At 43.4% G+C, this 107,603-nt stretch overlaps 1 protein-coding gene and 1 long non-coding RNA gene across 5 annotated transcripts; one reads left to right on the top strand and one right to left on the bottom strand.

The window, feature by feature from the left end:
* The first annotated feature begins 22,169 nt into the window (after positions 1-22,169).
* LOC133346452 (RNA-binding protein, mRNA-processing factor 2a-like) lies at positions 22,170-102,828 on the top strand. 4 transcript variants are annotated; one of them, XR_009755561.1, is made up of 10 exons: positions 22,174-22,795; positions 29,568-29,630; positions 54,481-54,558; positions 65,466-65,504; positions 78,880-78,942; positions 85,832-85,982; positions 94,227-94,420; positions 97,440-97,512; positions 100,605-100,732; positions 102,055-102,828. XR_009755561.1 is itself a non-coding variant. In XM_061558025.1 (9 exons), exons 1-8 carry the CDS (start codon positions 22,733-22,735, stop codon positions 97,503-97,505), a joined length of 717 nt encoding a protein of 238 aa, XP_061414009.1. In that variant the 5' UTR covers positions 22,170-22,732; the 3' UTR covers positions 97,506-97,512; positions 102,055-102,828. The 4 variants fall into 4 exon arrangements, 1 of the variants encoding a protein (XP_061414009.1); XR_009755562.1 differs by having other exon boundaries at positions 22,181-22,795; positions 94,269-94,420; XM_061558025.1 differs by lacking the exon at positions 100,605-100,732 and having other exon boundaries at positions 22,170-22,795.
* Positions 38,455-97,012, bottom strand: LOC133346453 (uncharacterized). Its single transcript, XR_009755564.1, has 3 exons — positions 96,916-97,012; positions 89,929-90,014; positions 38,455-39,346 (listed from the first exon to the last, which is right to left on the bottom strand). It is a non-coding gene; the product is annotated as an uncharacterized LOC133346453 (long non-coding RNA).
* Positions 102,829-107,603: the final 4,775 nt, after the last annotated feature.

The following is a 107,603-nucleotide window of genomic DNA, read 5'->3' as shown; positions in this document are numbered from 1 at the left end:
TGTTTTAATCACGCTCTACAACTTTGGAACAATCTTTCCCTAGCTATCTGACCTATAGATTCAAATGACATTTTAAATAAAGTTTAATACGGCAATCATGTCCAACCTTTATTCAGAATGTTTAATTATAAATTTCTCTATTCGTGCATTTTCAACTAAATACTTTTATAGAAATGAAGCTCATTTTATATTAGTCCTAACAGGTTCTAACAATTATCCAGTGAAGCCCTTTGAGGTGGTCCTCAATGAACAGTGTTATTCAATAACATCGTAAATTCAAAATCCTTTCATGCATCTTATTTACAATTCCGTAAATAGGAACACATGGTTCAGAAAATATGTCCAAAGACGTCACATTAACTGTTAAGAAATGTAAGGTTGATTGAACAAGACTCTGTCATCAGTAGCCAAGACTGATGACAGGGTGGCAGCCAAAGCTGAGAACACGCCGAAAGATGCCCAATGTGGAGATAGGGCAATGCGATCAGTTCATGTCCTACATACATTGTTGTATCAGAAGACCGTGAGAGATGACGATGACTTGGGGGAGGCCTTCATCCAGCAGATTACGGCTGATCCTGATGCTGATGATTAACATATACATTTATTTTTAGTGACTTTCTTACCTTTCCTATACTTTGCACTCCTGTCGATTGTCGTATTGTTGTTGTAGCTTTCTGGCCCACCCTTGCCACGGTGGCGAGATGTTAACTACCTTGCCTGGTATACAGGAGGTCATGGGTTCGATCCCGACCCTGACGCCTGCTGTACATACTCTTTGGTTCTTTCGGTAAAGTCACGTAGGTGAAAATAAAATAAAAAATAACAAAATCACGACGTTTCGGAGGCAACACAAGCTTTCGTCATCAGGTGGGAAAACCACAGCATTTTTTTTATTGTAGTGAGTATTCTCATATATATAAAAAATAAAATTGCTGTGATCGTCCCACGTGATGACAGAAGCTTGTGTTGCCTCCGAAACGTCGTGATTTAGTTATTTTTATTGTATTTATCACCTACGTGACTTTACCGAAAGAACCAAAGAGTATGGATCCTTGCAGTCACGAAAACTTCAAATCTAGAATTAGCCTGCTGTACATTTGGAGTTTGTATTTTCTCCCTGTAATCGCGTGGATTTTGCTCTGGGTCCTCCAGTTTGTCCCTCCACATTTAGAAACATGCGTTTAGAATATTTGGTTGGCTGCTATAAATTTCCACACAAGCCACTTTGTTGAGCTATCATTTGTGGCCAGGTCGCTTCTGAAAAAGAGCTACATAGCTCAGTGGGCAATACCTAGTAATATACAAAAAATGTTTATTTTTGTTTAGTGGATGTCTGTGAAAAAGTGCTTCATAGCTCATCGGATTCCTCCAGTCTAAATAAAGATTCTTATTCCGATGTACATGCCCAACACGACATATTCCTTTTCCCTACATTCTCTTGCACATGCGATATAATTTGAATGGCTTTTCACAACTGTGATGCTTAAGTATTTGTGAATAACTAATGATAGCTGTCAGTTGCGATCTAAAAATTGACCTTGACCGAGAGGCGGGCGGAAGCCAAGCGTTTTAGAGAGCAGAGTCGGCGCTTTGAGAGCGATTGGAACCCGAGGCACCCGCAAGAGATGACGCGGCTCCACTGGATGGGGAATACACAAATGCGCCACTCATTCAGTTGAATTAATGTCTCTGATTTTAGGGGGCCGCAGTGTTCAGGCAAAAGAAGAAGAATAGTTGGAGCATTTAACCAGGGTAAATAATAGGCCCGGTCATCTATGAGTATAACTGCATTGGAGAAATTGACCTTCAGTCAGAGGATATCTTCTTTCCCTTACTCGAATATTTGCATTGATCCACTCAGCAAATGTTGATGCGGTATATTTATATTAACTTAAATATAGCTAATAAGTAAATATGTAAAGCCTCGAATAAAATGTAATGCGAGAATAACAACTTTGCCCTCCACCCAACAGTTCAATGACTTGTCACGATGCAGGACGGTGATCCAATTGAAGAGCTAATAAATACAAATCCGTTATAATTGTATTTTTACCCTTTTATCTGGCAACAAAACTGACACTTTTTTTTTTACAAGGAGTCATGTTTGCATAGACCACAATACCTGCAGTCGTAATGCAAACAAAAAACATAACTCTGATAATGTATGCACTGTGCTTGAAGTTGATTGGTCCAGAAGAAAAAATATGATAATTGTTTTTTAACCTTTTTTTTGTCAAATGAGGTTCCAATGGTGTAAATGCTTACCCCGAGCTCTCATACTCTGATGGCGTCATCTGGTACAACACCATGTGAGACTAGGCTCTAAGGAAAGCTGTCTCGGGTGTGGACCAATCAACTTCAAGGACAGTGCATACATTATCAGAGTTATGTTTTTTGTTTGCATTACGACTGCAGGTATTGTGGTCTATGCAAACATGACTCCTTGTAAAAAAAGGTGTCAGTTTTGTTGCCAGATAAAAGGGTAAAACACCAATTATCATATTTTTTCTTCTGGCAAATGAGGTTCCAATGGTACAAATCTATTTTTTCCTCGTTTTTTTCCATCTTGTTGGCAGGATTTGTCATTATTTCCCTGCCTTGTTTACACAATCATGTTCACTCCGCCAGCCTCAATACAACGTTAATATATAATTTTCACACGTAAAAAAACAACGACGCATTGATTTTGACACGTCAGATTCTACGCCGCTATTATGAGCCTTGCGAATCTAAATTCATCAAGTGAATCGAAGCACCTTTAATCCCCAATAACACGCTAACGGCAAATCATAATATTAACATAATAACACATTTAATAATGACGTGACGTCCCACAGCACCAACGTCTCGCAGCATGAGCAGGAGGGACCAGGGAGCGATGTGAAGCAAAGGCGCCACGTAAATCCGACGTGGCGTTAATGGGACTGGCGTAATGCAGGCGTCTCCGCGTGCTGCCCAGCTTGACTCCCCTGACCCCTCTTTCCCGACTTCGCGAAACGAAACGACTGTCTGGTCACAACGGGCATTGGCTTAGAACGTGGCACGCGCGCGGGTGCTTGCATGAATCTTCCATCGTAGTGCTGTTGTTCACATCACTCTGTAATGGGGGGCCCGGGGAGATGGATTCTTGATGTATGGGCCTTGTTTGGTTGTTGTCGTTGTTGTTATAATACAGTATCGTCGTCTGAAAAAAAGTCGTGCTTTCTTTTTATGCCCAGTCATTTTTGTCACGTTGTAAAACGTAGTTTACATATAGATGAAAATTAAGTGATGTATGTACGTAGAGAACGTACATTTTCCGATGTGGTAACGTTTTAAATATTAAAGAAACCATTGGTTGAGTTTACACCCCAAATTGGGCTTTGAATCACAAAATTCTGAGTCAAATGCTCTTCACTTTGGCACCACCCAGCCAATCGACACGGTCATAACAACAACAAAAACTCGTCAATAACATCGCCTTGACAGGAAAGAAATATAGAAAATTCGTGACGTTTCAGGCAATGGACCTTCTTCGTAGCACATCAATTGCATGTGATATGAGCATAACCATTGCCCAAAACGTTGCCTATTTAATATTCCTCCTTTTAAGGCCACAGCGCGATTGATGATTGTATCGAGTTTTTATTTCATTTGTGCTCGCGAAGCCACTGCCAAATCGCCAAAGCCATGTCCCATTATAACAAAGTGGTAACAATTAATATTGTAACCACGCCAATGGAGTGGAGCGATGGCACAAGATAGTGGTTTTGTAATTCCCAGCCACATCGGACGTCAGCGGCGTGTGTGACGTCTGAAACCGGGAGTAGATCTCCCTCCATCTCCCCTTTGCCAATCCGTCCTGTCCCCCCTATTTTGGGGCAATTGTTGACTTCAACGTTATTGTGCCGGTGGCAACCTGATATCATCTCTGTTTTCTTCACCAAGGGGTTAACTGCTTGGTGAAGTGTGGTCAATCAACTGCCTTGGCCGACATGATGTGGGGAGCTCTTCATTCGGCAGTGGATTGACAAGGGCCTGTAAATTCTCATCAGTATTATTATTATTCGTATCAAGAAGTACAGGAGTCATCCTAGCAATCTGGTCTGCGCCCTGGGTGGCCAGCGCAGATGGGTGCTGCACTATCCATATTCTAGACAGATGTTGACTGTAACGTTGTTCTGCTGGTGGCAACCTGGTTTCATGTCCGTTTCCTCCATGAATCGATACTGACATTGTGTAATGGTTAGCAGACCGAACTTGCAATCTAGAGGTCGCCAGGTCAATGTCCTGTCACAGAAATCCTCCGTCCACCCAGCAGTATAAATGAGCTTACCAGAGCTGGTCGATTTGCAGGACGCGTCGGGTTGGGTAAAATGCAAGCTGTAAATGAGGACACAAATTTGCACGGCTGCACTGCTACCGTTGTTTTAGCACGAGAGGTGTTGCATGAGAGAGACACACTGTAATTATTTGTCCAAGGGTGGACAGGTAAATACTGTAACTTCACTCATGTGCGTGTGTAAATCTGCAATAACGTATGGAATTATTCTTATCCAACCTTCTATCACCCACTCATTCTATTATCTGTAACCCATAATTGGAAATCGTATTATCCACGCATCGAGCCTTTATATTATCTGCGCTCATGTGCAGATAAGTGTAACCCAGAAGTTGCAGCTATTATCTCTTATACTCATGGATCAATCACCCAGAAAAAGTGAATTAATTTTCTTATCCGTGGCTTTCTATAGATGACAGTGAAACATAAGTGGTGGAGAACGCATCCTATCATCTACATAATGTCCACAATAACAGCAGTAATCTCTACAGATGAATGTGAATATTAGAAAGATGAATGTGAATATTCACATTCATCTCCATATAGCATTAACAGATTGTTATGGCAAGTGCTGTTAGCGATCACCTGTGAAGGCCGGCACGGCACACGAGGGGTTAGGTGGCCAAACCACGCCTGGCCGTCTTTGTCTCCCAAGTGGCAATGTTTACACATCGCAGCAGGTACTCATTTGAGGCTGAGTCGACTTAGGGGAGGCCCATAACCGGTTCAGATGATCGTTACTGTGTTGGCCGTGAATATGAATCGAACTCAGGTCGAAATTCGCTAAGCGCCATGCCACCGCTCCCCAACTAGTAGCACCAACCACATGAGCACAGGCTACAGAAGTTTCATCCGTAGGTTTATTGCCAGTGTCGGCTTTTCTCCAAAAATTAATAATTGTAGATTTAGCACCGCCCTAAATCCCTAGTTAAATAAAATGAACATTACATTAAACATATCTCAATTGGCTTTCGATCAGGGACATCATGCATGTGTAGATGGGCTGAGGCAGGGCAGCGAACGCCACGAGCAGGGATGATGGTAGACGGTCAAGAAGCGTGATGGGAGTGGCAGCCAAAGAAATTAATCGTGTGCGAGAGAACGTCCAGCAAGGATATGGAATGATGATTTCAGCTCGTGTGCAAGGAGAGATGAGATGGGTAGGACACGGTCGGATCAGAATCAGAATTTTTATATTAGACTGGAGGAATGCGATGAGCTATGAAAATATTTTTCCACAGATGTCCATATAAGGGCCAGTGCAGAAATCCATCATAAGAGATTTTTGGGTTAGATCGCGTAAATATATAAATGTGTCGTTAATACCCGCCACCACCCGACACAGCCAACTAGTAAGGGTTGTGACGTAAACAGAACGTGCCAATTTGTCACTATGTCATACTGTCATCAGTATGACATAAGTATACCAAGTTTGCAGTCGATACTACATTGGGAAGTGGGTTAAAATTGAGTTACAAGATTTAAGGATACGACGACAACAACAACAGACAGAGTGTATTCATAGAAAGCGTGTAAAAAGATAGTTAAAACAAATTTAATGATAGAATATTGTATTGTCATCAGTATGACATAATTACACCAAGTTTGCAGTCGATACCACATTGGGAAGTGGGTTAAAATTGAGTTACAAGATTTGAGGATACGACAACAACAACAACAGACAGAGTGAGTTAAATGAAAGCGTGTAAATAAAAAATACCGGATCATTGAGAGATGGCGGTGGCTTGTGTAGGCCTTCGTCCAGTAGGGGTGATGGCTAATGATTATGAATAACCGTGATATTACTACTGGACTGTGCATTATGCAGTGGGGCACCCGCTAATATATGAGGGACACCCATCCCGACTCCTTCAATGTACAATTCTGTATGTGGAATACTCTTAGATCAGACTTTGGAGGTCAGGTGTCAAATGCAGCTCCCTTGGGATCTGGCAGAAGAAGAGAATGATGACGAGATACGGTGGCATCAACGGCATTGGCCGTGATGACCTCTTCTTTAATTTGACCTTGAGCGCCTCCCCTGTCACCCCAGGAGGCTGTCTCTGAGTGGGGCATCATGTAGAAAGAGGTGAGAGGAAATGCCCTTTGAGTGCCCTTCCATGTATACTCTTAGAGCCCTCCAATGAAAACACCACTGAAGTGAGTTTTTGCGACATTTTTTCAAAAGTCTCGTAACTTATACGACAAAACACAAGTTCAAATGTTAAGTGTTTGCTAACGTAGTGCAAGAACACAACGGACCCGAGTTTGTGTTGTTAGAGAAGATCTTTCGTGAAACGGTTGTAGCACGTTTGACCACGTTCCAGCAAACATTCGTCCATGGAATGCACCTGGGACGAAGACATTAAACCCACCGTCTGTCTAACTTCAGTGTGGGGAGAGGAAATGAATCAGTGTTGCAAGATAGAAGGTGCACAGTGCCAGAGTGCCACAGGAAATCAAGAAAACTTGGGTTTATCCTGACATTGGGGTTTGTTTTTTCGATTGAAAGCTTTCGTGACTGCAGGGATTCATCTTCTTGGTTCTTTCGGTAAAGTCACGTAGAAGGGAAGTAGGGAAGTAATAAAATAATACAAATAAAACACAATAAAATAATTCTCACGACGTTTCGGCCACAACGCAAGCAGCCGTCCTCAGGTGAAAACCAGGTCCGTCGAGGCGACCGAGTCTGAATGACTCTGTCGCCTCGACTTCCCTTCTACGTGACTTTACCGAAAGAACCAAGAAGATGAATTGGGGGTTGTCTCGAATAACAACATCATAAGCACCATCATCATCCTGCTGTGAAGTTGGCTCACTTCGACGCACTGCGAGGCTGCAATGTTGTCAGGCTTGGACCGGGACAGAGTGACCATGGATTGTGTGTGGATTTTTATCTGGGGGGGGAGGGGAGGAAGAAAAAAATATTTTGGGGGGGAGGGGGTAGGAAAATGTGGCCACCCTGCCCGCATGTTTATACCCAAGTGAAAGAAAAAAAGTGACTCGTGTGTATGTAACTAATGGTGGAATTTGTTTATAATAAAGAAGGGAAAATAAGAAGTTATTATAAACTGCACGGATGACGTATTTTCTCAATATTTTTGTTTCATAAATAGGTTAATTATCAACTGTACATCGCATACTCGAAGTGACATTTTTTTCATCTCCATTATTACACTTCAAACAGCCACGGCAAAAAAGGGAACACTATTTCGCATTTTGACAACAACATTCGCAAGACTCAAACTGCATTCTCTGAAACATCGGTAGGCGCACACACTTGCCAAAAGGGGCACGGTTTGTTTTTAAGAGATTGTGATAAAAAAACACTCCGTGACAAATGTGCGGCCAAATAAATTGCGTGCACGTGCCACTTTGGGTGATGGAGGGGGGGGGGTTGGAGCGGTGGGGGACGATGGGGGTGGGATTTAGAATGAGCAGGGAGGGAGGAGTAGAGTTGAGCCAAATAAATATTATACAGTGTCTATATATGGCCGCAACGTCTTTTCAAACAGGCCAACAAAGTGTACGTTACAGATGTTTCCATCCATTCAGAAAACATGGCTATTTTAGGGATTTAAACAAAGCTCTGACAATCGCTGGAAAACAGCCCCATCACGTTGCGAGCACAGCGGTCGTGCCGCTCATTGTCCAATAGAATCGCTCGACTGTGGTTGCTCGTTTCAGCATGTCCTGGGCTGCTGCCGTTGCTGCCATAGGCGACTGTAGCCACCTGCCCTAGAGTGGCCTCCACCTAACGCAGTCACCCTCTGTTTGCGAGATGACCCCCGAAGAGTGTTTTTTTTTTCTTTCAAATCTGCACCGCAATCAGCGTACCCGTTCTCTCTGCTACACACACGCCTATTCATCCACTGTTGGCAAGGCATCCAATTGCACACACGGACAAATATGGCAATACATAAACAACGACACAACCCTGAGAGATTGTTACATTTGTGCAGTATTTTTTCAATGGAATCGTGGCTTATCTTCTTGGTTCTTTCGGTAAAATCACGTAGAAGGGAAATAATAAAATAATAAAATAAAACATAATAAAAATTTAATTCTCACGACGTTTCGGCCACAACGCAAGCAGCCGTCCTCAGGTGAAGAACAGGGCTGTCGGAAAGACAGCGTCCGAATCTCATTCGAATCTCATTGGGACGCTGTCTTTCCGACAGCCCTGTTCTTCACCTGAGGACGGCTGCTTGCGTTGTGGCCGAAACGTCGTGAGAATTTTATTTTATTATGTTTTATTTTTATTATTTTTTTATTTCCCTTCTACGTGACTTACCGAAAGAACCAAGAAGATGAATCCCTGCAGTCACGAAAGCTTTAAATCGAAATTTAATCATGGCTTAAATAATGCCATTTTTTTTTGCTCACACCCATTCCAATGAATGTCTCTATAAAACCGATTTCACGATAATTCTTTAAATACTAGCCTTTGCCTATCCAAGGACGGGTGTATTGCAGTAAATCTGAAACTTGCAAGCGAAAAGCAGACCGCGACAAGATATTCATTGCATCAATGCGTGTGCAGTTTGTAAGGGCGCGGTGACACAGACCTATTTCATTTAAAGGTTATAATCCCTTGTTCATCATGACGTCCTTTTTACTTTGATGTCTCAACAGCGTTACGGAGATCACGTGACGTGAGGGTTCTGCCTTTGTAGTGAGGGTTGTCAGTTGACACCGAGGAGGAGGAGTGACGTCACCCGCTAATTATTATTAATGGAGGGGGGGGGGTGTCCATTTGGAGGAAGTCGCCTGTTCATGATTATTAATGAAGGGGGCTGTTCGATGTGGAGTGACGTCACCTGCTCATGAATATTAATGAGGGGGGCTGATGTGGAGTGACGTCACGAGCGTTAAGGACCTTCCTGGGTGATTATAGTAGGTATGGCATTTATCGTTTAATACAAATTGTGATGATTGGAACTTTTGAAAGTGCCCTTTCTATACTCGGAGGGGTGTTATCAGCTTGAGCGATGCGACAATTTGACCTGTTTAAGGCTGTGATTATATATTCTGAAGTGGCTTATTTTGTGCATGCTTAAAACTACACAAAGGGTGTCTGGGAATGCAAACACTCACAATATTTTTTTGCAGAAAAGCCTTTGAATTACTAAGTGAAGACGTGTCGACTACAGCAAGGAATCTATAGGCCTCATCTGCAGTAATTTACCCAAATTAAAGGCTATTGTGCTGCAATTTCTTATCATAAGTTCTCAAAATTGTAAAACATGTAACTTGTTAATTGTAAAAAAGTAACACAGCTTACCGTATATTGTAATTACCTCTACATCAACACCGTTGGGGAAAACAATAAATCATACGACCATTGATTTATTGAAAGATGTTTGTGTTCCTGCTGTTTGTAACCCAAGGGCCAAAGTGGTAGAAGGGTGAGCAATACACCACAGCCAAAATTTCCTTTTTCAAAACACGTGCTTGTGTGAGAGGACATGACCTGACCTATGGGGAGCGGTTGTGTAGTGGTTAGCGCGCTGCGCTACGAACCCGACGACCCGGGCTCGATTCCCCATCACACCAGTGACGATTATATGAACTGGTCCTGGACCTCCCCGAGGTCGACTCAGCCTCAAATGAGTACCTGGTGTGGTGTGTAAACATTGGCACTAGGGTGTGGTGTTGGTCACTTACCCCCTTGTGTGCCATGCCGGCGTTCATAGGTGCTCGCTAACAGCACTTGCCCCAACAGTCTGTTAAGGCTATACGGGGGATATTTGTCTTTGTTGACCTGACCTAGAGAACGGCCAATACTGTTTAATGGTGAGAACATCTTGGGGATCAGACCACCACCTCACTGCTGCCTGCAAGTGGTGAAGCAATAGTTGCTGAGGGAATTGCAATGATTGTACATCAGTGCAAGTTTAGAGAAGGCAAAGACAGTCGAACATCGTCATTCAGCCATTGCAGACAACAGATGACAACTCTGTGGATATGGCCGTGGTAGTGAGATGGCACCAAAGGCGACACGGCGTTTAGTACGCTATGGCCAGTGGCCAGACTAAGCGGTGGATTTTCATGGCAGCGAGTGTTGAAAGTTTTCTGAGATTTGCTTTTTCAAATCACTCTATATTCAGTTTGAGCAGATATCGATAGAAATGTTTTAACTACTTTGACTCATACCAAGAAAATGTAATGTGACTCTACAAACAGGCCTGGATCTGGTTAAAAAAATGGGGGCATTGTCTCAGGCACAGTACTTGAAGGCCTGGGATATCTCTTATACCACTGGCACATCCAAGCCATGCCAGCATGGAACGCTCATGGTACGGGTGGTTTTCCACTGGCTATTTGTCCAGCTGAGCCAGAACCAACGCGTGGAACTCTGAATATTATTTGGGGCCAAGCAGAGCTAGGGGGTAGAGTTCATTAATTGAATGATACATTGCATCAGTACACTCGAACGTGTGAATTTGACGTCACATGCAATTAATGTGTGATGACAGCATGGCTCGGATTCTTCAGTGGAAAAAAACAACCACGGGGCGCCTTGAGCTCTCCGGGCGAGCTCAGCATGGCTCCGGCATCGCTCGGTTGTGCAGTGGAAATGAGGAATCGGGTTTCTTGGGGTCCATAATAGAGTTTTTTTTTGGGTTAGATCGCATAACTATACATATGTCGTTAAATCCACCACCATCCGACACATCAAATTAGCATGGTTTGTTACGTAAACAAATCATGCCAATATGTTACTAAACAACCTTCATAATGGATAATATTGTTCGGTTTCGCGACCAATATTAATATTAACATCAAACGTTAAAGTCTATCGTCCTCTTTCCAGGCCAATTGATGAGCACAATCATGATGGTTGAAACCGGTTGAGAGTTTGGTTGCTTTAACAATTGTTGCTCTATGATATTGTTCTGAAAAGCCCCATGGGATGATAGGTGAGCACATTCGATTTGTTTATGCCGTGAGATGAATGGAGGGTCTTAAAAGCTGATGTTGATCAGCACAGGTAGCCACACCACAACGTAAAGATTAGTCAGCTCCATTGTGGCTCGCAGAGCATTGCAAATAGTTTCATCCTATGCCACATCCAACTTGTACAGTTCTTGCTTGTTTGTATAACTGTTCATCAGCCTTTGTTTACAATATTATTGTTTAAAAATACAATACCAATGGCAGCGGATCTTCCAAAGTGACATTTTTTACTGTAATATATAGTATTCAGTGAAACTAGTTGTTAATAATAAACTTGTTTCAAGCTTCTAATTTGATGTGAAGAACTTCTCGACCTAAAACTTGGGAGACACATTGCTGATGATTAAAGAGAGAAAAATTATTTCATTTTCAGTACCAGAGAATTGAGTTAATCTGAGTCAGTTGGAGAATACTGTAACAAGATGGAAATTATGATGAATATTGTATCAATATTTATGATTCATGAATTGAATTTTAAATCATTCATTTTTAAAATAATTTTCATTCAAGCAGTGTAATAAATTGATTAAAAAAATGTTTAGTTAACATGGACCAGATATGGCTTATTGCTTTCATTACATGCATTGAGTCATTTTATATAAACAGTAATTTAACATCTGGTTATGAAATAATGTATATCTTCGTAAATAATAAACAGCCTTGAAGTAGTGGCAGAGTGGTTAGTGCACTTTAAAATGAACCAGCCAACCTAGGTATGATTCCTGACGACAGCTAACGTCATTGCGAGTACTCTTTAAAACCCTTCACCAATTCTCACTGAACAGTTTGGCGAAGTATGATCAGAGTACGATAAGACAACCCTCATGACTGGCCCGGCATGGTGAAGCCTTCACTCACCAGCGGCTTGACAAGGCTCTGTAAAACAACATCAATGAACATGTTATATTTTATATAACTGAATTCATTAATATTCTTAGGTTTTTTCGGTAAAGTCACGTAGGTAAAAATTTTAAATTAATAAAAGTAAAATAAAAATAAAATAAAAATCACGACGTTTCGGAGGCAACAGAAGCTTCCGTCACAGCACGATAGCTGTATCAAGTGACTCACTTGATACAGCTATCGTGCTGTGACGGTTCCACCTGAAGACGGAAGCTTGGGTTGCCTCCGAAACGTCGTGATTTTTATTTTATTTTACTTTTATTAATTTTAATTTTTTTACCTACGTGACTTTACCGAAAAAACCTAAGAATATGAATCCTTGCAGTCACGAAAGCTTCAAATCTAAAATGAATTCATTAAGGCTGTCGACACTATATACAATAGCAAGTCTTGACATTAGACTGTGATGGCTGTTAAAGATGATGATTCAAAAGGTTTTGGCTGTTCCACGCAGAAAGTCGAAAGTTAATGTGCCTTGCTGCTCCAACAAGAAATGGGGCAGCAATATTTTTGTGTTGGCAGTCTCAAGCCAGTGGTGGAAATTCCACATTGCTATGGTAGTACCCAGTCTCTCAGTAAGACCACCACTGTAGGCTGAGTTGACCCCGAGTTAAGGACATCACTATAAGCATTTTATTTCTTCGTGGAAAACTTTACTACATATGTTAAACAGTGTTAACTTAATGCATAAACTTTAACATTTAAAGAGGAAACATTTATTTTATACAGTCCTAAGCCAGTCATGGTTAATTCCTCATTCGCGTGGTGGGGGTGAGTCTCCTTTAGGACAATCACAATTGAATTTTGCCACAGCGTGGTAGAGTACTCAACTTGTATTATTGCTGTGTCATCTGGCAATTAAATTGAAAAAGCATGAAAACAAAATTAAAGTGGAAAATTATACTAAATAGTACATGAAAAAATTGAAAAGTGACTCTAAGAGTTGTTTTTACAAGGGATATCTAGTGCAGTTGTTTTCGGGCCTCATAACATCATTACTCGACTGTGCCATGGAGGTTATGTCAACAAAAGAAATTGTATGTGTGACAACTGCCTCACAACTGGTTCAAAAGTGCATCCTGACAAGTCCTTTCAACAACATCAAGAGCATCCGCACACATTCAGTAAGTGGCCCGTCCCTTCATCGGTTTACTCAAAAGTCTTTGAAACCTTTAGTTGCATTCAGTGGGGAAAAAAAGCCCACTGGTTACTTTAATGGCTTTCACTCTTAATGTTTACTGGGTAGCTGTGTGCTCGCACATTTTCTTTAATGTCTCATGATATGTTTATCAATGCTGACAGTTATCTTTAGCTGCTTGCAGTATGCGCACCCCCCCCCCCCCCACACACCCGTCAACTATGTTACGGTAAAATCTTGTGACGGGATATTTTTTTTTTCCCATTATAAAAATTTACTGCGGTTTTCAAAATTTGGCCTTGCAAACACTAATGACAATTCTCTTACTCTATATTATCTATTAATGAATTCAAACGTCTCATTACTGTGTATCACACAACAACGGAATTTTTTATTTTATTTGATCAGGTATATAGCTCGTTTTCAGAAGTGACCTGACCACAAATGATAGCTCAACAAAGTCGCTTTTCATCATCATGTGGAATTTTATAGCAGCAGACGAATAATCTAAACGCATGTTTATACATCTGGAGGGAAAACCCGGAGGACCCAGAGAAAAATCCACGGGACTACGAGGAGAACACGCAAACCCCAAATATACAGCAGCAGGCGTCAGGCTCGGGATCGAACCCACGACCTCCTGTATACCAGGCAAGGTAGTTCACATCTCGCCACAGTGGTGTCTGTAATTATTCCCCACACGTAGCTCTCTGATTCCACTCTGTAGGATTTCATTGCTGCGCTGTATAGCTCTCCGATGTGTTTTAGAGTTGTATCTTTTGCAGTTCGGCGTGATGTCCCATGTTTCGCTCCACATGTTGGGAGCTTCTTCAGGAATGAAAACATCGGACATCACGATAAACAACTCGTGGTAAAAGCCGAAAACACATTGGACTGGTGACCTTGAATATCTTGGCTTTTAAAAATATATATGTATATCTAAAATCGGCTATATTGTTCTTAGCTGTCCTATTATTTCCATAATAATTCATAGCCCTTTGTTAATCTACTGCTGTATTTGAGGTTTCCCCATACAGTGAAGGCCAGACAGGTTATTTGAGCACACGTTACCACACTGGCTTGTGCAAGTGCGTGAGGCTCAGCATAGGTCCAGTTCAGATATCACTCGTCACTGATGTTAGCCACCGGACAGGAATCAAACTTACGCCAGGCCGGTTTTGAAGTGCAGTGCGCTAACAACCACAATAATGTGCCATGCGTTATTGAACATGTCCATTCAGCAAAAGTTACGCAAAACTGCTATGCAGATGACAATACTAAACACCCACATATTGCAATGTACATTCCAGAGTGTCAACCCGAGTTCGAGCAGTTGTTTGATGGTAGATCAAAACTCCTCTTATCTGTGGCTCACTTTTCCATGACTCCTTTTTTTTGGGGGGGGGGGGGGGGGCACTGAGAGATCCAACATTTTTCATGCTACCAGTGGATGGTGCTGTGCAGTCACCGCAGTCTCCTGCTGAATTCGCCATAACGTCAACGATTAATCGGGGGATACTAGATAATGATGAATGACAATGATTACGGTGATGGGTGACGATAACGACGGCTGTTATTTCCGTTTTTCTTCACCATTCGGCCGCCTCTGCTGATGTTGCTGCTGTCATCGGTGATGGATGATAATGACGACGGCGACGGCGATGATGAAGGGGACGATGAGGGTAATGGTCGTCAATTATTGCCGCTGCCATAGCCATTCACTTCCACTGAAATGGCTTTACCTGGAGAGGCGATGGAGTAGCACCCAGGGTTTGGCAGTGATGCAAAACATTCGCAGCGCACCGGTGTCACGGCATGACTGACATACGGGCCCTGGTGCAAGGAATGAAATTGGCACTCCCGTTCCAATTTCCCCCTTCTCCGTGGCCTGGCACCTGGGTACCCCCCCCTCCTCCCTCCATCCCATCCCACGGGTCCTGGGGCAGGCGCCACCTCATCCACACTCAATAGCTACGCCACTCGCAGTATATTGTGCCGACACGGAGCGGTGTAAGGAAAAATAAAAACTACGAGAAACCTCGGGAAATGAATGCGGATAGCGTAACAGCTGTGGGTTACAACAGAGATTACCGGAGGACGATGGAGGGTGATGCGAATGGAGATTGACGGATGAAGATTTCACCGCTAGTCGCCAGCGATCACCAACAACACCGCAAAAAAGTACTGTGTGCTCACCTCATCCTGTTATGAGTAATTGCTGTAAATTGTAGTCATATGTCAACCATGAAACTCCACAATCGTCGCAGATGGGGGTTGCAGATAAGAGGAGACTTGTCTTCTCGGGATATATGTGCATTTGAACAATAACAGCAAATTGTATCTGTATTGTGTCTAAATACAATTGCATATCAAGATGCTGAACAAAAAAACAACTACGTTTATAGTAGCTAAGAGGCACTAAACTATTGTCTCAATCACAGAGATCTGTGAGTGAGATGGGCAAATCAGGCACTACATCCATCCCCTTATCCACGATTTCATTCGTAAATGCCTTTGGCTGGCTGTAAAACATAGTTTAAACCACATGTTTGACAAACTAATCACGGTCAAATAGACGACGACGACGATGAAGATGATGATGGACACAATTTCTTATGACAGTGTATAATATGGTGATGCTAGATTATAGCTTAAGTTTTGTTTATTCTAAGTTTGTTTCGTTCGTTGCCTGGCTATTTGACAAAGGGAGATCCGTGGTGCATGAGCGCAGCAGCAGCAACAATATAGCAGAGAACGAGTACAGGGTGCCGAAGCAATATTGCACAAATAACAAACAAGGCGTTCAATGGTCATAAATGAAAACATCGTGAATCTAAAACTGTGCAAATATAATAAAAGAGCAAGAAGCTCCAGAAAAAGTTAGGCGCAAGTGCAAGTAAGCTGCATCTTGTAGTCTAACAAAGACATGGATCCCCGATATGGCCTAGAACAGACTGATGAGGCAAGTACTCTGAGCGAGCACCTACAAAGGCTGGCATGGCACACAAAGGGGTGGGTGGCCTGCACCACCTCCGGACACCTTTGTCTTCACAGTGGCGGTGTTTACACACCGCGCCAGGTTCAAGTTCAAGTTCATTTATTAGGTATAGCCCTGTGAGCCATTCGGCTCTTGAATCGGGTGCAACCGCAAGAAACAAAAAACAAAAACATGAACAAAAAAACATCTTAAAGTGAATATGTCACTGAGTGCAAACAGAAAATCCAAGAAAAGAGAGCAAAATATTGCAGAAAAAAATATTGCAAAAAAGGTACTCATGTGAGGCTGAGTCAACCTATGGGACGCCCAGGACCGGTTAAGACAGCGGTCGGGAACCTATGGCTCGCGAGCCATATATGGCTCTTTCGGTGACGGCATATGGCTCCCAGACAATTTTGAGTTGAAAAAATAAAAAAAAATCAGTTTGGAACTGATTTTAAAATACTTGTGATATTGCTTAATAAGTCTGTGTCATTTTAAAGTAAACAGAAATTAGTTTTGAAGATAAATTTCACGGGTCACGCCTGCATGAAGCTCAACCTCACCACGTATGAACCAGACTGCAAGGCCATCAGCAAAATCATGCAGCACCAGAAGTCGCATTAAAAGTAAGACATATTTAATTTATTATACGTTAAAATACTATATGGCTCTCAATGAAATATATTTAGAAATATTTGGCTTTTATGGCTCTCCCAGTCAAAAAGGTTCCCGACCCCTGGGTTAAGATAATCGTCACTGGTGTTGGCCGTGAGCGGGAAATCAAACTCGGGTAACTGGGTTTGCAACGCAGCGCAGCGTAGCGCTAACCGCTGCACCACCGCTCCCCACAACAGTCTAACAGTGACATAAACAAGCACCGTGGGAGGAAGCCGATGCTATTAATGGAGTAACATATCTTAGTTATGATGGAAGATGATGATAGACGACGACGAATTATTAAGATGATATATGATGATAGACGATGTACACAAGGAGAATGAAAACATTGCACGAAATCAGTGGCTAGAGAAACCCCAACCAGTTCACGAAAAAAACTCCGCTAGAAGGGTTAGTGACCAATGGTAAAGAAGGTAGCGACTGACGCTTCCCATCCCGAGGCTGTGATGAAATCAGCTCGCCGTGCAGGAGTCGAGACAGGATTCTGAACATCGCAGGATCGTGAAGGATGGCGCCGGCTTGGGGAACCCTTCATCCAGCAGTGGATCAATCATGGATGATGATGATGATACTCTGCACAAAGTTCACAACGCAGGTGCCCCAATGTAGTTTTGGTGTATGTTTGTTGACCTTGTTTTGTTTCGCACACAGCCAACCGTGCTAATTGGAGGTGCGGGGGGAAGCAGAACAAACTAAGCGCAAAAAATAAGTTCTAAAAAAAAACATTTACAATCTATATGTAAAAGTGCATAGCTCCAGTGGCTTCCTAATATTAGAAGATGGTTCCAGACGGCCGCAGAAGCTCAGATTGAAAGCGCGCGATGCGCTGACCGTCTTGGATCGATGATGATGATGAGCCGAAAGTAGCTGCTGTGATGGTTTCTGCTCCTTGCCGAGATCAGCAGGTTAATATCGCGAAGGCGTTTAAACAATTTGTTTGTGCGAAGCGAATGCTATACCAGACGATGTAGTTCTAGTAAAATGCAGACTGGTCCCCCAACATAGCAATTAAGCAACGCGCAGGGTTTAGTCTGGACACCACCAAGCGAGCCGCCACTTCTGGAGCGTGGAGACGTTGTAACCTTTGGTGCAAATTCCTGTAACTCGCGGTTATTTTAAGACTTACAGTAGTATCATCACACTGGCAACGCACGGGGGCAATCGAAGATGCGCGTTTCACTTATTCAGCATCGTCTATTGCGCGATAAGGGACACATGGACCGTCCATAAATGACGTCACGAGATTTTGGACAATTTTTGACCCCCCTCCCTCGTCACACGGCGTCACAAAAAGTCAGACCCCCCCCTCAAATATGACGTCACAAAGCTCTCCCCCCCCCCCTAAAAAATATAAAACACACTTCAAATCGCTTTAAAGTATTGTCATTGTAGTGCGTATTTAATGTGGCGCTGCACTCTGATGTTGTAGGAGAAATCATTTATTAAAAAGTATATTTTATTAAGTAGAACGTGTTGTCTATATTTATTTAAAGTTGCGCATTTTGATGTGACGTCACATTTCTCAACCCCCGCCCCCTCGTCACACATCGTCACAAATGTCTGACCCCCCCCCCCCCCCCAGGTGCGTTACGTCATTTATGGACGGCCCCATATCACGCGCATCCGTTTACCAATCCGCTGCTGTTTGAAGGCCTCCCGATACCATTACGGACATGGGTGAGGGAAGGGGGGTTGGTGGACCATACTTCACCACGCTGGTCAGTGACAACGCTGGTGAAGATGTATGCACAATTAACTTCTTTCGCACCGTACGTAGCCAACCGTGCTCATCGGCGGTGTGGGGGGAGGACAGCAAAACGCAACACAAAACACCGAATTGCCTTATTGTAACAACAGCACCTAACTTTTCCCAAGCAGCCAACATCTCAACATGCAGTGTTAACAATAACGAGCAATGCGTGTGCCCCTATGTGTTTGTACTAGGCTGCCGTAAATAAATTAACGTAATACACGGTCCTTTGTTAGACTGCATCAGTACATACACACACACACAAAGGCCATTAGGCTCGCGAAATTGAGCCGCAGATGGGTTCACTGAACCCATGCGCGGCTGGACGGGGCCACGTGGACTCAGGCGTGGCCCTCCCAGTGGGACACACGGGCGAGTGGCCAGGCGGGTCCACACAAACTCTGCTCCATCAACACAAACGCTTGAAACTCGCCAACTTCGCAATGATTATTATTATTCATACTTGTACGACGCCACACTGTCGTAGAGAAAGAACGACTCAGTGGCACAGGCAGGAATCCGAGACAAGGCGGGAAGGCTGCAGCCAGGCAGTGACCCAATAATTTCCCAAGCTCTGCGGTCCTCTACATAGAGAGGTGTTATCGGCCAATAAATCATTGTTTAGATACTCTTTGTTTCTTTCGGTAAAGTCACGTAGGTATAAAATAAAATAAATGTAATCACGACGTTTTGGGCAGAACACAAGCGTCCGTCATCAGGTGGGACAACCACAGCAAGAAACAATTGCGCCCGAAACGCCGTGATTTAATTTATTTGATTTTATACCTACGCGACTTTACCGAAAGAACCAAAGAGTATGGATCCCTGCAGTCACGAAAACTTCAAATCTACATTGTTTACATGTGGAAGGAAACTGGAGCATCCGGAGAAAACCCAAGCGTGCGAAGGGGAAACACTCTATCCCATACAGAATGAACAGGGAGGGAATCCACATTTTTGCTGTACCGCCTTCTCCTGGCAAGCCATGGTGTAGCATCTCAGATGCCCAAGTGGAGTTTCACAACCATGTGTGTGATCCACCGGGCAGCAGTCCTTCGACTTGCGATGCCAAAGACGCTTTCTTAGCATCCGATGGCTCGACTTCGTCAGAAATGTCACCATTCCATCTGCGACCGGTCTCCTAGCAATTGAGAGTTCAGTTCAAGGGAGACAGCTGCCACTTTTTGGACACGTCGCCCGGTCCTGATGCGCAAACTCCAGCAATTTGCGCACTTTAGTTGGTGATTGACGTTCGAAATGGACTTGCGACCCTAAAAGGAGTGGTGCCTCCCCCGTGGTCGCCCCGCGTGATCTGTGGATCAAACAACTCACTCGAGACGCCAATACGGCAGCAACAGCAGTCTATGCGAATGCTGTCGCAAGGATCACACGTTTGGCGCAACGGTCTTTCGCTGACTATGTGTGACGAATGAATGAATAATCCACCAACCCTCGCTTCCACAGTGCTAGATTACAGGCGTGCGCTACCACGCCTGTGATCTTGCACTGTGTTCACAAAAACGAGTAATGCGTGTGCCCCTACGTGTTTGCACGAGGCTTCCACACCTCCGACTCGCGCGGTTGGCTACGTACGGTGCGAAAGAAGGTCAACATACATACCACAACCAGGCAAAATATGTGCAGTCTAAGCCATCGGTTTGGCTAATAATTCCAAGAAGAATAATAGTCGTAGTAATAATAATGGAATCTGTAAATGACAAGAAAACCCCAATATGAAAAAATACTAGCGCAGGCTGGAAAAATAATACGTTTTAAACAATGCGCAAAAACATGTAGTATGAATCCTTGCAGTCACGAAAGCTTCAAATCTAGATGTAAAAAACACTTTCATGCAAAAAAAACAACAGCAGCAGTTTGCAAAGAATTTCACTGTGGTCCTGTTATCAAAAATAAATGTGAGTAAATGTGACCTACTGAGGCTGGCAGCGGTGATATAGTGATAGACAACTGTGAACCGGTTAGATTTGATTATTGTTGGCATGAGCCAAGCCAATTGGTACAATAGTGTAGACTCCGCATGTATGGCTTCCATAAGCAGTCTTTGCAGCAGCGAGCGTTGGTGACTTTAACTGTGCTGATGGATGTATGTGAATTTCTTTCGCACCGTACGTAGCCAACCGAGCTTGTCGGAGGCGCGGGGGAAGGACAACGAACGCACACGTGTCAACCCCTTATCAGTGCCCTACCTTATTACAGATCAATTCAGACCTTGCTGGTCACCCCGTGCCCTAACAAATCTCAACGTGCATCCCACAAAGTCGCAACACAAAGGAGAAACAAACAAATAAACAACTAATGCTCGCCCGTTTTGAAACGGCTGTACGCCCTATGGACCTGAAAACTCAATTTCCCTGCACAAGAATACAGGTAAACCGCGTGGGTTGACACGGTATGCAAACTAAACACAAAACGCAGTTCTAAAGAAATGCCTTTTCAATCTATATGTTAAAGTGCAATTGGTTGCCTATCGCTGCATCACACTTGCCCTGCCCGTCGATCTTCACATTTTGCTCAAATTAAGTTTAATGTTGACCCACACCTCTCTTTTTGGTGACCTCCACCAAGCAGCTGGGGGCGGTAGGGGGGGTGCATATAGCCCCGCCCCTCCAAACAGCCAAGGGGGTTGGGCTCAGAGCAAAGGGGCGTGGCTTCTCGTGTTAGCCACACCCCTCCAGCACCCGGGGAGAGAGGTGGGGCTGAGTGTGGGTAGGGGGGGGGTGTGGGGGGGTAGGGGAGGTAGAGGGTCTGGGGGGGGGTAGAGGGGGGTAGGGGGTGTAGTGGTGAGCGCGCTGCGCTACGAACCCGCCCCCCCCCCCGAGTTCGATTCCCGCTCACGCCCACCAACGCCAACGACGATTTATATCTGAACCGACCTCCGGGCCTCCCCTAGGTCGACTCAGCCTCAAATGAGTTTCGTGGTGCGAGTGTGTAAACGTCGCCACTGGGGGAGACAAAGGCGGCCGGGCGTGCTTGCTGCCCCCTTCCCCCCCCCCGTGTGCCGGGCCCCTTCAATCGGTTTGCTCCTCGCTAACAGCACTTGCCCCAACAGCCTGCTCAGGCTACACGGGGGATCTTTGTCTTTGGGGTAGTGGTGGGAGGGGCGGAGCGCTAGAGGTGGGAGGGGCGGGGGGGGGTTAGTGGTGGGAGGGGCGGGGGGGGTTAGTGGTGGGAGGGGAGGGGCGGTTGTAGTGGTGGGAAGGGCGGGGGGGTTAGTGGTGGGAGGGGCGGGGGGGTGAGTGGGTTATTGCGGGGCGGGGTGGTGGGGGGAGGGGAGGGGCGGGGGGGTGAGTGGGTTATTGCGGGGCGGGGTAGTGGGGGAAGAGGCGGGGCGAGGGGGGTGGGTTATTGCGGGGGGCGGGGCTGCCCCGCTCAGCTGTGAGAGGCGGCGCGCGCTCTGGATGAGTGCGCACGCGGCGGAGGGGTGCGGGTGCAGCGGGCATCGTCAGCTGCGCGAGCGAGCGAGTGAGCCGCTCGTATAAAACCAGCGTCCTCCCCTCTCTCGTTGTCACACTCGCACGCACGCACGCCACGCGTGTACATCTCCCACGCCGCACGTGTACCATCTCGCACGCCACACGCACGCTACACGTATAGAGAGCTCACAGCGCGTTCGGAAAGGAAACAGGAGCCGATCGTAGCCACTGAACCCGCGTCTTGAAGTGTAAAAATACGAGTGGTTAATTGGTAGACCTAGAAGGTTTTTTGTTAATCTTTTAGTCCTGTTTCCAACTTTGCTAGCCGCAGTCTTGTTTTTTACATTTCTATTTTTTTTTTTGTTACGCGAAGATATTTGTTGGGTCCGTGTATTTTTAAATTACATCAGCGCTGCTTTATTCTTAGCGACATTACTTGTCCTTAGTCGTCAAGCGCAAGCTTTGAGCGGAGTTCGCGGAGTCACTTGCGGTGTTCAGTTAAAGGGCGTCAGTAGCAGCAGCAGCAACAGCAGCAGCAACAGCAGCAGCAACAGCCACCGGTGAAATGAGTAAGAACCACTCCGATCTTGAGACCTGCCTGGTGGTGAGCAGCCACCACGAGGACGAGGTATGTTGTGGACGCGTGGTGCTCACAAAGTGTTCCATTGCTGCTGCTGCTGCTGCTGATGTTGTTTGTGATGATTGTGGGTGGTGGTGGTGACGATTGATGATGGGTGCAAGCGTCGTCGCGAGTGCGTTCACCGGCAACTTGAGACGGACTCAATTGTCATTTGTGCCCTTTTGTAAATTCCGATTGAGATTCATATTCTTAGTTTCTTTCGGTAAACTCACGTAGGTAAAAAAAATACAATTAAAATTAATAAAAGTAAATAAAAAGTAAAATAAAAATCACGACGTTTCGGAGGCAACACAAGCTTCCGTCTTCAGGTGGAACCGTCACAGCACGATTGCTAAGTGACTTTACCGAAAAAAACCTAAGAATATGTATCCTTGCAGTCACGAAAGCTTCAAATCTAGAATCCGATTGAGATATTCACATTCGCATACATTTGCGCGCTTTAATTAAAATACGCAACTTGACCATTCCGAAACCGACCACCCTAATGCCCTTTCAATGAATGTAGCCACATCTGTTTCGCTGTTGTGTTTAAATTGCCGGATCGCTTTAAAAGAGTCGCAAATAGATGAGAATGACTGCCACCAATTTGTTAGACTGCGCGACATTTGTAGGGAGGAAGTGGGTCAGTGTTTGTCTGCGGTCGACACTGGCTCCCCTCCATAGACATGTGGAATTGCGGTCATTGACTCAGTTTCGCTAAAGTTAGAGAAGCTTTGCCCACAGTGGCTTTACTCTGGATATGAGGAAGCAAATGACGGGATGCCTGCCGTTAAACCAGCGGGGATTGGAAACTTACATGACTCTTAATATATTTTCGGTGGCTTTGAAAGTGCATTGGTATGAGAGTGAATATGAGAATAAGTGCAAAAAGATTTCGTTCCCCACTGTGTTTAAAAGACTGTGTTGTTTGTTTCTCTCGTAAAGACTGATTGTGTATCGAGATTCTGCATACATTTTTTTGGGAGAAAGTTATCTGCGCACACCAAAGTTGTTTTAACAAATACATTGTGAAAAGCGAATGATTTATGGTGAGCCGGAGATCATAACGTGTAATGTGCACATGACTTATGTGAAATTTAGTGTTAATGTTTGCCACTTGCAACACTATTTTTTTTATTATCTCATAAAACAGCTGAAGGGAGAAGAGCTATAAAAACTAAACGTGACATCTCATAACCTTCGCGCACAGCGGAGCATTTCGGGCTTGCAACATCAGCAAACAGTAAATAAAAAGTAGTGCCTTAGACGTCCCGTGTAATTTTTTTCTCCCTCCCTTGAATAGAGTTTTTATCGGGCCATTTCAGTCCAGCTTGCGCCAATTTATGCTCATTAGTCAGGCCACAGCTGTTCCACAATGTATGTATGTTGAACTTCTTTCGCACCGTACGTAGCCAACCGTGCTAATCGGAGGTGCGGGGGGAAGGGCAACACGCTTAACACAAAAAAGCAGTTTTAGCGAAATGAGTTCTCAATTCAGATTTAAAAGTGCATAGCTCGATTGGCGTCCTAATATCGGAAGGAAGAGCGTTCCAGACGGCCGAAGAGAAACGCACGTGATCGCGCGCAGTGCAGTTTTTGTGTACGCCAGCCTCTGATGTACATTGTGAAGCATGTGTTGGCAGTTCTAGATAAGGTTTGCGTTTACTATTAACATAGTCCGATGTGCGGTAAGTGAATATTGTATTTTCTTCCAAAGCACTTGGCTCACATTTTAATTGGACAAGTTAAACGTTTTAAATAATTGTCTTTGTATTCCTGCATTTGGGTACATTCGCTTTGTAACCAGGTGCATTTGCACTTTCAAAATGACCAGTGAATATTAAATAATTTAATGCCATAAATTCTCTGATGAGTTTTGGGCTTTTGCACTGCCCCGTTGTCCGGCATGCAACCCGACATTTCACTCCACGTTCCTGAATAATCTTGCAGCCACTCGGAGCGAAACGCCAGACATAATCCCAAACAACCCGAAAACACATCGGAGAGCTCTTCAGTAAAACCACAAAAACCTACGCAGTCAAATGACCTTTCCCACTTGTAGACTATACAATGGGGATCAGCCGTGAGGCATTTCAAACTTTTGACCGTCCCCAACATTGGGAGTTAAGCTTCATACATTAACGTGCACAATCCCTGCAATGGGTCTTTCCCAAGTTAAGACTCGCATACTGTGATTGTAATGCCTGGTTGTATCGTCGGCGTCACGACTACTGGGAAGACACCGCTGGTCGGTGCCGGTTTCCTCTCTTCCTCCTTTATCTTGAGGGGGTCACCATTTGTGTAAATAGCCTGAGACATTCTGTAAGCAATGCCTCCGAGATTAAGTGAAACAAAGGGACACGAGTTTAAAGCCACGAGATCCAAGATGCGCTGAATAGAACGGCATTTAATCTTAATTTTGGAGCTTTCGTGACTGCAGGAATTATTCTTTGGTTCTTTCGGTAAAGTCACGTGTAAAGATAAAATAATAAATTAAATAATAGCATACGACGTTTCGATTGCAACACAAGCAATCATTATACCTGATGATAAAATTTTATCTTTATACGTGACTTTACCGAAAGAACCCAAGAAGAACGGCATTTGTTCCAACAATTTATAGCGTATTCTTAGTTTATTTTAAAATTTCCAGTCAAAAACCGCTTGAGTCATCGTTTCTTCTGAAATGTCAGCTGATAGAATAACAACGGCAAGCGCCTGGTTTTTGTTACTAAGCATGATACCAAATATATTTCATATGTCGGGGTCATTAATATTCCAGCGCAACTGCATAGGGCTTCGCTTCCAAAGTTCTACACATAATGTTCCAAATTAAGCAAATAAGTTCTTGTTACATAAGAATATGGGTTGTTGAGAAAATGTAAAAATAAACGTAGCAAATTGGTCTAGTTTATTTAGGAAATGTTACACTGAATGTTTTACTCCTGTTTTGTAAATGTAAGGTAACATGTAAGAGGGTGAAGTCACTTCTGTAGTGGCAAATCGCGTTATTGGTAGAGCAGTGGTGTTTGTTACTGAAAGTAAGTAATCTTTATCCTTTCACATTTATTTAATTGGTATTTAATCCTCTTAAAATCAAGGCACTACGTCATACGTACACACCCAAGTATATTAAGCATTTATCGTGCATTTAAACTTTTATTTACATTTATGGGCTTGGTATAAATTAATGGGCTCCTATTTTAATATTTATGATGTCACTAATGTGCTATCATAAAATCACTTCCTGGCATGGTACACAAACTGATGCTTGAATGCACCGGTTTCAGAAATGACCATTTTGCAAGAATTTCAGTTATGCATCTAAAACCCTGAACAAGCACACAATGAGCATTACACATATGCATGGTTTACAGTTCAAGTCACAACATTCCATTAAATATACGCACACATAGACCAATTCATGAATCATAGTTTCATAAAGAGTTGGGGGTTTCGGACCAAAGCAAGTAAAGTATATGCATATATCCTGTTAACAATTTTATCGATATGCTATGAACTCTATATGCTATATGTGTGTCAAAGACCTGGCCATGTAGGCGCAGTGGTACAAGGACTTGTCTCAAAATGATAAAAGTTAAATAATAATGTAATACTCTTTTGGTTCTTTCGGTAAAGTCACGTAGGTAGAAAAATAAATAACAAATTACGACGTTTCGATCTGCTGAACTTGTTCAGCAGATCGACGGCTGTATATTTCTACCTGATGACGATTGCTTGTGTTGCGATCGAAACGTCGTGATTTATTATTTATTTTTCTACCTACGTGACTTTACCGAAAGAACCAAAGAGTATGGATTCCTGCAGTCACGAAAACTTCAAATCAATATTTAATAATGTAATAATTTACATTTGTCAGTCCACTGCTGGCTGAGACGTTAACTTCGCCTGGTGTACAAAAGGTCGTGGGTTCAACCCTGACCCTGACTCCTGTATATTTTGAGTTTGCATCTTCTCCCCATGGTCGCATGGATTTGTATACGTATCCGTGTTTTATCTCCACATTTAGAAACATGCGTTTAGAGTATTTGGCTGCTATAGATTTCCACATGATAAGCCACTTCGTTGCGCTATCGTTTGTGGCCAGGTCACTTCTGAAAAAGAGTTATATAGCTCAGGGGGCCTAACCTGGTAAATAAAAATAGTTTAGTTTGTATGTATGTACGTTGAACTTCTTTTGCACCGTACGTAGCCAACCGTCCTAATCGGAGGTGCGAGTTTGAAGGCCTCCCCTATACTGTGCAGCTGATGAAGATTAATGCTGCTGGTTAGTGTGGGCTGCTAAAGGAGTTGCCCAGTACTGGTTCAGGTTTCACTCGCCACTGATATTAATCGTGGTCAGGAATTACTGAGTTCATAGCAGGCTGCGCTCATCACCGCACCACCACTCCACCCCGTAATTAGAGAGTTGCGAATTTGAATATTGCAGTTTGACGCGGCTTATCATCCCTGGAAGGTCAGTAAAATTGCGATCCCACAGAGTACCCCTTCTGTGGGATAGCGGTGGTAGTTCAAGTTCATGTTTATTTTGTCTAACCAGGTGAGAACTCAAGAGACCAGACTAGGATAGGTTTCTCGTTTGCAAAAGTGACCTGAGAAAAACTTAGTTAAAAAGGTAAACGAAGTAACGTCGTCCTCTTAATGGGAATGTCGAGTTTGCACCACTGACTTAGCACCATCAACAAATATGCTGATGCTCGTTTAGGCAGCGAGACGCTTCGACTTTTAACTTTCTGCACGAAAACCTTTTGAGAATGATAAACAGTTACAGCAGTCAAATATCAAGGTGTATACTTTGTTGATGTATGCAGGAGCTCGTGGGCTTCGATCCGGACCCTGACGCCTGTTTATTTAGCGTTTGCATGTTCTTCCCGTGGTCGTGGGGATTTTTCTCCGGGTCCTCTGGTTTTTTCCCTCAACATTTAAAAACATGCTTTTGATTTCCACATGATAAGCCACTTCGTTGAGCCATCGTTTGTGGCCAGGTCGCTTCTGAAAAATAGCTATATAGCTCAGTGAGAGTTACCTGGTAAATATAAATTGTTTTAGTTTAGTTTATAGTTAACATGATTTAGTAATATTAAATGTACCATGTTCATTGATGGTAGGGGCTACTTATTAAGAATGTGTACTCCAAAAAAACACGAGGTTAAACAGAATTGTAAAATAACATTGTCCCACCATATACCACCACTTTTTATGGTTGCATTCTGAATGTGATAACATAGACAGTATAATAATATTACTACGTGCCGATACTTTCTCCCGTAGAGTGTTAATACTATGATTTGGTTTCGTCTTTAAAATATCTTCTAATAATTATAATTACTTACCCAACAAAGCCTCAGTCTCCAGAACTTTTCAGGAGAGGGTTCTGGATATGCATATATTTGGCCGAAGGGGGGTAAACCACTCTTAGGCTCCGTACACAGAGATATTCAAGAATGAATTGCTGTACTTCCATCTGTTGGCCAATGTGCAGCTCAAGCCTAACAACACGTGGTATTCCCAGTCTCCCATCCAAGTACTCGCCTGGCTCAGGCTCAGGCCTGGCGAGTACTTTAGCTTCCGAGAACTGGCAATATTGGGTACATTCAGGGTGATGTGCTCCTAGGCAATGTAATGTTTACGAAGCGAGATTTCACACGCAATTTTTTTTATGTGTCACATCGTTACATATGAATGATGGTCAGAATAGGTTTTTTTTGGTAACAAAATGCCTTTGTGTGTCCCGTTGTAAAACAGGCTGTGTACCGTTCTTTGTATGCACACTGTACAGCATAATCTGCACTTGCATGTAAATATATTCAGGAAAATTCACTCAATAAGGCATACATACATTCATATGTGTTGGATCTCAGGTTCACCTCCTTATCAACAATTAAAGTTTTGAGACCGAGATAATAAAAAGGGTAACTTCAAATGAACGTTAAGCATGAGATACTTCATGTATGTGTTTGTGCCTTAATAGCATGACCTCGGCAAGTGTTAACCACAACTTATGTATATGCGCACTCTCACACACACACACAAAGGTCTCACAGACTGTTGGGAGCAAGCTATGTTAGCGAGCACCTATTTAGGTCAGCACGGCGTTAGTGCTGATGCTTACACAGCTCACCAAATGCTCATTTTAAGGCTAAGTTCACCTTGGGGAAGCCCAGGGATTGGTTCAACCACGAATTGCTCATTCATGCATCTGTGTCTGGAATCGAGCTCAGGTCGCCGAGTTCGTAGTGCAAGTGTCTGAACCACTGCACCACCGCTCCACACTCGCACAAAGATAAAGATCCCCCGTATAGCCTTAACAGACTGTAGGGGCAAGTGCTGTTAGCGAGCACCTATGAAGGCCGGAACGGTACACGAGGGGGTGGGTGGCCAGCACCACGCCCTACCGCCTTTGTCTCCCCAGTGGCGATGTTTACACACCGCACCAGGTACTCATTTAAGGCTGAGTCGACCTAGGGGAGGCGCAGGACCTGTTCAGATAATCGTCACTGGTTTGGCCGTGAGCGGGAATCGAACCCGGGTCGCCAGGTTCATAGCGCAGCGCGCTAACCGCTACACTACCGCTCCCCACACTCACACGCACACACACGCACACGCACATGCTTATGTACTCAAAGTGTGCTCTTTGGGAGTGAACATTACCTACAGATTGTATGAAAACATTCTGGGGCCATGTGTTGGAATGTTACTGAAAACAAACAAAAATGTATGATTTCTTTCCACCAATTTGACCCTTTTCCTGCCAAAATAGACAGAGAGCGCCGTGCCACCGCTGTGCGAGGCGGACCTTCTGTGTGCGCAACCGTTACGTCAGGTGAAACATTATGCTCACTTTTTTTTAGCGATTGTTTTTTTTTGTTACAAAAATGTGCCCGCATTGAATGTAATTTTTTTTTTAAATCGCCTTCAGTTTAATGGAAAAAAACGTAATGAATACTTTTGTGCTTTAAACAATGAAATCGTTTCACGTAGTCTCAGGAATAAATTCAAGTGTGGTTCCGTGTCATACATGCCATCACGTACGACATCATCATCATCGCAACATGTGTGATACCATAATATCACATTGTGCTTCGCATTTTTATAAAGGTACTTGCTCGGTTTTGACTTCATCTTGCCTTCAAGTATAATGGATTGAACCCGAAAAAAAACAGGATACAAAAGCCCTATGGTTGATGCCAGATGCTGAATTCAACTAAGGCAATCGTGTCATGTAAAATCCTCCCACTTGCCCGAAATAAGATTTCCATGAGTGTGCGCCTAATGGCATGTTTTTATAAAAGTTTATGTAAGCACATTCCAGCGAGAGCAAAAAAAACACGTTGAAAAACAATGAGGAAACTCGCTGTCCCATCGTGTGGGGGGGAGTTTTGTTCATTTGACCCCTGCCGTTGTTTGAAAGACCCAGTTCATTTTAAAAGCCAATTTAACACCACCATTCTTCCAAGTGGACAGCATGGCGTTGATAAACATTTTCGTAATGATTTTAGAAATATTGCTGAATTATTATTGTTTTGGCGTCCGTTCACAGATATCCCTTGTGTCATGTTTATATTGCAAAATCCCACTCTAATTAAGTCACTGCCTGGTTTAATCATTAACCGTGGGAGCTTTTAGTCTGCGTGCGGTGTCTCTATGTGTATAACCTCTGCAAACTACACAGTGCAGGGTTTGAGTTGATAGTCACAACCCATGCCTGTATGGTCACAAACTAAGCTTGTTCCTTTTTCATCTTCTCAAACTCAAGTTACCGCTTTATTTTTATGACATTGCTTGTTTACCATGGAAAGCCTCACTGATACCCACGACTCTTTTTTCCGGAGCGTACTGCCAAGTTTCCACAGTAGTGAGCCATGATAGAAATGTATAATCACAATTGTGTTATTTGCAGGTATTTTTTTCTTCTTCAAATTGTAGTGTTTTTTTTTTCAAATTAGAAAAATTTGGACATACAATCTCCTGCTCTTACAAATGCGTCACAGGCTCTTTAACGTCCACTGTACCTTTACGGTGCATACACCCGCAGTAATGTCCAGGGACGGCCACTCATTTCGAACCGTGAACCTCTGCAACAAGCAGTGAATGAATTTCGATTTAAAGCTTTCGTGACTGCAGGGATTAATCTTCTTGGTTTCTTCGGTAAAGTCACAGGTCTGTCGGAAAGACAGCGTCTGAATGACGCTGAATGACGCTGTCTTTCCGACAGACCTGTTCTTCACCTGAGGATGGCTGCTTGCGTTGTGGCCGAAACGTCGTGAGAATTATTTTATTATGTTTTATTTGTATTATTTTATTACTTCCCTTCTACGTGACTTTACCGAAAGAACCAACAAGCAGTGAATGCACTACCGCTGGGCCGTGCCACCGCCTTAAACTTTCATCCAGGCTTTTTTTTAGTACGGGCTAAGCTTAGTTTTAAAAATTATTAATATAGAAAAATGATAACTAATCCCGAAAGGCAGTGTTTTTGTGCACTGTACCTGGCAACCTAAGTTCAATCCCAGCAACGGCTAACGTCAGAGGGGAGACATCTCTGAACCGGTCCTGGGCTGTCACTCCCCCAACCCGCACTGACCAACGTGGAAGGCCTTCCCCCATCGGTGGGTTGACAAAGGACTATAGATGAGATGAGAATCAATATTTTCCACGACCACACTTTTTTGATTTTGTAGGCCTACGCAGTCAAATGCAGCGAAGCATTTTATTTACATTAAAGTGTAACCTACAAAACAACACATGTAATGCATTCATTCAATGAACAGTTAAACTGCGCAGACATGCACTAGATGCCGGTAATTGTTGGAAATAGCATTGGGAGTGCCATTGTGAATACAAACATTGTTATGAAATAATTAGTAACCTAATTTTGTTTGTTTACAAAAATGCAATTATTTTGATTTAAATTAAAATAAATAAATGAACCCAACGACAAACACATCGTGGTGTGCAGAAGCACAGACGCATGGTTGCATAACTGTGCGTAAGGCTACACAAGACTTGGTCACGGTCAGACGTCCACGGCTGTTCGCCACACACGGTGCAGTCTAATGTATTTTTAGGACATTATTTAACAGTATACTTTATGCATACTCTGTATGCGTGCGGATTTAAACAAAGAAAGTACCTCCATTCAATGCATCTACGACTGATTCGGTCATTGGGGTGGAGCAGCGGCCCATTGATCAACGTACTGGGCTAATAACCCAGCAGACCTGAGTTCGATTCATAGCCATGGCTAACGTCAGCGGCGAATGATATCTGAATGGGTCATGGGCCTCCGTTCTTTAGGAGCTTGCACTTGGCGAGCATGGGGAAGTATAGTCAAATGACCCTCCAACACCGGCAGTAGATTGACAAAGGGTTGTGCACAACAGTCTGCATCTATTAATTGATTAATATCGGTCCTTGGGCCCACAATACAGCCACCGATTCGATCTCCCTCCCTGCTCTACCATCACTCCCCCCCTCTGCCCACCCACCCCCCTTTGCCCCCTGACCCTATCCCCCACACACACATTCACTCGTACATCCTGATCTCTGGACTGCACATTGCACTACATCGCACTATCACACTGGTTTAAATATCTTATTTCTTTAAATACTTTTTTTTAATAATATTTGACATTTAAAAAATTCTTGACTTGTTTATTTTAAGTCTATTACATTTTTGATTATTTATCTTGTGTTGATCGCCGATTGTTTATTGTTTATTTATGTCTGTTAATTGTGATTAATTTTTTAATTGCTTGGTTGCACCGTGGGACCAAGAGAGAGGACTGTAATTTCATCTGTGTTGTATGTCATGCATGTAACACACTTGACAATAAAGTGACTTTAAGACTTTTTTTAAGACTTTAAGATCTCGACGTATAGCTTGTGTGCAATGGGTCCCCGTGACTTACGGTGGTATAAGAAGTCGCTAAATTCAACAAAATAGGAAAATAAGAATACATTGTTGAATCAAACTTTGACTCCAAATCACGACAATTCGTCTGATTGTGAAGGCAGCGAAACGTGACAAATGCTTTAAATATGGCGCACATTCACACAGTGGATAATGAGCCTGTTGAGTGGATTAATCAACTGAAAACTGCAATCGACTATTTTGCCGTAATGGATTACTCGGGCCCATTTTTAAATAGCGGCCGGCCCCACACATCTTGCTTCCTGAAGGCAGGAAACCCCCTACTACTACTACAAGCCACACACTCGTTGCGACGCAACTAATGATGCCGGTGTCATCGTTAAGCCCTCACCCATCACCATCTGTCCAGTGGCACACGTGGGAAAAGATGTGATACTTTCCCCCCTCCCCCCAAGTTTTTTGTCGTCCGATTATTCAAATAATCCAACCGATGCAACACGGTAAAGTCATTGATGACATTACTCAAGTAATCAGATAGCCGAGCTCGAACTTTATTCAAATCTATTTCAATCTATTCACTGTGGCAGGTTTAACACACCTACGCGTACACACACCAGAGGTCGCAAACGGGTTTTGATTCCTTACCCGTACCCGGCCGCACCAGGGTCGCAAATGGGTATCCGTACCCGGCCGGGTACGGGTAGCCGTTCCCTACCCGTGCCCGTACCCTACCCGAAATGAGTGATAAACGGCTACTCACCAGTGACTCACGGCCTACCCGTACCCGTACCCGGCCGCACCAGGGTCGCAAATGGGTACCCGTACCCGGCCGGGTACGGTAGCCGGGTATCGGGTAGGGTACGGGTATCGGGTACCCGGTTGCGACCTCTGACACACACCCACGCGTGTGTGTTCGTATTAAAAGTGACGTGACAAATATGCGATGGAGGTTTTGTTCGTTCTTTCAGGTGCTTATGTCTGTTGTCATGAACGTGTGTAAACAAACTAATAAATGGCTCAGTCCTGGCGAAACTTGAAAACCATTTATGGGCATTATGTGTGAAGCTAATGAAAGCCCTTCTATTAAAACCCACACATAAATTACTCTTGCAAGGGCAAAGCGAGAAACACGGTGTTCCGAATGAAGCAAAAAATTGCCCAACATAGGGAATAGTCGAGATTGTGATAAATTGTTGTCGTCATCGGTTTGACAGCCCCGTGCTGAATTATGATGAACAATATGCACCTTCAACTCCGGTAGGACTTAGTTCAACATTTCTGGTGCTATTTTTTGCACAGACCGTTCGTTTCCGTGCTGTTTTAAGGTAACGTTATCTTTCTGGCACTGGCCTGCGTTGGTATTGGCTGCCTCCCTTGGTATTTTGCATTGTTACTACAACAAAGGTACACGTTAAATGACGACAGTTCCTGTTAAATACAGTAGAACACCTCTTGCTCACTGCCTCATAATCCCCAACGCTTTATTATCCCAGCGGCTTGTAATATTCACTCCAATGATCCATGCCACCTATTCTTTCTAATAAATGCGACTATCCATGTCTATCCCAGATTACCGAATGGCTTCCTATTACAATATCTGCGATTTTTGTTGGCAGAGAAGTGGAGGCGGGTGCAAATTCATCATATCTCCCAATAATGATGCGTGAGATGTCTTATTCTTGGATGAGTCGAGTGAACTCGTGAATAACCCCTAACGATAGCAGGATCTGTGATGTTCGCCCCCCACATTTCCTTGGATAAGAGGGCTCTTATTCTTAGGTTTTTTCGGTAAAGTCACCGTGTAGGTAAAAAATGTAAATTAATAAAAGTAAATTTCGATTTAAAGCTTTCGTGACTGCAGGGATTCATCTTCTTGGTTCTTTCGGTAAAGTCACGTAGAAGGGAAGTAATAAAATAATAAAAAATAATAAAAATAAAACATAATAAAACAATTCTCACTATTGTTTTATTATGTTTTATTTTCATTATTTTATTACTTCCCTTCTACGTGACTTTACCGAAAGAACCAAGAAGATAATAAAAGTAAAATAAAACAAAATAAAAAATTCACGACGTTTCGGAAGCAACACAAGCCTCCGACTTCAGGTGGAACCGTCAGAGCACGCTCGCTGTATCAAGTAAATGAGTCGTGAATTTTTTATTTTGGTTTTATTTTACTTTTATTAATTTACATTTTTTACCTACGTGACTTTCCCGAAAAAACCTAAGAATATGAATCATTGCAGTCACGAGAGCTTCAAATCTAGAAATAAGAGGGCTCTGTTGTTCCATTACGATTATTTTTTTTTTTGGGGGGGTAGGAGGTTTTTGGAGGTCATTCCAATATAAATAATGAGTTAATGAGTCCTTGGAGAATAAGCACCTTGGTGCTGAGTACGAGTTGGTGATGTGCTACAATCGGAATGTGAGCCGTGCAGTGTGCACAGCATTGCGTAACCTGAACGCAAAGAGTTCACCAAGAGAATGGAGGAGCACCTGCAACCCGTGGCCTCTTTGATCGTTTTGGAGATGTTAAGTGCTACGCTGCATTGGGGAAATCTGAATTTAAGTCTAAGTTGTGTATCTGAAAACATTTGTTATCAAATGTCACATCCTGTCCGTGACTGTTACACTCTTTTTAAATTCGCAATTGTATGAGCCGCATCTGACCAAATCACACAGAATAGGTCCGATGTCATCATATCTCGGAAGCTAAGCAGGTTTGAGTGTGCCGAGTGCTCGGATAGGTGGCAACAATGCACAACGATAGGTGTCAAGGGCGTTTTACAAGAGAGGGCAGTGCATGAAATGTATTATTGTTCTACCCCCCACCACCACCCCTCTAATGTACTGTCCAGTGTGAAGAAGTATTGTCAAATAATCCCAACGACCAACAACAGCGTAGGGGAGGCCTTCATCTAGCACAGTAAAGTTACAGAAGCGCACAATTGTGCAACCTCAACTGCCTCGCAAGATCTTCTTGGTTCTTTCGGTAAAGTCACGTAGAAGGGAAGTAATAAAATAATAAAAATAAAACATAATAAAATAAAATAATTCTCACGACGTTTCGGCTACAACGCAAGCAGCCGTCTTCAGGTGAAGAATGAGACACTGCCAGGCTAGGAGCTTATATATACGCTGGGTTGGAGGTGCAAGAAGAGCGCCTTAACAAGAGTCTCGTGCTCCTGCCACGCATTAGCAGAGCACAGGTACACAGGTGCACGCCTGGATGTTATAGCCTGTACTGGTAAAAGCCATCATAAACGCGCCGTGACTGGAACAGTGGAAACTAGAAAAAAGGTCGCTGCTTCAATATGCATGCAATTACCATAAATTACATACTCAACACAGGACACATTGAGCATGTAATAATATAACGTATGCATTAGCTTTAACTTCAGAAAAAAAGTTAAATGTACGGGTTTACTAAATGTACTTACTTTAATTTCTATAACGACAATCGTTTTAGGAGTTGAGCTATTGCGAGGGGCGCTTATTGTTTGTAATGCAGGCGTGGGGAATTTTAACTGCTGCACTTGGAATGGCATCACAGGGTCTGTACCATCCAGTTTTCAGCAATAATTAATCACAGGATGTATCAGGTGATCATGGGAATTAAACTAATGTTGACTTCGTGGCCAGTGGACTAACCATTAGATTTTGGTCTGTGTACAATTTAAATTAGCACGAGACAAAACGGCAAGCTAACAGTGATATTGTCCAATTGGGATGGGTTTAGTCAAGTGATGGCAATATTTCCAACGTCAGAGTAAAGTGGTAACCGAATGCTATTCCAATGAGCAACCGGAGAGCATACAGTGTTGCACGGTCTCTTGAGTAGCGTTGACATAAAGGGTTTAATGAGTGTGGTCATGAACTGCGGAAGTAATTCATGATCCACTTTGAAAACTGAGATTTGAAATCTGGTTTGTAGTTTTAGTTTTCACGGTACTGAAATAGGGGTGCAATAATAATTGTTTCAACAATTGTGACCAAATTCATAATCAATGTTTTTGGGTTTAGATCGCGTTATTTATGAATGTGTCGTAACCCTCCGATCTAAACCCAAAAACATTGATTATGAATAATATTGGTCGCGAAAGCCTACGTGTTAAACTGAATTGTGACCAATCCGATGACAATGAAACTAACAGCAGACAACATGCTTTATTCAATGCAACACTGGAAACACTCGCATGATCTGACACTGGTACATCATCCTCAGTTGGTCGATAGTTCGCAACGGCACACGGCGAATGCGCGACTGTTCCCCAAGTTAAAACGGCACCGTGTAATCAAAAGCGCAATCATAAATAAAATACGGCGCTGAAATTTGTTTACGCTGGAACTTTCCTCCTTGCGAGAGATGTTATTTGTTTCCTTACGGGTGGCCCGAGGAATTGCCATAATTATTGAGAAGAAACACAAATATGAACGTTCATTTTTGGGGGCAGTGGTTAGATTAAAAAAAACGAGTCGCTGAATTTTGATTTAAAGCTTTCGTGACTGCAGGGATTCATATTCTTGGTTATTTCGGTAAAGTCACGTAGAAGGGAAGTAATAAAATATTACAAATATATTTCTAATACAAATATATTAATATTTGCATTACTTTGTTATTTCCCTTCTACGTGATTTATAATACAAAAATATTTATATTTTAATTATTGTATTATTTCCCTTCTACGTGACTTTACCGAAAGAACCAAGAATATGAGTCGTTGAATGTTCATCAGCACACTCTGCTCCCTTTTTAGCCCGAGCGCCACTCATTAGTGCACGCGGAGCCGTCCTTGAGTCTCTGAACTCGAGCATCTGATACCTTTCAGCCATTGTTCTTTTCCCGTGGGGATGGAGTGTCATTGCCTTTTATGTTTAATGTATAGCTAATGTATAGCTAATAAAACACGAGGCTATGGTTATTTTTGGAATGAAGCTAAGTATGGCACCAGTGCGCACTACCTAGTTTCGACATGTGGTGCAGAAACACGGTCGTTAATGGGGGAAATATCGAACGAGGACGGAAACGTGCACCAAAAGCGGCGTGGCAAAGACGAATGCTTGGGGAAACAAGAGGCGTTCGTGGATTCGAGAACGCGCACGTGTTCACGACATCTTCCAAACTCTCAAGACGAGTCGGCTTGGGCACGATGTGTTGCTAGAAGGGATGGTGGACGATGGTCAACAATAACAACGGGAAGTGGCCACCAAGGAATGGAATTTGTGTGGGACGATGCATGCCGTGTTAGATGGAATCATGAAATCAGTCTGCGTGTAGGTGTGGTGACAACTTGGGAAGGCTTACCGTCCAGCAGTGGATTTAGGCATGGTCGATTATGGCGATGGCATTTGTATGTGGGTTGTAAGGAAGTTGAATGTCCTTCGTCGTAGTCTACGGTCTTGTAAGTCAACTCGGGCTGCTGCAGCGGTTAGCCAGAGCTGTCTATTGTGTTTTGATGATGTAGTAGCGTGGCCCTCGGTAATTCGCGGTGGTTCCATGTGTTTCACTCCTTTCAACGCGTACTCGAGTGTGACAGCCCACACGTGCCACTTCAAGTGCAGAAACTAAACTCTTCACGGTAACATAATCTCAGTTGCTCATTTCAATTGAATTCAACGTCCTTTATGTGGAGATATGTTTAGAGGCAGTTAACAAAAACATTTTTTACGGGGGAAATATTAATAATGAAGTGTCAAACAAATTGCCTCTATTTCGATAAGTTCGTCATGATTTAAAGTAGCGATTCTATTAATATTGTTTTGCTTTACGGTGATGTTAGTCGTCTCTAGTGGCTGGAGGGGGTCACGTGAACCCATTTTGTACAACATGAATCCAGAAAAGTTGACCCTTACACAATATGATGCATGTATTGTGAGAATAATGAACATTAATGGATGATTGATGAATTCATTACACCCCTATTGAAAAGACAAGATGTATTATTATGTTTGCTAATTATTTCCTTTGCTTTCGCATTTTTACCTCGATCATAGGTCGCATGCGCAATGCGCATAAATTTGCTGAAATGTCACGATGTCTCACTGCGCTGTGATGTGACATTTATTCGCACTTAATTCACTCAGTTTGACGAAATTGTCACAACCGGAACAAATAGTCGACAGTGGTTGGTGAATATAAACTGTGTCGGTGTCGAGAAATCTCACATGTTACTGCAGATTTTGAGGATTTTGAGAGAGTTTAATCACCCAGCCCCCCAACATCATCCAGAAGCCCACAATAATCAAATAACATGCCAACGATACTTGAACATATCAACAATCAAAGGGTGTCACAACAAATACTCTTCCGCCATCCAGGAGGAATCATGTTTCAAACAGATTTTACAACCAGCGTGTGTTTCTGTCTTACAGTAGCACATTCACAGCATATATTTTTTTTTCACAGTGGCAGTGTTTTTTCCCCTCCATCACCGCCACCCTCATTAGTTTTACACAATCGCAGATTCATCAGAGACTGACATCCCCTTCGAGGTTAGACTTTTGTCTCATGTTAGCGCCTCGCCTTTGGTTGCTTCCCACAGCATCAACTTGCGTGCTCTATCCAACAAGCTTTGACTCAGTCTTGGGGACCCGCTTGGCTCGGCCTGATAAGTTTTGTCCACCAGACACGGGGGGATCCTCTTCAGTGACCTGTTGCCAGATTTCTGAAAGGCTTAAAACAAATAAGTAATATTTAAAAATACTTTTTTTAAAACACGCTTTAATGAAATCTACCGTACAAGTAATGGCAGAACTCCACGACTCCAGGAAGTGGCCCTGAGGCTTGCCATAACGTAAGGGACCGTGGTGATTTACAGCCAACGTCAGTTGAGCGTGGACAATTAGACCCAAGCCGAAACATAAGATATAAAAAAGATTGCTTAAAAATATTTTTTCTTTTTCATTATAGAATATAGTATTGTCATCAGTATGACATACGTATACCAAGTTTGCAGTCGATACCACATTGGGAAGTGGGTAAAAATGTATTTACAAGATTTGAGTATATGACAGACAGTGAGTTAAATAAAAGTGTGTAAAATACAGATTTTCTTTGCTTTATGCGGGTTCGGTTTGTGCTATTTCGCGTACCTGCGTTTAACCTATTTCTGCCCCAAAATTCGTTCACACGTGGCTATGAGGTCGGAGGTAGAACCACAGTGTGTGTGTGTGCTGTACGTGCTACTCGGCAGGCAGATGTCTCGTGCTTTTTCGCTTTGTGCTCCCTGCTTTTGGAATGCACCTATTACCGTATAAAGCGAGGGAAACTTTTCCTCTCTTATTCGACATATAAGTATATTCCCTGTAATGGGCTCCGTCTGACTTACTAAGGTATTGCTTGACAAGATGCCCATGAATGCTGCCGGCTTGCCTCGGAATCAACAAAGCTGTAGCTGCTCCATCGCTCCGCCATGATGTTAAGATAATAATTTGTCATACCTGGTCTTATATTTAAAACCTGTCATCCCCTCCTCGAAATCAAGCTTGGGTAACAAACTCCCATAATTTCTTCAATTACCTCATCCCATTATCTCACTGCTTTGCATAGTTCCTTGTAGAATCTGCAGATATCGTTTTTTTAACGTCTACTTTGGGGTTATCTCCCGATAAATCAACAAGCCGTAAAATCCAATGACCTTTTGACCCCAGCAGCAAAAGTAAAAAAATTCAATCCGACGTCAGAGTTTGGCTGAGAAACCACCCGGAATGCTCCCCCCCCCCCCCCCCATGTCATCAGATCTGGGAAGCTATGCAGGGTTAAGCCTGGACAGTGTTTGAATGGGTGACCACCATGCATAGTTGGCTGTGAGGCTACGTGGTGGGCAGTGGTTCGAGGTGAGCAGTAGAGGGCATTTCCGTAATATCAGAATCAGAAACTTGAATCAGACTGGAGGAATCCGATGAGCTATGAAGCTCTTCTTAGCAGATGTCTAGAATGGGCGGTCAACAAGTTGCAACAGCACACAATACCAAAAACACGATAGGAGTGAAAAATAGAGAATATAATTATTATATAAGTCCGATTTATCAAACTTGGGCGAGGTAGCAAAAGCAACTAAATAATCCCAGACCACACAGCATCGCTGTACTGTAATGCTGTGTTCCCATACCTTTACTCCTTGTCTCACGTTGACCAGCCCGGTGAAGTACTATTTAGTCAAAATAACTCCTATGGCGTGTGATAGCACGGCACGCCATAGGGAGGCCCCCATCCTGCAGTGAATTGACCAAAGGGCTGTGTGTCTCCACTCACACGGTTCAATTGTTACAGTTCATCGAATTGTAAATCCTTGTAATGGTAAATTCTTTTATTTGAAATCTGTGATAGTATTGAAAGGGATGTTTCCACTAATCTGACGCCTGCAGCATTTGGAGTTTGCATGTTCTCCCCGTGGCCTCATAGATTTTTCTCCCGGGTCCTCCGGTTTTTCCCTCCACAAATAGAAACATTCGGTTGTGTATATTGTATGTACAGTGAACTTCTTTTGCACCGTATGTAACCAACCGTGCTAATTGGAGGTGCTATACATTTCCACACTTCGTTGAGCAATCATTTGTGGCCAGGTCACTTCTGAAAAAGAGCTATACAGCCTGGCCCTCACCTGGTAAACAAAACATTAATAATGGAAAGCTTGAGCCAATCATATCAGATTATTGGTCTTAACCATGCATTTTAAACAAATATATCTTGGTGGGTAGGGGGGGGGGGAATTTCAGATCAATTTAAACGCTGTTTTAAAAGTGATTTGCTCATAAAAAAACACATTACATCCACGACCGCACAAAGCTACATTTAATTTCCATTTAAAAGCTGTAAAAAATGAATTTGACTTAACCTCTTAAGCATTGTGATAATTAAGCATCCTGGCACTTGTTCGTTGCAGTATTTGACCACAGTAATAAGTGCTAATCAATGGATAGCTTCAGTGCCAAATGGAGCAGCAACTCGTATGTAGGGCACAGTGTCGAATATAAAGATGGGTTTCCGAACACGCAGAAGGCAGGCGCTGTGGCGCCCTTTAGTTGCCGTAGTTTGAACTTTTGAACACATCGGTGATATCGAGGAATGATGTGCAAGCGCCAACAACTCAGGGGCGTATTGATGCATCAATTCATTGATCGTTACCGATTCTCTGGGCCCACGATACACGCATAAAATCACAAGCCTGATATAATCAATGTGCTTCGATTTGTATATATGTTGTATGTAATGGGTTTTTTTACGTGACCCCTTGGCCTGGAGCTGCTAGGGACTGCTACTTTCAACACAATGTTAGCAATCGATTCTTGAATCAATTCTTGGCCCCGAATCATGACAATTTATCACATCCCTGGGAGAGGATGATTTGTCACGATCCTATCTGCAATCCCCCTCCCTTCCCCTTCCCTCTCTCCCTTCCGCCCTCCCGTCCGCCCGCTCGCCTGCCCACCTATTAGCCTGCAAAACTTAAAAAAAAAATATACAGTATAATTCATACACTCAAAATATATGTACAGTATACAAATTCTGCTTGTGGGAATGGATTATGTCAGATTTGTACAAAGGAAATACATGGCAATGTTTCTTTGAGGCTCATTGGGAGAAGAAACCCATACAAATGAAACTACAAACAACAAACAAAATACTGTAGTGAAAACAGAACTGGAGAATAATCGATTTTTTTCATCGAATCTCTACCATAACATTGTGATAATTCGTCGAATTTCTTGAGGATTATTACATGCCCACATTAATACATTCTGTACACAATGGGCAGTCACAATCTTTTGATGCCACGATTCTGTATTGTTCCATCTACAACTCTCCAGCAATTTAAATGAACGAGGTGTAATTTCAAAGCTTATTTTAAGTAGTTTTTGCAAAAGAGGTTGAAATGACATTTGTTTTAAATCTCCAACCCGACAATTTGGCTAATTCACATTATCGCTCTCGTGCGGCTTGTTGGCTCCACTATTTACAATCACTCCCTATTGCAGGAACCCCTGTCTGAAAAATCATATAACAGCATGGATGGGTGCGTACAGGGGACAGGAAAAAATAATGTATTCCTGTTGATTCTCAACGGACTCTCCACTGCAGCAGATCTCTGATCGTCCTATTTCCCGCAGCAGCCGCAGGGTCCAGTTAAACTCATCCACGGACTCCTTTTTGCCTATCATCTGCGATTATTATCCGTCACTTTTCCCATAAATTTGTGCGCATCGTCATCCTATTATACGCACTTTTTTACGTGCATGGCAAATGCATCCTGTTATCCGTGGGTTATCCATAATTTTTTCCCTGCGGATAAAATGGAGTAAAATTGCAGATTATAGGATATGTGATATTGATCCCCAATATTTCCGCAGATAGGAGTTTTCCCTTAGTATGAATATAAATGTTATGATTAGGTTATGAAGTGTCACCATGTTGACATATATGTACACGTACATGTAAGTGTATTTTAGAAGCTTAAGATTATGTATTATATCACGTGATGTTAAATAGATGCTCAATGTTATATTTCCAATTAAATAATTACATACTGTATTACAGCACTGCAATAATTATGTTATGCATGATGCATTGTATGGACTTAAATCCTGAAGGTGATGAATGCTACAATATTATGAAGCAAATGAAATGTGTATACGTGGTTACAAAATGAAAATAATTTAGTTCCCACCGGTAATACTCGCAGAACTGTATTCCCTCCTTATTCACGAACTTGCTATCTGCGATTTTGGGTATCCGTAAATATTGTCCGGAACTCTACATGACTGAATCGAGAAAGAAAGTGGTGACATAACGTGATGAGATTTATTTAAGGTAATTCAGAAAAAAGTTACATTTTCATAAGCCAATTTCATTCTCGACATGTGCTGTTCACGAGCATCTCCGGAATGTATCCCTCCCGAATGACGAGGGCATGATTGGCGGGATATGAAACGAAAGTATTTATTATTGTTAATGAGTGGAACCTGCACTATGAAACAGCACTGATCTCACAAGCGAACCTGAACCGAACACTTAAAAAAATTAACCCGTAAAAACAAAGTTTTTCACTCTAAATCCTTTATATGTGTGGCGGCTAGAGTCCTCTCGTCCTCTGGCTTGAGATGGCTGCCACCTATGGGTCAGATGATTGTCTGCCACCATTAAGCAATTGGTAATTAAATATTTAAATTGTTTTCCCTAAACAGTGTAAAATTTTGGAAAAATATTTTCACGAAAATTAATTCTCACGCACAACGAGTCTGTGTGCAAAATGTCAGCTCGATTGGATCACGGGAAGTGGGTTAAAAGACGACCGAAAGATTTGCACGGTCGTAAGCAAGCAAGCACGCAAGCAAGCAAGCAAGCAAGCGAACTTAATATAAAGGATTTAAATATAACCCCCCCCCACCGAGTACCCCCACTGATCCACTGTGGTTCTCATTGAATAAAAAAAGGTAAAGGTGCAGCCCTGCCATTGCTTGTTCACGCCACTCCGAGAGGAAGGACCTTCACCACAGAGACCTGGAGGGTGTTTTGGCCCACCCTTCCACAATGGCCAGACGTCTTGTAAGAAGTGGGAGTATCCACACTTTACCCCACCACACCGGTGAACGGGCGCTATTTTTAAATCCTTTATATTAAGTTCGCTTGCTTGCTTGCTTGCGCGCTTACGACCGTGCAAATCTTTCGGTCGTTTTTTAACCCACTTCCCGTCATCCAATCGAGCTGACATTTTGCACACAGACTCGTTGTGCGTGACAATATATTTTCGTGAAATTTTTTTCCTAAATTCTCCACTTTTTAGGAATTTTTTTTTTCATATTTATTTAAAATACCAATGTGATAAAAATTAAACTCTTACTCAAGAAAAACAGAAATGAATAATAAAATAAAACCGATGCCACGCATATAAAGGATTTATAGTGAAAAACTTTGTTTTTACGGGTTAATTTTTAAACATTTGCCCATTGTTTCAACTCCCATGTGGGGATCACGAGTCCGGGGTGCTAACCATTACGCCACCGTCTCTCATCGAGGGAGAACAAGGACACAAACGCCCCCCGAAGTCAAGAACACCAGTGACCAGATATATTGCACGCAGAGGTGTGTTACATGTATGGCAGTCGCTCGTAAGCGGGGCTGTATTGGCGAGCATCTTCAGGGCTTCCTGCGGTGTAGCCAGGTTTGTTCTTCGTGGGTACGAGCGGGGGGGGGGAGCTTCTTTTTTTTACTGCGTCAGTGGGTCGGCATGTGTGCTGCTGCAGGTGGCCGGAGATGGATTCTGTTTGTGCTCGGGCCCCAATTGTGGCGGGTCGCACCAATTAAGTCGGCGGTTACTTTGCACCGCTCGGCTAATTGAAGTGAAAGGGTGACGACGGTGGTTGTTGAGGTCCGTGCTGTGTTTTAATTGGGAGTTTTTTACAGGTAGGAGCAATGTTCCACACTGCCCACCAGGCATTATTTGTCTGTCTGTCCGACTGTCTGTCGTGCATAAATACATATATAATATAAACAGCTCTTTGATTGGTGGAGACCTACTGCCGGGTACGGAGAGGGGAGGTCCCTAAGGGAGGAGGGTCAGGGGAGGGGCCTGAGGGGGGGGGGGATCAGAGGCCTAAGGAAGGGAGGGGGGTGCTAAGCAAGGGGGAGGGGCCGATAATGAAGGGGGCTGGCTACCTGGCTGGCTGCCTGGCTACCTCAAGTCACGTGATCTTTTATACAGATAGGAACAACAGGTTCCACACTGCCCACCAGGGATTATTTGTCTGTCGTGCATATTTGTCTGTCGTGCACGAATGCGCTGTCCAACCAAGTTCCTACCTGCCCACTCCGAAGGAACGTGCTTTGAGTGTGTGCTCTCACGGGTGCTGGTGCTTGGCTGCGGGGTCTTCTGACACTACTCCTAAGCAGTATAGGTTGCTTCGAGGACTTCCCTGATTGACCGCGGGATGTGGTTTAAGCATACGAGCATACTGCGTCTTGTACATTTCTTAGTCTGCGGGTACACAGATTTTCGGATTGCTCTCTTGATGTCTTTCCGGGATCTAGTACAAAAACGTCGGAGGTAATGCGGAACAACAGGCAGCAGAGCTCAAAAAAAGACACGAGAGAGCCGTGCAGCACAACCTCGGGTCAAGTCTCGTTTATTTCTCTTCTGAAAAGATCTCGTTTATTTGTTTCACCAGTTGAGAACTCAAGAGAGCGGCGTGAGTCTCATTTGTAAGAGTGATCTGGGTCGTCAAAATGACACAAAAAGGCAAAAAAATATAAAGTCAACAAAAATAAGTAAATAGAAAAACTAAAACCTTGAAAACCTTCGTAGGATGAGATAAGTAGAGGACGTTGATTGGCTGTTTACTTGTGCTAAGTTAAAGTGTGGGTGACACGAGCCACTCTTAATGCACCACATGCTGGCCCCTCCCGGTGAGTTGGAAGAAAACCCGTCGGTTAAATAGCGTGGCACTGCTTGCTTCTCTACCTCTGTATAATTTAGGGTATGTATATACAGCTGTGCACACTCCACGTGTGAAATAAGTACACCTATTGTGCAAACGTGGAGCGGTTTAATTAGCGGTATCCCGTGTACACCATCTATTTTATTGTTAGTTTCTCGCCGCACTTGGTGTCACTCGTCTAATCAAGGTTGAAGTTTCCCCCTGCTCAACAGAGCAACGGGGGAATTGATGTGTGTTAGTCGTCTTCAGACAACTGTTGAAACTCTACATTCTCATGATGGGGGGCCAGATGTATTTATAGACAGCTCACTGAAATAATACGAAGACATTATCGTGACAATAACAGTTTCACTTTCAAGCCTCTCTACACGTGGTTCACAAATCTCAAATCACTTATTAAATATTTTAACACTCTGCCAATACATGTTGTCCAACACAACTGCTCTGCTTTCCTTATGACATTCAACGACGCGTAGGCTCAGGCAGTTGACATCCAAGTCCTATATATGTATGGTCGTTTAGAAATTGGTGAGGTGTATTTAAATGGATCGCCCAGTTTTATTCGCAAATTTCAGCTCTCTAGCCCTTCTGGAACGTCACTAACATTGACATCAATTGCTCGGCCACATGCATCCACAGAATAACTTTATTCGGTACCTACCCAGTCATAAATTCTTGCGAGTCGGTTGGCTATCCACCCTAAAGTGCTCCTCTCTATATGAGGACAACTGTGAGCCAGCCCTGCTAAAGTTTGCATCGGTCGGTTGTTAAGGCACAATCATCGTTGTGTAATTGGGTACGTACCCATTAATAAAACCCCTAACAGTCATGCTCTTAGTTTTTTCGGTAAAGTCACGTAGGTAAAAAAATGAAATTAAAATTAATAAAAAGAAAATAATAAAAAATCACGGCGTTTCGGAGGCAACACAAGTCTCCGTCATCAGGTGGGACCGTCACAGCCACATTTGCTGTATCACCTACGTGACTTTACCGAAAAAACTAAGAGTATGAATCCTTGTAGTCACGAAAGCTTCAAATCTAGAACTCTAACAGTCAGTCTATTGGCTGTCCCTCGCTAAAGCGTTCTTCTCCGTGAGTGCAGCTGTGAGGCACGGTAGGCAAGCCTCTTCACCCAGTCTGGAGCGAGAAGGAAATTGTCCACACAGTGGTTGTCTGCCACCTCGCCTCGAGACCCAGCCTGCAATTAGTGGTAACACTTGTGCCTCACGGCAAAAAGACCCTGGCTTCTATTCCCGATTCGGGTGCTCTTCGATACAGAGTTTGTTTTCAACTTTGTTTCGCATGGGTTTCCTCCGAATTCTCCACTTTCCTCCCAAGGCTAAAAAACCCAAACATGTAATGTAACTGGTATTGGCCAAAAAATATCCAAACGATGAAACGTTACCTGCAAATAACTCTTTATAGATGAGACATTGCAACATTGTCCCCAACTGAAAAATAAAACTTGGGATGATCCTCCTGAAAAGGATGAAACTCACTGGAGCTATCTCGGGTAAACGAGCCGAACTTAATGATGGAGCAACATTTTCAAGTGCAAAGTGTACAGAGAAAGGAATTCATTACCAATTGCTAGTGGATTTGAATAGCTAATCTTGCACTATTGTGTAATTTGGAAGTGAAACTACATTGCAAAGATGGTTATTTATTTATTAATGGTGGAAGATGAAAATAAGTGTTTAGAAACTACATTCCCTCTGTCCTCCATATGTTTCAGGTTTCCGTATTTAGAAATGAGCACTTGCATGAAGCATAATTAATGTGATTTATGTCGTCATTAAAAAGATTTGTTATGAAAATAAAACACTACTCAGAGCTGTAGGACAGGAAGCTGACAGAAACATTTGGAATTAAATTTAGGAAATTCCAAAATCTACATTGTTCATTTCAACATCGCCTGCCGCTAAATTAGAAACAAACGGAAAATGACAACTGAGTTGTCACTAGTACCCACAACACTGATACGCAGATCTGGTAGATGGCTTAAATGGTGTGTATTTTGTGAATCAAAAAATTAAATAGACAAACACATTTTGACTTGAACCGATGTATAGGTGTTTACCATGCATATGTGGCATGATTACACTCATTTAGCAGCAAATAATTCGTGGCAAGCTGCAGAAAAAATGGTAAAACTGATCATTCGTGAGTCCACGATGGCTCAGCAAGGAGAACCATGATTTTTACAAATATTCACGTGACAGGAAACAAACTTGCAAGGTCCTCAGTCAGGCAGTCCGATGACATTGTTTCCGATGATATTGTCAGCCCATGACATTGTATCTGTTGGAGAATTTTTCAGGCATGAAGTAAGGACAGCTCTTTGATGCGTGTGTTTTTGGTTTGCACCCTGTGTTGTTCGTGCATGATGTCTGGCATTTCGCAGCAAGGTGCTGAGAGCTTCATTCTTAAATTCCTGGAGAAGCTCTCAGAACATGGAGCCAAATGGGGTGCCATGGTAGGGAGATGTTATCTCCCTCCCCTGGTATGCCTGAGGTCGTGGGTTCGATCCTGACTCTGACGCCTGTGTATTTGGACTTTGCATGTTCTCTCTGTGATCGTGTGGATTTTTCTCCGGGTCCTCCAAATATTCCCTCTAAATTTAGAATCGCCATGCGTTTAGAGTATTTGGCTGCTTTAAATTTCCACGTGATAAGCCACTTCGTTGATTTATCATTTTGTGGCCAGGTCGCTTCTGAAAAAGAGCTATATAGCTCAGTGGCCTTTGCCTGTAAACTAAAAGTAGTGAGTTACGTAGTTTTTAGTCATAAATGTCAGACATGCCGTATAATTGGCGGTAGTTTCATCATAACAACACATTGGAAAGTTATTCAGCACAAGTGCGAAAACCTACGCTGTCGTATTACGCAAGGACCTGCGTTACATAAAATGAAACCGAATCTCCAAAATGGCATATACACAATACAGTAATATGTATTACAATACTTTAATTCATTAAACATCTAAATAGAGGAACATCTCAAGACACTTCACCGAATGAACGTAAACACGGCACGCGCACACAAAATAGAGCGAAAATAATAATGGCAAATAACAATATACGTGAGATCGGTGTAGTGGTGAGAACAAAGCATCTTTTTACGGACAGCTCTTTCAGATGAGATGCAGTTTGTTTATTGCACCAGTTGAAAGGTGGGCTTTATTGGGCCCCTTTTGCTTGGTGTGACGACGGTCCAAGGGTGAGATGAAGGCGCAGGTGGCAGTGAAACACTTGAAAGGATTAGCGCTTCCTTATTGCACCCCGTGGCATTTATGATCACAGCATCTTTGAATTTTGTTTATTATAAACAAGATGCTATTCATAGTCTGCCGGCTTTTTCCGCGTGTACAGTTTGGCGTGTTTTCTGGGCATTTTATACTGTATGCCGTATTTACTTTATATTGATAAGCAATTAGCCGGTTTGTTTATAGCAGTTAGCCAAAATGTTATTACATCTTCACCCGAGTGGATTACAGCCCTTTGTCAAGCCACTGCTGGATGAAGGCTTCGTATTGGTTATGTGCAAGGGGTCGACAAAAAAAACCTTCAATATTTCAAGAGCCGCAATGCACGTAGATACGAGACGATGGTCCTTAATAAAATAACGTCACGAGGAAGCAGTCCTCATAAAGAGCCACAGCATGCGGCTCCGGTGGCTCGGGTTTTGCCGACCCCTTGGTCACGGGGGTTCGCTTGAACAAACTCCCACCACACTGGTCAATGCGAGTCGGTCTCCACTCATGTTAGCCGTGGCGATAAATTACACTTCAGTTTGCCGAGCGTACAGCACAGTGCGACAGCGACTCACATTTATGCCTAGCTTAAGCCAGATTGCCTGGGAGGAAATGGGTATGGTTTTCGACCGACTCGCTTTTGCTTACCACTGAGCACCCTATGACCTCCAAGTAAACTATTAAACATTTTTTTTAGTTTACCAGGAAAAGCCCACTGTGGTTTATAGCACTTTTTCAGAAACGATCTGGCCAGAAATGATAGCTCAACGAAGTCGCTTCTCATCACGTGGACATTTATAGCAGCCAAATACTCTAAAAGGTTATGTTTGTAAATGTGGAGGGAAGAACTGGAGGACCTGAAGAAAAATAGATGCGATCACGGGGAGAGAAAGAGACATGCAAACTCCAAATATACATATTCTATGGTTCTTTTGGTAAATTCACGTAGATAGAAAAAATAATAACAATAAAATAATAAAACTACAAATGAAAATTAAGTTAATAATAATACAAAATATAATATCACCGTAATTTTTATTTTTTATTCACTACGTGACTTTACCGAAAGAACCATAGAATATGAATTCTTGTAGTCACAAAATTTGTCAGTAAAAATCCAAATATACAGGCAGGCATTAGGGTCGGGATTGAACCCAGGACTCGTCGAAGGAGTTCCATCTCGCCACTGTGTACCCTCATCACAGTCCCCCGAAGACCCAAGAAAATAGAAACTAAGTTGGGAAACCCTAGAATCTTGTAGCATATATGGCTTTATTTGAGGCCTTTGTTCATAGAAATGAAAACATCTGATAATAGTCAATACTGTTTTATTGAATCATGCAAATAACTCTCCAAGTGAAACATTTCAGCAAAGGTAGCGTATGGCATTGTAAACGATTGTCATAGATTCCCTCCCAATTGTTTGTTTTATTCCATTTAGTTAAGAAAACAAAATTTAAACAATACGTAGGTTTTTATTTGATAAAATAACAATTTGATATGTATATTTTAGCTATTTCTTCTGAACGGTGCATCTTTTGCTGATTCATAGTGTTTTTCACGAAATGCCCAACAATCATAAGATTGTTGTTGTTAGCCTCTAACTTCCCACTGTTGTGTACAGGTCTCCCCGGATGCTATCCCTTCCTTCCCTCCGTTGTTGTAGTTGTTGTCTGGTAGTGGCCTCAGAAATTCTTTGATCTCGCTGCTGCCATCTTTTGCCTCTGTTTTCCTTCCAATGTTTTTCTCTCGGTATGCAGTCCGAAGTTAATTTTGGCTATGGAGATTGATATGACGCTTTAAATATTTATGTCACTTTTCACCGGCTACACGTTATTGTTTTTTTCTTCCCTTGGACGTTTTTGTTAAAACGACCTACGCAGATTTCCGCGTGCGTGAGTTAAAGTACCCCTCGGGGTGGTTGCAGTCGGCTTTTAGAAGGAGCGCTTTAAAAAAAAATAAGAAAAACTCCCGTTGTTTAAAGGTCACGCTCGCTTACAAAATGCCAGCGCGCTGGTGCTGAGGAGTGCGGATTAATGTTTAGCAAGTTGATGGGTTTCTGTTAGCGTTAATGGGAATCACACGAGCGCTCGGCACCATTATTGCAAGTGGATCATTTACTGAACTCCAATTTCCTGGTATGATTCCTAAGGGCAGTGTTGGGCAACATCATCGTCATCCAATCACTGCATTGCAGGCACAACCATTTTGTCAGTCCACTGCTGAATGGAGCACTGCCCGAACTGTGCAGGTCATGGAGCTTATTTGACCATACTTCACCATCCTGATGAGTGCAGATTGGTGAAGGCGGAGAGCACTCTTCTCTGCCAACCACCACGGTAGCAAATACAAAATGAGCATTTTAGCGGAGAGCAACATTCATAATCGAATGCGTTACATAATATAGTCGTGCCATTTATTTAACAATGTAAATTATTTACCCAGGAAAGCCTCGCACAGTCTCGAGACACTTCTTCAGGGATCTTTGGTCCATTGCGTTTGTGAGTGGCACGTGGAGAAAACCAGGGAACCCGTAAAACCTCCACACATACGGGGAGTAACACCCAACACTGACATCTCCTAGCCATCTCGTGGCCCTGGGCCTACCTCACCTGGCAAGCCGATATATTGTCCTTGCTAGATTCTGAGCATATGGTGGAGGGATTGACATAAAATAGCTAAATATGTTTTTCAAGCAGGGCTATAAAAATTACCGATTGCAGATTATTGGTTCATTCACTCAGATATGTTTTAGCACCTCTGTCCTCACGTGTGCCACTGGAAGGGAAGTGATGGGCAGGGCTTGGTGATATGAATATCACCGTTCTCGTCACGCTGGGCATGTCTTTGAGGGAGTTTCGTGCCTTTGTGAGGAAGAGTGTTGGGGTGGCCACCTTTTTCAAGAGGCCCCAGTAATCTACCACAAAAAAATAAAGTAGACTATTAAAATGTTGAGTCCATGCAAATCACTTAATCGAATAATTACCGCAGCTCCAAAGATGTTGTTGATGGCCGTAGCCTTTGCTGAGCTCATCTAAGAGGTATGCGTTTCCAAAGCAATTGCTCACAACACACTAGCAAGTGCCTTAAAAGGGCGACCATGTGAAGAATGATCAAAAACACCCATTGGAAGGCCTTTATCTAGGAGTGTATTGACAAAAGGGCTGAGAATTATTATTATTCTTCGTGTATGATGTGCATGGTTTTTAATACAATTTGACCCTGACTTTTGATAGTGCATGGTGTGCAGGCCCAGTCATGTTTCTCATCTTTAATATAAAAAAAAATAATTGTTTTTATAATTTTTGCTTTGTCCATTCACTTTAATAGAACTCTAGCGTAACATTTTCATATAATGTTCATAAATGGTAAATAAAGCAACACATGTTTACGTGCATTGTTCAATGCCTACATTGTGAGTGTATAAATACACTTACATTCTATTAATTGTTAAATTTTTAAAAAAGTTCTACCTACGTGACTTTACCGAAAAAACCAAATAGTATGAATTCCTGCAGTCACGAAAGCCTCAAATCAAGATTACACTTCCATTGCCGAATCGATGCGTTGGTTCACACCTAATTGTCATGGTAAGAGTAATGGTAAACGTACACGAGAGTGTTTTAACTCTGCTCGATTGCTTGCCTAGCCTTGTTGCTACGCCGTGTGCATGATTGCAATATTGACAGGGGAGCCTTTCAGCAGAATGTATGCCTACGAGCGGGTAAACCTTAAAAAATCTTTAATAATATATATATTACTTCACTCGTGCTGTTTGGTCCTGGCCGCTTGGCAATTTGAGTCTGTGCTCGGCAGCTTTGGTTTGAATTAAATAAAAAATCTGAACTCTGAGGCATTGAAGGTGAGATCTAGGGCTGTCTGCTTGAAAGCAAGGCGGCTTCGCTTGAAGCGGATCGTAGATATCACTTGACATTTCACTTTTTAAAGAAAGTTACAAAAAAATTATAACATGTACTTTTCTATATATATTGTGTCATTCATGCTAATTTTATCTCAAAATGCTTAACATTTTGATCCACCATACAAACATCTTAAAATAGAAAAATAACTTCATAAAAAAGGTAAAATAACACCACGGATAAACAACATCAACCACTCGAGCACCCGACATCCAAGAAAGTCCAGGCAAAAACCATCGCATGTATTAGATTTCGTAGAGCATTGTGCATGCAAATAGCAACCCAACACACTGAACGTCATGAAACCCTTGCACATATCAGTGTCCATCCACCAAAGTCGAACGTCCTTCAAGTGGCAAGCACATCCTCGGCGCTCGCAGGTGGCTTGCTGCAAGATCTCACACGGTGCAGGGGCCTTCTTTGGGCAGTGGGCAGACCGAGATGAGTCGCACGGTCGGCCTCTCATAGCCACAGTAGTCGTAGCTCTCTGGCTGTATGGAGCACCGCCACGTGGCCAGGTTGGATCGTAACCTGTCAACTTGTGTGCGAAGTCGGTTCAGAGTTTTTCAAGGGGGTCCACCCCGTGATTCTTCCCGTGGAGGGTTGTTCACTCGGCCTTGTTGCCCACGCTGATCGCGGCTGTTAACAAGAACGTTCTAAAGTGTGATTTGAGTGTTGAAATGGAGATGATCAGACGACGTACGTGCAATGGGAGTGCATTTCCATGCAGAGGAAGCCGCAATAGAGAAAGCACACCGGCGAAAGGTCGCTCACTTCATCTTTGGTGTGACTTGCAACTCACGACGAGATGAGCAAAGGAGACTAGTTGGGGTATTCAGAGAAATTGGAGGTGGATATTCTTTGAAAGGCGGTGCAATTATGACTTGCATATAAAGAGACTAGCAAGGGAGAAACTCACACGTGAAGCATCATTCATTGTGTCATTTATAACCTGTATCAATTTCTTCTCATACATCGCTATTCAGGTGCATACTTACAATTACGGTGGTGACAGACGTTGATGATTCATATAATACTGATAACATTGGAAAGGTTCATTCAGATAGCGATGCAACATCTGTCATAACATAGTGTGCTCGACATGGAACGTGTTCATAACCAATGATAAAAGTATAACTGTCGCATTAACTTACACACCGAATTTCAATGTGATCTTTTTTTTTGCATGTCAGGTTCGCACCCTGTTCGTGAGTGGGCTGCCTATGGACATTAAGCCCAGGGAACTCTATCTCCTCTTCCGACCTTTCAAGGTAAAGGACTTCTCAAAATTATCTTGTGCTGTTACCATGGTGTAACAGGAAGAGATGGGTGCTTCACTGATCGCTACACATCAAAACTATGAATTCTATGAATAGCCCTGGACTGAACCTACACATCATCTTGCATGATGTGGTTGGGTAGCGCTGATGGTTGTCGAGAGCTCTTGACTCACAATGCTAAGGTTGTGTATTCAAACCTAGGGCGAGGGTTGGCTACGCCAATTCTAAGTCCAGCGCCGCAGTGGCGAGATGTTAACTACCTCGCATGGGAAGCAGGAGGTCGTGGGTTCCATCCTGACCCCTGACACCTGTATATTTGGAGTTTGCATGTTCTCCCCGTGGTTGCATGTATTTTTCTCGGGGTCCTCCGGTTTTTCCCTCTACATTTAGAAGCGTGCGTTGAGAGTATTTGGTTGCAATACATTTCCACGTGATAAGCCACTTCGTTTGAGAATCATTTGTGGCCAGGTCGCTTCTGAAAAAGAGCTATATAGCTCAGTGGGCCCTGGTAAAATATTTCATTTAGATGCCCCATTATCGGAATTCTTGGATTAAGCTGTCTGCATCCCTGCCATGATAATGTGGAATTTCCACTACTGTCAAAGGGTAGCAACAATAGAGCTAGTGTCTCCCAAGTGCACGTTTTTGGATGGAGACATTGACTCGTTGAAATGGTGAAAGGAATTTTGATAAATCAGCAAGTGGCCCCATAATATACAGCCTTAACTTTTGTGCTTACACTCGCTTTGGCTGGACTTGGCACTGAGAATAAGAGGCATCTAGGATGGAGGGAAACTGCATTCTGCAGATTCCACCTGAAGACGGAAGCTTGTGTTGCCTCCGAAACGTCGTGATTTTTATTTATTATAACTTTTATAAATTTTAATTTTTTACCTACGTGACTTTACCGAAAAAAACCTAAGAATATGCATTCTGCAGCTTAAATAATTTTCTCTGCATTCGACTGAGTCACCGATTATATCCTGTGGTATTTTTGTCCAAGGCTTTTTGACCATTGAGCAGGAGCTCTTGGGTTGCTGCCCCCTCCCATCCCTATATATTTTGTCTTTACCCCAGGCGCCAGTTTCACTTGAAATGGAGCAAATAATTGAATAATAATTCAACATGTACTGGTATTGTTGTACGACATCACTCTTTCTTCAGGTCTTTGCATGTCTCTCTGCCTCACTCCAGCTTCGTGTCTCATGTCTCTGACTCTCTGTGCCTCTCGTATTCATTACTTTGTCTCTCCCCACGTCGGTTTCACCTCCATATCAGGGTTGCCAATTTTTTTCACAAACCAAACGCGGACACAATTCTCAGTCGGTCTATAAAAAGAACCAATGCGCTACACTGCAATAAAGTTCAACACAATAGCGCCACCAGATCTCGGTACGAATCAATTCCTGCAGATGCCAATTTCCAGACTGTCCCAAGTAAAACCCAGACAGGTGACAACCCCATTCCGCATCACAGTGTTTGTCCCTCGCTATATATATGTATCCTACTTTCTCAATGTGTCTGTGTGAATGTATGCATTCCTTGCGGTGGTGTAGCGGTTAGCACACTGCGCTATGAACCCAGCGACCCGAGTTCGATTCCCGCTCGCGGCTAACACCAGTGACAATTATCTGAACCAATCCTGGGCCTCCCCTAGGTCGACTCAGTTTCAAATGAGTACCTGGTGCGGTGTGTTAACATCGCCACTGGAGAGACAAAGGCGGTCGTGTGTGGTGCTGGCCACCCACCCTCTCGTATACCGTGCCAGCCTTCATAGGTGCTCGCGCACGGCACTTGCCCCAACAGTCTGTTGCAGGCTAGAAGGGGGATCTTTGTCTTATTTCTTCTTGTCTGTTTCCCTCCTGTTTTTGCTGCTCGCCTGGTCTCTCTGTGCTTGTGTCTCTTTGTCTCTTCCTCGTTGTGTATTCTGTCTCGGTGTGTCTCCTTCTCTGTGTCTCTTGAGCAGTGACCCCCCCACACACCTTATCCGCTGCCCCACCCACTTTCGCTTTTTGCCTCTCCCACCACTCCCCCTGGGCTGCATCCGCCAAAAGTGATTTCACTCCACCACCTATGACAGGAAGTGCGCTTTGTTGTGAGTGCCAGTGATGGAAACACATTACACTCTGCAAATGTCACAAGCGGCACCGACAGAGGAGATGTTATTGTTTTTCTATCGTAATAAGGTGTAAAGTAAAAGAGAAGCTACCTTTTTAATTTAATAAAATATAAATAATAATGCCACTCTTGCAGCGACCGGGTTTATGTTCTACAATGCTATCTCCAGCGATTAAAGCGGTGCAACTGATGGTTTAGAAATAATCCATGTGTTGTATTTGAGTCGTTTTGCCTTCCACTTGTATTCCACATCATTTTGTTGCAGTATCCATTACCAATTGGGTAATCTAATACTGTATTTCTAGTGGTGTACCAGCACTAACTGCTAGACTATCTGATCATGTTCAATACAAGTGATGTGTTCACTATGAGATCTCTTTTACCAGTGGCAAAATATAGTAGTAGGTTTTTATCCTTTTAAACTGGTAAAAAACTGACACCTTTATTCAAGGCATCATGTTTGCAATAACCACAACACAAGTAGTCAAAAAAGCAAACAAAAAGAAGCAACTCTGATAATGATAATAATATGCACTGTCCTTGAAGTTGATTGGTCCACACCCGAGACGGCTTTCTTTAGAGCCTAGTCCCCATTGGTGTTGGACCAAGTGATGTGTTGTTTGAAAAGGTCCTATGTACACTCATCGACAAACCCAAAGCCTTCCAGTGAGGTCCAACATGGAATAAACCAGTATTTTATGGGTCTATAAAGATAGGGGGCACAGAGAGTTAGGTGAAAAAAAGCCTTTGACACTGTCCACATTTCCTCCACCCATGCTGTTTATTCTGAGACGCCTCTCATGCTGTCGATTCTTTGTTAACTCTGTCTCAGGCACCACAGCCTCTTTCCTCCTCGTGCTATTTTTGGTCCAACTCGCAGAGCGATTGAATATTTATGAGGTATTGTATGGTACTGTGCTCCAAAGATTGAAGTGTATATTGCCGAGTTATATTATTATTGTTGTGTTCAATATGTCACCTGTTTTTAGATGCATTGTGTTTTGATTTGTCGTGGTCTTTAATAGAACATCTTCAGTGTGTTACCTTTTCTGCTTTTCCTTTTGTACATATTACTCTGATGTCCGTGTTAAGAATTAAAACCACCTGGCTAACACTTTTTGCAAATTAAATGATAATCTTAAGAGACAATATTGGAGAAACGTATAATTGTAAACGGTTAGTGTAGCACACCTTTGCACTTGTCAGGAATTGATGATGTCTAATTAAGTTAAAGTTTCGTCATTACCTGTAGCTATACCCCCTCAGCTCTTCCACAATCAACAGCCGGTCTCCAAGGCCTGCTCAACCACTTGGTTGTACTACTCCATTGTGTGTCTTGTGGACCCCTTTCCCACTGGCACATCGAGATACGCCAGCACACGCAGAGCCCTCGTGGTACGATTGTGTTTCTCGCCCCTTCACCGTTGGCTATTTGCCATCCCAACCCAGAATCAAATCGTGAATCTCTCACTGAGCATCACAAGACATCTGAATGTGGCTCAAGGCCAAGCAGAAGCAGGACTAGGGGGCCGGGTAGCGGCACCAGCTCTGGTTTAGGAGTGGGGAAAAACAAATCTTGTGCCTAAATTTCGATTTAAAGCTTTCGTGACTGCAGGGATTCATCTTCTTGGTTCTTTCGGTAAAGCCACGTAGAAGGGAAATAAAAAAAAGCAATAAAAGAATGTTTTATTTTTATTATTTTATTATTTCCCTTCTACGTGACTTAATAAAAGAATACAAATAAAGCAATAAAATAATGTACAAAATTTTAATTTTATTATTTCCCTTCTACGTGACTTTACCGAAAGAACCAAGAAGATAAATCTTGTGCCTCCCCATCCTTGGCTCGGCATCAGCCCAGGCATAGCTCGGTTGTGCGATAGAAAGCGGTATCAATTGATCAATTGATCCACTGCCTTGCTCCATCCTGCACACGGTGCCGCACCCACCCCAAATTGCACCTCCTGTTTATGTCCACAGTGCTCCGGTTGCCACTTTTCTCTTCTGAACTTCCAAGTTGATATATTGTTTTGCTCTGTTCTGCCATTAAATATCATAGGATCCATAATTAATACACTGTGGTATAATCAGGGCCGGATTAAGGCACGGGGGCTTTGGGGGGCTGCAGCCCAGGGGCCTCCGCCAGCTGGAAGGGGCCTCCAGAGATGAAGTGAAAAGTTATTTCACTCGTGAATGCCGAATTTTATTTGTTGTTAGCCTTGTAAAAATAAATTCATTTTTTCTTCAACTTTGTTTTCCTTTTCGATTTAAAGCTTTCGTGACTGCAGGGATTCATCTTCTTGGTTCTTTCGGTAAAGTCACATAGAAGGGAAATTATAAAATAATAAAAATAAACATAATAAAATAATTCTCACGACGTTTCAGCCACAACGCAAGCAGCCGTCCTCAGGTGAAGACCAGGACCGAAAGAACCAAGAAGATTTGTTTTCCTTTTGAAAATATTACTGGGGTGCCTCACAGTACCTGTTGCCCAGGGGCCTACACAATCGTAATCCGGCCCTGGGTATAATTGAGTAAGCTTGTTTATAGAATCTTAATTATGGAGCTTTCGTGACTGCATGAATTATTCTTTGGTTCTTTCGGTTAAGTCACGTCTAAAGATAAAATAATAAATGTATTAATAAATTTATTATTTTATCTTTAGACGTGACTATTTTATCTTTAGACGTGACTTAACCGAAAGAACCAAAGAATAATTGTTTATAGAAGCTAAAGCTGTTACGTGATTTAGCGCTCACGAGGAAAGTCCCCTCCCCCAATTCTGAGAGCACCACATTTTGAGTAGTAATCATAATGTCCACTAATGCTCAACCACTTGTAAGACATTCACTGATGGCAACACAAACGCTCATGCGTAGCTGGAATTCTGTATCTTCCACATGCAGGATATTTGATTCCCCATTGCTCTACCTCTCATTTGTTTCAACTGATGTGATCTCCTTTTTTCTTCGTTGATATTTTATCCTTTGTAGCAAAATCTCCCCAGTTTTTTCTTTGGTTTCTAATTTAAAGTTAAATGAATTATAATCGAATCTTTGGTTTCGACTGAAAAATGTTCGTGCTAATGTATTATGTTCATACAGAATGTATGTGTAATGGTAAAAATTGTACATTAACAATAACGTGTACATAACAATAATCCGAGCAAAATCTGAAATTCTTCCGTAGATATTAAACATTTGGATAATCTGGGAAATATATTTATTTCACATTTATTCAAAATACTGCTGCATTACGTTTATACGACGTGAATCCTTACCTTTTCTCACTAAAAGTGGTGTCACTTGGCATTGGGTGATGTCACTTTTGTTCGCACGAAGACGAATTAAATGATTGCATATTGTTAACGATCTCAAAATACAAAAAATATATACGTGATTGTAATTGAAAATTAGAATATCCATTTATATCCAAAACTCATCACTAGGATTGACTAAAATGTGATTGCTTATATTACTTGTTATAACAGTTTGTTAAATTGGGGATATATATATATATTTTTGCCTAGGGCCAAATTCTTAGGTCGGCAGAAAGTTACCTTTCACCAATTATGGCTATGTTTTCCCAAAAAGGTACAGGATATCATAATTAGGATCAAAACCTTTATCTAGTCCGGAGGAATCCGATGACCGATGATAGCTCTTTTCCACAGATGTCCAGTCGGGGCGGGTCAGAACGTTGCAACAACACACAATGCCAAAATAAATGATAGTATTGCAAAATCGACAAAAGGTAAGCAAGTCACTCTCGAACATAGCTCAGTTCCTTGGTTTGAACCTGACACGTGGGACATATCAGTTCACACATTTCAAATCTGACGAACGTTTGGAACAAACAAGACAACTTCGGAGGATTCATTATGTCAGGGAAGAAGATAGGCATAAAAGGCTTGTTCAAAAGTTAACTATAATTTAGTTCAAATTGGTTGCAGTGATACTATTGTGCAGTTTTCTACTGCGTTTGCCAAGGACGCTGTCATGTGGATCCTGCCACTCACACTGTAGCTCCTCCCACTCACCATGTAGCTCCTCCCACTCACCATGTAGCTCCTCCCACTCAACCTGCAGCTCCTCCCACTCTGAACGTAGTTCCTCCCACTCTCAAGTGTTCTGAGTTGATAGTCTCAGCCCGGTCTCCATTGTCTGAACGAAAAACCATCACGTTAATTTTGTTGTTGTTGTTGTTGTTTTAATTTAGCTACATTTATGCTTTTGCAAACAAACATTACTTTATGGCAGGGTATGCATGTGTGTGTGTTTCCCTTACTTAGTATGTGTGGATAAAATAAGGTTTGTTAAAAATATCTAAGAAGTATTTCTATGATATCCGCTTCTGTGGACCATTCTCTAACAGATGGGGTGAGAGTTCTGAATAGACAGATACTTAATTTCATGACATCAAACATAGAACGATTGTCCACTTCATAAAAGATGCATATATATTTTTTGAATTCCCATAAAAAAAAATGTTATTTGGCGAAAACAGTAAACTAAGTGTTGAGCTAGTATGAAGTCCTTTGTGCTTATCTTCTGAAGTATGGGAGGAGAATATACGTGTCATCGTAGCTGATATGTTTTGGAACATGATCACATAGTTGGAGGAACTACAAGGTGTATTTTGGGGGGGAGGGGGGGTATGGATTATGCAGACACACTGGCACGATCGGAAGGAAGCATTTGATGCGTGTTGGCACAGTACAGCCGTCGTGACACATTGTCTACTTGAAATATATCAATGATCAAATGAGACAGGCACTAAATTATGTTCTTGCATATGGCAACATGTTCAGGAGCCAAATGTCAATGCCGAGGTCTGATAGCCAAGTGAGGACTTCAGGAGAGGAAGAGTTGGGGTAGTTGTGCTATTCCTCCTCCATTGAAGCAGAGCACACAATGTGGTTTAACCGATTGCATGAGGTCTTCCAATTGGATGAGGCCTTCGAGACGTCCAACTATGAAGATTGAAGTGCTCTCAAGACCTAAATGTCACTTCCTGGCCAAAGACCTACGGGAAAACGATATTAACGCCATCGCCTACAGAAGACGGGCACTCAATGGAGGGGGGGAAAACAACGAGTTGATGAACTTTGTGCTTGTGATACTGTTTGCTCTGCCTTCACCCGTGACCTCGAGTAATTGTCCCTGTTTGTATCTTTGGTAGACACGGTGAAAGGATCCTTTAATTTCTTCTTACAAGTGGCAACATCTTTCTTCAGTCAGTGTAAATATTCATGGGGATCGATCGCTGAACGTGGAGCGCTGTGGGTAATATAACGTCTGTCGCCTTTCCGCCTGCCGCTGCTGGCATTAGGGACCTCAAACCGCAGCGAGCTCTGGAGAGTGCCCTCGCGAAGGAATATTTGGTCCTCCTTTTCCACTTTGGCCAGACTATCTTGGAAGTGATGGGAGTGCACCCACACTTTACCCCACCAACCACGGCCTACTGATAGACTAACCTGCACCTCCAATTAGCACGGTTGACTATGTACGGTGCAAAAGAAGTTCAACCTACATACATAACAAAGTTTTTTGGGTTAGATCGCGTAAGTATGTGTCGTTAAACCCACCGCCACCCGACACCGCCAATTAGTAAGGTGTCTCACGTAAGCAAAACATGCCGATTCGTTACTAGCTCAACAAACCGGTGTGTTGGAGAGTAAACCCACAACATTTACAATTGCCATGTTTTATTCACGTGAAAAACCTTACTAATTGGCTGTGTCGGGTGGTGGCGGGTTTAACGACACATTTATATTAACGCACTCTAACCCCCCCTAAAAAAAACCTCTTATTGATAATATTGGTCGTGAAAGCCTACGTGTTAAACATATATACATACAACTGTTGTGTTCCCATTCATTATGCTTGCTCAACAAAGAGGCGGTGGGGGGGGGATAAAATAAACTTTCAATTCCCGTGCCGTGGGGTAAAACAGACCGGTGACCTCTGGATTGCTCACCATTTCACCACGGCAGCCCCCCCATTCCACCACCTTCCTTTATCACGACATAGAAACAGATTGCCGTTGAAAGCTTGTTCCACTGAAAATAGTTGTAGACGTCTTTTTATACGCAGCAGGCCATTGTGCTTGCACGGACGAGAGAAGAAACGTGTCACGAACATTTGTGATTTATGGACAGGTTTGGGTAACGGGTATGGAGAGTCTAGATTTGAAGCTTTCGTGACTGCAAGGATTCATATTCTTAGGTTTTTTCGGTAAAGTCACGTAGGTTAAACATTAAAATTAATAAAAGTAAAATAAAATAAAAATCACGGCGTTACTTGATACAGCTGTCGTGGCTGTGACGGTTCCACCTGAAGACGGAAGCTTGTGTTGCCTCCGAAACGTCGTGATTTTTATTTTATTTTACTTTTATTAATTTTAATGTTTTTACCTACGTGACTTTACCGAAAAAACCTAAGAATATGGGTATGGAGAGGTTTTTTTTGTTTGTACAACAATAGGAATCTCCCTAGTTAAGATAATCATTCTGTATCTATGGGCTGATGAAGTATTCAACTCAATTGCTTTCTAATCTCATTATACAGTTTGCAAGGCTGTAATATCTGAACACGTTGCAGAAGATTTAATGAGGTTAATATCATACTGTAATTTGCAAGTACTGACAACATGCGATGCAACTGGAGATTAATGTTGGTTTATGTTTTGTACATTTTTATTTTATCATGTTTTTACTGACGTAAGCACACAAGCCCGGTACAACGCGCCAGTGGTTTCTGGGGAGCGGGAGTTATGAATTGTAACTTTAAAAACATATTTACAGTGTAGTATAACATCACATGTCCGACCATAAGGATTTAGTTTTGCCACAAGTAAAACCCAATGGGCAATAAATCGTCATCGTCAATGGGGGGACCAGAGTACACCATAGAAACCTGGTTACAGCAAAAAAGTACACGTGAAAAAAACAAGTGTGCATCGTCAAGTTCCGGATGGCAAGGCCGTACATCGACGTGGTACAACCAACAACAAAACATGCAAGGCTAATAGAACAACATCGCATCAGCGGTATAGGCGGATATGTGAAAAGGCGGTAACTCTGTAAACATTGAGCATTGTGCCAACGTTGGCCGGACGCTTCCAACCACATGCCAACATTGGCGCGTTTCCTGGCTAATTGGTCAGGACACAGATATGTGGTGGTCAGTTATGCGATGTTGTTGTTGCACTGCCGTTATCAATAAGGCCACAGGTAACACTGGAGTAAGCCTTTCATGCACGTGTGCAACATATGAATCGCTGCATTTAAATAACGTTTTTTGGGGGTGAAATGCCATGAATATAAATATGTCGTTAAACTCGCCACCACCCGACACAGACGATTAGTAAAATTTGATATTTGATTGCTGAATAAAGCAGAGGCATTGTATAATGATTTATTTGAGACAATTTAAATCGATTCTTATGTTCTTGATACACACATATTGCGGCTGTAAGAATGGATTATTTAGGCTAATGGAAGAAAATAACTGTACAAACTAGGCAAACATATAATAATAAAAACAATACAAACGAGGAGGCAAAAAATATAACCTATATATGTATTAATCTATTTACAAAACCAAATCGTGACAATTCATCAAATCGCTGTGAGCTTGAGTTGCTACATTCCCAATAAAGAGATTGACACAAATAGACAGTGCTCGCAAGGTATTTAAATCCTGCACGGGTAGACAGATCAACCGACAACATATTAAACAGAACAGTCTTCTCTTAAAAGCGTTACCAGCAGTGTACGTCTCGCAGATCACGGTATACTCCCAGTGCTGTGCACAAGGCAAAGGTGCAGCCCTGCAATTACTCCATGAGCCTCACCGCCAGATGGGGGCTCTAGAAAGAGGGTAGTGTGCTTGGCCTACTCTTCCACACTGCGCACGCAACTTGGATAGAGGTGGGACTAACGTCAACACTTTGCCCCCAACACGCGCGACCTGCCGGTCGACCGTGCCATTGCGCCGCTGCGGATGACGAGGATATCACTCGAGTGAGCGTGCCTTAGAGGTATGCGCCACGTACAGCGCTTCCAATAGAACGATGGCCTCTCTCTCCACGTTGGATTTTTTTTTGGCATTCCCAACAGATCCCCTCGTCCTTACCCCGTCTGAAAGCGAGAGTGGACGATTTACACATTTACTCATTTGGCACTGACAGGCTCGCGCCTCCGCCATAACAGCACCATTACTGAACCAGGAATGAAATTCACTTCTTTTGGTCAAGGTCATTGGTGCTAGAACAGACCTGTCCTGATTATAATGAAACATGGTTCACGGTGACCACCGTTTTTATTTTATTTTTCGTCTTAGGCTCATGCCGTACTGTACTGGTAAATCACGTACACACTTTTTTTTATAGTTTCTTCTCACGGTGAATTGTATCTTTGCTTTCGTGCAGTGTGTTTCGTATTCACGTACTATTTTGACGATTAATAGTTTGCTTTTAGGATCACGATGAATGCGTCGAATCGCAGATGTAAGAATTGATGTGTTGTTTTTTTATTGTGTATATTGTATGTAATTGGGTCTCATCCGCTCTGCTGCAGCCACTGGAGGTGCTACTATTCACCACGATGTAATGAAAATATTAGAAAATAATTGATACTTGATTTGAATCACAACCGTGAACCGTGACGGTCCTTCGATTCGCTGGGAGGCGAGTCTCCACCTCTCTTGGTTTACATCAACGGGTTTGCGTTCCACTCGTCTGTTTTTATTAAATGTTGCCTGTGTTGTGTTTTACAGGGATACGAAGGATCTCTTATCAGGCTCACATCTAAACAGGTACAACTTGTGTTTTCTTTACCCTTTTTAAACTTTCAAAGCATTCAAGTGTAATTTGCTTCCAGTGTGCCCAACTAGAACGTATGGATATGTTTTCATTTCACATTTGTGTTTTGCTTTTATGCAGCGAAGTTGTTGTTCACGAAACGTACATCCAAGACTTTATAATTTCATAAAAAAACCAAATGTCTTTCAATAACGGAACAACTTGTGCATTATAACATTCCAATGGAAAAATAACTTAAAACAGCCATGAAGTTGTACTTTTTTTCTATCTACTCTGAAATGACACACAGAGAGTGCTGTATATCGTGTTGGTGTACCCATTTCAACTTCAATATGCTACACATGATATTATTTTAAAACATAACTGTTGTCCTGACTTTTAGCACACAGTCAGATGGGGATGGGAAGGCACATTACGTTTTGGAGAGGCTGCAGGAAAACGTCCTCCGGCTATTCCAGACCTGGGCATATGGGCAATTACGACGTGATACGTTATGCAGTTTGGACAGGCAGCAATGTAAACCGAGCAAGCACTTGCAGAAACAAGGCATCTGCCACAGCCCTGCTGTGGCACATTCCCTTGTAAGGCAAGACAGGGTAGGAGATGAGTGGGAGACCGACCTGAGTCAAACCCAAGGTACGTCATCCCAACATTTTAACGGTTTATCTTCACTCCCCCCTCCCGTCCCCTCTCCCCCGCAACCACCACATTTTTATGAGATCTAAGGCCGCTTGTGTACAGCGCCAGTGATTTTTTTTTTCATTGGACACCCTCTCTGTTCATCGCAGTGATAGCAAGGCAGTTGCTGTCCCGTGCTTTTGAACCCAGTTTTGTTTGAAACCAGTATTGAGTCCCTCGGCAGTGAACGGCATAGTTCATCATCACCATCACCATGGACTATGTGGTATGGAGGGAATTAATCTAAAGGCTCATTAGTGCTTCCGCAGAGAATGGCTGTACCTTCCTTACGTCCTATTTATAAAAGCACGGTGACATATTTGCGCTCCATAATTCAGTGCACTTTCAAATCGGCCCACATTCCTGGTGTGGAGGTTAGAGGTCTCGAGAATTTTCCACTGGCGATAGGCACGGATTTTGCTCTTTACTCATTTTCCTGCTCCCTACACACCACCCACCCACCCATTCGTATACCCCTGCACCGTTCGAGGAGCAGCCACAGTGCCCAGCTATCGTTTGTCGTTTCAGTAGTCCCGCAAGTTCTCAAATTTGCTACAGGTCATTTCTCGCGTAGCCCACACATGGGCGACTCGGAATTGAACTGCCTTGTTAGGTTTTGTCACTCAGCTGTTTTGTCGACCTCCTATATAGATCCCTACCACAGTCAGGGCCAGACTGCCAATGTCAATTAAATTCCTTGCCACTCGTGCCCTGGCAGGTTGTTACAGCTCGCAGACCTGACCTTAGATGGGGTAGAAGGACCTTTGCCTACAGGCCTGCTCTGGCTCTCCCTCCAAACACAGCTTCCCTGCCCACCCGGCTACAATCTCCTGTTTATAACAAAAACTGCCCTGCCAATGTAAACTCGTATACTACAATTGTCTGTCACTTAACAGACCAGCGGTAAATGATGGGGCGCCGAGTATAGGCAATGTCAGCTTTCGTGATGTTTGTCAACACTCTCACTTCGCCGTCGGTCTTTTGAAAAGCAAAGCAGTGGCCATTGCTCACGGGGGTAGAGAGGCGCTTGTAATTTTGAGAGAGGAATACTACCAAATTAGGTTAAGCACTTGAAAGCATCTTTTTGCTAGGCTCCCCTTGGTTCCTTTCCAGAGTTGTAAATGTGAAAAAAAAAGTAAAAGTGGCAAGTACTAAGCAAACAGGCAGGCCAGTGAGGATGAAGCGTGGGCTACGTGGAGACGTTTTACACGTCTGCTTTTATTGTGTACGCTTTAGATACGCAGCGATAATGCTATTCATTAATACCGGTTACGTTACTGAAATATTTTACGATCATCTTTGACAGAGCAAATTGGATATTTACATGTAAATGCTACACTTTGTTTATGTTATACAAGCCAAACGTGTGTGTGTGTGTCACTTTGTATTTTTAAGTAAGCCGTTGAGTAAACCGGTGTGTAACTTATTCAGTGCAGGCCAGTACAGTTAAACAGTTTCAGGCAATTTGGCAGTGTTGTATGAGCTTGTGCACTGGTTAACAACGGTGGTGCATTGCTTCGCGAGCTGCGATATGAACATAGCCACCCAAGTTTGATCCCCAGCCACAGATAACATCAGTGGCAAGTATGATCAAACAATATACCACAACTGACCAGCATATGTAGACCTTCATCCAGCAGCGGTATTAACAAAGAGCTATCTTTGATTATTTTTGTGATTTTTTTTTTGAAATGCACTTATCAACCTGAAAGGCATTACATCATGGGGGCTTAATAATTTTAAAATAGTCTGTGAAACATACGTTTTCATACACAGTTAAATTCCATAATGTTTGACGATAATGCTAATAATACTGTACTGTACTCTTTGGTTCTTTCGGTAAAGTCACGTATAAAAAGAAAATAATAAAGTAAATACTAGCATACGACGTTTCGATTGTAATCACAAGCAATCATCATCAGGTATAAATGAAATAGAAACACAAATCTAGTATACTTAGAAATGTAATGTAATACAACAGAGAGTCGGATAACAGTCACCACCCTACCTGGTTAGATTACGTTCTTCCTGAGAATGCTAAATTTGAGAGAGAGATAAAACACAGAACCAGAGACATATAGACAGACATATAAGCAGACAGATATCACAGAGATACATAGAGAGAGACAAACATAGGCACACGCAATGTACTGTACTGTAGTTGATGTTCAGGCCAGTGGTTTAAGATATTGCCACCGTGGGGCTTATCTTATTCTCAAATCTATTGGTCAAAAGCCCACTTGCTTTCCTCTCATTTGTTTATTTTCTACAAATGAACTGTATCGCATTATGAAAGGTGAACTCGCTTTCACATGGGTGCTCTGCTGATGTCAGTGATTGCAAGTAAAGTCAGGTTACAAAATCTAAACCCTTGAATTGCAAGAGAGTGTACATATATATAATCGAGTTGAGCTATCGCAACGGTGACGGAGTTTGCTATTTTTACCTTGTTTAAAGTTTAGGGAGAAACAGTTTTTGTTATCAGAAAAAACCCAAGTTTGTTTTATGCTACTTGCATAAAAACTGGTACGTAATTCGGTGTTCTGTTGTTGGTAGAGTATGGTATTCGATGATAATTTACAAAACGACAATTGAAATCTTAATCTGAGTCATCCGATCTACTCTGAATGAAATTTCGGTCTCAACGAATTGGATATGACAGGTAATACACATTATCATAGCTATCATATATGATATTAACAATACATGAACTTTCAATTTAGTGTATGCTTCCACCATTGTATGCTTGTGCACAAACCCATTGAGAGTAACTGTACCCGATGTTATTATATAGTACTTGGTAAACACATGCTTTGCACACTTTTATTTTGAACAGAAACCGTGGCGAAATATTTTCCCATATGAAATCGGTTGCGTTAATACTTTTGAAAACACCCCCACGGGATGATACTAGCCCACTACACTGCCACTATTTAATGCTCACCAAATTTTCACGTAATATAAAAAAGTAATTTTCTTAGGAGGAGCATACCTTATGGGCCTGCGCGTGTGAGATTGTGCGTGTCTAATTGTACATGCACATTCGTGGGTACACGCGCAAGCTTAAGACATTCGAATGCATGTCCGTTGAACATAGGTAATTAAATTATTTCGTGGATAATTGGATGGCTGTATCCACTCAACTCCCTCTCTTTCACATGTTCCTTACTTGGCCGTGATGCGGGGAGCACACAACACTGGGGAGGCACAACAACGTCTCCGGTATTTCTGTACATTGCAAAATGATGCGTGTTACAGCGTAATGGTAGATTAAAAACGGAGTGTTAGATTGGTCCTAAAAACAATGTAACACGTGACTTCGCAAAAGGGCAGTGTGTGCGTAATCGTGGCATTTACACAGTGTGCATGACCTCCCTGAGGTGTATACACATGAAAAGAAAGGTCCCGCGTATAGTATTTTAAGAGACTGTAGGGGCAAGTGCTGTTAATGAGCACCTGTGAAGGCCAACACAGCACATGGGGTGGGTAGGCCAACAGCACTTCCCAGTGCTGATGTTTACACACCGCACGGGGTACTAATTTAGGTCTCAGTCTACCTAGGAGAGGCCCAGAACCAGTGCAAATATTCGCCACTGTTATGGTCGTGAGCAGGAATCGAACTTGGATTACCGGGTTTTTGGCACAGTGAGCTAACTACTGCACCACCGCTCCCCACGCACACAGTCAGAGACACGTCTCAGGCAATACTTTTTTCCTACAAAAAATACTGAGCATTAACCATAACTCTAAACATGTTATCTAGTGGTTCATTCCTTTTATCCATAAAGGATAACAGTAAACCCTTCCTGTTGTCGGTTACAATTGAGTGTTTCTTTCCATATTTTCCCAATTATCTGTATATTAGCAGAATATAAAAAGTGCAATCGGATGTCAATTCAACCATATATCACCATGGCAAATCAGTGCAGGCTGGTAAATATACCTACCTGCCATTACAGTTTACTGCACCAATTATATGACGTTCACAACTATACAGCAATATAATGCTACCTTAATGCAATCATAGTCTACGATACTAATACCGCTAAAATCACAGCCATTGTATCAATTTATTGCTATAACGTATATCCCTCAACTAAAGTTTTAACCTATTGATCAGAAACGTGTGCAAGGAAGCTTGAACGATAACTGAACAAGTACGCAAAGAGGCGTGGAGGGAAGCTTTCTTGGAATTGCTGAGAGAGCGACACCTGAACACGTGGATCAAAGAACAAATGCAAATAAGAAACATCATACTGACTATTTCTAACAGTAACTACGGTCTGTTCTATTATGCGGTAGTTGCATTCCTGAAGAACACCACATGATGGAAACATCGTGTTATAATAAATAATATATAATACTAGGATAAAACACAGTCTGTGAGATGTGTATGCTGGCTGAACAAAGACTGAGGTGCATGGGTAGCATCTAGAAGCATCCAGCAGCATCGCTCCTTGTGGGATGCTGCACTAAGGTGGCCACGCTTGTTCCTACGCGCGCGACATTAGCTCTGTTCACCCAATCGCGTTATATCCAATTCGCGTTATGAAAACATGTGTGGAAGGAGTACAGACTGTAGGCTTAGGCAAGACGCATTGCTAGCAGGGATGACAGCTGACGGATGAATCTGATGATGTAATGGCAGCCAAAGAAGAAAACACCCGGCAGGACCACCTCCAGAGAGATGGAGCGATGAGATCAGCACACACAATAAAATAAAAAATCTTTTATGAACTAAAAGATGTTTTTATTTTACCAGGAAAGGCTCACTGAGCTATATACCTGTTTTTCATGAGCGACATGGCCATAAAGGAGAGCTCAACAGAGTGGCTTATCCAAATAATAACCCAAATAATAAAATAATCTGTAGCATGCTGACCCACCTCTATTGGATATCTGTGAAAAATAACTTCATTGCTCATCGGATTCCTCCGGTCTAAATAAAGATTCTGATTCTGTTTCGCTCCAGTCTTCGCGCAGAAATATAGAGGCACGACAAGGTGGCACGGTGGATAAAAGGTCAGAGCGCTGAACTGCAACCGCTGAATCCTTGGGTTCAAGTTCAGGCAGCCACCTGTGATTAAGCCAGGTTCTCAAATGCAGTGACTTGTTCTGAGCCCAGACTGCTCTGCGGGGGATCCATCATCTTTACGACATGACGGCAATAGCACGGTTGTTTTTAAATTGGATAAAGAGACCACAAAGACAAAGATCCCCCGTATAGCCTCAACATACTGTTGGGGCAAGTGCTGTTAGCGAACACATATGAAGGCCCGGCACGGTACGCAAGGGTGGCTAGCACAACCCCCTGCCGCCTTTGTCTCCCCATGTTGATGTGTTAGGCAACACACCAGGTACTCATTTGAGAATGAGTCGACCTATGGAAGGCCCAGGACCGCTTCAGATAGTCGTCACTGGTGTTGGCCGTGAGCGGGAATCGATGTCAGGGTTCGTGGCGCAAGTGCACTAACCGTTACACTTCTGCTCCCCACAAGAAAAAGACCACACACACATTCATGGACGCACCTTTTACATGAGCAGGGACACGTGCATCCAAAGCCACACAAATTCTAGCGTGCAATGGCACATGTACCCTCTCACACAAACATGTGGCTTTCATGACATCCTGCTGTATATCGTCGGACAATGATGCTGCATTTTGGGACATTTAATTTTTTGTATCAGGGCTGGTTTTTTTTTTACACATGGACCACACTTGATGATGAAGCTGAATTTGATATGAAAGTAGTTCCCTGAAACCCCCGTTAATTAGCTGGAGGAATAGTAATGCCTATATGCAGAGCCCAGAAGTGGTGATCTAGCACGAAAGCAAAGTGGCCCAGACAGTTGAAGTTCATTAATCTTGCTCTTGAATACATAAGTAATGATATCAAATGCAAAAATTCGTGCCTTTATTTTTTTACCGCGAGTCTTCAAAAATGTGCATATGCTCAAATGTAATATCTTTTTGCTTTTGAAGGGTTATTGCTCAAGCTTGAGACAAGTGCAGTTGAGTTTCAGAGGCAGATAGGCAGAGCATTGCATGAATTGAAATCCTGTGGTGTGAGTGAGGTCGTATACAGGCCTGGGAGATTACATTAAATAGTTTCATAGATAGATTCACGTGGCTTTACCGAAAGACCCAAAGAATATGAATTCCTGCAGTCACGAAAGCTTTCAGTCAAGATTAAATCGTTTGTCTAGGTAATAAGCTTTTCTGCAAACAAATTGATAGCGATGGACACCCATGTTTTATTGCAGTTATCATTTTCATTATAGGGTATTAGTAAATGCGTTACATGTGTCTTTTGTAGTTGGGAGTTGTTTGTTTAAATTGAAAGGCATACTCGCGCACACACAATCTAACTTTGAAGCATTGCTCACGCTCAACATATTGTGTTGTGTTTCCGCATTGATCTTTTGTTTATAATTTCGTAGAACAGAGACAAATATATACCGTATGTGCCTCTGTTCATAGCTTTGGAATATTACAGGCGCTCAATGTTAAATATTGTTCATCTGTATTCAAAGCGTTTTATAATGATGCGATTGTAATTGGTACTCGGTTATAATATATATTTAAAAACATATATTATTTAGTTTCTTATCAAAGTGTTTATATGGGGGCGGTATTGGCGTCGAGAATGGCCAGCGATGTAAAGGTTAAACCGTCACGTGGTTTGAGCAGCTGTGAGTCGTCTCTAGGAGCACTCTGAAGTGCAAGCCCATGCCTCACTTGTGGGATGAGAGCAGGTTGACTCATTTTGTATGAAAAGAGGGGGAGAACACCCCCACCACCCACCTCTAACACAAAGACAAAGGTCCCCCGTATAGCCTTAACAGATTGTAGGGGCAAGTGCTGTTAGCGAGCACCTATAAAGGCCAGCACAGCACACGAGGGGTGGGTGGCCAACACCACGCCCGGCCGTCTTTGTCTCCCTAGTGGCGATGTTCACACATCGCACCAGGTACTCATTTGAGGCTGAGTCAACCTAGGGGAGGCCCAGAACCAGTTCAGATTAGTGTCACTGGTGTTGGCCGCGAGCGGGAATCGAACCCGGGTCGCCGGGTTCGTAGCGTAGGGCGCGCTAACCGCTACACCACCGCTCCCCACTAATACACACTAACACACAGACACACACTAACACACACAGACACACACTAACACACACAGACACACACAGACACACACTAACACACACAGACACCTACTAACACACAGACACACACTCACACACAGACACACACTCACACACACAGACACACACTAATATACAGACACACACTCACACACAGACACATACACTCACACACACCGACACACACGCACGTTACACAGGGATTGGGGGCTGCTTGTTATATTACACAGCACTTAACCGACCTTCCACATTTATAAGAAATGTTCCTAACAGAGGAATTTGCCAGAGCACAAACTGGATTCTGTTTTGTAAATACCGCACTGTATCAACGATGTTTATGGGAGTTTGTCCAACTCAAGTTGGTTTAGTTTTACTATCTAGAGTGCAACGGTCCTTTGCAACTCCACTGCTGGATAAAGGCCTCTTCCCCGATGCTCTGTCACTCCTTAAGGGGGGCGGGGGGGTCGTTGACCATACTTCGCCACGCTGCTCAATGCGGTTTCGGTGAAGGGGGGGGGGGGTGCTCACAACCAGTTGCGTTGCCACTCGCCACTAATGTCAGCCACCGCTGCACCCCCATCCCCCCCCCCCCCAAGTTGACATGTACACACTGCGGTCGAACTGGGCCAGTATACGACGGCACCTACACCAAACGTGTGTCGAGGAGCATTGTGAGTAGCCATGAGGGGGCCAACAGAAGGAGGTGCGAGGTACCTTCGGGAACAAAGGCGGGTCCGAGCTGGGGGGAGGAGTCCGCCAAAGGGGTTCTTAGGAGGACCCCGTGACGAAGGCCGGGTCGTTGTGGGGGGCCAGGGAAAGGATCGCCTGCAAGGTGTCTCTCCCTCTTCGTCGCCGGGTGGTGTTGGTTGAACCCCCGCTCTGGGCAGACGAGTGAGAGAGCCCCAAAGGATAGCCGAGGGCAGGACCAGAGGACGTTCAGTGTCCGGGGTAAAGGACCGAGATCGAGAGCACACCTACCTCTGGTGTGAGCCGAGAGTGTTGGGTGTAACAGCGTTTCATAAAGGGCAACAGCCCTTGTAGTATTCCTCGTCTCTGCGTGGTTCTAGGGCACGGCACGTGTACACCGGCGACTATCACAGCAGTTGCTCTTCCCATACTGCAATGGGAGTTACCATGGGCTGCTACGGGACGCGAATAGGTTTCATATCAGAATCAGAATATTTATTTATACTGGAGGAATCCGATGAGAACATTACAACAACTAGCAATACAAAACACGATAGGAGTGCACAGTATAGGAAAGGTTAAGCAAATCACTTAAAAAAATATACAAATACAAATAAACAATTTTTTATCTTACCAGGTAAAGTCCACTGAGCTCTTTGCTTCTTTTCCCGAAGCGACCTGGCCACAAATTATAGCCCAACGAAGTGGCTTATCATGTAGTAATGTATAGCAGCAAAATAATCTAAATAATCGATGCGATGGTCACTCATGATATAGGGACTTCTGCAATTCTATTTCTACCGCTGTGTCTGTGTGTGTGTGTATATATACAGGGTGGCCGAAAAGTCAGGACACATAGGGCTATTTCATGTATTTTACCACTGGAATTAAAACAAAGTTGTTTCATCTTTAAGTTAATATTTGATCTATTATCATTACAGTATTACTGTCTGTGTTTTTTCTTCCCGTGAGGTTACCTCTAATCCGTCGTTGGCAAAACTCGACCAAGAATCCTGAATGATATCCATAGTACAGGTTTTTTGGGTGAAGTCGCGTAAATATAAATGTGTCGTTAAACCCGTCACCACCCGACACAGCCAATTAGTAAGGTTTATCACGTAAAAAAACATGCCAGTTCGTTACTAGTACAACACACCGGTGTTTTGGAAAGTAAACCCACAACATTTACAATTCTAGTTTCGCCAATAATTACAACTAGTATCATCAGGCGACAGTCAAATTTATTGAGAAATCCTCCTGTTTCATTCTTAAGTATTACGGATAATATTTTGCCGCGAAAGCCTACGTGATAATCCTGAATGAATTGAGATAAAACCTCAGTACCAAATGTTCAAAGATTACAGCTGGAATCTTCAAACAAAAGTCCTTAATCCATTTCAAAAGAGAATTCATGCATTAATGGTAATGGAAGTCAGTTTGGATAGTTATTTTAAAAAAATGTAAATGACCATATGTGATTTATTAAAATAATTAAATAACCTTACATGTCTTGAATTTTGGGCCACCCTGTATATGGCGCCACGGTGGCGAGATGTTAACTACCTCGCCTGGTATACAGGAGAGTCGTTGGTTCGATCCCAACCCTGACTCTTATATATTTGGAGTTTGCATGTTTATATTCTTGGGTTTTTTCGGTAAAGTCACGTAAGGTAAACATTTTTAATTAAAATCAAATATTTTATTTTAATTGTAATTTTTAATTTTTTACCCACGTGACTTTACCAAAAAAACCCAAGAATATGAATCCTTGCAGTCACGAAAGCTGCAAGTCTAATTTGCATGTTCTTCCCGTGGTTGCGGAGATTTTTCTCTGGGTCCTCCAGTTTGTCCCTCCACATTAGAAACGCGCGTGAAGAGTATTTGGTAGCTGGAAATTGCCACGTGATAAGCCACTTTGTTGGGCTATCACTTGTGGCCAGGTCACTTCTGAAAAATAAGCTAATAGCTCAGTGGGCTATACCTGGTAATATCAACTGAAATGTACAGTATAGCACGCACAAAGAGATGGGTAGAGAAGACCTAGCCCATGGAACAGAAAGGTCAAGCTGGCTGGCTGACTGAGCATTGTTTTGCTCGGCCAAAAGCCCCCTGTTGGTTCTCATGCTGCCCTTTTCCCATAAAAGCTGGCAAGAACCTGAGTGCCGTATGTGCATTATGAGTGTGTGCATGTGTTGTGTGGGTGTGTACATGTGGTCATCTCTGTGTACATGTGGTCATCTGTGTGTGTATGATTTAATCGTTGTGTGCATGTGTTGCGTGCGTATATTGTGTGTTAATCTCTGCGTGTGTGTGTGTGTGTGTGCAACGTGTCTATCTGTGTGAATGTGACGATGTGTGTTCCTTTGTGTGTATGCTCTTTTATGGGGAGCGGTGGCGCAGCGGTTAGGGCACTGCGCTTCAAATCTGGCGACCGGAGTTTAATTCTCACTCACGGCCAACGCCGGTGACGATTATCTGAACCGGTCCTGGGCCTCCGCTAAGTCGACTCGGCCTTAAATGAGTACCTGGTGCGGTGTGTAAACATCGCCACTGGGGAGACAAAGGCGGTCGGGCGTGGTGCTGGCCACCCACCTCCTCGTGTGCCGTCACGGCCTTCATAGGTGCTCGCTAACAGCACTTGCCCCAACATTCTGTTAAGGCTATACGGGGGATGTTTGTCTTGGTTCTTTTTTTCCTTTGTGTGTGCATGCACGATTGTGTGTGGTGCATGCACGATTGTGCGTGGCATACATGCGCTTGTGCCAGTAATAGACCCTCGCTGTCGGCACCTTGCCTGTGTTTTCTCTCCTGCCAGGCCTGTGCAAGCGATAACAGAGGCTACAGATGTCACTTGAGACACAATGCAGCTTGCCTCTCGTCAAATAATGCCCTCTAATCGGCCATGGTGGGGGGGTACAATAGGTGGGATGTGATTCATAGCTGACTCCATCAGCACAGAGCTGATTCTGTCACTCTGAAACTGTACAGGACACATAACGCGCACCCATACAATTAAAGAATTATTCATTCTCGAACAATGTCTGTATTTTTTCTTAAGCATCGCACCAGTACGCGCTCTATATAGATTAGTCGACCTACGTAGTTCTCCGCAACGCAAAGTATCAGTTATAGTCTTAATTTGATGTTCACGTCAATTTAGCACGTTTCACGGATTGCCCCGTTTATCCAGTTGCCCGGCTATTTTACGAGCGAGATCCGTGGCGCGTGAACGCAGCGTCAAAACAAAAATACAACGAAACGTGAATATTGCGGAGAATGAGCACGGGGTCCTGAAGGAATATTGCACTTTGTGGACGCAATTAAGAATCTTGTTGCACTTTCACGTGTTCTTGTTTGTGTGTGTGTGTGTGTTTGGATTCAGTAATTTGGAAAGCAGATTGAATTTCTCCCATCTGACAATAATGATACAGGCCACGTGTTTATCAAATGTTATTCGACTCTACGACATTATATTTGTCAATAATAAAAAGAAAAGTCATTTAACGTGTACGCAGACATTGTCAACCAAATTACGTGACATTGAAGTTATGTTTAAGTTAAGTTCCGTAGTAAAAAGAAGAAACGACTCGATGTTTCGGGCAGTCATACTCTTAAGTTTTTTCGGTAAAGTCACGTAGGTAAAAAATAATAGAAATAAAATAATAATAAATTAAAATAAATAAATTAAATCACGACGTTTCGGAGGCAACGCAAGTCTCCGTCTTTTACAGTCAAATTTGCAGTAAATTTAGCTGTGACGGTCCCACCTGAAGACGGAGACTTGTGTTGCCTCCGAAACGTCGTGATTTAATTGATTTATTTTCTATTTCTATTATTTTTTTACCTACGTGACTTTACCGAAAAAACCTAAGAGTATGAATCCTTGCGGTCACGAAAGCTTCAAATCTAGATTTTCGGCCAGTCGCCCTTCTTCACAGCACATGTACTGCAGCAGGTGATTGTCAACTTACCATGGGTGATATTCATATTTTAACTTTCAACTAGCATTTAACTTGCACAATGTGACTTCAGCAGGCAAGCAGGCTTATTACATCTGAGCTCATGGCTATGTGCGTGTGCACGGCAGTATCGTGGAACTCTAATGTGTTGCGGAGCGGTGGTGCGGTGGTTAGCGTGCTGCTATGCACCGAGAAACCCAAGTACAATTGCAGCTCATGACCAATAACAGTGGTGAATATTTTAACCGGTCCTGGGCCTCCACTAGGTTGACTTAGCATTAAATGAGTACCTGGTGCGGTGTGTAAACATCAGCATTGGGGAGACAAAGGCAGCTGGGTGTGGTGTTGGTACTCGCAAACAGCAGTTACCCCAACATTCTGTTAAGAGGCTATATATGAGGTCTTTGTCTTCATAGGTCTATCCCGAATAGATAAGTTGCCCATCTGGACAAACGCTTGTGTCTGCCCCTTATCTCTTAAGGTAAAATGTGACGTTCTAAAAATTTCCAATGACATCATTTAACATACACCCACTTCCTTCCCTACATCTTGCGCTGATAAAGCAATGCTAAAAACTTAAGCCCGCACCACTTTTCAATCTTATACACAGCACTGTCTTGCCCAAGAAAGTTGAGTAACATTTAAACATTCCGTACCATGCTTGCCCGGTAGCACGTGTTGCAAACTGAACCATCTGTTAGTGAGACATCAGACTTGCGATATTGCTTATGTCGCTAATGTAGCATTGTATATCCTCTCTGTGAATAGTAAAACTACAAAGTCTTGTACTGCCCCGCACTCAAATATAAATATTCAAAACCACGCTTGCAGCCAATGCTGAATTATTTAATGACGTATAAAATATGCATCGGTGATTGTGTTTGTTGTTTTCTGCGTTGCAGCCCGTAGGATTTGCGATGTTTGACAGCAGATCGGAAGCAGAGGCAGCAAAAAATGCTCTCAATGTGAGTATGGTTGGATGCACACGTCACATACACTTGGCACGTTCCTTTATAAGGTCGCGTCTGCTGGCCTTGACGTCAAGTGGTTCGCTGTCGAGTAAGGTGCTTTGCTGGGACTTTGGCTCGTGATTAAAAAGAGCTTTTTTGGGTCTGTTCACACTTCATTTACGCTGACCCAAGTTCTGAGCGATTGGCGAAAGCTGCGAGACGTGGCCAAGCTTTGCCATGATTGTGTTTTTTTTCTTCCTCGTGAGACAGAGCACAGGAAACAACATTCACACAGTCGGTGGTATCACTGCAGTTGAATGCATTTCCACTGGTGCACCCCGGCACGAGCGGACTCAAGCGATGATTAATTTGTAGCTCGATTGATGTTTGAGTGCACTCAACAATAAATTCCTTGCGGCTTCGGATGACAATTTATTGAGGCACCCATCGTTATATTGGGGTCCTAGCGGGCATTGATAGTCGCTTCGGTTTTTCACAGTTCAACAATTGAATGTCAAACGAGCGGCCAGGTCTTGATCGTCGGTTGTTCGCCGTCGGATTGATTTTGGGCCGAGCACTTTGAGCAGCGGCTGTCGTTGCCAGCTGCACCGTCACGAGCTGCTGGACGCCGCGCTCATGTGAGCGCTCGGTGCGAGCGCTCTAAACTTGATTTGGAGCTTTTGTGACTGCAGGAATTACTCTTTTGGTTCTTTCGGTAGAGTCACGTAGAAAGAAAATAAATTTAATAATAGCATACGACGTTTCGATTGCAACACAAGCAATCATCATCAGGTACGAATGAAAGATTTAAAAAAAACCTAGTAAACTCAGAAATATAATGCAATACAACACAGAGACTAGGCTAACATAACAGTCAACACCCTATCTGGTTTCGATTTAAAGCTTTCGTGGCTGCAGGGATTCATCTTCTTGGTTCTTTCGGTAAAGTCACGTAGAATGAAAATAATAAAATGATAAAAATAAAACATAATAAACGTCGTGAGAATTATTTTATTATGTTTTATTTTTATTATTTTATTATTTCCATTCTACGTGACTTTACCGAAAGAACCAAGAAGATGAAACCCTACCTGGTTGATTAACGTTCTTCCAAAGAGTGCTAAATTTGAGAGAGAGACAAAACACAGACACGGAGACACACAGACAGACACATACCACTCGCTGTTAGCGCTCGGTGCTTGTGCGCTGAAGGTGATGGTGAGCACCCCTCGACGGGTGTCGTTCATCAAAGCGCCCCTGGCGAACGCCTTGTATAATTACCCCTTTGCCAAAATGTTTACATTTTTACTACAGGCTTCCCCATGTCGATGCCATCCCACAATATTGACAATGACCACAATCCATGTCGCTGCTGAACATATGGGGTGGCGATCTTAATGCCCTCGCCTGGTATGCAGGAGCTCGTGGGTTCGATCCCGACCCTGACGCCTACATATTTTAGAGTTTGCATGTTCCCCCCGTGGCCACATTGATTTTTGCGCCAGGTGCTCTGGTTGTCCCCGCCACATTTAGAATCGACACGCATTTAGAGTTTTTGGCTACTATAAATTTCCACGTAATAAGCTACTTCGTTGAGCAATAATTTGTGGCCAGGTCGCTTCTGAAAAATAATCTAATATCTCAGTGGGCCTTACCTGTTTTAGGTTATTGTTGTAACGTTTTGACCCGCACTTACTAGACATCTGTGAAAAAGAGCTTCATAAGCTCATCGGATTCGTCCAGTTATACATAAAGATTTTCATTCTGATTTCGCAACGCCCACATGATGGGGGGGGGGGGAGAGTTGGTTTTTTTTCTACTTGTGGCGTGCCATTTGTTTTTGAAGTGACATACACACCTAGTTGGCAAGACGAGCCGTCGACTTGCCCGGTAACGATCCTGCGTGTGCATTTGTAGCGGCCGTTTGTAGCGGCTTGTGGAGTTGCCGTTGTGAATGTGCACTCCAAAGTAACGTCGTTTCGCTCTGTTGAAATCAATTAAGCTTTATCAAATATGCCACCATTCACAATAAAATCGTCACAGAGCATTTCACAGGTAAACGTAGCATTGCGTCGAAACAATTAAAGTTACACGAAACAATACAAAGCATAAACATACCCTCAAAATCTATAAAAGAGATTATAAAATGCATCTTTAGCCTGCTTTTAAAAACCGTGACACCTTCTTTATCAGATGTCGTTCATTGGTGAACGCCACGTCAACAAAACAGCAACAAGCACGTTTCACCATGAGCATGCTTCACGCAGAGACACGTAACCCACAAAACCGGACTAAGATTCCTCAAACTCAGACTTGGAAATGTTGTACTGCTAAGGTCAGCATGTCTACCAATGAGCAGACCCTTCCCCAGAGCTCACCATCAACGAGTGTGAACATGTGCTCGATCACTTCTCATCTCAACATGTCAGTACGTAAACGACTGCCTTAACTCGTGCACGATTGCATATTTGTTGTCCGATGATAGTTACGTCACAAAAATGAGCATTCATTGACGTGTAAGATTAAAAAAAAATATTCTAAATAATACCCTTTGATTCTCCATAAAATTCTTGCTGTGTCTTGAGACTCTTTTTTTCAGTACGGGGGGTGAAGGGGAGGGTCCTGGATTGAGATGTTTGGCCGATTTATACATTTGGGTTTGGCTTTTTTGGGAGGGGAGGTATAGAGCCCAGAGAAAACGTACACACGTACGAGGGGATAACACTGCAAGTTTCCACACAGATGGATTTGGTCCACTTTGTTGTGCTGCCATCTCCTGGCCACGTGGCAGCCCAGCAGGTTTGGGAGATCTGCCGAGAACGACTGCCCTCCCACCTCGTGCTGAATTACAGCACGCCCTCGTCAAATAAATATAGGTTGTTTTGTAAAAAATAAATAAACTGCTAAGTATATTTTTAGGTTTTTTTGTTCAGTCTTAATAGCTGTCTCGTTCATTAAACAAACAAAAAACATTACTTTCCATTAATTGCCTTGCATGATGCCTTAAATCTGTTTAATGCATGCTGTAATATGTTTCAATGTTTAAGTAGCCACTAGTCATATTATGTTGGAAAAATCATGATTCAATGTTTTCTTCAAATTTTTACCCATTTTTTTATATTCGGTTTTGCATGAATTTTGCGAAATATGAGAACTCACAATTTGTGATTAGCACTATTACATTATAGAGTGTGTTTACAATAAGGCCCTGCTCAATCATGTGGAGAGCTTGAACGCACAAGGCTCATCATATTCTTTGTGAGTGTGGCCCTACCTGGCACACTGTCGGGTCATTTTTTTTTTAGTTTTCTGATCCTTTATGAGAAGGTGAATTTGGTCTGAGCGCAGAGTTTAAAATAACCTTGAATGTTTGCAGATGTGCACTTCATATCTGTCTGTTTTTTCTTTTTCAAACAAAGAAGTGCTTTGAATGTCATCACTAATTCTACATTTGTGTGGGATCATTAATAGTCCTGCCCTGACAGCATGTGGCTTGATGTTTATTAATCTGATTAACAATTAGATTGAGTACGCTGAACCTATGTGCACTTACGAATTTCATCTGTGGGCTTATTTTATATCTCTTTCAACAGGAGCAAAAAATATACTCATAACACCCTGGCAGACCATACTGACAACATAAAAAAACCACGTAGTTCATACATTTCGTTACTTCCATGCATGAGGTATCATTTACTGAAATCTGTGAAAAAATGACATCGTGTGTGCAAGGAGCTAGGTGATAAATCATCCCCTGAATAGGTCACCAACCTGCCGCGAGATGTTTTAAAACCAGCCTCCAATCACAGAGTCCCAAGTGGCAAGCGGACGGACAGTCGTTGCGCAATTATTTTAAGGGCCTCTGTGACAGCCTGCAAAATCAAACCTCCGACACCAAAAGAACCCAAGGCCACTCTGTAGGTCACTGGGTTCATTAATGCAGGCGTTTCAAAAGTAATTTATAAACTGAAGTACTTCCTCTAACAGAACATTATTACCTGAGTTTTATTGTGGTTTAGTGGCTCAGTGGGATAACCGTCCTGTGCCTCTGCGCCGAGTCAACAGAACCTCTATGCTCTGAGCTTGAATTCAGCCAGGAGAAGATCGATTGAAAAGCTGTGAACTCTGGGAGACCCCTCGAGTGTGCGGTGCTCAGGTGCATGGTCACTTTGTGTCCCTGCACAAAAACAGCGTCCCCAAATAGCTCCGTCCAAGGGCTTCCTGTCTGCTGGCCTCTTGGGTAGTTTCTGGTAAATATATAAGTGCGCTTCTTTGCTGCTTGTGTGATTGTACAATTAACTTGCTCAAATACATGGAGCCGTCGTGACAAGTAATTTGTCGTGTTCGTCTAAGCTATCAGTTGCCTTGAAAAAACACGATTTAGCTTTTATTGCAACTGTATTTCAATCCTGAGATTTGCATATTGTCATAAAATGAAGAAGTTGACGTCAGAACTCTGCAGCTAGCAGTGCACCATCCTCTGAAGTCCCTTGGTCACGCCTCGTTATCCACACCGAGAACACACATTTTATTTCTTGGCGATGACAGTTCGTCACGTGTCAATTAAACCTATTTTTTATTAAAGTCTTAAGATGTTGGAATACACCACACAAAGTGATTTTTGAATGTGTTGGGTTTGGGTTTGTTTATGCTGCCTATTGGTGATTGGGATGAAACCATCGACAAGAACCCACTTTGATCAAGGGTGTCTGTCCGTATTCCAACCCAGGATCTCAGTCAGTGGTGCTGGCTCACTGATCTGATCCCTGAGCCACCTGGCCACCTTCAACTAATTGACTTCTGAAGAGATTTACTCTTTTATAAATTATTTGCGATGGCACACAGTGCAAGCCACGCCGTGTAGCACTGTTGATATATGTGTTATTGCAAGGTCACAAGAACAGTGCCGTGCACTGTCTCAACCACACGAACGATCGTTCGATATTGTAGACTGCACAAATATTTTCGCATTTTTATTTTTAGTATTGTAGTTGCTAAGAAGAAGCCGAGACATGTAACACAATGTGGCCGGCATTAAACGACAACTGGACGGAGGATAGTGGGTGAGACATGATGGACCTCTACAATCGAGTTGGATTACATGAGGGTTGTGACGGAGTTCCGAAGTTAAGCTGTGAAAGAAAAGAAAATTTGGGTACCCGATGATATTATGTTGAGCTTTTGCACCGTACGTAGCCACGGAGGTGTGGGGGAAGGACAACACACTAAACACAAAAGCAGTGCTAAAGAAATTAGTTTTCATATTTAAAAGTGGATAGCTGCAGTGGCTTCCTAATATCGGAAGGAAGAGCATTCCAGATGGCATCTGGAATGCTCGTCTTTGTTCGATGGCTAACCAAAAGATTCAATGGCTCACCAAGAGATAATAATCATCAAGCATCTCGGCTATTTTAAAATACTGTACACAATCACATTATTCTATGTGTTTTAAACTCATTCAATTGATTCACGTGTTGACGTAATTATTATTTAATACCAGGTAAGAGCACATTTAGACGTTGTGTTTTTCAAGGGCAATCTTTGAGGAAAAATAGATCGAAAGCTTAATTGTGAAAGTTTTTTATCCACAATATCATTGTCCTCATTGTCCCATTATGGTCATCAGAAAGAGTTTCTAACTGGTGGAATATTTTTTACATTTCTTCAGAGTTTGACTTTTTTTTTGGAAAGTTCTTTGTCAGGTTAATCGATAAAATAAATAATACAACAATGACATTAAAACACTTTGAATGGAGGGAATTCGTTCTGGCAATATAACTTGTAAATGTGGAAACAGTGAACATCAGCATGTGTGGTTTGCTAGCCCTTTAAGTCAGTATGGAGGAAACATGGCTCAAGCCTTGCTGATGACTCACAAATTCATTGAGTAGACCTTTACGTTTCAACGCAATATAGCGATAACTATAGCATTGAGTCTTGATACAGAACGTAAAAAAACCCAAAAATAGTTGACTTCTGAAGTGTCATGTGTGTACGTTAACAAATGGAACAAAATGTCATGTAAGAAAGTAACAGTTGTACAGTTGCCATAAAGAAAGTTTAAAAGGTGCCGTGTACAATAAAATGAGAGAAAACAAGACCATCTTTTTAAATACCTGGAGTGTGACAAATCCAATTTCTATACGAATGAAAACACCGCAAGCAAATGCCTAGGATACATGGGCATTAGAGAATACTTAGTATGTTGCAAAACAATGCGAATCTGTGGCAACACTTAATATCCTGTTCAGAAAATGTTTGTATTGTCATTCTCTTAACATATATTGTATTTTTTGTGTTTAGTAGATGTATGTGCAGGGCACGTTGTGCTCTTATTTGGCATTACCCGGCTGCTTAGCGTCCACGTAAACAGCCTCGCCATCTGCTACCGATGCCTTATTTGGGTGTAAATGCCAGCACGAGGTGGAAAAAAATTCATTGAAATTCCCCAACCCTGAACGGTGTCGGCCACACCAGCGAAACCCTCCGTTGGTGTCGCATTCCCCGCGCGCGCTGCCACTCCTCCCCAACATTTTGACGCGCAGACGGAGCTCGACACTCTGCCTCTGGGCACCAACTACAATGTGGCCAGGGGACGGCAGAACAGCCATGGATTCTTGACTCTGTCTGTGCTGAGCTTTGAACGTTACCCTCTCGTATTTGTGAGGGGGTACCTTGTGACTTTGTCCCACAAGCCAAAGCAATCGTATTCCAAACAGCCGCCAACGTGGAATCTTTCGGGGAAAAGAGTCTTTTGGCTCGTTGAGGCTTTGCTAGGTAAATACAGGCCATTGCTGTTATCCAGATTCATGTAATTTTGTATCATCTTGTGTGCACATCAATCCCAGTGTCATGATGTCTGAATACTCACGCACGCGGTGCGGTTTACTTGTTCCCCTGACAGGGAATTCGTTTTGACCCGGACATCCCTCAGACGCTGCGGCTGGAGTTCGCCAAGGCCAACACCAAGATGGCCAAGAACAAATTACTGGGGACACCAAACCCCACGGTGCCGCATCCCGCTCTCGGCCCACACTTCATCGCCAGGGATCCTTGTAAGTGTGCTACGGGGCTCGAGGGAGTAAAGGGTTTGTGGCATGAATGCAGGAAGCAGGGGGATTTTAATTGTGGGAGGAAAAGAAAGCAGCGGCATGATGGATCAGGAGGATGGGATGGATGGGCTTAGGGTAGTTGGCAGGAAAAGAAATAAATAGTTGGGTAGGAGTGGAGGGGATGGTTTGGAGGGAGGTCAAAGGGTTTGCTGGAGGAGTAGGTGGGTGAGGCTGAAGTGGGGGAGGTGGCGTAAGCACAGGCTGGTTCTGCCGGCCGACACAGTGTGTGTGTGTGGGTAATTTTTTGGGACTACATGTTAACATTCGACCTTGTGCAATCACGCGCTTTGCACGTTGTTTGCAAATAATTGTTGGCAGTGGGCTCGGTAACACACCGGGTCGCGTGCTTCTTTCGTGTGCGGTGTGTAGCCACTACCAGGGTGGAACAAGAGGAAGTGGAAAAATAATAACTGGCCCTAAAAAAATCCAGAGGGGTTAAAAGATGTTGCGTCCCCACTGTCTTGGAGAACACCAAAGCCCTTTGGTTGCATTTCAACTATTTGTCTTGAATATTACGAACGTGTACAAATCACTCAGCTTAGTCTGATTGGCCTTCATATTCTCAGGATTTGCTGGTAACCATCACACAGCCCTGCGGTAATGTATGCATGTATGTTGAACTTCTTTTGCACCGTTGGTAGCCAACCATGCTAATCGGAGGTGCGAGAAGACAACAAACTGTACCCAAGAAGCATTTCTAAAGAAATGAGTTTTCAATCTAGATTTAAAAGTGCATAGTGGCTTCCTAACATCGTAAAGGAAGAGCGTTCCAGATGGCCGCAGAAGCACACCTGCAAGCGCGCGATGCAGTGGCCGTCTTTGTTCGTTGGCCAGCCTAAAGCCGCTGCGAGGATTATTGGAGTTCGTGTAATGGATTATGTTCCTTGACGATGATGCCTGATCCAAAAATCCATTAGCGTCCGAGTGTTTACTCTGCTGTGATGCGTTGTCAGAGGCTCGCTTGAGCTCCATCGCTCGTTTCCTGCTGAGCCAACTTTACAACCTGCCCAGGGACTTGCCCACTCATGGGAAAGGATTTAGTAGAGGGGAGCGCACAAAAATATTAGGGCAGAATCCCTGCCGGCCCAAAACCGGGAAAAACTGGGGCCGTCTCTTAAATTAGGATTATTGCCATGAAGTAAAAATGTGTGGGGCTACACTAACATGGAAACATTGAAACTCTGGTCACTTGTTGGTCTTACGATTATTAGTTCAACCACAGTATCCTGTATGTATCAAGGAGACTATATAACCCTGTTGAGACAGTGAAACTGACTCTTTTGCAAGAGTGACCTTTGGGTGGAAAAGACAAAGTTTAACATTTAGGAACATCTTCATGGCCTTATTCAAGATGAAGTTTGGCAGAAAAGTATTTACACTACCATCTTTATCCATACAAGTATTGATTTGTAAACGCTGGAATGAAGTTTCCTTACTATTTGTACTTCCAAATTATGCGAAGACATTTTTTTGGTTCGGAGAAATTAATGACTAACTTAAAAAGCCGAGCTAAACCGTCAGAAGTGTTTTGTTGTTATGACAGGCAATTCATGTCACATATTTCCGTTCTTAACCTTAGAACTCACAACTTACAGCTCCACTTTATGGTGCCGTTATAATGCTCATCACGAGGGCCTGTCGAGAAAATCTGCAGTTTTTCAACTTTGTTCTTGGCGCTCAGTGTCTAATTAGCTCTTGCTTCTGTGGTTGACACCCTACCACCCTGTGGAACTGTTGCAAGGCTGCTCCTTAAGCAGTGACCTCTGCTCCGTAACGTAAAAGCCTCGTGCCCCGCGGGTCTCGTCTAAATGTGTGTGCATAAGCTCCTTTGACGGCTCTCCTCATCACGGTTGTGTAATATTGAGATATTGTGTCATGCCATCGCCACCCACGACACGTTTTCCAGTACTGTATCACAATTTATGTGTTTCCTTCCATCATCATCGTCATCGTCAGAATCCGCCACGATTGATCCACTGCTGGATGAAGTCCTCCTTCAGCCTTCGCCGTCTCTCATGATCCTGCGATGCAACAATTCACCGAGCACCTGCGCACATGAGCTGGTTTTCTCACTCCATCTCCCTGGTGGACGTCCTCTCGGATGCGTACCATTACTTGGATGCCGCTCCATTTTCCTTGGCCATTAACCGTCATCCCTCGTAGCCACGACGTGTCCTGCCCAAGCCCACATACTTTTCTTAACAGTGTGAATGTTGTATTTTAACTTCATCAGATCTGTTGCTGTGTGCGATCTCTGTTGCAAAGGATATCCGAGTACATGTAGCCACCTGGGGTTGGTTAAGCGTTCTATATATATATTTTTCAATTTAGTTTCTCTAATTATCAACATTGTGGGTTTGGCAATCAACCCCAACATTTATACGAGTAGGTCATTCAATGTTGGCAAGCCACATTCTAATAATTATCTAAATATTTATAGGCTGCTCAGAGCCTTTAATCAGTTACTATTTGCAAACTTTCCCTGTAGTGATAATGTTGATCAATAGAACCTCAATACACACTTTGATATATATAAATACATTTTTTATAAAATTGCCTTTTGTAGAAATTTGGATTTGTCCTTTGGAAGGCAGTTTATTCGTATACATTGTATGTAACGCGTTCACTTGACCTCCGGTGCACCTCGAAGCCTCTTAATTCACCACAATAAAAAAAACCCATTAAATTCCTGAATCAAATCCAGACCACTATGAATGGTGACAATTCATAGAATTACATCGCAATAATTGTCCCCTGGCGTGTCGGATGTGTGCTGTGATCGCACGTGTTTTAGATGCTTTTATAAACCTAAATTGTGAACATGCTTACAGTGTTGATCATGAGCCACTTTCAGTCCACTGCTAGATGATTAAGGCCTTTCCACGCTGACAGGGCCAGGTGGCTGCAGTTCATCTATCCTCGCATCGGCTTTTGGCTAACCATCGAACAAAGACGGTCACCGCATCGCGCGCTTTCAGATGCGCTTCTGCAGCCGTCTGGAACGCTCTTCCTTGCGATATTAGGAAGCCACTGGAGCTATGCACTTTTAAATCATCTAGATTGAAAACTAATTTCTTTAAAACTGCTTTTTGTGTTTAGTTTGTCCCTCCCCCGCACCTCCAATGAGCACGGTTGGCTACTTACGGTGCAAAAGAAGTTCAACATACATACGTTCGTCCCCAACATATGCCTTGGCTTAATTTATCCTTCTCCTCTCTGCTCGCCTGTTCGCACTTCTTTTCTCCCCGTCACCTCCCTTGCACCGGCACGCTCTACCAAATTACGTGTGAAACGCAGTAATGATAGCGATCGTGATGTTCGTCCCCCAATTTCACGTGTCTCTTCTTGTCATTTAAAAAAATATCCCAAGAATGTATTCATCCCTCTGTGTGCTTTTCCGATTTTGTCACAGTTTTGCTGACGCACAAAGGGTTTTGCTGACGCACAAAGGGTGAAAGTGCTATTTTCTATCGCAGTATATTGCCATGAAGATAAATATGATAAATATGCCCTGTTATGAGGGAGACACTATAACATGATAGGGTTTTAAGACGAATATCTCCCGTATAGCCTGAACAGGCTGTTGGGGCAAGTGCTGTTAGCAAGCACCTATGAAGGCCGGCACAGCACACGAGGGGGCGGATGGCCAGCACTACGCCCGGCCGCCTTTGTCTCCCCAGTGGCGATGTTTACACACCGCACCAGGTACTAATTTGAGGCTGAGTAGATCTAGAGGAGGCCCAGGACCGGTTCAGATATTCATCACTGGTGTTGGCCATGAGCGGGAATCGAACTCGGACGGCCACTCAGGGTTGCAAACACACACCCATGCGCACGAGCTCGCCAACTGCACGTACAGCGTTCATATTGACCGCAGAATGGTATGTACCTTCAAGTCGAATCCAAGAAGGGGGTGGAGAGACCATTCGGTTTCCATGGCTGTCTCATTGTTCGGCCAAGTTGTGACTTTGCAAACTGTGGGAGAATTTGCTTTTACCAGCCGTGTACGAGCTCGGCATGTCTGGTAATCATGTCATCATAACGCGAATCCTCTCGGAGGGGCAAGTAACTGCAAGCCTTGTGTTAGGTTTTTTTTTATCTGTGTCAGTGCCGCTGGATAATAGTTCATTTTGAAGAGAGTAGAACAAAAAAAGAGGGAGCTTGGTGCCTGCCTTTGAATTTGACTTTTGACATTGACATTTGTTATTCCGTTTTTGTGCAGGGTTGATGGACCTTTATTGAAATATTCATACATTACTGAGAGCATTTATCATTAAAAAAAGCCAAATTAGTGGCACCCGAAGCCCACCTTTGATTTTCGTTGCGCCGTGGGATATAGAACGTTACCAAATCAACTAACCGCCCCTCCTCTCCCGCCCGCCCGCCCCAACCCCCAACCTTCTATTTTGTGAAAGATTTCAAATCCAGACACGGCATGATGGTCCTGTAATTATTCTATCCGCGGCGCTGTTGGTTTTTTGTGGGGGTTTTGGGGCCGCTGGCCACATGCCCGCAGCCACAGTTAAACAACTGAAACGCAACTGAACGGTGGCAAAGCATTTCAACGTATTCATCGTCATCGACTCTCAGGCCCCTCGCGTGGGAAAGTGCGGCCGCCACACTTGACTAACATGGTCACGAGGCACTGTGAGGGAAATGGCGGGGGATTGTCCTGTGAAATTATGTCTTTGCGTTTCTTCAAAGCGATTATGTAAATTAAGACCTTCGAAATGCGTTTTAACGTAATCCTCGCGAAAAGTGCACGAGTTGAGTTTTTGACAGCGTGCGTTATAATGGGGGCTTTCACAGCCGGTATCTTGGACATGGGCCGTGCCTGCCTCGCCCATAACTCATCACAATATTGGCTATGTTTGATTAGCTTTCATTCAGGGTTAGCTGAGTTTATATAATGTGCAATTTGTGTATTTCTCTCCAACACTGGTTTATGGAGGAGAAAAACCAATTTCTTCAACATTATTTGACCCGGAAAAGCCTCACTGAGTCTTAAGATACTTTTCTCAGGAGGGTCCTGCTAATTCTGAAATCTAGGTGGTAATGTTGCCACGTGTTTTCCCAATTGAGTAGTTTGCAGGTGACTTTTATAACTGTACGTAGAACTTCTTTCGCACCGTACATAGCCAACCTGTGCTGATGTAGAGGTGCGGAGCTCAAGTTCTTATCATTTCAGCACACGCCCAGCGTGTTGGGATAGCAATCCACAACATTTAAATGATATGCGGTAGAGCACACGCCCATCGGTTTGCACTGTTGCCGGATCCTAAATAGGTGCTCGCTCACCAACAGATCCGATCGAACCAAGATGCTTGCGCACGTATATGGCCTACTCTTTTTCGAATAATGTTGCGAGCCCTTTCACTCCCACTGCGGCGTAAAATCGCAAGCCGTGTTGCACGGCAAGGCATTAACCAGGGTGCCTCCTGGGGTTCGAACCTCGGAAGATCTGCAACAAGGGGCAAGCGTGCTACCACTCGGCCACGTCGATTCCCCACGGAGAGCCAGTTGTTATTCGGGAGTCTAGTTTTTTTTTTATCGCGTGTCTCAAGATTCAGATGTTGCAGAATTGTTAGATGGGCAACACATTCTGTGACTCTCGTATGCAGAGTGGCCTTCATCCAGCGGTGGAACGATTTCCATCACAAATTTTAAACGTGTACGTCACCATTGTTATTACTATGATGGTGGTCAACAATAGAGCCTTACCTTATTATCGGTTACTCCTCCGTTTTGAGCTCATAATGAAATGCTTTCCGCACACTTGTGTGAAATCACAGAGGACGTCGTAATTGGAAGACCGCATATGTTGATCTCCTGCTTTTGTCTCTGTGTGCGGACTTGACACGCTTGCCCTATGTTCGTAATATTTGGCGAGTTTGGCTCTGGAGGGGAGATTAGCAAGGAAGATATTTTTCATGGATTTTTTGTTTTCTACTTTTTTGTATAATATTTCGCTTTTTGGCAAGACTTGATTGCAAAATATCTCAATGAAACCAAACCCCTTTGTTACACTGGAGAGAAAATCTTGACAATTGAGTCGTATTTGGTACGTCGTGCTTGTAACGTGTACATGTGTGTTGTGTTGTTATGCTCTTGTTTGTATGTATGTATGTTGAACTTCTTACGCACCGTACGTAGCCAACTGTGCTAATCGGAGTAGCGAGAAAGGGTGACGACTGTAAACACTAAATATTACCATCGAGGAGTATTGCGAATATTTATCTTTTCGCGTTTTTTAGCAGTAAACCAAATAATTGTTGTTTCCTGTACGCTCTTTATTCGCGTTAGTCTTGAATTAAAGTTGCTATTTTCTATCACGAAAGTCAGCCACATCTGCGAAGCAAGCATAATGGTTTCAATTCATCAGTCTAAGGACGTCACGTCCATCACAGTGGAAGCTGGACATCACCCGTGAATGATGTGCAAGTATCTTGTTAAAGCCTCATTACGTTTCGCCGTCAATCCCCCTGTCACTCTGCTGCCTTGTCGTGGGCACCATCGCCGCTCGAATAAGTGCCACCGATAGTCGGCAACGTGGCTGAAGAGGAGGCAGGCAAGGGCAGAGATTCGCGAAGAATGCGGTGGCTGCAGTGGTTGGCTAAAATAGCAGCCTTATCGGCATTCTTCTGTCATCTGCACTGCCACTAGAATGAATTCGCTTTGGAGAATGTTGGAAAGTGTTGCTTACGCGGGTTGTTTTTTTCTCCACAAAGTCTCGGTGGCGTTGAACCCAGTAGGGAAATTCCACATTTATATGGCGGTGACCAGTTTCTTAAAAAAAAAGAAAAGACAGCCACTGGCCGACTGACCTTGGGGTGGTGAGCGAAAAGTTGAGCGATTGCATTTGTATTATTTGTCCACCGACACAGACAAACCGCCGCCCCCCCCCCCTCCACATTCATCATTAGCAATTCCTTGCAGTACAAACGGCTCCTCAGAGCAACACAATGCCCGTTGCCCAACACATCAGTCCATTTTGTATTGTCCTGTTCTAATAATGCAATGCATTTGGCGAATGTGATGAGAATTTGTTACGCACCAGTTGGCTCTCATATGACACCTCTAAGAGATGTATAAATGTATATATATATATATACCGTACTGTATACTAATATGTGCGCACCTAAATAAAGTGTATAGTGTATATAGGCATCATATTGACTCGAAAGAAAAGTTAATCAGCTAACTCACACCCACAACTTACGTTTAACTTCTCTCTTTATTTTACTTTATAGAATTGTTCATTATTGATTTAAAGCTTTTGTGACTGCAGGAATCCATACTCTTTGGGTCTTTCTGTAAAGTCACGTAGGTAGAAAATAATAGATCACGACGTTTCGATAGCAACACAAGCCATCATCCTCAGGGGAAACAACACAGCAGGCGGACTGCTGAGGCAAGGTGGCAGTAGCGCTCTCGCTACATTTCCTCCTGCCACAGCAGTCCGCCTGCTGTATTGTTTCACCTGAGGACGATGGCTTGCGTTGCTATCGAAACGTCGTGATCTATTAGAATTGTTCATTTTCATGTTTACATGTCTGACGATGTGATGACGCTTTGGGTGGCTGAATTGTACCAGCAAGGCGCCGCGTGTTAACCAAAAATAAATTGACTTTGACTCGAGTTGGCGCGGATACGTCGCTAGAAGGGTCGATGTGCAGTGATGAAGGCTACCGATAGAGTGGCTGCCAAAGGAGCGAACGCACCCGAGAGGGCAATGAAATCAGCTCGTGCGCAGGAGCTCAATTGATTGTTGCATCACAAGTCCAATGGAATTGTATTGGAGAAGCCTTTATCCAGCAGTGGATATAGAGCATGGTTGCTTGCTGCTGCTGCTGATGATGATATGTGTGTTGAAATTATTTTGCACCGTACGTAGCCAACCATGCTGAATCGGAGGAGCAGGGGAAGGACAATAAACTAAACACAAAAAAGCTGATTCTCAAGAAATTAGTTTTCAATCTAAATTATTTTAAAGTGCATAGCTCCAGTGGCTTCCTAATATCAGAAGGAAGAGCATTCCAGACGGCCGCAGAAGTGCATCTGAAAGCGTGCGATGCGGTGATCGTCTTTATTCAACACAGAATATCCTGTATGCTGTATCTTAGTCGAGTGTGCTAATGTTCAGCGTTGTGGATTTTGATTTTACGTCACTTTATTGTTAATTTCCAGTCATCCACAATGGGCATCTAATCTTCATGGACCACATTGCAGATGACATGTCTGGGGCGGCTCTCATACCCGCGGGGCCGGAAGCGTGGATGCCTTACCCCCTGTACGCGGCAGAGTTCGCCCCGGGCCTGCCCCACCACGCCTTCGCCTACACGCCGGCCGCCGCCACCGCGGCCACAACGCTGCACACACAGGTATATCAATCCGAGAGGGCCATCTGCTATCGCTACACACACAGGTATCTCAATCCTAGAGGGCCATCTGCTATCGCTACATACACAGGTATATCAATCCGAGAGGGCCATCTGCTATCGCTACATACACAGGTATCTCAATCCTAGAGGGCCATCTGCTATCGGTACACACACGGGTATATCAATACTAGAGGGCCATCTGCTATCGGTACACACACAGATATCTCAATACTAGAGGGCCATCTGCTATCGGTACACACACAGATATCTCAATCCTAGAGGGCCATCTGCTATCGGTACACACACGGATATCTCAATCCTAGAGGGCCATCTGCTATCGGTACACACACAGGTATATCAATACTAGAGGGCCATCTGCTATCGGTACACACACAGATATCTCAATACTAGAGGGCCATCTGCTATCGCTACACACACAGGTATCTCAATACTAGAGGGCCATCTGCTATCGGTACACACACAGATATCTCAATACTAGAGGGCCATCTGCTATCGGTACACACACAGATATCTCAATCCTAGAGGGCCATCTGCTATCGGTACACACACGGGTATCTCAATCCTAGAGGGCCATCTGCTATCGGTACACACACAGGTATCTCAATACTAGAGGGCCATCTGCTATCGTTGCACACACAGATATCTCAATACTGGAGGGCCATCTACTATCGGTACATAGGTAGTCAAATGCAAAATGGTATCTTGTATCGTTACATAAATTAGTTTTTCAGGCTGGTGAAAAAGCTTACGTAATTTTCTTCTAGATCTAAAACAAATACATTTGTCAGCTAATTTTAAGAGGTATCGTTTGCTTCTTCTTAACTAAGTAAATGGTGATGTTATTCCAGTCTACAACAAACTTTAATTTATAGTCTGGTCACTAATTAGGTTAAAGTCTATTCATGACACCTGAGCTTGAGTTATTATTGGCAACAGCATTGGTAGATTAACCACACATATCGTCGGTTTATTTTCTGATGCAATTACCTATTAAACCCTGTAGAGGTAATCCTTTTTGTGCCTTGACAAGTCGGCTGTCGGGCTCTATGACAAAGTCCAATGCAATGTGGCACACTCATTCGCCCACCATCTCACCACATGGCCACTCGGTGGAGGCTCTGTGCATCTTCACAACGACAATTGTTCATATAATTTTTTATGCCAACATTAAGACTCAGCCCAACCACTGGGCATGCTGCCTATTGGTGTCAACACTCTGGACTTGCATCGGTAGGTCACCGGTTGGATGTCCAGAATCGGTAGGTTTGTTAAAATCCTCCCGCCTCTATTCACCCATCGGTATAAACGGGTAAATCACATGCCGATGGGCAGGTTGTGTGCGGTGGGGCAAAGTATTGCCGTTCACCACATCTACCGAGGTGTTTGGTGAGCATGGAAGAGTAGGCCAAAACACCCTCTAAATCTCCAAGGCATTGTAGGGATGCACCTTCACCTCTTCCCAACGCAATCAAAAATGAGGTGGATCATTCCAATGAGTGAGGTAATTTTATCATCGTAAAGCCAGGCACAGAATCGTGGGGTCTTTTTCCTGGAAAGTTAAAAGGCAACTATGTCAGTGTGTTGAACTTCTTTCGCACCGTACGTAGCCAACCACACTTATCGGAGGTGCGTGCGGGGGAAGGACAACACACTCAACACAAAATGCAATTCAAACAACAAACTAATTGTCACTGCCCACTTCCAATTCCATGCTCTCCACATAATTCATTGGCACAATCACCCCTATGACACCACTAATATGGAGGGATACAGTGAATATCTCGTTCTTAAGGAATATAAATTGATCACTTAGTGTGGACCGCTATCAACTGAAGGTTGAAGTATATATGCAGTGCGTCGAGTATTCGTGTGTCCTTTTGTGTCTGTGCCATGGCCTAAATCTCAAATTCCAAATTACAACCAAACTTTGAAAATATGGATTCCTTTTGTAATAAAGTTAGAAGGGCCCACCTTGAGAAGGGAATATTGTATCTCAATTCAGTCTCACCTGATGTAAAAAGCGATCGATGCACATATGGTGTATGCATGTCTATGCCTTTATTGTGGACAAATGTGTTTGTGATACTGCATTGGGAGTGGTGCACGAAAACAAATCACAAACAACCAACGCATTGGTCAATAACAACACTGCTCGAAGAAGAAGTCGTATATCATAGGCGACGTTCCAGTCAATGGCCCTTCTTCAGCTCTGCAGTGAAGAAGCGCCATTGTCCAGAAATGGTCATCTACGACATCATTTTTTTCTTCTTTCTCCTAGGGCAGTGTCATTGATGAATGTGCAGAGTATTGTAGAGAAACATTCAAGCCAAAAAAAAATACAATGGCACATCATCCACAGCCGTACGTGAATTATTTGTCAGTACAGGTAAAAAAAAACCCTATTTTTAATGAGGCCGTTCTTTTACACGAGAGCCACTCGCGTTGTGTTGCCGTGCAATCGAAGCGACACTTACAAGTCACAGGGCTGAGCACTTAGCAGAGCCACGGGGGTGTATGATGGTTGAGATCCAGCCTGGCAGGCTCGTGCATGTTTCATCATGCCTTGCCTCCACTCGGCCTCCTGGACACATTAAAAATCTGTTAATTTTTAACCACATGAATGTTTAACTGTTCCCGCTTAATAATTGTTGACTTTCATTTCCTTTAAACAGCCGTTCAATGCTTAGACTGGCACTGCATTAAAACGACTTGAAGGGGGAGAAAAAAAACGAGACTGATGTATAACTCAGATGTAGCACTATGGAATTAAAATTACGATTCAGCCGTAGAGATATTGAACTTTTTCTTTACTATGATGCCATTCCAATGAACTTAACATCTGATGTGTGTGGCGGTCGGCTTGCTTATTTAGCACACTGTAATAGCAGCCCTCGCCTGCAACAGTTCTGGGTGAGTGGGCAGAGCTTTCAGGAACAGTTCACCGCAAGTTTGTCCAGAAGACTGATGGTGAGGTGGATTTCTGAAATTTTATTTGCAGGTTCGCTGGTTGCCACCCCCAGCAGAGACGGCCCCACAGGGCTGGAAGGGAAGGCAGTTCTGTTAGGATGAGGGTGAGTGCCTCCTTGCCATGTCATTCTGTGCTTTCTCCTCCTCATCCTTTGACCTTGAAAACTACACTACTCTTGCTGTCCGCAAGCAGATGTCACAAGTGGGCAAAATATAACGGAATGGATCGAGACGTCATGTTATGCTCGCTCGCTGTGTGCACCTCTTCCACAAGTGGGAAATTATAGATGGCCCACAGTGCGTTGACCGTGGTCACCCTAACCAAACAATGGCCCTTACAGCGAACAACTGTACTCTTACGCCCACTCTCTGGCAGATCGGACAGTATTGGTCACGCTACTCACGAAGCTGCCACATGGCTCACAAACTTAAACCTGGATGTATAATTGACACATGCTCGCCATGCAGTAGAAGAAGATTACCGCTGTGCCGCTTCTGCCAACACCGTGGCGAATCCAAGTTTGTTGCTGTCATCATTTCTCGACTTGTAATCCCCTTGTTGGGGTGGAGCGGTGGCACGGCGTTTAGTGCACCGCACTATGATCCAATTGTCTCAGCCGCTGCCAGCGTTGCCGATGAGCGATATATCTGAACCGGTTCCGGGGGTGGGGGAGGGCCTCCTTCACCAACCGGCACTGACCAGCGTGGTGAAGTATGGGTCAATCGACTCCGATGACCAACGCAGCCTGGAGAGACCTTTAATGCGGCAGTCACTTTACAAAGAGGCTGAAGTTATTAATGATAATAAAATATTAAGATAATCACGATTATTTAGTTTTCACATCCCGTCATGTGTTCGTTGCCGACACTTTCTCTTCCTCTCTCGCAACGTCTCGTCACCGTTTTCACTGTTTCCACAAGATCTACTGTGGCCCGTCCCTTAACCAATTTTGGTAATTTTGTTAGATGAGTGGTCGGGGCGGTTTACATAGCTTTTGAACTTTTTCAATCTAAATAAAGCTCCAGCCATTTGGAAAATTGCATGATGTCATGCAAGAAATCAAAACTTTCTCGCTAATTCTGTGAAGTTTTGGCATGCTTTGCCATTGCCCACGTGTAAGCAATTTACTCACTCAACGGCTGGCTCCGATGACGCCAATATTCGCACTGCTTTACCCGAGGTGCTTGCAAAAACGCAATCGATCTCGCTCATTGTCAGAGCGCCTCTGTGAAAATAGTTACCTGTGAATGTTTTTTTTTCTCTCCCAATTTTTGGGCTGCGATTGGCACCAATGGAAATCCACGCAACGTTCGACCTGCATCAAACCAGATGTGCATCACTTGTCGAGGAGCTGATAATGTACAGGTCTTTAGATGGAGAGGCCTCCCCCACGCCGCTTGGCCTATGGGGGGGGGGGGTTGTGTGACATTACTTCACCACACTCTGGACAATACTGGTTGATACAAGGGGTGCCCAGGAACCGGTTCAGATAGCAACTGGCTGGGCATCAAACTCAGGCTGCTGGGTTCATAGTCCAATGTGCCAACAGCCACTGCTTTCAGCAGCAATAATACCCGGGAACAGAAAAAAACAACAACAACCTGCCTTCACTCCAAGTTGCAATTTTTTATTGTTTAAAAAATATCCAGCTGAACTATGTTCAACAAATGTGCATTTTATTGCACCAGCAGCCAACAGTGCAAGCTAGACGCTGCTGTAACTGCGCAGCTCCCCATTGTCCTCTGCCATGACCTACAGTGAGCACATTTGTCCTTCATGCTGCCTGCGCAGGATCTGCCCGGTACTGTTTGGCATTCACACGGTGAAAAAAAAATTAACCCGTAAAAACAAAGTTTTTCACTATAAATCCTTTATATGCGTGGCGGCTAGAGTCCTCTCGTCCTCTGGCTTGAGATGGCTGCCACCTATGGGTCAGATTATTGTCTGCCACCATTAAGCAATTGGTAATTAAATATTTAAAAAAAATTCCTAAAAAGTGTAAAATGTAGGAAAAATTTTTTTCACGAAAATACATTATCACGCACAACGAGTCTGTGTACAAAATGTCAGCTCGATTGGATCACGGGAAGTGGGTTAAAAAACGACCGAAAGATTTGCACAGTCGTAAGCGCGCAAGCAAGCAAGCAAGTGAACTTAATATAAAGGATTTAAAAAAAAACGCCACGCCTGTGAACACAGAATACGTGAAGTGCCCCAGATTGACTCCACTGTACCCCACTCTGCCGAATGACAAAAGTAGACTTGGTGTGATTTTTCTCCCGTCACTTTTATATTTAGAACCTCTTAACATATTCTTGCATGCGTGCAGCTGCTTATCGTGGGGGCAGTAATGTCTTTTGTTCATCACCTGTGTGTGTGTGTGTGGCTTTGTATGCCCCTGTGTGTGTGTGTGGCTTTGTTTTTTGCGGGGGAGCGGTGGCACAACGGTTCGTGCACCGCACTACGAACTCGGAAATCTTAAGTTCGATTCCCGCTCACGGCCAAAATCGGTGGCGAATATTTGATCTGCTGGCGGGTTTCCCCAAGGTCGACTCAGCATTAAACGAGTACCCCATGCAGTGTGTAAACATCTGCAGTGGGGAGAAAAATGTGATCAAGCGTGATGCTTGCCCCCCCCCCCAACCCTCTTGTAACTTAACTGGCCCTTACAGGTGCTCGCTAGCAGCACTTGTCCCAGCAGCTTTGACAAATCATTGTCTTTTGCTGATTTATCGCCTTCAGAGGCACATTAGTGGCGAGATGTTACGTTTCCCGTCCGGTGTGCAGGAGGTCGTGGGTTCAATCCCGACCCTGACGCCTGCCGCTGTATATTTCGAGTTTGTGATGTCTCTCTCTCTCCGTGGTCGTGTGGATTTTTCTCCGGGTCCTCATCTAGAGTATTTGGCTGCTGTAAATTTCCACGTGATAAGCCACTCTGTTGAGATATTATTTGTGGCCAGGTCACTTCTGAAAAAATAGCTATATAGCTCAGTGGACCTTACCTGCTAAAAAAGTAAATAGTTTAAAAATGCGGTGGGTGCCGGTGGGTAGGCTGTAATTATTACGACAACGTAGTCAATCGCAACTGTTATGCGATGCAGTAGCTTTGTCGACCACTCGTACCCAGCTTTTGCCTGGTTTTGCACGCCCTTGTTCCTGACAACTGACGTGTGCCTCGCTGCTGTCCCTGTGCAGTTTGTTGGATGTGCGATGTGGCGTGTGACCCTGCTTGGGCGGCTCCCGGGCAAGATGAATTGTGGGCGACGCGTTGTGATGGGGCAGTCAGGAGCCGCATGGCCATGGAAGGGAAAGGCTCCCAATACGTGAGTAATAGAATCTGTCAGGGCTTTTTACCGAGACCTGGTTACCGAGTGTTCACCAGCGCCGTTTAATATTAGGGGGCGGGGGGGGCGGGCGGTTCTTTCGAGTGTGGGAATGGTCGTGTGCTTGCCTCTGGTCGGGTTTTCTCGGGAGTCAACAGTGGGGTTATCGTAGCCGACGTGTCCGATAACGCAGGGTATTCTTCAGCGAAGCACAAATGTTGGTAAAACGCCAGTTTCATCTTCACCTTTGTGTGCGCTGTGCCACCAAAACTTTGGTTATCACTTTCATCACCCTTATAATATGTGTGCACTGAGCTCTGGATCACGCATGCGCGCACTCTGAAACGAACTTCCACGTTCCGCGCTAATTGTTACCGATTGCATTTTCGCCGCGCGTTTATAACTGCAAAGAATTAATCGCCGGAGCGATGCGCGTATCACGATGATAATGACGGAGGATGCGACGTTGTGGTTAAGACGGCCGTTGACTCGCCGCTGTGGGCTCGGGTTTTGCGCTTGTGCCGTTGTGAGATGCTGAGGGGAATGACGCGGCCCTAACTGTCGGGAACCCCTTGGCCACAATGGTTCCTTCCCATACTCATCCCCAGGGCACGCAGTGCCCTCTATTTGTCCTTAAAGGGCCAAGTTATTCTTTATTAAATCTTTACCTGCCGTTGATAATCAACCACAGTAACAAATCAACATGCTCCTATTTTGTTCGGTGTAAGACTGTTCGGGTTTGCGTACTGCATCATATTTTTATAGAAACACATCTTTTTGGAAGCCCATATAATGGTTAACTTTACACGCGAAGGCACGTCAGTGTATTTTTATGAGCCTCTCACATAAACGTGTAAATTTCTGCCTTTTGAATCGCAATGGCTTGGCAGACAAAGGAGTAGAATGCGTCCGAGAGGACGTCTGCTGACGAGACGGAGCTATTTTTTTACATCAGTTTTGAGTGAAGGTGATCGGTAGAAAATTCGATCGCGTGATCTTCACAGTTGGCGGTGGCTCGTGGATATTCATCCAGCAGTGGATTGAAAATGGCTTACTGATGATGATGCTTACGTGAAATAACCGTCTCAAAAGATGATTATTCTCAAGATTGTTTTAACCTTTTGAGAGGAAGGGTTACCGTTTCATACCCGAACCATTACCACACGAAACATCTAATCGTGCAATCTGGTCGATGTTGCTGTCTGCGCCATTGTAGCTTTACAATTAAGATTGTCTCCTAAAAATACTCCGAACAGCATGCATCGAGTCAACAACAACAACAACAACCTGTCCTGCATTGTTTGTTTCCTTCTGTTTATCAGACTAAACGCGACCTCACATCTGATGCCCTGCATCGTTCCCCGGGGGCTACCAACAGCATCACACATCCAACAAACGTAGCAATCATCGCTCATGTTTTGCCTTTTGATACCTTATTCAATTTATTTAAGAACAACGACGAAAAAAAAGATGATCTTTCCAATTGTATAAAGTAAATCGTCATTCTAAGCAACAAATTGTCTATGATATTTTTATATCCAAAAAAAAAAATGTACGCTTCTAATCCGTTATTACGTTTTGGATTTTGTGTGTTTCTGTTGCATGCTCTTTATTGTAAAAATAATAATGAATAATAATAAAAAGTTAATACCGTATGAATTATTATAGATACATAATTGCTGTAACAATTTTATTAGAAGAGGAATTGTACTCGGATGTTTAAAAAAAATATTTCAAAAGTGCAATGTCTTTTGGTAACATTCTAAAATAATAATAATGGTTTTTTGTTAGTTTTGTTTTTGCTATGGAACACTTTTTCATGCAATATGTTCATACAGGTATACAATATACTGTCTGGTGCCATTGGTAAGAGTAACACAGTTGTATCGCTGCAGGAGATGTTATTTGAAAATTGTGTTTTAAGAAATGCGGTTATTTGTGCTCCATACAATTGGGGGGCGGGGGGGGGGAAGGATAAAGTATTTGCTTTTCATTTTGTAAAATATTTCTGGGTTGTGTCTGGCTACCCATGCTAATATTGTAAATGCTTTATGAGCATTGTACTTTTTTCTTCATTAAAAAAAAACTGTTAAAATCAACAACTTTTCTTGTTGCTCTGTGACTCTTTTCAATTCGCTGTTGGTATTACTCTGAGTCGGTACATTTGTCTGGCCAAGTGACCTCAACACTAGGGCCAGCGACTTAAAAATCGAAAGGTTGTGAGTTCATACCCTTGTTGTGGGGGGGGGGGGCGTAGATTCAGCCCATCACCTCTCTGGGGTCGATAAAATAGTTAACCTTTTTTTGGAAAGTCAACAATGGTTGTCCTATGGATAGACTCACCCCTGCCATAAGAATGAAGAAATTTCACCACTGTGTTCCAGGTCTGAATACAGGGAATGAGCACCAATGCCTCTGCTTCATTGAGCGATAATGACTGCTGGCTTTATCGTCTATAGAAGGTTAAGCTTAACAAAACCACGAGTCTTGATAAAAATGCTCTTAAAACTATTCAACAATTTTTTTTATTATACCAGGTTCGGCCCACTTAGCTATATAGATATTTTTCAGAAGCGACCTGGCCACAAATGGTAGCTCAACGAAGTGGTTTATCACGTGGAAATGTACAGCAGTCAAATACTATCAACGCACGTTTCTAAATGTGGAGGGAAAAACTGGAGGACCCAGAGACAAATCTACACGACCACTGGGAGAAAATGCAAATTCCCAATATACAGCAGGTGTCAGGGTCCAGATTGAACCCACGACCCCCTGTGTACCAGTCGAGGTAGTTAAAATATCCACACCATGGCACCCAAATACCTACATGGTGCTAAATGCCAAGAGCCACCCAAGTAATGTGAACTTTAGTGGAACTTTTCTGGTAAAACCACGTTTAAATGTAAAACAGCCACCTTAGTTCTGGTATATATCTGATATTTGTTTATAACGAAATATTGGGACGGGACCTTTGAGCTCTTCCAGTCATAGCCGATGATTAAAGCGAGGAGGAGGAAGAGGAGGAACACGGCGCAACGACTTTCTCTGAGCCCCCTTGCGCTCCCTGGCAGGGTTTCCCCTGTTGTCAGCTTTCCGCACTGGCCAAACGGTGGCGCATTCGCCACTTGTTGCAGAGGTTTCCCGGTGGCATTCCAACGGCCGTCCTGATTAATGGGCGCCACATGATGGCCGAGATGTTAACTACCTCGACTGGTGTACAGGAGGTCGTGGGTTTGATCCCAACCCTGATGCCCGTATATTTGGAGCTTGCGTGTCTCTCCCCGTGGTAGCGTGGATTTTAATCCGAGTCCTCTAGGTTTCCCTCCACATTTAGAAAACATGCGTTTCGAGTATTAAACTGCTATAAATTGTCGACGCAATAAGCCACTTCCCTGAGCTATCATTTTTGGCCAGGTGGCTTCTAAAAATGAATCTGTATAGCTCAGTGGGCCTTACCTGGTCAAATAAAAAAAATAGTTTAGTTTTAACAGCGGTTGTAATAACTGCGACGACACGCGCAGCCATCTGCTTCACAGTGGAGGTAAAAGTCCCCCTGATGCCATTCACAAGACTCGGCCATTGTGTGCCGATGTCACGCTCCAAATTTTCCGGATTCGAAAATTCCCTACAAATTACTCATTGGGACAAACGATCGTCGCCCACGCTTGCAAATGAGACTCATCCTGATATCTTGATTTATCACCTGATTAATATACTGTTTTAATGAAGAAAATGTACAATAGATGCTGGATCTAAGCGCACCCTGTGTAAGCATATTTCTCATCATTGGACCTCCTTTGCCAGTACCAAAATATAATAATAATAGGGTTTTCCCCCTTTTTTCTGGCAACAAAACTGAAACCTTTTTATGAGGATTCATGTCTGCATTAACCACAATGCCTGCAGTCAAATGCAAACAAAAAACACAAGAAAGCCGTCCCTTGGTGTGGACCAATCAGCTTCAAGGACAATGCATATATTATCATCGTGTGCTTTTGTTTGCATTTGACTGCAGGTATTGTGGTTAATGCAGACATGAATCCTCATAAAAATGGTTTCAGTTTTGTTTGCCAGAAAAAAAGGGGAAAACCCCTATTATCATATTTCTCATTAAAAAACACATCCTACATTACGCTGGTGGGAGGAAGGTGATGGGTAACTTCTGATACAAGCACACGGCGGAAATAAGCACAGCTCCACTTTCCCAATGTATTAAGAGCAATGATAATCAGGAAGAATGTTAGGGATGGAGTTGGCACTTTACAGAGTGACAGGAAGTGCAGTGAAGTTGCAACAATCGCACACACCCTCATACTGTTGTTCTCACTGCTAAATGCAAACACCTGTTTCCACATCCATTTGAGGGCGGCGGTGGGGGGGGGGGTACCAGTTTATTCACTGAATGTTCACTACAATAGGCATAACATTCAACATCACGTTATAACAATTCATGGAATGGAACACTGCCTTGGAGTGGTGAAGACTGACCCATGCGGTTTGCATGTTCTCATTTTGGTCACGTGGATTTTTCCCCTGGGCCTTCCAGTTTTTACCCCCCCCCCCCCCCCACGTTTAGAAACACGCGTTTAGAGTATTTGACTGTATATACATTTCCACATGATAAGCCACTTCGTTGAGCTATTATTTATAACCAGGCCACTTCTGAAAAACAGCTACAGCGTATAGCTCATTGGGCCTTAACCTGGTAACAAATGTTAAATAGACTAAACACATTGCTAGTCAAGGACTCCCACAGATCTGCGTTGTGGTCGTGCTGTGTGTTGCTCAGCATGATGTTTGATGTTTGGCCACACGTCCAGGAGAGCTTCTACAGTAACATCGTGGCAAACAACACGCTGCACGACCCGAAAACAACAAATAATCGCAATAGGTATTGTGATTATCGCAATAGGTATTGCGATTTTTTTGGGGGGCAGAATGTAATTCACCGTCTAATTTCGTGCTTTTACAGGTCACCACCATACGTCGATGGTGATTTACTGTGAGCAGCCAATAATGGGTGTTGCGATTTTTGAGGCCCACAAATGACAGAATGTACATACATATAACGTGAATAAGCCAACCAAGAGGAGATATCCATTGTAATTTGTATGAATACACGAGCTTTACTACCCGGCTTCGCCCGAGACTTGGGTGGGGGGGTGGGGTGCGTGACGTCAGCAGGTACACTGCGTGACGCTGCCGCATGCGGGTGACTTCACAGATGTGACGTCACTGCTCACTTGCCGTGCAAAATATATCCATTATTGTGCCCCCCCCCCCCCCAAATACAAAAGTCTATTTTTATACTTTTTGTACAGTCTGGAAAGTACCCACATGGCAAATTTGAAGTTTGTTGCATGTCGGGAAGCATGCTAAACATTTCGAACAGACACATATTCACACATTTCCCTTTTATATATATAGACTAGCTTTACTACCCAGCTTTGTCCGGGACTTGGATTCACCACGCCCGGCCGCCTTTGTCTCCCCAGTGGCGATGTTTACACACCACACCAGTGACTCGTTTGAGGCTGAGTCGACCTAGGGGAGGCCCAGGACCGGTTAAAATAATCGTCACCGGTGGTGGCCGTGAATCGAACTCGGGTCGCCAGGTTCGTAGCGCAGCGCGCTAACCACTACACTACACACGCACGCACACGCGCGCGTCCATAGGTACACATACACGCGCTTGCTGCAGACACACGCAACTTTCAGGGTGCGTACGGCAGTAAACGACTGAAAGAATAAAGCAGCAATGCTGCGCGAAGAACGCCTTAGACCTGCAACACGTTTGTATGGCACTTTACTCGCGGAGAGTTGGGGGGGATGCGTGACATGAGCAGGCACACTGCGTGACGCTTCCGCACACGGGTCACATGACAGATATGACGTCACAGCTCACTTGCTGTGCAATATAGCGCCCCCTCCAAAAAAAGTGTACTTTTATAGTTATTGCATGGTGTCCAGTCTGGAAAGTACCCACATGGCAAATTTCAAGTTTCTTGCATGTCGGGAAGTACGCTAAACATTTTGAACAGACACGCATAATCACAAATTTCCCTTTTTATATATATAGAGATTAACCACCCTCCAACCCCCCCCCCCCCCCCCCCGTCTGGTCTTCCCACGTGATTGGCTCACAAATGACGACATCACAGTCACCCCTCTCTATTTAAGACCGAAACAGGAGGAGGATTTCTCCACAACTCTGGCTGTCGCCTGATGAGGCTGGTTGTAATTACCGGCGAAAACGTCGTACTCGGACTGTAATTGCTCTGGGTTTTACTCTCCAACACAGCGGTGTGCTGCGCTAGTAACTAACTGGCATGTTTTATTTACGTGACAAACCCTACTAATTGGCTGTGTCAGCTGGTGGTGTCAGGTGTAACAAAACATTTCTATTTACGCGATCTAGCACACAAAAAAGGGGATCATGACAAAAAAAAGGAACGACACGGCCACACTCGCGACAACCTATGCTGGAGTTATGTACATCCATGGCAGCTTCCGCAGCAGGAGGTAACGGCAATGCCCTGATTTACGTGTCCCCCTTTTACGTCTTTTCTTACATATACGTCGTCACGTGATTAACACCGTGACCTGATGTGTGTCACCTCAACCCCCCCCCCCCCCACACACACTCACGTCGCTGACAGCAGCATCGTACGTCCTTTCTCGCAGTGGCGTAGCTAGGATAATTTGCGCCTGGGGACGAACTATAAAATTGGTGCCCCCCCCCCCGTTTAATCACATAGCAAAATGTAATTACATGACATGTAGGCTGTGTGTGGCGGGATATATAAACTTTTAGGTTGAGGTGTAGATTTGTGCAGTAGTTTCAGGCTGTCGCGCCCGCCGCAATAAGTTT

The sequence above is a fragment of the Lethenteron reissneri genome, chromosome 24 (genome assembly GCF_015708825.2).
Source record: "Lethenteron reissneri isolate LAM-NWPU_2019-01 chromosome 24, ASM1570882v1, whole genome shotgun sequence".
In the NCBI taxonomy this organism is placed as follows: domain Eukaryota; kingdom Metazoa; phylum Chordata; class Hyperoartia; order Petromyzontiformes; family Petromyzontidae; genus Lethenteron; species Lethenteron reissneri.
This window is presented reverse-complemented; position numbering and strand designations above follow the sequence as displayed.

Excerpts from the sequence above, each read along its gene's own strand:
- LOC133346452 (XM_061558025.1), top strand. The coding sequence starts at position 22,733 with ATGAGTAAGAACCACTCCGATCTTGAGACCTGCCTGGTGGTGAGCAGC. Across the intron at positions 78,943-85,831 it reads CAGCAAAAAATGCTCTCAAT|GGAATTCGTTTTGACCCGGA; the intron begins GTGAGTATGGTT and ends TTCCCCTGACAG. Across the intron at positions 94,421-97,439 it reads CCACAACGCTGCACACACAG|GTTCGCTGGTTGCCACCCCC; the intron begins GTATATCAATCC and ends TTTTATTTGCAG.